Below are 144,179 nucleotides of genomic sequence, written 5' to 3'. Positions count from 1 at the left end.
ACATAACAAAAGACACCTATATTGCTCTCATCACTTGGGAAACTCCAAGGATTTGGGGCACTCTGCGCTATGATCAGATACACATATTTCTTATTGTAAGTCATACTATCACAGTTTCCCTGGTTGTGTTTCTAAGGGCTAGGCAGAGACTAAACCCTTGAGAAGTTTTGATCAGCTCCTTAATTGGTTCTGTGTAGTTGACATTCCGTGGGTGTCAAATTACTTGTCTTAAAATCTGAGTTAACTATCATAAAAGACATTTAGTCAATTCCTCTTTCCTATTAAAATTTGAAAACTTCAGTTTCCACAAATATAGAAATGCCCAAATAAAGTGAATACAGATTTTAAATTGTGGTTTTAAATTATTTTCTGGAAAAAAAGAATCAAACTTTCCATCATAATCATTTATAAAGGTTGTTAAAGAACTTAGTGTTTCTAATATTTGAGAACACAGAAAGGACTTGTCTTGACAAAGACCTAACTCCATTTTATACGTGATGACACAGTAGATGCTTTCTCTTCTTAGGTACCATGAAAGTCTAAGATATTAACTTTGGTGTTTTCATACTTACTCTCTTCTTCAAGCTCTATCAGCAGTGGACACACTAGAAAGATATAAGCTTCATTACAATGTCACGGGAGACCTGGTTTGTCTGGTTGGGCCAGACAAACTCTTGTCCAGCCAGGCTAAGTATGGTAAATCCTTGGTTTGCAAGCATAATTCGTTCCGGAAACGCACTTGTAATCCAAAGCACTTGTCTGTCAAAGCGAATGTCAAGAACCATTGGCTCAGTTGTGATCGTGTGACATTCGGCGTCGCGTACTACTCGTATCGCAAGGCATCGCTCATTTATCAAGTTAGCATTTATTAGAAATGCTCACTCGTCTTGCAGAACACTCACAGAAAAAGTTCCTCACAATCCAAGGTTTCACTCTGTCTCTATATGATAATGGAGAGCACTTTTAAAGATGATGTGGAGACCTGCTTATAATAACAAGCCCATCCCCAGGAACGGAGAGGGATACGGGGTTCCCATGCAAGTGTAACCAAGACCCCCGTTCTGCAGCACCCAGGGGTCACCCTGCCAAACTTCTCCAGGCAGCACAGATCGCGTCCCCTCTCCTGCGTGCTGGCCCAGTGCCATCCCTGTAGCTGATGATTTCTCAGGGCAAGTGGGGCAGAGAATGGGCTCACGTTTGCCTGGCTCGCTTCTTCCTTGTGGTACGTCTCTGACAGCTGGAGTGTTTGTCTTGTCTCCACAGGGTGTGAGTTCATCAGTCCTCCAAACAAAGTCACAGAGGAGCGAGGTTACAACGGCCAGTGGACAATAAACGTTTCCTAAGAATGGAAACGGATTGCCGAGTAAGTGCGAATAAGTTTTTCGTTTGCGTAAGAGGTCATATTGCCCTGACTGCCCTTCCTTGTATCCATTTCGGGTTCATGATTACCTACTGCTTTTCCTTGCCCCACACCCACTGATGATTTCCCTCCTTTAGGGAACCGCCAGCTCCAGATTCGGTCCACGTGGCTCAGTCAGGGCGACTCCTTCCTTTATGCTCTAGGCATTGGCACGTGTTCAGTCCTGGTAGTTGAACAGATTTATTCAGAAATAGGTGTGGGCTCAAACCATCCCACTGTGAGAAACGATCCAGAACTTTCGCGGGAGCTTTCAGGAAAGGGGCTTGTTCTTCCGGCTGCGTTGCAGAGGCACATCGAATGCAAGGCTAAGGCGGGACGCCGGAGAGCTTTCCAAGCAAGGAAAATGTGGCTGAGGAGTGGAGGCCAACTGGCCGTGCTCCCTGAGCAACAGGCTGCAGGGTGCCTAGAGCACGGCCGAGTCTTGGGGTCTTCACGGGATGTGCCACAGAGCTCCTGTCCCCTTTCAGTGGAGGGGCTAGAAGCCCAGGACTTGGGGCCAGGTGGCTCACATTCAAACCTCAGACCCACCTCCCCGCAGGCGTATGACTGTGAGCCGATCACGAACCCCCTCTGTGCCTCTGCGTCCTCTCTTGTACCCATCTCACAGGTTGGAAAACAGAAACAAGAACAGCGCCTGGCATACTGCATGAACTGCACAAGATGAAGCTACCGTGACGCTGTTACCGGGAGCTTTGTTTAAACGAACTGAAACTTGATTTTTGTCACTCATAGCCACCAAGATCTCTACCTACCTTTCGGTGCTGTTGTTGGATTCCACTGACATCTGGAAAGCCCTGGGATACAAGATCCATTCAAAGAAGATTTTTCTTTTCTTTAAAATATCGCTATTGTTAAAAGAAATGATTGCTTCCCAACTTCGAAGATTTCTTAGTAACCATAGTCCATCCTTAAGATTTTGCTTCTGACATTTTGGGCATCCTTTTCTTTCCCCCTTGATGTTGGCACCCACTGACCAAGTATCTTTGATTTTATTTGTGGAGTTCAGATCTCCACCACAAAGTAAGTCATCTCTTGAGGCGCCTGGGTGGCTCAGTCGGTTGAGCGCCCGACTTCGGCTCAGGTCATGATCTCACGGTCCGTGAGTTCGAGCCCCGCGTCGGGCTCTGGGCTGACAGCTCAGAGCCTGGAGCGTATTTCAGATTCTGTGTCTCCCTCTCTCTGACCCTCCCCCGTTCATGCTCTGTCTCTCTCTGTCCCAAAAATAAATAAACTTTAAAACAATAATAATAATAAAAATAAAAAAACCAAAGTAAGTCATCTCTTTATATCCCAGGCATTAAAATACTGCGTTCTTAACTTTTTTAACGTTTATTTATTTTTTGAAGGAGCGAGAGATAGAGCATGAGTGGGGGAGGAGCAGAGAGAGAGGGAGACACAGAATCCGAGGCAGGCTCCAAGCTCCGAACTGTCGGCACAGAGCCCGATGCGGGGCTCCAACTCACAAACCGTGAGATCATAACCTGAGCCGAAGTCGGACGCTCAAGCGGCTGAGCCCCCCAGGTGCCCCATAAAATATTGAGTTCAGTGTGATTCATCCTACTCCAAAACCTCATCTTAGAAATACAACTTACCAGTAGTTGATTTCAAATTATAAATGGTTCTTCAGTGAATTCTGAATTTAATTCTTACGAATAGTCCCATTACCAGCCAGCGTCGCAGGCAGCAAGGGCCAGGGAGATGGTCTCTTCCAGATGCACCAGTAGGGAGTGAAGATCCACTCCCTGATCTGCCCACCAAAAAATCCTGAGGGCCCTGGCTAATGTGGTTGAAGGATTCATCTTTGGGCTGGTTTGGCCTGGATCCTGTTCTCAGGGCCCCTTGAAGTTCTTACACACCTCAGTCCGCTGTCCCCAGAAGGTCTGTGGTGTTCTGCAGAGTATGGAGTATTGACCAAAGAGCAATCATTTCTTAGTTTAAACCCACACTACCTTATAATGTGTAAATACTTAGTCTATACTGCTTACTTCCGGTGATTGTTGGTAAAGCTGCCACTCTGGGTGGCAGTCAGATAGTTTTTCTATGGGGTCGTGGATGGCTTTGTTCCCTGAGTGTTTCAATGATGGCGGTGCAGGGTTGGGGGGCGCGGGGCAGGGGGGTGGAGGTCACTTCAGAGAAAAGAGGCATTTCGACTATCTCTCCTATAAAACCAACTCCCCCATCATGTCACACCACGACCCTTCCTGTGGAACAACTTTAATGCTCTAATGATAAGAGCTTGTAATACCACAGATTCATGACTTTATTCTCAATATCATGTACATTACCTCAGACATGTTCCCTTAACCTAGAATGCATTTTTCGCTCTCCTCGGTGACTTGAGGCCCCATCTCAGACTCAGACACACACACACACACACACACACACACACACACACACGCACGCGTGCACGTGCGTGGTAACTTCGTCCTGTCTTCCAGAATGTTGCTATCTCTTTCTTTTTAAATTGGTGTGAACTTGACACACAGTACTCAGATGTGCGATGTAATCATTGGACATTTATATACATTGTGAAATGCTCCTCACGGTAAGCATGGGGACAGATCATAACCACAGAATATTGCTAATTCTTATTCCAAGTTACTTATCCACCGCCTGAGAAACTTCCGGAACAACCAGACAGAGTCAGTGCTCCCCTTCAGGGGCTCCCTCAGTGCCCTGTGGATACCCCCAGTTGTCCACAGTGAATCAAGTTACGGAATTTAGACTCCCTCTCCCTCACGCCACCGGCCCTTGAGAAGAGAACCGCCATCTTGGTGGCTACTTCCTGTATCAAATGCCTTTGTTGACGCGCCTCACAGACTGCTCTCCAGCACGGTGGCTCAACTTGCCTCAATTAAGTGGCTGCTGGAGCTCTGTGTAGGCAACATTGCTGTCAGAAAGATGCAATAAAAAAATTACTGGCCTCCAGGTTCATTTGTGATTATATATATATGTATTTTTTTTTAAGATTTATTGAATTTATTTTGAAAAAGAGAGACGGAGAATTAATTTATTGAATTTATTTTGAAAAAGAGAGACAGAGCAGGGGAGGGACAAAAAGAGAGGGAGAGAGAGAATCCCAAGCAGGCTCCACACTGTCAGTGCAAAGCCTGACACGGGCTCGAACCCATGAACCAGGAGATCATGAGCTGAGCCAAAATCAAGAGTCAGACGCTTAACTGACTGGACCCCCCAGCCCTCCCACGATTATATTTTTGTTAAAATGTTTAATGGCTGAAATCCAAGTTTCTCACAACCTATAATCCCTTTAAGAAGCCATGAAATTTTACAGATTACAGTAGAAAGTAAAAGTGCAAAACTGAGCTAGCTTAGCTATCTACGGCATCTGTATTTTGTGTAACGGTGGATACAAAAAAAAAAAAAAAAGAATTTCTTGATTATGTAACAGTTGGTACGGATTTAAAACTCTGCTCAGTCTCCTGGTGACTAACTTTGGTTCTAATAAGAAACATGTAAATACCAATATAAAAATAACTTGCAGAGGTAATGTGAGAAATAAAGAGCAAATACAGAATAATTTAAAAAAAATAGGGGCGCCTGGGTGACTCAGTCAGTTAAGTGTCCGACTTGGGCTCAGGTCATGATCTCACGGTTTGTGGGTTCGAGCCCCAAGTCGGGGTCTGTGCTGACTGCTGACAGTACAGAGCCTGCTTGGGATTTTCTCTCTCTCTCTCTCTCTCTCTCTCTCTCTCTTTCCCCCCTCTCTGCCCCCCCCCCACTCACGATCTCTCTCTCTCTGTCTCTCAAAAGTAAATAAAATTTTAAAAAAGAGGGAGAGAGAATAATATAAAAGATAGTCACGGCTCTGGGAGGTGGGAAGGGCGACACTATCTTGTCTGGAATTATTAAAAATGATAATTATTTGAAAACAAAAACACCACAGAATACAACTATAGATCACCCTGTAGGTCGGAGTCTGTAAACTCACAAATACTTCATAAAATATGTTTTTAATAGCCTCGATCGCTGAATGTCAAGTGTGTTACTAATGACCTGTCAGTTATGTTTACTAACCACCCCCCAAAAGTGACAAATTGCTAAATAAAGGTGATGGATGAAAATCTCGCGTCGACGATGAAGTGCATGACGTATCTTTATGTCACATCACAGACGGGTCTGCGGGAGCAGGGGCCAGCCGCTGAATAATCTGCAGGCAACTTTCGCAACCGCTTGTTCATTGGAGTTTGACATTTTTGTCCCCCGTGTGAAGAACGTGTCGGAAGGAAACTCGCACGCTTTATGAAGGTACCCAGTCTGAATCAGGAAGACAAATAAATACAGACATATGGATTCGTGATGGCAAAACAACATGGAAAGACTCATTGTAATGCTGTTTAGTTCTGAAACAAAATGCTCGCTTACCAGCCTGACCCGGGGCAAGGTCAGACCGCCACCAGGTTAGTAGGGGAGGTTGAGGCCACCGGACCCCCCCTCCTTCCACCTTCCCATCTGTGCGCCTCTGCCCACGGCGTAACAATCCGGAAAGCTGCGTTCCTGTCCATAGCCTGAGACCGTGCTGCTGGGGTCTCCTGCCCGCCCCTCCCCACCCCCGAGTCTCAGCTTTGCCTCTGCAGACCACGTTTGTCAAACTTTCAAGAGTCTGGGATGGATGAAATGGAAAGGAGTAGATGTGCACAGCATGGAAAGTCATTGGCTTTCATATTAGAGAGACACCTGCCTTCTTGTCTCTCTATCCGTTATGTATCTTTCCATCTGTCTTCCCGCCACGTCCTCGCGGTTCTCACGGTGATTGTGTATGGCACATCCACGCAGCTCAATAAGGACGTGTGCCGTCGTGGCTGGCTAAATGGGGTAATAAATAAATGATGGAATAAAATATGAAATAAACACCAAACTGATACTGGATTAATCTGGTTTGTAAACACATGACACTCCCATACCAGCCCATCTACCGAAGCATCTACCGAAGCATCTGATATATACAGTCACCGTGTATATACAGTCTGGTATATGCCCTCATCGATACATGGTTTTGCACAAGCAGCCGTGGGAGAACACAAGAAACAGTGAGCCAGCATGCTCTACTAATAGAAATTGTAGTCATATATAGTATAAAATAATATGATAGTAATAAATGAAAATTATTGTAGCACATGTAACTCTGGGGGAAAAAAATGTACAGTCAGTCACATTTTCCCTTCTGGGAGTTCAGGTACCTTCGTTCAGCCACCAAACTTGATAGAGACTGTAAACTTTGAAAGACAGGGACAGGCAGAATATTCCATAACCCCTTTTTTTTTAAATTTCTTTTAATGTTTATTTGTTTTTGAGAAACAGACAGCGTGAGAGCAGGGGAGGGGTGGAGAGAGAGGGACACAGAATCCGAAGCAGGCTCCAGGCTCTGAGCCGTCAGCACAGAGCCCGATGCGGGGCTCGAATCCACCAGCCGTGAGACCATGACCTGAGCTGAAGTTGGACACCCAACCGACTGAGCCATCCAGGCGCCGCCCCCCACCCATAATGACGTTTGAAAATTATATTTGCTGTGACATTACATCGGACAGAAAGTTTTCAAACAACAGTCTGACTCAAGCTAGCCAAAACCAAAACCACAGTTGGGGGAGGCCAGATAAAAACGGGTTCCAGGGGTGAATTTTCTGCAGGGATTCGGGTGACATCAGGGCTCAGAGTATCGTCTGTTGCTGTCTGTCCTCTGCTGGCCCTGCCAGGTGAGTCAGCATCAGCGTGTTCTCGGGTGCACCTGTCATGACTGCTGATGGATGCACTGGTGCCTGACCTCTGTCCACACCTTCACGGCCACCTTCACGGCCACCTTCACGGCCACCTTCACGCCCCTTCACGTGGAGACAGCTCAGGCCAGACATGCCCCATTGAGCCCGTCCGTGACCTCGGGGCAGTTAGCGCCTGCTGGTGGTATCCAACCTCCCCAGAGAAAATAGACCACGAAGCACAAAAGGGGACCCGTGGGAAGGGGGACACAGGTTCTAGAAAGCCCACCAATGTCCACGTTGATCCTTACACTTCAATTAGCCATCAGTCTTGCTACAAGATACTTAGGATTTTTGCTTTCCTACTTAAGTGAATTTCATAGTTTCTCTTCCCAGAAAGTATCAAGCTTTCCCCGCTCCTGTGATATCTAAGACACAATTTGACTCCTATCTATCGTTTTCAGCATCGTTTTCTCCTGGCTCCCTCTTTTCTTCATCGGTCACTCCAATTACATTGTCCTATTTCCTGCTATTTCAAACATCGCAATTCATAGTTATATTCAGTTATATCTTTTATCTATCACGTATTTTCTGTGTCCCTCATGCCCAGCTTTCCACGTGTGAAAGGTCTGATAGCCTTTCCAGGCTACTTTAAATATTATATCTTTTGTGAAGCCTTCCTTGGTATCGCGCACCATAACGCTTCCTTTGGAAGTAGAACCATGGCCGTGAGCCTCCGACATGACCTCAGTGATCCCTGTGTCCTGAAGTTCACACTCGAGTACGGTCTCCCTCCCATAGTGGCAGGAGGGACGGCGCGTGCCTTCAGGCACTAGATCATGAGAGGCATGTGGCTTCCTCGTTCTGTCTCTTGGTTTGTGTGCCCTGGGAGAAACCAGCTACCGGACCGGACTGGAGAACACTCCAGCCCTGAAGGGAGGCCCAGCTGACAAAGGGTCTCCGGCCAGTAGCTGTGTGCATGAGCTCCCAGTAAAGATGCTTCTCTGGCCCCAGATCAACCTTCAGGTGACTGTCCTGCCCAACAACAAGACCAACACACAGAAGGAAGGAGACGGAAAAGGACGACAGTCGAGAAAGAGAAGGTCAGTGCTGCAGAAAGGAAGTTTCGTATCAAATCAGGGCTCTGAAATCCTGGGCGCTTGGAAGTGAGGTTCTGAGCTTCCTGGGACGCGGGACAAAAGAGAAAACAATTGCTGAGGAAAAAGCAGCATCGTTATTTGTCGCAAAGACCTAAAATAATACCTCTGCAGATGCTGCGGGCGAGGAGGCGCCCTGTGGACGTGCCTGGCGTCCTCAGTAGCTTCCTTAGGGGAAGCGTGTTAACTCGGTCAGGCTGTGCACTGCATTCCTGCTGCTTAAACACAGTTCAGTTGGGGGTCGTCGCGGAGGTCAGTGATAGTTGGCGGGGAAGAGCGCCCCGTGTCCCGAACATCCTCTGTGACGTGAAGTGTGCCCTCACCACCGGCTTTGTCGCTGCCATTGCTGCTCTGCCCACACCGCTGTGACAGGCATCCTGCCCCCTGCACGAGATTTCCTCAGGTGGGCCAGTGAGTGCTACCTACCTGCCTTGTTTCGGAAGATACCTGGGAATCGTAGCAGAAATCACAGCCACGTGCGGCTCCCGTCCCCAAACGCGCGTTCCTTCAACTTGCACGTACTTTTCTCTAGCACTGCACTTGCTCGATGATAACTCTTTTATCGTTAGGTAATGTCCCCATTTTCCCTTGGTAATACTTCTTTTTGTTTTTAACTTTTTTAATGTTTATTTATTTTTGAGAGAGAGAGAGACAGAGACGGAGAGACAGAGAGCAAGCAAGGGAGGGGCAGAGAGAGAGGGAGGCATAGACTCCCAAGCAGGCTCCAGGCTCCGAGCCATCAGCACAGAGCCCGATGCAGGGCTCGAAGCCACTACCCATGAGATCATGACCTGAGCCGAAGTCGGATGCTTCACTGACCGAGCCACCCAGGCGCCCCTCCCTTGGTAATATTTCTTATTTTGGAATCTACTTTGTCTAGTGTTCATACAACTAATCTAAATTACTTTGCAACTGTGTTTTTATGACCTTTCTTCCTTCGTCTATTCACTTTTAGTCCGTTTGTGCTTCTGTTTAACGTTCTTCATGTAGATGGTATGTGGTGGGTGTTTTCTGTTTCTTTTATCCCATCTGACAATCCCAGCCTTACATTTTATCATTCAGGCCACTATTATTTCACATGATTATTGGTATGTTTTCATTTAAATCTGACATGAAGCTTTAAAGAAAACTGTCTTTTATTTTAAATAAAAACTATTGGTGGGGGGCGGGGCACCTGAGTGGCTCAGTCAGTTAAGTGTCTAACTCTTGATTTCGGCTCAGGTCATGATCTGATGGTTCATGGCTTTGAGCCTCGAATCAGGCTGTGCGCTAACAGTGTGGAGCCTGCTTGGGCTTCTCTCTCTCCTCCTGTCTCTGCCCCTCCCCCCACCTCTCTCTGTCTCTCTCAAAATAAGTAAACATTAAAGAAAAACTATCTGTTCCATCTGTTTCTTACTCCATTTTTTCCTTTCTTTTTTTAGTTTGAATTAGGTATATTTTTACGTCACCATTTTGTCTCAACTTTCTGTCTACTAGGCAACCCCTTTTAACATGAATGAATTAGTTAAGTTCTTTATTTTACGGATTGTTTGGGGATGTACCAGATCCTGACACAGTCTGGCTGCAAATAAGCAGATCATGCGACACGTCACGTAAGGTCCTCCCGACACTCTGCCCCGTCACCTCCCATCCGGGGTGCCGTTCCCACAGACTTCACTTTTACGTGTGTCATCGAGTACAAGCCCCCACCGTTATTTTCATTTAAGTGGCTAATGAGCTTAACACGATTAAAATGGGGGAAGCTATCTGATTTAGATGGCTCATACTCACAAGTGACGGTCTCGCACATTCTTTTATGTACATGTTAATCTCCATCTGGTACTTTCCTTTCTGCCTCCTGAACTCCCTTTAGCGTTTCATATAATGCTGCTCTGCCACTGATTAAGTCTCTGGTTTGTTCGTCTGAGACGGTCTCCTGTCACCTTCACCCATGAACAGAACGCATGTCAGGTAGAGACATCCACCCCTGAAGAAACAGAATGCTTCTGCCCGGAAATGGACGTGTCCCTTGCTCTGCCAGGTTCCCGGTGGGTACGATGAGTCCCTCTGGGAAGCAGCTGGGTTTCTGGAATTCCCTTGAGCAGCTGTAGATTCTGTCTCACTTGGATTTGGTGCCAGGGGGACACCTCCACATTCGTGTTCCACTCGCAGCTTCCGGCGACTCTGAACACATGCCCTCCTCGGGGGCTTCTCCACGCCAACCCGGGGTAGACCACTGTTGCTTGTTACTGGAAGGAAACTTGTGACGGGGCAGGGGGTCCCTTGATCTCTCTGTGCCGGCCTCAGCCTCTGCAGACCAGTGTGTCTGAGCCTTCAGAGTACGACTTCCTTCCTCAGCATCCCTGCCCGCTCCCAGTGAAGGCCACCCTGTCCCCTGCTCTGAGCAGGGTCTCCTGCCATGTCCTGCAACATTTTTCCTAGAACCGTATTTAATTTGGTTTTTAAAAAGAGCCAAAAAGAGCAACTGAATGTGCTGGAGAAAATTAATAATTGTCAGTTATGTCTTGGTCATCGCATAGAATCTTTTCAAAACAAACATCACCGCACAACAGAGTCCTATTCTGCATCGATAAGACTATGAGGGAGACATTCTACAGTTCTTTTGTTTCTTCCAACCCTCTGACACCTGAGAATGCAGATACATTTATACAATGGTGTTCAAATCTTTGACAGGGTAAACCCAAATGCATAGTTTTCTCAATGATGAGCAACATGATATAAATACTGTCAAGGTAAAGATCAAGGAAAAGTTAGGAAAGATGATTCATGGAAGAGCCTTTTAAATCTTTAATTTATCCAAGAGTATAATAGGGGCACCTGGGTGACTAAGTCGGTGGAGTGTTTGACTCTTGATTTTGGCTCAAGTCACGATCCCAGGGTCGTGAGATCCAGCCCTGTGTCAAGCTCCACACTCAGCACAGAGCCGACTTGGGGTTCTCTCTCTCTCTCTCTCTCTCTCTCTCTCTCTCTCTCTCTCTCCCTCTCCCTCCCTCCCCCACCCATGTGCTCTCTCTCTCTCTCCCCCCAAAAAAGTGTATTACAATAATAGAAATATCAAAGATGATCCAAGAATCATTTTATGAAACAAATGCATTTTCTCACATGATCTTAGACTCTTAACACTCACTCATAATTCCCCAATGATATTGAGCAGACAATAGATGTTGCTACTAGGAAAATCGACAGAATACCATGAGTCCTTGGCAAGTTTGGATTACAGTGCAAGGATGGAAAGGAAATCCCTTTCGTGCAAAATAAAAATATTTGTATACAACAGAAAAGGGTCTGCTGTAGAAATACCATGTAAGATGTGGAAACGAAATACTCTGTTCACACACAAGAGCAGTAGTTTTTACTTGAAGTCATTGTGGATCAATATAAAATAAGTTTGAGAAGCTTAAAGAAAAGTTAAAATACCAATTGCTCATTATAAAACTAATAAACTGGAAAAGGATGGGCAATTTTTTCTGAGTTAATATGTTCTCGGTGACTCATCTCTTAATAGGACTTTGGCCACATGATAAATAATATTAAGAAATGATTATGGAACAAAATCAAAAGCAACAACAAGAACTTGGCCTCTCCTTCCTCATCCAAGTCAGCAATCATCCAACCGTGCCCATTCCCCAAAAATTCCCCATGTCCTTGAGTTCATTATGATATTTTAAGAAAAAAATGATGCTTGTCTAACACTTCACTTTTCTGATGGTAAATGATGCCTTTCAGTGCTCAACAACTCTTGGGAATGGAAATGAAAATATCTCCCTTTTACAAATGAGGAAACGGGAGTTGAGGAAAACGAACGATGTCTTTTCAAATTTTAGAACATCGTTTCCACGAAAAGAATCCTTAGCTTTGGAGAACACACTTATAAAAAGAACAGAATCTTTAAATGCATATCACGAAGTGAAGGAGGCTGCCTTAAAAAGGCTCCACACTGTTCAGTCCCAACTGTAGGACATTATGGAAAAGGCAAAACTATAGAGCCAGCAGAAGAATCAGAGGTCGTCAGGGGTTGGGGGGGAGGAAGAAATGAGTGAGAGAGCATTTCTGCACGGGGTACGTGCAGTAATTGTGGATAATTAGATTCTGCACGTGTCAAAACCCACAGGATGCACAAGACAAACAGGGAGCCCTGCCATGAAGTATGGACTTTAGTTAATGCAGTGGACTGAATGTTTGTCCCCCACCCCCACTGCCTATACAAATCCTTATGTTGAAATCCTAGTCCCCCCTACCCGCCATGATGGATTAGGAAGTGGGACCTTTGGAAAGCCATTGTGTCTTGGGGGTGGGGCTCTCATGAATGGGATTAGTGTCCTTATAAAATGGACCCCAGAGAGTGCTCTTGTCCTCATTCTCCCATGCAAGGCCACAGCAAACATGTCAGACCCAGTTCTATTCAGACACAATCCCGATCACTCAGATGTGAAATCACTGTGTGTATAGACAAAAATTAGAAACTAACAGTGAAGGGAAAATAAGATAATTTTAGATTTTAAAACCTGCTCTCCCCCATTTCTTGCCAAATAGGAAATAAAGTCCGTGAGGTTTTCTTTCAAATTGTCTCTCATGGATTTCTCACTTTAAGAATTTGATTAAAAGGGCGTTAAAAACATACTTACAGCCAAATATAATCTTGTCTGCCTAAAGCCGTATCATTTCATTTTCTCGTGTGAAAGGCACCGGGATCTTGCCAATGGCTCTTCCTCCCATCGTACAATTGTCAGGGGCTCTGAAACTCTGATCTCCTCTTGCGAAAACGGTTTTCACATAGACAGTTCCATTAATGGTTTCATTAGTAAGCGTCAAAGTATCTTTCCTTGTTCTTATTTCACTTTAGAAAAAGCACCGCACTAAAAATACTTCCTTCTTCGGCCAAAGCTTCTCAGGGGGGGAGGAAAAGCAGAGATCTTTGGAAGGAACTGTTTTTGTTTTGCATCAGTGACTCTCCAAGCGGGTATCTATTAGTCTATCTACTGGTCTATCTGCTTCTCTATCTGCTTCTATTGCCCCGGAGCCTCTGGGAGCTAAGTGAAGGGCCAAGGTGACTTTGGGGGACTTCATCTGTCTTTCTTCTGGCTCAAGCTCTCACCTGAGAAGGAGATAGCATTGCACAGTTCAGATCTTTTCCTCTTGGGAGCATTCTGGTTCAAGTTGTAGGGGACACTCTACCAATGTTCAGCTAACACTTGCTCCGGCCTGGCCATGCTGCACATGTGACCTACCAACCACTGATACCCTCATCTCCCAAAGTGCGTGCTGTCCTTTGGGGTCTCCAGCCACCCTGCCCTGAGTCCTCTACATTGATGGACCCGGGAGGGGACACCACTGGAGCGAATCTCCTTACTGCAAGCATGTTTCTGTGGCCGGAAAAGCAATCCTGACAATTTTCTAGGCATTGTGTCATATTCCCACGTGATTTCAGCTTTAGCTTCGTTGATATTGTGATCTCTTAGCCGTTGAGAATGTGCAGGATTAATTGCTTCAATGAGGAGTATATCTCACTTAAATATACAACTCTCAGCAATCAGTGTTTTCCACTCTGTTCAAAACTTCCTTCTTTACTTCCTCAACACTGATTTCACATTCTTACCACTGGTCTCCCCGATTCATAAGAAAAGAGTATTGCCTCTCATATGTAAGTTTAAGGTCCTCTAATACATCCACCATGCCCTCTCTAATCTTTCTAGATTCTTCTCATGTCTCCACTGGTAATTGTATTTACCTTGGCATCCTCACTTTGACCTTTAGACATTAGTTCATCCAACCTTAAGCTAGAAACACGATATGTCTACTTGGTTTGGGGCATCCCTATCGACAGCATCTTAACCACAGAGTCAAATAGCGTCACATTAGCACAAGAATTACGTTTTAAGAATGCAAACTATGATAATGACAAAAACTGAGCTCTTCAGAGTAACTGAGTCAGTGCCCTGGAGAATTGCAGCCCCGCGTCCCACACACGAATGCGCAAGGACTGTAACGCGCCTTGTCAGCCTTAGTCCCTCCTCGCCAAGTGGGAGCTGATGATCAAATGCCACCAAACACGGCAACTCTAGTTGAGACAAGGTCCTCTCGTGTGCCCTCGGCGACCTTGTCTTCAGAAACAGATGGAACACACGCTTCTTTCCCTGGGGCCTCTATTCCTGGGTTCTTGTCCTTTTCCGCGCTCCTGTTGTCCCCGTCCATAATCTGACTCTGTGGTCAAGAAATCTTTGTTGACTGTCTACTGGATACTAGCCATGGTTGTATGCAGTGAAGACAAACTGAGGAGCCCGACAGACGCGTCTAGCGTCCTACGTTCCGGAGGGAGAATGATGAGATCTGCATTAGCGTTCTCACATGTCAGGGTGTGTGAGTGTGTGCTTTCACACTGGGCGAGCTTAACCTCTGCTCCAGTCATGCGTAACCCAGTGTTGGTTGTAGGCTAGCATTTACTCCAAAATTCCAAGTTTCAGAGAAAGCTATTAAAAGTTCTTTAAATACGTGGATCTCTCATCAATACCAGAGGCTTTGCTAGTTAGTATAATAAATGTTAGATAGTCATCCATCAAAACACGGTCTTGTTCATTGGCAAGATGATGTTAGAAATCCACTCTAGTGGATAAAATTATTAAATTGTGTGGATTAGCTGGAATACGTTCATGGACCTTTCATAGACATTAGTGAAATATAAAACTCTAGTGAGCCCACTAACCTCTAAATTTAGGATTGTCTCCAATGGCTTGGTCCCTGAATGACCCTGTGCCCCGAGGATCCTGGCTAAAATCTCTCGGTTTTCATTCCCTTCCCCGGTGGTCACCATGATGCTTCTCTTGAACACTACAAACTGCTTCAGAGCAGGAATTGTGTCTTATCTTCACAGTCCATACAGTGCTTTAACTCAGTACAAAGTGTCTATCGTATGGTAAGTCAGGGGGTATTGTCTGAATGGATAAGCAAATGAATGGACGTCTCTGAACATTATTAATCATCTCCAGGTACATTGGTAATTCTAATCTAAATTCTTAGGTTGAACCTGTATTGGCATCAGCCTATTCTCTGAATGTTATTATTATTATTTTTTTGCTGGAAGGAATTTTTAAACATTTTAAACAAAATCGTGAATAAGGGTTTTTATTAATTTAATTATTTATTCTAATGCAGGATGCAAGAAAAAAAATTGTTAAGTTCTGGTTAGTTGATAGTTCTGGATAATTGGCCTCCAGGCAACAGAAACAAAACTTGTCAGGACTGCTTTTTTGTGCTCTTTCAGTAAAGGCATTGATAAAGCATGTTGAGCAAAGCCAAGTAAATAAAAGGTCTGTTGTCCTCCTCTTTTGAGTTTGAGTTGAGGGACAAAGGGCTTTAGCCACGGTTTGAAGATACTAGGTAATAGATACATTTTTCTCTCCATTGACTGTCTCTGGATCGCAGAGAGGAAAAACCTGACGGAAAGACCAATGATTGTTTACCTCGATGGCCCTACTCACCCAGGAAACACATTTTGCCAACAGCTAATGTCTACTATGATTGATTTCTGGCACATCTTTCTGAACGGATGACACTTCAATCTTTAGGAGGCTTTTTTTTCTTTTTGAATCCTTTAACCTCATCAAAAGCGATCGAAGCTCTTAAAAATAACTTTTATGCCAGAAGTTGAATAGCTCTGTACAGCTTGTTTTTGTTTTTACCAGAATATGTAGCGAGAACTTAGTGAAATGCCATATGCCAAGTCTGGAGTCAGATTAAAAACAAATAATTAAAATATATCCTTTCTCCATCAAAACAGATTGTGATATGTTGGTAGAAGGAAACTGGATCTGACATGTCATGTTTTGACAGGTTTTTTTTCTCCCCCCAAGAAAATCAGTCATATTGTCAGAAGCATTGTATCTGCAAGCCATATATTTTTGTTCCTGTGGACTGCCAAGTTTTAAGTCGTAATTAATCTAACCTGCCGCATCTATTAACCTGCCATAATGAAATAAGGAAGGCACATATTTGGGGACATATGGAAGCATCTGAGGAACATTCACTTGGCATACACACACCAAAGAGGAAAAGAAATGTTGAGAGGTTTTGTGTGTGTTGATGATGGTGTGTGTGTGTATATGTGTGTCTGTGTTTGAGCAATTCCACATTTCTTCCTAAACTCACACTGATTTTTCACTATGATTTGAACAGCAAATTACCCCTCAGTGAGGATGTATATTTTCCAGCGTGTTTTTTTTTTTTTTAAATGAGAGGTGGATAAATTTTTGTTTAAACTTTCTAACACTAAAAAAAAAAAAAAAACACTGCAGGCCAAATTTCAGGCCCACTTATGAAAAAGTAAGCACAGACCTTCTATAACAATAAGATTTTTCTTCTTACTTCTCAGAATGGCTTAGACGTAAAGCATTTCAAGGCACTGCTGTGGCCGGGGCCACTTGGAGATGTGTGATGGCATCGTCCCAGGGAGAATTTGAGACACATGACCTTGCCACGGGGCAAGGGCTTTTCACACAGCTTTCCCCAGCTCTGGGTGAGCAGGAGGGCGTCGCTGCAGGGGAAGGCACAACCCTGGGATCTCTTGTTATGCAGACTTCACACAGGGAGCTTAATGAGTCCGGAAGCTCCAGCAGGTGACACAATGAATAAAGATGATCGAAAATAACAATACTTGCTGAGAATGGAGTTTGGGGAGCTCCGAGCACGCAGGTCAGTGTGGGTGGCACCGTCGGGAAGCTGCTTTCTCATCCTGGGTCCCTTACAGCCGTTCCTGTGGTAGCCCCCCTTCTTCTGGCCGGGTGGAAATAGGAAGGTCATGAAGAAAGCTTGTAGTGCTAATTATACTTGTGACAAAGACGCACCAGGACGGGCCACATCGCTGGTTGGCAAGCTTGTGTGTCACTGTAGGAGTTCACCTGCTCTTTAAAAATAGAAGTGTTCTCCTGTCTTGGCTCTACCCCAGAGATCCCTTTTTAGCCACCTTCAGGAATTATCCCCAGCTCAAAGCCTGGGATATCTCTTGTGTTACTGATCCAATCACTACTTTTTCCTCTAGGATCTGGTTGTTGGACCAATGAAGATAACAGGGATCTTTTCTCTGCACAATCTCATGGTCCACATGCATAGGAGAATTTTACAGTCCATAAAGTATTTTGTGCAGGGAGTTGGGAAGCTTGGTTTATAATCTAAGCTCTGCTTTTCACTCACGTTGTGACCTTTGATGCCTACATAACTTTTATCTCAATATTTTTCTCCCTAAAACTGCAGTTCTTGTCATGCTTACTAGTGAGACTTATTGAGAAGACACATCGACAGCGTCGTTGCTGCCCAGTGTGCGTAACGGGACAACAGTGGGTCCCCAGAGGAGTGGCATGGATTGCGGGCAGGGCAGGAAGGTTCTGCACTAGAGCCTGGGCCACAAGCTCAAGCCACAGCTCTACCCATTTACCGCGTGACTTGAAGTGCGCTTCTCACCTCTCCGGGCTTCAGTGTCTTCATCCCTCAAGGTACCAATTTCACGAGGTTCAAAATATGATCCATGTGAAGTTCTAAGCAGAGGACTCAGCAGAATAAGTGCTCCGGGTGCCCACACGCTGCACAGTGGGGCATCTAACTAGTGTTCCCTCACTACCCACAGACGTGTGCCTCCCGTGTCAGGAAAACACGACCAGGAGACGGAAGTAGATCAGCACAGGGCTCAGGCCGGCCTCCTCGGGAAAGGGAAATCTGGGCAAATGCTGGAAGGAAGCGAGAGAATCAAGCAAGCAGGTCGTCTTGGGGAAAGGTTTTCAGGAAGAGACACAAGCCAAGGAAAGGCCGGACGGGAGCAGGCCTGCTGTCTAGGAACCAGTCTCAGGGTCAGTGGAGGTGGATGGAATGAGGGAGGGAGGAGCTGTAGGAAAGAATGGAGGACGGGAACTGGGGAAGAAGGAGCAAACTCCCCATGACTTTGACTTTGTCTCAGAAATAAACTGGAACTTACCGCGTAAAAGCTTGCAGTGGTGGCTAGACTGCGAACACGCTGTAGCATTGCAGGAATCTGGGGAAGAGGAGGGGGTGGAGGGCACCACGGTCAGGGAAAATGTGGTGAACAACGAGGAACAGTCGGCGTCTATACAATTTGAAGGAGGTCCAACGGGATGAGCTGATGGATGGGGTGGAAGAGTGAGAGAGAGAAGGAGCAAGTGTGACTGTAAGATTTTTGGCCTGATGAACAGCAAGGTTGGCGTTGGTCTTCCCTGAGATGGGGAAGGCTGCGGCGGAACAAGTTAGTGGGCAGGGATCAGAGCCCAGTCTAGGATTTGCAGGGTTTGAACGGTCTGCCAGGCATCCCAGCAGAGATGTTGAATAGGCGGCTGAGTTTGGAACATGGGCGAGGGGTCCCTTGCTGTTGAAAGCCAAGGGACCGGATGGGGTGGCTAGGCAGTGAGTACAAAATAGACAAAAGACGAAACAAAAGGCCTTCCCTTTAAGGCTCCTACGTAGGACTATGTATGCGAGAAGTCATCACTATGGTGGCTGGTTTTCCTTGTAGAAAGTCAGTGAACATTGTAGTCAATCAATAATTTGCCAAACACATTGTAGGAGACAGGTGAGCTATATAACTCGCTCTCTTCTACAGAATTACTTTCGTAGACCCATAAGTCAAAACTATGCCGTGACCGTCACCAACGGTGATAGGAGTGTGGGTTTTATGGGGAAAACCTCTGCATGATTTTGCAATGCCCTCCCGGGAATTATATCTAGTCCTGATTTACTTCTACTAGATAGTTACTATTCAGTAGTTTCTTCCTGCAGCCCAGGACCAGGTAAAAACTTGTCTCTCAAAGAACCAACAGCTTTTAGGCAAAAAAAAAAAAAAAAAAAAAAAAAAAAAAAATGCATAAGATGCATCTCGTGTTGAGTTTCCTTTCTGTGGAAAGGAAACTTTCCTACTATTGAATCATCAGGCAAGAGCAGTTAAGTGCCCACACTCTACCATTAGACCGCCTGCCTTCTCTGCCCCTCACCGCTAACCAGCTCTAGGGCTCCGGGTTATTTCACTTTTCTTGATCTTAGTTTTCTCATTTGTAAAATGAGGGTAATAGTAGTAGCTACTGAGGCTGGGGAAAGGATGAAATTAGATAATTTGCCCAAGACATGTAGACGAGTTGCTGAAAGCAGATCGTGGTCTGCGCAAATCTTTAGTTATCGTTAATGTCAGTACCACCATGAACAGGCAATATTCACGGAAGTTTTACTGTTCCAGGTATTATTTTCAACAGCTGCTAGAGATTACCTCATTTACTCCTCTACCTTATGAAATGCCCTCTGTTGTTATCTCTGTGCTTTTCGTGGGGCAAATGGAAAAGGAGAATATCATGAATTACTTTCTGTACCTTGGACTTTTTATCACATGTTACCTCTCCTTTCCCAATTACTTGGCTTTTGTATTTAATTGTCATGAATTAAACAGTCTTGCTAGAAAAAAACTTCAACGTACATTCGGTGAAGATTAAGGAAGAAACAAGAATGTTGTTATAAAACCCCAAAGTTTTCCAAATCATGTGAAAAAAAAGACTCTTTATAATTGCTTAGAGTATTTTACTACATCAGTAATAGAGAATGTATTATAAGAAACAAAGGATTCAGTGCCAGGACATGTGAACTCTATGAGCGATTTTGGCACTGGCTCTCAGATGACCTACACTGAGGTGTTTCAGCCCCGTGGGGTCATCTCTACTCAAAGTGCGCGTCTCTGAGACGCAAGGAGCTTGGGCACAAGCTTCCCTTCCCGGAACAACATACTCTGGAAAACTGTTGGTTGAAACAAATATGTGCTCAGTGATATGGTAGACATACACCTGGGGATAGCACCTAATCCCTTAGCAGACCTTTGATAAATACTCCAGAGTTGCCACACCAGCAGTCTGTCCATGGCTCATCCTCTGAGCAACGTTGCCCTAGACCTTTTATCAGCATATCTAAATGGAAGAGAGGGTTCCTTTGCTGGCAGGCCCAATGATGTACATCTGTGATCATCTGTGTGTAAAACCATGATTGCCATTGTACCGGTGAGAAAAAAGTCAAGAGGAAGTCATAGACCCTACCGTGACTCCTTCAAAATGAGAAAGATATCATCTACCTGTTATCCTTCAATGTCAAGCCCATGGTTTGCATGCACTGCTCAGTTCTTCTCCTGGAAGAGTCATCACCTGGGGGAGGAAGACACAGTTACTCAAACTTCACAGCCACCCACTGAGTAGAACCCAAGTATTCCCTCTCACTCTACTCGGTGCTGTATGTCCCGTAGGTTCTCATGCTTATTTACTTGATGTTAGCTCTACAAAGCTCCTCGACTTTGCTTCCCAGCGCTTTCGAGTAGTCACTTACGTACAGAAGCTGCAAGTCTTTGCGAAGGAGCATAGAGCTTCAGGATCAGGAAGGAGGCATCCTTTTCCCTCCTGAAACTGGACTGACCAGCATTGGAGGTTGACAGATCCCATGCTTAGAGTGTTCTACATCCTGGCAGAGCCAATGTTCACCAGTCAGAAAGACCCAGTGTATGGTGAGTGTCAATCAAGGCACTGGATAATAGACCTTCAAGCTACTATGGTCTCCCAGTTAATTTCTTAAAGAGACAGGGCTTAATGTGGAAGCAAGAAGGGGCCCAGAGATGCTGTGCTCTCCACCTACCCACGGGTAGGATTCTGTTGTTCAGTCCAAGGGAAATGGAAGGAAATGAGAAGGAAGAGCCTGTATAAATCACAATGAGATGGCAAACTCATCTGACATATTCATCTCAACCAAAGACACAGCTCATCTATTCCAAGAATGAATTTGGATATTTGCCACAAGAGTGGGCATCTAAAGCCAACACACCAGGAAGGGAAGATCTGTAGTGTCAGCATCTTCATTGTCACTGTAGACATTTCTCAGAGTTAACCTTCCTTCCTTGCCCCTCTCCTGTATCCGACCAAGCTCTCTGGCTCTGTCTTCAGACTACGTGCCGTCTTCTGCCAGCACAGTCCTCACGAAACGGACCCTCACTTAGCGCTGCCTTCGTAACTTAGGGGGAAGAGTTGACACTTACTCAGCACTAGCCTCCTGCCAGATTTTGTACTGGGTACTTTTTATGTATCGATTCTGTTAAATCTCACAACTTTCTTGACTCTCTCTGCCGGATGTTGGCCATCGTGTCAGTTGATTTTGGTCTTCAGGATCTGCATTCACCAACAAAGAGTCCTTCGTCCCCGCAACGATTCCAGTCGGTGTGTCCCATGTCTTATCGTTGCCTATCCTACAATCGATACCTATGGTTTACCACCAACTTTGTTTACCGCCCTGCATATTTATTCCCCTGCCTAACATTGTTTTCTTAACGGTCATCATAACAGCTGCTATGGACTATAATACCTGCTAATGTCATTTAGGACAGAAACAAGGATGTTAACTCCATACTTTGACTAGTATCCCAAGTTCACTCACATACCAGAAGAGGCCATATAGTAAGTGATGAAGACATCCTGGCCGAGGGCCTGAGGAGACCAAGGTTTATAGCAAGTCCGTGTCCTGGGGAGGCCAGCATAATTGGTTTCTGAAATATCTACACTTCAGGACAAGAGGGGCCAGGGAATCCAATCCCCTCTCACCTCGGCAGCAACCTGGGAGCACTAACGAGGAAGTAGCCGCCGCAGAGGAGTCGGGGGACACCTGTTGCCTCCACGTGGCACAGGAAGGGGAGGCTAATTGGGTTTGAGGTCTAATTGCTCCTACGCTTTAGGGCTTTCAGCTGCTGTTAGTTTGGATGCCAATTAAGTTCTTATTTCCCCTTTCATAAGGGAAGTCTTCTGAGGAAATGATGGTTTTATTTCTTTTCAAGGTTGCGTGTCTCCCTTATTGACCCTCTGTTTTATTGTGAGCCACTTAATACATTGTTGGCTCACTGAGGATTAGGCTCAATTCCTAAACGTAACTGAACAAAACAATGACCTGGTGAGGCGCACTGAATCTGCCTGTTAAACTGGAAGGAAAAAAACAAAACAAAACAAAACCAGCTCTCATTTGAATGATTCTTTATTGCTTCCAAAGAATATGGAGGATGAGGACCAACCCAGACAAGGCAAAATCGGGTTTGGGGGTTTGTTTTTATATGTTTGTCATTTGATTCGCTTTTGTTGACAGTTTGTCCAATGGGGGCAGGGGAGAGTGGCTGCAATGGCTCGGTGTCCCCCTCAGTGTCCCCCTCAGGGTCCCCCTGAATTCTACTTCCGGTATTGACAGAATGGGGGAAATAAGAAATAATAAAAAGAATAATAATACATAATAAATAATTTACTTGAAAAGCCACCTACCATCACCTCTAATGGAAACAATGTATACTATTTCAGTAAGTCACTAAATTTTTTGTTCTGAAGGTATGATGCTAACTTTTAATTCTTTTATATTACAAATATTTTAATACACTTAGTGTTTTTCTATGTTTATTTACTTTTTGAGAGAGAGAGAGAGCAAGTGAGTGGGGGAGGGACAGAGAGAGAGGGAGACACAGAGTCCGAAGCAGGCTCCAGGCTCTGAGCCGTCAGCACACAGCCCAACGTAGGGCTTGAGTCCACGATCTGTGAGATCATGGCCTGAGCCAAAGTCGGACACCTAACCAACTGAGCCACCCAGGAGACCCTAAGGTGCTTAGGGTAATATTCCTCTTCCCTGGCACAATCAGTATGCCTTACGTTGTCTTTTCCCATGATGCAATTTTAAATACTGCCATTGCGTGGGGCTCCAGGCTGGCTCAGTCGGTTAAGCCTCCAACTCTTGATTTCCACTCAGGTCATGTTTTTTGCGGTGTGAGTTTGAGCCCCACACTGGGTTCTGTGCTGACAGCACGGAGCCTGCTTGGGATTCTCTCTCCCTCTCTCTCTGCCCTTCTCCCACTTGTACTGACTCTTTCTATCAAAATAAATAAGTAAACTTTATTTAATAAATAAATAAATAAATAAATACCACCATTGTGCACACGCATCCAGACCCTGGATGCTGCTCTGGTGAGACCATTCCATGAGCCCACATTCCTGCCATCAGCCACTGGAAACTCTGGTCCCCTAAGAGCTGCCGGGGTAAAATATGGGACATTCTCAGCACTCTAACTCCTTGCCGTGGAAGAGGAAGTGACGTAACTCATTGGTGAGACTGCAGAAAGCCGGCTAAACTCCTATCACACAGTTCTGGCCCCTCCACGCCCACCCCCACCTTCGGCTGCTCTGTCACCAACCAGAGCAAGCCCGGCCCGTTGTGGAGCCATCTGGCCTGGGGTTGGGACGTCGGTCACTCAGGATCCGATCAGAGAGGCTTAACAGAGAGAATTTAAGGTAAAGAGAGCATCGCTGGAGTCAAAGGACAAAGAGAAGCAGGCCTGACAAAGCAAGAATAGGCAGGTTGCAAAGGAGCCCACTGCCCTCGGGCCCGAAGAATTGAGAGAGGAAGCCGCTCGGGATGGGGACTAACGGTGGGGTCGGTGGTTGTGCCTCCTGTGGCCACCACCTGAGAAGACACGGTGCCTTCCAGAAGTGCCCCAAGGCAAAGACAGAGGAGGAAACACGCTGTCTTCTTCGTTCCTCTGACCCCCCTCCCTTTGAGACTCCCAATGGCCAAGTCAGTCCAAAGCAGTTGAGCCAGGAAAGAAAGGCCCGGGCATGTCTAGTATTCTCGGAGATTCGGGAGAAACCAGGCGTATTCAGAAGAACCCTGCCATCTGGTTTGGGCTTGAGAAATAAGAAATATAAGAGATGTGTGCATTTGGGCAGGAACGGAGCTAATCAAGGCAAAACCTGTGTGTCTTTGGCATGACCGGATCATACAGCAGTCACTGGGGGCACACCTGGGTTCTGTCACACGGATGCACACCTACAAAATCAATTCTCTCTTCTCGTTTTATGCTTGTAACCTGCTGAGTTATAACAAACACAACTTAGAGACTGCGGGTAGAGAATGCCCCCTTCAGAAAAGATTCCCTCCCTGGCTCCATTTGAAGACCGATAGCCCTAGGCCAAGTTGATTCTTCAGGGACAGGACCTCACTCAAGAGAGCAGGAAGCAACCAACCAAGCCCCACATTCTGGATGCTTCCTACCATTTCTCCTCACCCTGCAGTCTCGGTTGGCGCCCGGTGGAGTGTGGTCACAGGACAACAGACTACAGTTTCCCAGGCTGTTGGGGTTTGGCCCTCAGTTCTGACTCCCCTCCCCCCCACCCCCATGCCAATGCCTAAATGCAGGCTTATTATTTTCAGTCCTCACTTTGAGTAAATGAAAGCAAGCTTCAAGCAGTAAGAACGTCCCTGAATCATTAAAGAAGCGGCATGGAGCTGGGCAGTGCAGGTCTAAGAGATTGTCTCTGCTGTGCCCCCCGGGCCGGACTCCCTGTGTCTTCCTGTTCTGCCACAATTCCAGCGGGACTTGTCCACGTGACTACAAGACCCTAGAGCATCTCCAGGCACCTTATCTTTGTTCCAGTTAAACAGTCTATCTTGGAAGCCACAGCGAGAGACATCTGCTTACACTGGTTTGGCCAAAATGGGTGACACGATTATTCCCACTTGTAATGGGGTTTAGGCATCAGAGAAGAATTGTGGGGGCAGAAAGAGAGGGTAGAGTAATATCTCAAAATTGGGATTTTTTTCTAATACTTTATTATGGAAATGTTTCATCCTACACACTAGTTAGAAGAACAATACAGTGAAAACTCTTTTTTTTTTTAATTTTTTAACATTTATTTATTTTTGAGACAGAGAGAGACAGAGCATGAACGAGGGAGGGGCAGAGAGAGAGGGAGACACAGAATCTGAAACAGGCTCCAGGATCTGAGCTGTCAGCACAGAGCCCCACGCGGGGCCCGAACCCACGGACCGTGAGATCACGACCTGAGTGGAAGTCGGACACTTAACCGACTGAGCCACGCAGGCACCCCGTGAAAACTCTTATACATACAACTGAATTTCACTATTCAGGGTGAATTGTTAGACACAGGTTATACTCGCTGTGATACTTATCTGTTATCTACACTCTATTATCTGTTAACCCATCTTGTTGCGAGCTTTTCCCTGATGAACAGTGATGTTGAGTGTCTTTTCATAAGCTTGCCGCCTATTTGCATGTCTTTTCTGTGGACACGTAGAAAATGTATGCCCGTCCTTCTTTTATTGGAGTGTAGCGTTTTATTATTGACTTGTAGGAGTAATTGATATATTTTGGATATAAGCCCTTCATTACTTAATTTTTTTAATGTTTTTATTTATTTTTGAGGCAGAGAGAGACAGAGCATGAGCAGGGGAGGGGCAGAGAGAGAGGGAGAGACACAGAATCCGAAGCGGGCTCCAGGCTCCCAGCTGTCAGCACAGAGCCCGACGCGGGGCTCGAACTCACAGACCGTGAGATCATGAGACCTGAGCTGAAGTCAGACTCTCAACCGACTGAGCCACCCAGGCGCCCCTAAGCCCTTCATTATTTATAGACAAATGCTGGGTACTTGGGATTCAAAGACAAGTAAAATGGATTCAATCCCCTAAATACAACAGATTTGAAATCTATAGAGAGGTAAGTCAATTAATGATTCAGATTTATTTTCTGAACATATCTTGAAAAATATTTTCTACCTTGACACTGAAGACTTATCGTGAAGTCATGAAATCCCAGGCTGGGACAGCGTATTCATTTCTTACGGCTTTTGTAACAAAGCACCACCAACTGAGTGGCTTAAACAACGGAAGTGAATTGTCTCAGTTCTGGAGACCAGGAAGTCTGAAATCTAGGTGTTGATAGGGCAATGGTGCTTTTGCAGCTCTCCTAACTCCCAGTGTTCGCTGACAACATTTGGTGGTTCTTGGCTTATGGACTCTCCCCAGGCTTTGCCTTTGTGTTCATGGCATTCTTCGTGTGTGTGTGTGTGTGTGTTTCCCCTTTTTTACAAGATAGCCAGTCATATGGGAGTAGGACTCAGTCACCCTAATGATCTCATTTTCGCTGATTACATCTGCAAACCACCTATGTCCAAACAACGTCGCATGTACGTGTACTGGTTTTTCTTCAACACAACAGGAGCAAAAGCTCATAGCAGACCACCGCACTAAGTAGTGAGTGTGTTCCTGGCGATAAACATCATGGGAAGATAGCTATGCGCTATTGTAGGTCAAGACCAGGGAACAAAACAACAATAACCCATGGTCTAATTCATGTTTGAATAAATAGTCAAACAGAAAGAAAAAGAAATGTGGAGGTGGGAGGGAGTGGGAAATAGAGAAGAGACGAGCGCACAGGGTATTTGGGGGAGAATTATATCCGTATTACTTAACGTTTGCTAAAACCCTCTATCTCCTGATTCCAGCCAAAATCCAGTGAGTGGCCAATGCAATTATTTATGACATAAACTAGTCTCTATATCAAGATACCTCTTTATCCACAAGATTCGCCCGGGCCGACCAGCTGCCAGGCATGGCTGCATTCCCACTGGGCTGTTAATGACTACTTTTGACAAGAAACTAGAACCTTCTTACTGATGAAATATATATGTTTAAAACAGGGTTTCTCTGAACGTATGCACATAAGACTGGTTTTTATAATGCATCCTAAACCAAACAGCAACAACGAAATAACGCTAAAAAAAGATTATAAGAAGAATGAAAAAAGAAAAGACAAATATTATTCTCCTCCGAAATATTTGAGCCTACAATTAATTTTTCTAAACAAAATCTCACAAGCAAACACCACAAATCTGAACATTTGCTCGATCAGCTGGTTGGCAAGGACTGTTGGATGAACAACTGAAGGCGGGAAAAAGGCCCTCCCAGCAGAGCTGGTCTGGGACTCAGAGATTTGGGGCACCTCCTGTCACACTCCAGATGACACGGCTTGTGCACACGTGGGAGAAAGGTCGGGGGAAAGGAAAAGCTAGAGACAGAAGACTGAGAGGCTGACCAGGGAGAACAGAATTCATGACTCCTGACAGTGGCCTTCCAGACTGCAGAAGCCCATGTGACCCTCCTTCCCTGTCATCGCCCTGCGGGGGGCGTTCTTTCCTGGAAGCAGGGCCTCTGTCCTTAACGCAGGGGGTGGTCAGCTCTAGTTCCGCAACAATGACTCGCCCTTCGTCCTGCCTCCCCTATGTGTCAGGCTCAGAACAAAGGAGCACACGAAGCCTGCCTATCATTGCTGCCAAAAAGCGTTTGATTTCTGTCTCTCTTTCTCCCCCAACCCTCTCCGGGACTAAGAGATTAAGGCACGCGTGAATACCACTCACAAGGGATGCTTTTTACACCACAATGAGATTCCCTCCTAGAGGGAATTCTATGCAAAGCCTGTTGCATAAAATACAGAGATATTTCCAGGTCGAAGAAACAGATGGAAATACAAAATAGTCTCTCTTCTGGAATCAGCATCACTAGCCATCTACCTGTCCCTGATAGCTCCTAAACTGCTCACTGGAATTTTTTTTTAATTATGGAATACAGTCTGTTTGTGGTTAGGAATTAAAAAACATGTCCTCACTTCATATGACATCAGCATTATGCTCATATCAAAGCTAGTTAGAGACATTAAAAGAAAAGTAAACTGCAGACCAATAACTTTTGTGAATATTGATGCAAACCCCCTCAACAAAATATTATCAAACTGAATCTCTGATGATAAAGGTAGAAATCAACAACAAAACAAAATAACTAGAGGGTCCACAGTCATGTAAAAAAAAAAAAAGAAGAAACAATGTAATCCTAAATATCTCAAAACTGAAAGAAGAAATCACAATGACTATTAGAAATATTTTGATCTAAATTCTAATAACGATGTTGCATATGAAAGCTTGGCAGTATGCTGATAAAACAGTACTTAGAGGAAAATTTATAGCCCAAAATGTACACGTTAGAAGCACGTAAAAAACTTAAGGTCAATCCAATTTTCATATAAAAATGTAGAAAAACTAGGCAAATCAAAATAAAATAAAAAGCAGGAAAAGATCATAAAAATAAGAAATCACTGGAATGGAAAATAAACACAAACGGAGTAAATCAACAGAGCCAAAGTTGATTCCTTGAAAATATTAATTCAGTTTCGAAGCCACTGGCAATATGGATCAAGGGCAAAGACAGACAAGGCGAATTGTCAATGTCAGGAATAAACAAGGGTACATCACTAGAGATCCCAAATACATGGGGATTCCATCTTTCCCGGGCATTAAGAATAAATGGACATTGGCTGTTCTAGGGTTAATTAAGTAGTTGAATCGTTTCGGGGCATCTTGTCTTCTCCTCTGGGCTGCCGAATGGCTGCCCAATGGCTGCCCCAGCTCCCGACATTCCATCCTCAAAGCTGTGGGATCAAAGGCATTTCACCGTACTGAGACTTTCTCCTCACTTGCCCTTTGGTATCAAAAGGAAAACCCTTCCCAGAATGAAGCCCGTAGACTTCACCTTCTACGTCCTCAGTCAGAACTGAGGTTATATTCCCCTCGGACAGAGACTGTGAACAAGTAATGTGGCATCGAAGGTTCTTCACCTATATTTAGAAATCGTTCAGTGATCGAGAAAGAAGGGTAGTAGTAACTTTTGGGCCGACACCAATATTCTCTGTTAGACTTAGAATTCTGCTCAGCTGCATGAGCAAATATATGTTCTCTTTTTCAGCAGCTGGAACTGGAGGTCTGTTATTTGTCCATAACCTGCGATTATACGGGCTCAAATGAACTGAATCCTATTCATTCATTAGTATCTGTCCTTGGAAATCAACATAATGAATGTACTAGCTACAAGCCGCTCATAGTCATTAAGTTAAAAAAAAATTTTGTCTTTCGTTGCCAACCATTCCTATGTCTGTGTTACTACACATGTTTATGAATAATAAAATGACATTTACTCTACAATATTTTATAATGCAAAGGTTCTTTTTTTACCCTGCAGATAACAAGTACACGAGTAAATCAAACACAGCTCCATTTAAGAAGGAACGCCAGTTTAGCTGGACCAGATATTCTGCTTTGTGATGCATACACGGGACTCTAAGAGCTCCCATGTCCATAACATGCACAAAATAATTCCGACTTACTGAGCGAGGGGGTATGTTGGAAGTACAGGGGGTTAAAAGAGAACAGACGGGTATCCAAGAAGAATCGGAAAAATGCTCTTGGAAGAGAAGCACGGAGTAAAAATATACATCCTGATGGTTGACCATGTGTTTTTCTCGCTATAACTTTACCCAAATAGAAATGGACACTGACTGATGTGGTGTGGCTCATTCCCGAATCGTACTGTCTGTTTATGATGGAAGGCTATTGTGAGATGGCCTGAACTGGGTGGTGCACCGAATCTTGATGTTATGATCGAATCAGAAGTGCATTTGGATCCCCTGAATATCATATAGTTGTTTCCTAAACAAATCTGGTTAAAGAAAACAGCAAAGGTATTTTTGAGAAAATACAACTTGGGAAAATAAATTCAGTCCAGCTGACGTTAAACTCTGCTCCTGCCAAACCAAACAGGCTTTTAACGGTTCCTGCCTGTTAAGTATTAGTGAGGAATGTGTCCAAACAGTAAAAAATAAAATCCCACAGTCATTAAATCAAAGTAATTAGGACTCCAGTGAAGGTAGAATCCATCCACCGAGGTATTTGAAAATCCGCGACTTCAGATGGACAGCTGGTTAGATATTATGACAGAGGGTTTTTCTGTGTTATGCAGGTTACACTATACTTTTGTCTATTTCATGTAGGGCACGAATTCTCTAGCGACATTAGAGTTTCGGAAGCCGCGTGCCGATCTTTCGACTGCAACCTGGATCACTTAGCTGCGTACACGTAAGTAATCCCCAGACGTTGTAATATTTTCCTTGTAAATTGTCAGTGTGGAATTCTTCTTTGGTTTGGGACTCTGGTGTATTTTACTCCCTCGCTCCCGTAACAGGGTGGAAATTCTATTAACTATGCTGTGTGCTGTAAATCACCTCCACCGAGGAGTAGAGTAAGATAGCAGCAGAAGCCACAGATGCAGATGCCTCATGAATCAAAGGAGCACTAAATCCTGAGTTCGTTGGTTGAGTGGCTCGGGGCTTTCTCTGTTAATTTTAACACCTCAAAGTGTGGTTTTTCGCGTCTATTTTTGATCCTGAGTTACACTGTATATCAGAGACTAGCCAGTAGGAATAAATTAATAAAACAGGGGGAAAACAACCTCCAGAAACAGTTCGATGAAACTGGCCGCTTTGTGGTGTTGTATATAAAAAGAAAAACCACAATTTTTCGATGATTAGTAATACTTGGGATTAATATAGACATTAAGACACCTTGCATTTCTAAGTCTAATACAAATAAAAATAATGCTAATTGCAAACACGTATTGACCGGTCACTGCACGGCAGAGTCTGCTAAAGGGGGTCAGGGACTCGCACTCTTTGCTGCGGAACCACAAAGCCAATCCTTTTTAACCAGCTTCTTCCCCCACCTCCTAACTTAGAAACAAGACATGCTGGAAAAGTGGGTCTGATGATACAGTTGTAGGATGATGCTATCACCAGCAATTTGCATGGTTTCATTTCAAACGATTATATCATCCGTTTCAAAAAATTCCCATTTCCGTCAAAACTTTACCTCATAGGCACAAATAATAATGATGGAATTTCACAGCCCACCAGGGTTTTGGAGGACAGAGCAATCTGCACCTGGGGACAAGGAAGACCCCACGGGGGCGGTGGGGGGGGGGGGGTTGATGCCATATTCTCATCCTCCCCACCCGTTGCCCTTTCCACTGTCCCTCGCACCACCTCCGTGACACAGGTAAGCCAGCCAGGGTGTTGCGGGCAATATAGTTGTTTCTCTTGTCTTGTTGCTCTGCTGTCCCAAGTCCGCGATCAGCGTGGTGGTGGTGATTTATGGAAGTCAGCGGGGCATTCATGACATGGTGGGGCAGGGAGGCGGGGGTGGGTTAGGGGGCACCAAAACACATTGCTCTGACTTAAAATTTCCATCGTACTGTTTATACTGTGAATAGTACAACAGCGCCTTGAAGAGCCCCCTGACTTACCGGCAGGGGTCACCTGGAAGGGAGGTCTGGTTAGCTCCTTCCTCCTAACGTCCTCGGGAAGAAGCCGGAGGGAGAGGAGGCGTAAATAGAATGAATGTTCTGTGCTCAGCGATCCTGTGTGATACATACCAATATTTCTGTCTTGCGTATGAGAAAAGTGAGTCTAGGTGTGTCCGTGTTCCTTGCTCAAAGCCACAGACTTTGCAGGTGCCAGAATCTGAAGTCAAAGCAGGGCTTAGGTAGAAGCCCCTGACGATAGACAGAGTTCGTCTGGGAAGAAGAGATCCCTGCAGACCGATCACACGAAGTCTGGGGATTTGGTCCAGGGTAGTCTGGGGTAAATGTGTAGTTCTAGGTACCTTTATTTCTCTCATCTTGGAACATTGCCAGAACTAAAAGAGGAGCTCCTTACAGCTTAGTTGGTTAGACAAGAATGAAGCGACCTAAAAGAGAACATGCTGACTGTTAACAGTCCCCTTTGGGGGCACCTGGGTGGCTCAGTCGGTTAAGCAGCCGACTTCGGCTCAGGTCATGATCTCGCGGTCCGTGACTTTGAGCCCCGCGTCGGGCTCTGTGCTGACGGCTCGGAGCCTGGAGCCTGTTTCAGATTCTGTGTCTCCCTCTCGCTGACCCTCCCCTGTTCATGCTCTCTGTCTCAAAAATAAATAAAAAACGTTAAAAAAAAAAATTTTTAAAAAAAAACAAAACCAGTCCCCTTTGACTGGGATGCCAAAGGCACAATGCAGGAAAAAATATAGAAGTTGAAGAGTCTGAGAACATTTGGTACCAAGGTAAAGGGCCCGACTTACTGAGGCAGCCCGTGATGTCATCCCCGTTTAAAAATCATGACTAGGACTCATCACGACAATGTTTAAAAGGAAAGAAAGATGTACAACAAACTCTGAGATTATCTTCATAAAAATTGTTCAAAAGTCTTAAAGGCTAAGACTTCTGTTGCCTGAGACATTTTCTGTAGGTAAATCATCTCACCAATGATATTGGATGTACGGGTGAGCAGTGAGTTAATAAACAAAATTCGTATGTGGAAAAGAAAGAGTTTTTTTCCCTTTACTGCTCTTTCTATTGAATTGTCTCCATTCAAAATTTTCTTCCATAGCTTCACTCTGCAATGCCATTTGGAAAATGGAATTTAATTTTGAATAATATAATCAACTATATCAGGGATTCATCGGGGACGCAACCATTTGTACAAATCTCATGTTCTATTGACTCTCGTTTATTAAAAATGAAATTATCTCAAAATACACACAAGAAATGAAACAACGGCTGTGAGCTCCCCTCCCGGAACGTAAATACTAATGTGAATGTTTTAAGCTGTTTCTTGACATTTTTTTCACATGAAAGCAACATAATGGCTTTCACTATAGCCACAGTCTCTTACATCACTGTTATTATTATTTAAATTCCAAGAGTTATTGGTCTCTTTAGTTGCTGCATTGTTATTATTCATACTAGTTGCTTATTTGCCATACAGAGTTTTAGACCTCCAGGTTGCGTTTTGGAAGCCTGGTGGCAGAATAAATCATCGGCTTTCCAATTGTTTAGTAGAAATTGAAGCAGGTAACATGTGCCGTAACACCATCGTTGGAAGCATGCACTTTATGAGTAGATAGGCTGGTCATGTATGGAATATGGGATAAAGGGCCGGAACAAAGCTGTTTCTACCCCAAATTCGGATTCCAGGCAGGGGTTTATTTCTGTTAGCCCAGAGGCTGTGTGATGGGTAGTTTGCTACAAGGGATCCAAGCCAAAATCCTGGAGGGCAGCTGGAGGGCAGCTTAGTCAAGGGACTAAGCAGCTTTCTGAAAAGAAAGATGGGGATTTTACAAGAAAATTGAAATCCGGCATTTAGATATGGATGGAAATTGAACTATCCATTTCACACAGCCAATACACTCTGTTCCCCCTGGCTTCGATATTAAGTCTCTGCTATAAAGTATCGAGGTAAATGTGGGAGGGAGAATTGAATTTTAGCTCAGAGAGGGTCCTTCTGGGGGCTTTCTAGGAAAGCATTATGACATATTGCAAGTGTTATCAGTCATGTGATCTTTTTGGAATTATTTCAACTTTCAAAAACCCTCATTTTCCTTACCTGTATACAATGGAAATCAAAAGAACTACAGGACAATGAACTTGCAAAAAGTAAAAAGACAATGAAGTCACACAGTAGTTGACAAGGAGGAGGTGACATATGACGTGAGCCCCTGGCCCCTTCCCCTTAAAGTGGACAAGCTGCTCAGGTCTTATGTCTGAGGTACAGGCTTCCTTTAGAATTTCCATCCTCCCAGAGGCCCCGTTTCTGTGTCGAACCTCAAATACTTACATGTTGGAAGATGTGGGGAAGAGGATTCGTTGGTGGACTCGTCACCTTGGAGTTGGATCCCTTGGATTCTTGGAGATCTGTCTGCAATAGATGTCTGTTCTTTGTGGCAACGGGATACGTTTGCCCAAGTCCTAGATTGCACCAAAGGTGAACCGAATGAAGCAGGAAAGACAAAGGGAGCAGCTCTCAGTGTCCCTGGCTGCACGGTCCCCTGACGCTTCCGCGGCTCCACTGCTCCCCGCCGCCGGCGTTTTCCTCCGCGGGAGTCTCGTGTTCGTTAAGCCCCCTAAACAAGAACCGCTTTATCCTCTCAAATAAATCATAAAGCCACAATCTGTGTGGCCTGAGGGTCGTGGGTTTTGAAGTCAGAAGGCAAAAATACAATGTGCAACACGGGACTTTTCGGGTGAGATCCTATCTTAGTTGCCCGTATGATGGTCTACGTACTTTTCTGAGACAAACCGAGGATTACTTACCTTTAGGCACCTGGTTTTCATTCAGAAAACAGAGAAGTTCCTTTCTCAAAGGCTACCCCAGGGCTGTTGCCAGCATCTTGCCAGACACACAGACCTTTAGGTGGTTAATGGGGCACATTCTCTCAGGCTTTGTATTGTATACATTTTATTAATGTGGCCAGTTGTGGTGAAAAAGTGAAGCATAATTAAGTCTTCTATTAAGTTCCCTAAGTGCTTTATTTTACCTAATTTAGCGTCATCATTAATTAATATGTCTTCTCTACTGTTTGCCTGGAATGTACAAAAGACAGTAATAACGCATATGCGTGGATGTGGAAATTAAGGTGCCTGGGTTCTAATCTCTTTCTGTTTCTTGCAACTATGGGAGCAGGGGACATTATTTCGGATGGGCATCATTTTCTTCACCTCCAAGTCGGGCATACGGAATTACTTCTTCATTCGTTTCTTAACATGCTTCAGTATACTCCCCTTGTGTGGAGACCCTATTCATGACCGGAATCCCTGCCGGCCTAGAACTGGCATTCTAGTGAAGGATGACAGCCAATAAAAGATCATCGGAAAATAAGCACATTCTAGAATTATGTGGAAAGGTAAGTGCTATTAAAAATACAACAGAGTGGGGCGCCTGGGGGGCTCAGTCAGTGGAGCGTCCGACTTCGGCTCGGGTCGTGATCCCGGGGTTCATGTGTTCGAGCCCCACATCGAGCTGTGGGCTGACGGTGAGGAGTCTGCTTGGGACTTTCTCTCTCTACCTCTCCCCAGCTCATTCTCTCTCTGTGATAGATAAAAAGCCCAAGGACTAGAAACACTAAGGCTAGTAAGGGATAGAAGTAGTTGAACCCGGTTTTACGTTCAGGTCCTCTGTCAGAGCCACACCTCACCGACTCTATCCACGACGCCTCTCTTCCGTTTCTCTTCATTCTGACTTCTGTCTTCAAGTGAGTTTTGCAGGAATTACGTTTGCATTAATTTCCTCAGTTCTGTTCAGCGTGGGAGTGGCTAACGGGCTCTCCCTGACAGGGACCCACTGACTCCCATCCCTGTTTCCTTTAGACAGTACTCGGCACAGGGTTTCCATCATAGACACCTGATTAATTTGTGGATTAATTTCCGTCCAGTTTTGAGTCATTCTTTAGAAATGTGGAAGGTTTCCCTCAATAGGGATGTCACTTTCTCTCTTTGTGCTGGGACCACTTTCTCCAGAAATACTCGAAGCATCTTAACCAAGAGCCAGTAAGTACGTGCCCGAAAGATTCCTACTTTTATTTTGTGAAGAGGGGTTCAGTTAATTATCAGACCGTAAACAACAGACAGAAACAGACTGAAAGCAGATATTCAATAGCACTTTAATTAGGCTGTGCTACTTGAGGATTCTTTTCAAAATAATAGTCTTAATATTGCTATAAACATTTTTAACAAAAGGGAATATTGGCAATGCTTGCGGTCAGACCTGGCAATTAATTAAACCAACATATGTATTTAGAAATAGGAGGGGCGCCTGGGTGGCTCAGTCCGTTAAGCGTCCGACTTCGGCTCAGGTCACGATCTCACGGTCCGTGAGTTCGAGCCCCGCGTCGGGCTCTGTGTTGACCACTGGGAGCCTGGAGCCTGCTTCGGATACTGTGTCTCCTTCTCTCTCTGCCCCTCCCGCGCTCGCGCTCTGTCTCTGTCTCTCTCAGAAATGGGTGAACATTAAAAAAAATTTAAAAATAAAAAGAAATATGAGCCCTAGGGTCCAGGACACGGGGTGGCTGAGTTGAAGCGGGAGGCCCGTGAGGACGTGGATGGGGCACAGAGCTACTGCCCGGCAGGCCAGGGTTGCCGGGGCCACGGGGGTGCTCCAACAAAGCTCACACCAAAGCATATGGTACCGGAGAATCACAAGACATTGTAGAGTAAAACTCTACTTTGCAGCCTCTTAATAGGATCACCCTAACTAATGACAAGGGATGAGTGAAGACAAACGAGTCATTGACATTTAGAAAGATGGTAGGCAGTGGTCGTTTTATTTTATTCTACTTTTAGTTTATTTATCTAGTTTGAGAGAGAGAGGGAAAGACAGGGCGAGAGCATGGGGGAGGGGCAGAGAGAGAAGGAGAGAGAGAGAGCCCCAAGCAGGCTCCACGCTGTCCGTGCGGAGCCCAACGTGGGACTCGAACTCGTGAACTATGAGATCGTGACCTGAGCTGAAATCAAGGGTCAGATGCTGAACCCAGGCGCCCCCGTTAAAAACAGAGTAAGAATAAAAGCTGATGCATTTCCAGGAGTGGGGGAATGATTTTCTTGTGTTCATATCATTTCTAAATGCATAAATGCTCAAGTTTTCCCCGTAGCTTGCTGTGTAATAATAGGAAAAAAGGTACATTGGCAACAGCAACCAATGACGAAGAGAGCACGTCACAGACAAGGGCTGTCCTCGAAGAGCATTATAGTAGTTGAAAGGGAACCATTGGGAGGCTCCTCAATTAAGATTGATGACCCACCCAGGGGTGGACACCACTGACCAGGACACCACCAAGCCCCAAATGACCATCAGAAGCTCACAGAAGGCGGTGCTAACACTTTAGAGGACTCCGTCCCCGATGGTGAGTCCACCGTTCTTGGTGGCATAAGACAACAGAATGAGAAATTGACGCTTACAGCAAAGGTCTCACACGTTAAGTTGGGCAGCTTACCAGAAGTGCTTACCGATGGGTGTTCCTCATCTATGTGCTCAGTTGGATGATTCAGTTCTTAATATAGCAACAGATACATTTTTTTTAGTTTCTTTCTTTCTTTCTTTCTTTCTTTCTTTCTTTCTTTCTTTTAAGAGAGAGAGCAGAGGAGGGGCAGAGAGAGAGAGGGAGAGAGAGAATCACAAACAGGCTCCACACAGTCAGTGCCAAGCCTGATGTGGGGTTTGATCCCATGGACCAGGAGATCATGACCTGAGCCAAAATCAAGAGTCAGATGCTCAACCCGACTGAGCCACCCAGGTGTCCCCAGACTACATTTTTAAGCATGGAACAGTAGCATCTCACTGACCAGTACAGACAGAAAAACGAACAGAGAAACATGGAGCCATCCTAGGACAACGGTAGAAGGGAGAAGGTGATTTTACAGCCTGCAAATTGCAGGGTCCAGTTGTGTAAATATACTTAAAACTATTTGGAGGACATATATGTACGTTCTGAAGCTGAATTCACAGTACTGCACATTCCCCAGTGCCAATTATCGGTGCACAGTCTGTGCCAAGGAGATGGCCAACAAGGTGGAGTCCTTGGAGTCCCCCCAGATGGGTGCTTACGTTGGTTCCTTGTGACTGGATGGCTGGCTTTGAGGGGTACGAACAGTTGAAGAAACACAGCCCTCCAGCATGATTCCAAATTCTCAATGATTCCAATTCTCTACTTCGGTGCACAAACTTATTTTTATGGGCAGAAGTCAACATTCAGAGTTGAAACTGTATTGGGGCTCCTGGGTGGCTCATTCGGTTAAGCATCTGACTTCGGCTCAGGTCACGATCTCACGGTTCATGGGTTCGAGCCCGGCTTCAGGCTCTGTGCTGACAGTGTGGGGCCCGGAGCCTGCTTCGGATTCTGTGTCTCCCTCTCTCTCTGCCCCTCCCCGACTCACGCTGTCTTTCTCTCTCTCAAAAATAAATAAACGTTAAAAAAAAAATAAAAATAAAAACAAGAAAACAGAGTCGAAATGGCAGGACGACAAATGACAAAGATCCTCTCCTTGACCAAACCAATATATCTAAATATATTATTTAGATAGCCAGGCTCCTCGGAGCCCCCTTCTTGGCCAGCGCACACGCGCTCCCCCTGGACTATTCGGGACAAGTGGGCGTCAAAATAAACACCGTTGCCAATGGATTATGATCCTTTGGATAAAAACAGGAAAACCCAAGTCCCTATTGATGTAAATAACCTCATGAGGATCTTATGCTTTTGTGGAGGAACAGAATATTTAAAGCAACCACCCCCACGCAATGTTTGTCAATTACCAAGGGTGAACGACTGAGCTGTGACTGGAGAAGCCGAGGAGACACCACCCCCGGCCAAGTGCTCAGAGTTAACCTCACAAGCAAAGGGACAAACCCAAGCCACACGTGGCCACTTGGGATGCGACGAACACAGAGACGCTTCTGTGGTTTTCTTGCCCCAAATGAAGAGTGCGGTTGTCATCATAAGCAAACATCAGTGTGGGCCTTGGTACAAAATGACAAACCCGGAGTCTTTAAAAGTGCCAAGTTTGGGGCGCCTGGGTGGCGCAGTCGGTTAAGCGTCCGACTTCAGCCAGGTCACAATCTCGCGGTCCGTGAGTTCGAGCCCCGCGTCAGGCTCTGGGCTGATGGCTCGGAGCCTGGAGCCTGTTTCCGATTCTGTGTCTCCCTCTCTCTCTGCCCCTCCCCCGTTCATGCTCTGTCTCTCTCTGTCCCAAAAATAAATTAAAAATGTTGAAAAAAAAAAATTAAAAAAAAAAAAAAAGTGCCAAGTTTATGAAAGTCATGGGGAAGACCGAGGAGCTGTTTCAGGTTGTAGGAAACGAAGGAGAAATTGCAATAGCGATGTGCAACTCTGAAATAGATCCTTTTCTATAAAGGACATTCGTGAAAGCTGGAGAAGCTCCATTGGCTTTGCAAATCTCGGGATTTTGTGATTGTGGCGTGGTCGTGGAGGAAGACAATAGGCTTGTTTGTGCAAAAAGCACACGAACGTATCCACGCCACAATTTAGCCTCAACAATTTGTTTAAGTTTTTGTTTAATTGCGATTTTTCTGGAAGTTTGAAAGTGATTCAAAATCGGTGGAATAAGGCATAGAAAGAAAAAGATGTCTATGCTCTGGTTTGACTGTGTCCAATAGAAACTTCATCGCTCTATGAATCAATCTAATTCAGAGACATACTAGGTGCTTCCTAAATATTCACCAAATTGATAAAGGCATCGGGGAATAAAGGAACGATGAACACGTAGTTTATACATTTTAAGTTTACAAAATTGCCTTCCAAATATTTCTGACTTGCATTCTTTTAAAACCTTGTCAGCATTGGAAACTATATGCGATTAAAATCAAATTCCCCCACTGTGTTTATGAAGTTTTCTGGCATAGTCTTCCGTAAACAGTACAATTTAGTATAAATTCGGCTTGAGGCAACAAAACTCCAAGTCAATTAGTTAACCACGTCGACTTTTATTCTCTCTCATAACAAGAAATCCAAAGGCAAGAAGGGTCTCGAGTTGATTGGATCAGTGGTGCTTCAGCACAACCAGGGACCCAGAATGTGTCCCTCTTGCCACAGACTTCCCTTCAGCAGGTTGGGCTTTGTCCCCAGCATTGTTCTCCCTGACGGCTGACACAGTTCTAAGCGTCTCCTTATCCAACAGTCTCCTCATCAAACAGTTATAGACGTGTTCACCAAAGGAAAATTCCCTCCACACAACCCTTTATAAGGGTAAAGAAACTTTTTCTCAGAAGCGGGTCCAGGATTGTCTACTCAGGCATCAGAATCACCATAAGCTTTTGTCTCAACCAAGCATTGGCAAGGAGAAACCACCATATTGGCTTAAAACAGTCAAAATTGGCATTTTAAGACTGGTGATAGAGGGGGAGGGGACAAGTGTTCCCTTTCCCTGATTCCATAACCATATTAAAGGTGGATATTTAAAAAAAAATTGTTCCTCTAGCAAAAAAATAATAAGGGAATGACAGCAAAATATTTGAATAGGTCATCAAAATCTTTGCAACAATGAGTAAATGGCGATGGTAAACAAGAGGAAAAACGATGTACCAGGACAGCAAATAATCCCAAGGTCTAGTGAGATTACAATGCAGCAAGAATCAACACAAAACAGTTTCAGTATGTTTGTACTAATATCTTATTTAGACAGCACTAACTTACATATAAGCTGTTTCAATTGTCATATAGATATTAAACCAACTGTGCTCTCTGGTAATCATGTAAGAAATCAAACTGATACCACAAATCTATGAAGTTGGTCATGGGACTAAGCCTGCTTCGATAAGACACAACTTTGTACAGAAACACAACACCTGAGGGCAAATTCATTATTTTTTTTTCTTGATCTCATTGTGCACCAAATATTTCGTTTCCCTGAATACACACAGCCAAAGGAACATCAAAGTTACTTTCAATATGATAGAATTGGGGAAAACAAATTGGATCCAACTGACTCCATAGCCCTGTCAAATAGAGCAGAATTTTAATGTTTCTTTTCTGCTACATATTAGTGAGGAATCTGTCTGATCAGTAAAAAATAAAATCCCACAGCTATTATATCAAAGTAATTAGAACTTCAGTGATGGGTAAAAGTGGAATCAGATGTCTTTTCTGAAAGTAATTATGTGGCTAAAGTATGTTTTTATAAATCTGGTGCATGGGTTTGTAAATTTATTAAAAGAAGTGTTCATTCTTATAATGAAGTCTGTCGAGTCGGATTTACTGGAGTTTGATGCAAGATAATCATATTAGTTTCAAAGGAACTTGACGCTGAATGTAGAGAGAGGAGACCACAGGACATCACTCGTGATGCCCGAACCCATCCCTGAGGATGACCCACAGACTTGGCATCCTTCACCCCTGTACCAAAAGCCCACGAGTCAGCCTTGACTTTGGGTGTGCAGTTCAGCCCGACCGCTAATGCTGCCGTGTAATTATACATTCCACTTAGGGATGCACCACTGGAATTTTCTAGACTTCTCACTTAACACTTGGAAGAAAGGGTTTTTTTTTGTTTTTGCTTTTGTTTTTTTCCAAATTTTCAGAAAGGTTTTGTGTGGACAAGAATGAAAATTGCGAGTGATGTGATAAATTCCATGTCCAATCAACTTTTTCCACTGATTCCAGTTAACTCGACAGAAACATGTTCCTGGATTGAGAAGCGTCAGCTTCGTACACTGCATTAATTGCATTAACATTAACTACAAAGTCAATTCTGCCAAAGCATTGTGCATAGCAGAGTCTTTTAAAAAGGTCCCGCCCCGGCTCTAAAAGGAGCAGTAGAGGTCATCGAAAGATCCAATGTCTGCATGTCTGAAACTGACTCCTTTAAGTGTGTCCAGAGTAAACCCTAGTTTCACTTAAATTAACCACTCTGCTTTCTTGGTGATTTTCAGAGAGAGATTCATGGCTTACCCGTATGGAGGCTACCCGATCGCTGGCTGCCTTATTTCTGCTTTTACGGGTGTTCAGCTGACCTCACCAGCTCAAAAACGTGCAGCGATATTTGGGCAAAATAAACCCATGCATCGTTAGCACCAAGGACCTCTGTTGTGAATCCAGGGTCATCATTTCCAAATATCCAAAACCAAGTTTACAAATTCCCTCCTCCACCCTTGTTAGGATCCAGGTAGATTTCATTCAAGTGGTGATTAGACAACTCTTAGATCAACTTCCAGTGCTGCTAATGAACCCTGCAGGGGTTCTTGGAAGTCCATTCAAGTTTTGTAGCTCCTTTGAAATTTCGTTTTAGCCCAAGGCAAGTGGGGGGGGGTGTTGCTGGGGATGGGAGGTAAACCTACTTTAATGATTTAAATGTTTTACAGCAGAATGACCTTAAGTGATTATGCTCCCACAGAGATTAACTGTACAAATACAAATGTGTATGTGTGTGTGTGTGTGTGTGTGTATAAGTTTATGATATACGTGCACACACATGCACATATAGAATGGAGGTACAGTTTTTCATAAACTTGAAAAAAAATTTTAATATTTCAAATTATACCTGAGTGAGCAAACTTTCGATCCTCCAAATGAGCTCTACGAGTCTTCCCCTGTACCAGATGCCAGATTCTAAAATAGCATTTCCCCTGAAAAATGAGAAGCAGCTAAAATGTTATCATTTGTCTCAAGAAATAACATGCTCAACAAATGTTAGAATGTGAAATTGTACATGATGTTCCATAACAAAGAGTTTTCAAATTAATCTCTGCAGGAAAAAAAAATGTGATTTGCAAAAGAAGAATAAAAATATGTACATGAATCATCGATATTTTGTTACATAATCTGTCAACAAAACTTCCGTCTGTTTAAAAAAGAAATGCTGTTCGGTCATTAGTGGCTGATGGAACACAAATTGCCATGACTTTTGCATCATCCTTTAGAAGTATTATCCATAACCTCCATAGCCATGGAGGTCACGTGAGCGTTCTTTTCAAGCCAAACACCTGCACCCCTTCATTCTGAGAGAGGGTCTACTGCTTCCAACCTTATTCTTTAGTAATGATACGGTTACTTACTTTGACGGAACAGCAGCCTACCTTGGAAAGGAACATAACTTTTCCACCGCGAATGCTGCCGCGTACCTCGGAACTGTGAGACGTTGAATCCTGAAGTGTCTAATAATTCACAGATGCTCGGGCCTGAAATGGGTTTGCGAACACACATGTACGCGTATATGGAAGCAGGAAGAGGGCGAGAAATCAAGGGAGAGGGGCGTTCTAACGCAGTCTCCACTTGTCTTCGCGTGAAAATGCTATGTCTTTCCTGCTGGTCCGCGGCTGCACCTGTTAAATTCCCCGAACACTGAGAGAGGGAAAGATGTAAATCAAGGAATGGGCTTTTTGGATCGTTGTTGACATTTCTGTTGTCATCATTAGTGGTCTCTATCCGATGGAAGGCCAGGAGAGGGAAAATCCCATCTCGGAAAGAGGGGCAGAGGAATCTATAATCCAGTAACACCCTCACTATCTACACGCATCAGACAATGGGTTTCCTGAATGGCCAGGTTCCGTGGCTAGATTACAATAAGGAACAAATTCCTCATACTCTATCTACAGGGGTGACTTTTTGATGGAAAGCTGATCGCTTGAAACTCCACATCACCTGCAAGCTAGTGTCCAAATTCCTTAGCTTCACCTACCAGATTACTCGTGATCCCGCCCAAACCTCCCTTTGCAGTCCCAACTCCTGTACTCTTTCCAGCTTTGCTGAACTAGGTGCTGATCCTAAAATGCTGAGTACTCTTCCACACTGGAACACGCAAGCCCGTGTCCCCATCTCCACTCCACGTCCCACCCTGATTACCCAGTTGGCAACACCAGATCATCTTCAGGAGCTGGCTCCCATGTGGGAGGAAGCCAAACGTTGCATGGCAGTACTGGTGCTCAGTACTTCTGCTTAGTAGTCATTCCAAAAATATTTCCAAAGGAAGTGTGGAGCACTTAAATTTGAGATAGAAACTTTTCTGCTAGATGATGTACAATTTTAGTTTTCTTACAGTAAGCATAACCGCTACCCCCGATGTCTACACCGCCCTCAACATGGAGGGAGCATCATAAAATGATGTATCCATCCAGTTTCATCATTTTAAACAAGCTGTCCTCAAGATATCTGAAAATTTCCCAAGAACTTACTTTCCTTCGGTCTTCTTTCTACCTTCTCAATCTATTTCAGTCACGGCCACTTTGGGGTCCCCCCAGCTCATCTCCCACAAGCAATGTAGCCCTTGCCCAAAACTCCACCAAGAGGTAAACTACTCACATTCTTCAAAGCAAGCAATGTTTGCTCCGGCCCTTCCCCCAGAACACATCGGCCTTACTGTCTGATTGTTCTTTCTCTGCTGCTCCCCGCTCTCTGGGGATTCCAGGCCATTTTCTCCTCCATGAGAAGAAAAGAAATTCAATCCTCTCTAGCTTTTATTACCCTACTCACACATGGCAACCCCTCAGATGATTCAAGACTGCAGAGGATTTTTAAGTTTGTTCATAAAGGAAATGTTTTCTTTTCTGAAGCATAATTCATTTTTTCCGAACTTCTTCTTGTTCTCTACTTTACCTCTGTCTCTTCTTCTCGTTACATCCTTACCTACACACCTTTAATCGGAAGCTACTGCCTCTGGCAACAAATCTCCTGCGCTTATCGTTGGTTTTGGTGGCTAGTCTGCGTAGCCGGCAACAAGCTCAAAAATTCGGTCAAATAAAATAAAAAACACATAAGGACAGCCTGAAGAGTTCTCTTATAAGTGTACCGCATGTGTTTTGATTCACATATGGGCTGCACCAACACACACACACACACACACACACACACACTCCCTAGGGTTCTCGTTGTAAATGATCAGCCATGTTCTTGATCGATGTGCTGTTTTATTAATGCCACCTAGAATGACAGCTAAGCAAGCATGTGAGCTCATCAAGTAAAAAAAAAAGGTAGAGAGTTTTAGACTTAAAATTAGTATCATCGTGGCAAATGTCAGGATGATTCTCCTAATAATCAGGCCATGCATCCTTCTTCCGTGATAGTTCTCTCGGTTCTCAGACAGATGACCTCATCTATTCTGTTGTCTAGGAAAATGTTAGGCTCCTCACACTAAGTGAAAAGTTAACTATATTGTAAAGCTACTGAGAAAATAACAAATTATGGAATAATCAGCGTCATCTCTGAATATAAGGCATCCAGGGAGATTAACCATTAAAAGTGTCTGTTGGACAAGAAAAAAATCTTTAAAGGAATGTTTCTCAGACTTTGCAGTCCGTAAAATTTGTCTGGGGAACTTGAACTCCTCCTTCCTAAGGACTAGGCACTCTGATTCACTGAAGCATGGCGTGAGGACCACAACAAGCCTGCGTTTTCACAGTCAACCCAAGAGATTCTGAAGGAGGTGGTTAACTGCACTGGAGCACGTGACCTGGGTGGAAGCTTCCGGCTACGGTGAGGCACCGGGAGTGAGTGTCTGCGTCCAAGATGGGGTGGGGGAGGGGAGTGATGTGCTGCTAAGTGCCTAGCAACCGACTCTGGCAAAAGAACCCCAACTGCGCTGCATGGCGTTGGTCAAGACAACCGCCGAGAACAACTTCCCGGTACTGAGATGGCCTGGCTGAATGTGTAGCCCGGAGGGACACCCACCCAGCTCCCCTGAGCCGCTGCTGGGAAGATAGACAACTTCCACCCTGGGGACACCTGACTGGAGTGGTGAATGTGTCCAGAAACTTCTGGCAAAGAGTCACTTGTTAAAGAACTCACCAATAGCTGAGCAGACAAGGACTGTCATATATGAAAACTGTGTTTTAAAGCACTTTCTATAAAGGAAGCAAAACATTACTTTGTTTTCAGTTCCTGCTGATATGTTATACTTTTTTTTTTCTTTTCGGTAAAGGTATTCATCCGCAGATGCTTAGTGTCAAAATCTGCCTGGGTCCTCGGGTTTTCTTCTTCCTCGCAGAAGTACACACTTGTCTCAGGCATGATCAAAATTCATGGTTAGAAAAATTGTCAGGGGCACCTGGGTGGCTCGGTCGGTTGAACATCCGACTCCTGATCTTGGCTCAGGTCATGATCCCAGGGTCATGGAATGGAGCCCTTGTTGGGTCCTGGAGCCTGCTCAAGAGTCTCTGTCCCTCTCAATCTGCCCCTCTCTCCTGTTTTCTTTCATGCCCTCTCTTTCTGTCTCTCTGTCTCAAAAGAGTGGAAGATACGATACGATACGATACGATACGATACGATACGATACGAGTCTGAAACTTGGAAATAAGCAACACAGATCACCAGGTGTTTTTTCAATGTGGCTCTTGATATAGACACACACACACACACACACACACACACAACCACATGCATCCTGTACGTACGACACAGAGGTATAATGACACATTCATACACACATATAAGAGCAATATCTACTCTACTGTATGTATATGTCCACATCTATTGTCCTCATGGTCCGGAAGTATCAGAACCTCGGTAGCAAACACAGCCTGGATGCAGCTGCAGATCCTGCCTACAGTATACTAAATTCCTAAAATACAAAGTAGGAATTTAGTAAACTATATTCCGGGTTGTTTAGTAGCATGACCTGATGGCGTTCTCTGTTGGATTTTTCACTACATCCTAACATTCTTTAGCCGTGAATCACCTGAATCCCCACCTGTACCCACCCATTGTCTTTCCCCCCTGAGCACATTCTCCTTCTCCCACTTGGTTAATCTCTTTGTACTTTTAGGTTTTATCGGATCGGCCATATTTGTATTTATTCGCTAGAATTTTCTGCATGTGCTAGAACTAAAGATATCAAGTGCCACGTGGCCTTCACCATGATGGAGTTCATAAGCTACACGGTCATATGCTCCCTAAATATGAATCCCATTTGCTCTTGGTGTTACATTTTAACGTGGTGATTTGATCTATAATAGTTTCTAATATCTCCCCTTGTTGGCATTGCAGCGACCCGCCAGTCTTCTGTACATTAACCGAAGACTTTTGCTAAGGTCCACGATTCATCCTAACGTCTTACTCACAATCTACAATATAAGCTTTCACGGCTAAATGGTATACAAATTACAGAATAAATTGATAGAGCATTGAAATCAAGAAAACCGTCATCAACAGAAGAACGTCCACTGCCCCAGGAACACACAGCGTCGTATATGGACAAATCTTTTTACTTGGGTAACGTCCTTCAGGGGTCCAGGCTGCTGTTCAGAGAAGAGGTCCAGCAGGTTGGGATGTCCCCTTGCTGTACCTCTCACGAAGCTGCCCCAACGTGGGTGGAGACAGGAGCCTGGAAAGTGGTCTGACATGCAGACGCCCCGACGAGGAGATGTTAACGGCTCCTCCTGCACAGATCCACTCCCTAGAACTGCTTCCGTGGTCTGTCCTAACTGTGAGGGGCCAGGAGAACATAGTCTGCACAGGGGACCAGAGACAGAAGGAAGCCACACGTGGGTGAGCGCTCTAACAACGAGAAGTCTCAGGGCCCTTCTCTTGGAGAAACAGCCCTTCTCTGGAGGACTTTTTCTCTCTCCTCTCTTCTCTCTTCCTGAATTATGGATCAGATAGGTTCTTCTTCCCATTCTTCTGCTGTTACCAGAAGGTGCGTCCTTGTTTCTCTCTTCTCCCCATGTTCTGGAAGGTTTTCCGGCTTTACCCCAAATAGCTCTTCAAACTCTGATATTAACTCTTCAATCTCTAAGAACTTTCTTGTTCTCTAATCTGCCCATTTTCCTCACACCTTTTAAAAAATATTTTTGGATAAGTGTAATATCTTCTAGAATCCATGAACCTACGCATTTGGCAAATTGCTTTAAAAGCCCTCGGAGGCATGCTCTTCGTGGAAAATGTCGGCATGCAGGATGCCGAAGGATTGTTATCTAAACGAGAGTCAGTACAGCTGCACTCTCAGAACAGGTCTTCGTCAAAGAATCATCGCCAAGCAGTGACAACCCCACCCCCTAAAACGTGCATTCACTCCTTCACTGCTGCCAGGCCCTGAGCTCCTACAGCCCCATCCAGTCTGAGCCCACGGGCCTCTGGCCCTTCAACCCTCTTCCGCATTTACACCCTTACCGCTTGCCTTTTCTCAGAGTCTGCGTCCCCAAGCCCAAAGACTAGTTTGACAAGGAAAAAAAAACACTTTTGAATAAAAGGAATCCACTGATCGGCCAAAACTTTGTTTTCCCAACATAGGAGGGAGCGTGCCGTCAAGTCCTGTCACACACAGCTTTGAGCTCAGAAATCGGAGACTGGCTGGCGAGCAAAGTGTCCCACATTAGCTTTTGCTTCAGCTCCAACCTTGATCAGCATCTTAGGTTTAGAGAAACGGTGTTGAGGGGAAGAGAACACGGGACAAGCCGCACGGCACATCTTTTGTGCCAATAAAGCCAGCGCAGGACCATCTCTACACCGCTGTCGATTCCCAAACCCTCGTATGTGTGTGGTCCACCACTGTGGTCTTGACCATTACCCGTTCCGCCATATTGAATGTTCAGCCATATTGGAACAAGCTGTCAGGGAGTTTTTGAGCATGGGCCATAGAAATCCAAACGGAGGAGGGGCGCCTGGGTGGCGCAGTCGGTTAAGCGTCCGACTTCAGCCAGGTCACGATCTCGCGGTCCGTGAGTTCGAGCCCCGCGTCAGGCTCTGGGCTGATGGCTCGGAGCCTGGAGCCTGTTTCCGATTCTGTGTCTCCCTCTCTCTCTGCCCCTCCCCCGTTCATGCTCTGTCTCTCTCTGTCCCAAAAATAAATAAAAAATGTTGAAAAAAAAAATTAAAAAAAAAAAAAAAAAAAGAAATCCAAACGGAGGAGTTGGGGAGAATTTTTATTCCTGCGCGTAAATGCTTACTTACTATTATTTCTCTCTCTCAGTCTTTTCCTCCCCCTCCTCTCCTCTCATTTATCATTCTGGTCTCGTTAACATGAATCCTCTACTAATGATGTCAAATCCCTTGTAGTGGACCCTGGAAAAATTCTTATGAATAATTTCCCACGTTTCCAGAAACAAATAGCTTGTTGAAATGTCTTGAAATGTTTTGTTATGACTCCTTTATCATAAGACCCAAAGTTCTCCGCTCATGGGATAACATCCATGCAGAGCTAAAAATGGATCTCTCAACTGGTCTTTTTAGCCTGATGTGGCATCAAAATCCTCTTACTGTACAAAGAGAATTCTACTTTGATAAAAAGACGACGTGTCCATGAAGGCTGAGAATAAAGCTAATTTCTGATTCATCATCTCCTGAGGATTAGTTTATTTTTTCTGTTTTTATGATCTCTTAATAAAGTTTACTTCTACAATATGTAGAAACTACCACGTTTGTACGGGCTGTGCCTCAGTCTTTTTTACCCCATCTCATACGGTACACTTGCCGTGGTTTGCAGCTCAGGATTGGAATAACCACAGTGTCTTGTGTTTTCTGTATAATTCCAAGATGGCAGTACAGTTGAGTGTCCTGAACTGAGTTCCAAGATCATAAACTATGTCATTCCACTGGAGCTGGGAGTCACATGGCCCATTTAAGTTTAGTATCATGGAAAACATGAACGATTTTTTGGCTCTCGGCCTGAGTTTGACTGTCTTTACATACAGCTGACCTCAGTTGTCAAGTAGGATAGGTCCATTTTTCATGCCTGGACTTTGCGGTTTCCATGTTGGGTTTATTCTCAGTCAGCTTTTACCATGCTCTGACCTCACCAAAATTAAAAACATCTGTTCTTTGAAAGATACTGTTCAGAAAATGAAAAACAATCCTCAGACTCTTAGAAAATGTTTGTAAATCACATATCTCTGACAAAGGACATGTATCCATCATACATAGAGAATTCCCAGAACTCCGTAAGAGAAATGTCAGTGGGAAAAAAGGACAACATATCTGAACACGTACTTCACAACAGAAGATACACTGATTACAAGTGAAGATATGAAAAGTTATTTGGATAGTCACTAAGAAATCACAGATTAGCAAATAGTGTGATAGAACTATATGCTTATTAAAAAGGCAAAATTTAAAAGAAAAAACGAGAGACATGGACAATGTGGATTCCTGCCAAGAACACAGAATGCCCAGAAGGGCTCTGTGGCACAATCTGGAACTTTCTTAACTAAACGCACACCTAGCACGTGACCAGTCATTCCATTCTTTTTGGCTTGTTTGTTTTTACTCAAGATAAGTGAAAACGTGTAATTGTCCGAAATGTCACATTCAGAGCAGCTTTATTTGTAATCGCCGAAAGCTGCAAACCACAAAAGTGTCCATTCAAGGGTGAGGGGTAAACAAATCGCAGTCTATCCGCGTGATCAGTACTGCCCAGTAGTAAAAAGAACGGTCATCTACGCAACCATGTGACTGGTCCTCAAAACCATTGGAGTGGAAGGAGCCAGGTCCTTCCTCCTGCCTGGAGACAGTGCCTCCTGTGGACTACATCTGCATATTCCTTGTAGATGCAAACCAGCCTGCAGGACAGAAAGCATCTCAGCAGTTGCCTGAGGGCGGGACAGAGGCTGGAAGGAGGGGGAGGGAAGACAGAGAAGAGAGGTGACAGATAAGCTCACTGTCCAGACTGCTGATGACGTCACTGCTGTATAAAGACATCAAAACATCGAGTTTTGCGCAGTTTATCACATATTTACCTCAACGAGGACTTTGAAACAACACATCAGTTTTTAAAAGCTAAACAATAGGGGCGCCTGGGCAGCTGGGTCGGTTGAGCATCAAACTCTAGATTTCGCCTCAGGTCATGATCTCATGGTTGTGAGTTCAAGCCCTGCATCGGGCTCTGCGCTGGCAGTGTGGAGCCTGCTCGGAATTCTCTCTCTCCTTCTCTCTCTGCCCCTCCCCTGCTCACATTCTCCCTTTGTCTCAAAATAAAAAAATAAACTTAAAAAATAAATAGACAGACCACATAAGGAAAGACACAAAACCAATATAACAGAAGATATTTTTACCATCAGATGGTTGGAAAACTATGAGACCATTCATACCAGTCACTTCTATCAATGAGTCTGAGGTCAATGGTCATCAGAACGAGCAGAGCCCTTGTCTAGACACATTGCATAGGATCTAAGAGACCCACCGCGCCTTCCAAACATAGTCAATGCAAAGGTGTGAATCTTCCTAAAAGGTTTCTTAACCTTAACATTCATTCATAAGTAGAATGTGAAAAAAAAAATGCCCTTTGTTAGAAAGCAAATAAAAGACGTCACAGGCTCAGTGGCATAAACTGCTCTCCAGGGGCTGGTCCGTGTGGGGCTGGTCCACGTGGGGCCGGGCAGGACTCCTTCCTCCCGCCATCTGCCGGCCCCTTACAGTCTCCTCTTGGGCTCCCCACCCGGCCTTAAACAGCCAAACTAAATGAATCTGGAATGATCCCGTTACTTGTAGTAATGGTGGCACAAAGAGAGGAGGGCACTTTTCCTCCAACCCGTGCACGGAGCCAGCTTTGTTACCCCAGCCGTTAATTTGCAACAGGAAGAGGCCAGGAATCTTTTAAATCTGCAGAAATACAACAAACCACAAAGGAAAACAGGAGACCTATTGTCATCAACTTAGGCTTTTTTGAAACCAGTTTCAAGCACGTTGATTTTGTGTAAACTCTCCCTCTGCAAAAATAAAAATGCCGTTTTATTGCTTGTTGAACCTTTGCGCGAGTGGGTTACAAGGCACTCGGAAATCGCAAAGCCGGCGAGGGTGGATATTCACATTTTGGGATACCGTGTGTTCTTCCCGTCATCTGTGGACTCATCCCGCAAGGCTCCCCTCTCGCCCACAGCCTGGCGAGATAGGAATCGGGCACGGAAAGGTCTCTTAAAAGTAACAGTGGAGACACTGCTTCCTTCCGCGGGGACAGTCCGACCTGCCCTCAAGGGCCTGCACACGCTGTCTACATGCTGAGCCCTTTTTACTAGTTCAGTGTAGACGGACTCACGACTCACTGCGATTCAGTCACTGTGGCGGGCTTGGTTTATAAAGAGACAAAAGCTGGAAGGTCCTCTGCGCCTGTTTGCAACAAACTCACACTGTAGTCAGAAAGAGAGGTGCGCGTATGGACAGGTCTAAAAGTATGTGTTTATCGCGGGACGGTGACAGCCAGGGCATCATGGGAGCACGGACGACAGGCTCCAAGTCAGCCACGGCAGTGAGGACGGCGAGAATGTCTGGACAGAAATGCAAAGTTTATCCGGGCGAAGAAGTGAGTGTGTATGTGTATGAATGTGTGCACGCGTGTGTGTGCGTGGAGGCGGTGTGTGCCCGTGTGTGCACGTGTGTGTGCGGGGAAAGGGTGTCGCAGGGCCTGGGGACCGGAGGAGGCACTCCCCGCGAGGACACTGGGGCACAGAGGCGCTGGGGGTCACAGCACCGTCAGGCGCGGACAGAAACCAGCAGTGACGCTCAGGCGTCTGAGGCAGGTGCTCCCCTTACGGTGGGCTTTTCTCCACCCGATGTTTCCAAGAGAGACCAGGGACAGAGCCTGCGTCCCAGGCAGCTAAGGAGCACGGAGGGGCCTCTGGAGGACACAGTGCGTGTTCCTCCTGGCTCCCGATGGCCCTTCCTTGCTGCCTGTGCACGAGCTCGGCCCCGGGCCCGGCCACGGTCTCCTGCGCCAGCCGCACTAAGGGACCTCCCGAGCGTCTCCCCAGCCGGAGACAAGCTGTCGTGTCTGGATGGCGCTGTGAGTTGGCCCCACAAGCCCGAAACGTGTTCTCCCATTTCTGAACAGCTGTCAGAGTGTTTTATTTTATTCTCATATGTTCAAGACGGGGAGATAAACCCTAACCTGAGATGTATGCCGGGATGGGCTTCCCGGGGCCCATCACCAAAATACTAATGCTTTTCAGAGAGGCGTCCTTCAAATATCCGACTGCAGACGTCGGCAGGACAGAGGGGAGCTGCGGCTGTCACGTCACGGGGACCGAGAGCTGCCGGGGGCCAGGCTGCAGCCCCTGGAGCTGCTTTCCTTCTGTTGCGAGGGGCACAGGAGGCCCCTCCCGAGACCTCCACTCCCGGAAATGTCCACATACTTTATTATAAGTCACACGTGTGTCTCAGAGGCACGTGGCCACCCAGGGTTTGTATAGCAGGCTTTTCCCCGAGACCGTGTCCTTGGTTACTCACGACAACACTGGAGCCTGGTGTTATTGCCCCCATTGTACAGACTGGGAAACTGAGCCTCACAAGGGTTAGATCACTTCCTCAAAATACACAAGCAAACCCACCCCCCCCACCCCCCCCCCCCGCAGCATGTAATTCGAGCAGCAAGAGTTTGAGATGAGATGCGTTCTTTCCAGAGCCCATGGACACACTCTTACTTAAGAGCTACTAACCACTCTCGGTCACAGCCTCCATCTTGGTAAACTCAAGTCCTGAGGCATTGGGAACGTATCCACCTCTTCCATTTAGGAACTGGCCGCCTGGGTTGGGCAGGCACCACGTCTGTGACAATCCCGCGGCCGTCAAGGACCGGGGCCCCAAACCCCGGTATGGTACCATTTCTAAAATGTGCCCCTCATCTTTGTGGTGCGAGGTGGCCGCAGGCCCTGGTGCCGCGACCAGAGTTCTGTGGAGCTGAATGGAAGTACGAGGAAAGGGGCATCTGGGCAGCTCAGTCGGTTAAGCGGCCGACTCTTCACTTTGGCTCAGGTCACGATCTCACAGTTGGAGAGACCGAGCCCTGCGTGGGGCTCTGCCCCGACAGCACGGAGCCTGCTTGGGATTCTCTCCCCATCTGTCTGTCTGTCTGTCTGTCTCTCTCTCTATCTCTCTTCCCCTCCCCTGCCTTCTCTCTCCAAAATGAATAAACAAAAAGGAAGTACAAGAAAGTCACCACCCCCTCCCCTCAAAGAAAACTTCCTGGATACCACGCAAATTTCTTTTTATATCTCTTTGGTAGAATTTGACTATGATGTCATGCCTAGTGACAAGGGACGTTGGGCACACTGCCCGCCCAAATGGAATCCACGTTGCAATGAACAGCACCCACCTCCTCCCGCCAGCATCATTGACCGTGATTCCGGAACTGGGCTCTGTTAGACGACGGGCAGTTAGAATCACGTCTCACGTGGTGGTGATACGCCTCCCACCCGCCTTCACCAGTCGGGAAACTTTACTCTCCTCTTGTTTAGGAAAACACGTCTGTAGACAGCATGAGTTGGTAGGACTGAGATGATCTTAACAACGACTGCTCAAATTTAATGCGCGCCGTTGCCCTGATCCAGCAACTAGGCCAGGAAGTCTTGTTGGCAAAGGCTCTGAAGCACCCGAGCAGAGTGAGATACGATCCTTCGCGCTCAGACCTTGAATGTGACCTTTTTAGAGAGCCCGCAAATAAAAGGGTTAAACGCCCCCGATGACAGACCAGCCCCAGCCAGCAGTCTCATTTCTATCAGCAAAAGCAACGGACGAGGATTATAAAATTGTGACAAATGAGTTTTCAGAGCTGCACGTACTGAGGCCAAGATTTAGGTCGAATTGTGAAGTCAGACTTCTTAGTTTCTCTTATTTGCTTTGGGAGTTGGGTAGTCTGGAAATGTGTGCATCATAATCTAACTTTTGGGGAGCCTGGGTGGCCCAGTCGGTTAAGCGTCCGACTTTGGCTCAGGTCATGATCTCACGGTTCATGAGTTCGAGCCCCGCGTCGAGCTCTGTGCCGACAGCTCAGAGCCTGGGAGCTGCTTTGGATTCTGTGGCTCCCTCTCTCTCTGCCCCTCCCCCTCTCATGTTCTGTCTCTCTCTCTCTCTCTCTCAAAAATAACTAAAAACAAAATTTTTTTAAATAGTGTAACTGTTAAGGGGAAGGTTATATATAAAATTAAAATTGCAAGGTTTTTCCCTTCCTAACGAGTCCTCTGAAACAAAGTAGTGCGTACGTGCTGATTCTAACAGGAGCAAAATGACAATTCAAACTGATCAACAAATAGGTAGGTTTTTAAATGGCTCACTCAGAGTGATCTCGCTTAAAATGTGGCTCGTCACCGTAAAGTCCTTTCTGGGTTTGTTTTTTTATTTCAGACTTTCTCCTGTAACACTTAACTTCTAAATCTTCAATGACATCAAGAATCAGAAAGAAATAACTGGATACATTATATTATCTGGGAACTGAAATATTATGACGAGTGATAATGTTGAAAATGTTAGATTTATTTTTATGTTATCCTCCCCTGCAAACCTTCTCGTTTCCCTAACCAATTCCAAGTGCATAATTTAGGGGGAGATAGGTTCTTTTTTCCTAGAAAAGAGAAAGGCTAAGCCAAGCATAAAGCAAAGTGACTTATGAAAGTCTTACACACTAATTAGAACAAATTTGCTTCAGTATTGATTAAAAGATTCAACTTTGTATGTGAGCTTAGATTTTTACAGGACTCTCCCCCCTTCAATTTGTAACATAAATCCTGAGTCCTGTCCTGGGTCTGGAAAGGTAGAAACCATGTGTTAGCTCTTCTGTTTGGAGCCCGACCCCCTCCTCCCATCTGCCTGGAAGACCTTCATCCATCCTTCAAAACCTCTTCCCGGGAATGTCCCGCTGACCTTCCCCTCCTGAAATTAATCATTTCCTTTTTCCTGCCAACTCTTCAGCCGTGCCTCTTAAGGGAGAATGTGAGGCAAACCTTCAAAAGTAGTAAGTATTTTTAATTTATGGCTTTCAATTCCCAATTCCATTTCTAAATGATTGTATTTGTTGACCACCAGCAGTCCAAGTTTTCCTGCCTTCCTCCCTCCCTTCTTTCCTTCCTTCCTTCCTTCCTTCCTTCCCTCCTTCCTTCCCTCCTTCCATCCCTCCTTCCCTCCTTCCATCCCTCCTTCCCTCCTTCCTTCCCTCCCTCCTCCTCCCTCCCTTCCTTCCCTCCCTCCTTCCCTCCCTCCTCCTCCCTCCCTGCCTTCCTTTTTTCCTTCCCTTCTTCCCTCCCTCCTCCCTTCCCTCCTTCCATCCCTCCTTTCCTCTTTCCCTCCCTCCTCCTTCCTCCCTACTTCCTTCCTTCCTCCCTTCCTTCCTTCCTCCTTTCCTTCCTTCCTTCCTTCCTTCCTCCCTTCTGTCCTTCCCTCCTCCCTTCCTTCCTTCCCTCCCTCCCTCCTTCCCTCCCTCCTTCCCTTGTTCCTTCCTTCCTTCCTTCCATTTTGCTCATAGCATTGTAACGGTCAAAGAAAATAATAAATTAGAAGCCACTCTCAGAATTCTACATCTCAGCAAAAAGCGAGGGCTTCTGAAGCACCTTAAACCAGCCACGGGCAACAATCGAGCCCATGTTACTGCTGCAGGCTGTCACAGAAAAGCTGTCCCCAGAACCATCCCGATGCCCTCAGCCCTCATTCTCGGTTTACAGGCCACGTTGTCATCTTATTAAATAACAACATATGCCGAAGAAATATTTTTTTTTTAAATGGCCCCAAAATATTTCAGCAAAAAGGACAGGGGCAGGGCTTACGTGGAGCTGGAGAGAAAGCCCCGGCCCCAGCGATGTTTTTACTTCAGGCACGAATTAGGTCACCGCTGTCTGGACGGTATTTCCTCCGGGAGCTGAAATGAGCGTTGATGTCTTACATTCTGCCGATCTCGTGCCATTGAGTGAGGAGCAGGAACCGTGTTGGCTTTAAAGGAACAGGTTCCATCGTCTGAAACGGGAAGGATTGTCTGATGGCCTTCTAGTGAGGGGCCAGGCACCTCGCTGCGAGGAGACAGGAGGTCGGATGTTCTCCACGGGCGGAAAGCCGCAGGTGCTCTGCTCCGCCCGCCGCGGCCCAGCCCGTCCCGGAGGACAGCGTGGGGTGCTGGGTACCTGCCACCAAATGCGGGTGCTCCCCAGGCCCCTCCCCTGCTGCCCCCAAGCACTTGTCCACGTGCAATCAGCCGTGATGGGGTGCAGCCGGGGGCAGGGGCCGCTGGAAAGAAAAAGGCGCGTCCGCTCTGGCCAGAGGACCCCGTGGGAGGGGTCCCGGCCCAGACGCGGTTTCGCGAAACTTCGGCCGGCGTCAGGCGACCTGGAAGAAACCGTCCTCTACCACCAGCCACCCTCCCCGGCCAGTCCCCTCGCGGCCTCTGGACGGTAGCTGCCTCCTTGTACCTCCGGGATTACACACACCCCCAGTCCGCCTCCTGGGGTGTCCGAAGGCAGAGAGGGTGACGGGCTGGTAACAAGCACGAGCTCCAAACGCACGAAGGCCCCCAGCCCCGCCATGCAGCTCTGCTGAGTGCAACGAGGCGGCTCAAACCCCCACATCGTGCCTGAAGGAATGACAGGTGTGTGTCCCCACATGTCTCTGCTGTCCTCGTGGTCGGGGCTTGGTGTTGGCCGGGCCCCGGGGTAGAGGTCCGAACCCTGGCCTGCGGGCCACCCTCCCCTGTGTCTTCAGGGCGCATCCCGTGCTCTGCCTGGAGGGGACGGGTCTGGATGCCGCCCACTGTCGTCCCCACGACACGGACCCCCACCCCCCCCCCCCCCAGCGAAAGCTGCACACGCCAGCCTGCCAGCCACACAGGCCACAAGTGGTTTCTATCTGGCAAGTCTGCACTTGGTTTCCCACTTCACGCTGTCGCCGGGGGTCCCTCCCCGGAGCACAGGTCTGACCAAGGCTCCGCCTGCCGCGCCTCCATTCACCTCCTGCCGCCGCAGGTGTCACCGGCCGGGTGATTCCCCGCAAGATGGACCTGCAGAGGGTGCTTGTCGTCTGGCCTGGGGGCTCCTGTCCTGTGCATGGGATGATCCGGGGTCCCACGCACCCCCTTTCTCGGCCCTGCGGTACCCGCTGTGGCTTTCGCTTCCAAACACAGTGCAGACCCTGCCTGGCTCCCGAGCCCGTGTGGCATTCCGACAGGGACGCACGCGTGCTCCGATGGCGAGCACCAGCCCGACACACGCATGTGCACGCGGAGGGAAACCCTCCTTCCTTCCTGATGGCTCAGGGGCAGCTCAGCCTGCGCCGGGCTGGGATTGATTCTCCATCTCATCTCCCACGATGACGTGAGGATGTTTCAATTTCTTGGTTTGGTTCTCCCGAGTCTTTGTCTCTGAATTCACAGCATTCAATGAATAAAGAAAATCGGAAAAGATTAAAGCAGTTCATTAATAAATGCTGCTTGAGCTCCAACCACGTGCTAATCACAGGTCGGCAAACCATGAACTAATCACTCTACCATTTCTAGTCTCTGAGAACCCACAGCTTCCAGCCTAGCCAACCTACAATCTGTACGTAATCTGTAATCCCTGCCTGGTGGCCTTCTCGGACGGGACTTGTCGGCCAGCACAGGCACCTAGCCCTTGCTGCAGGTGTCAGTGGCTCTGACGGGTTTGATGCTCTGAAACTAGGCAGGTGGTTCCTGAGAGAGCCCGAGGGCCCAGTGCCCAGCAGGTGTATGTCCTGAGCCCGTGTAATGATCCTCCCGTGCACGGATCCGAGAAACACCTTGACTCGCTGCATTTGGCGAAAGGTGGAGCAGAAGTCTTAGCCTGCATCCATCACTCTTGCCAGGCCCCTCTGCTCAGGACATCAGGCCAATTTTGTCCATTTCCCCCACATTCTGCCAGTGATCTTATTCTACACAGGATGACACAGCTGTAGCCTTAATGCTGGCCCACCTGACTTTGGAGACTACCCAGACTGTGACACCTGCTGATAAGTCTCTCATGCAAGATCACTCTGTCTTTAAACCCCCAAGTCCTTGACCTCTGCTCAGAGCAGACCACACCCTGGGGCGGAAGCTTGAACTGTGACTGGGTGTGCGCCCTGTGCCCTTCCAGCCGCTCCTGATCCCTGTCCCTTGTCGTGAAGGCCCACCGTTAAGATATCGACCTCCCTCCCAGATAAAGCCTCAGGATCCGTGATGACGACAAGTGGGTAGAATGTGGGCCCAACTGAAAAGGCGTTCCCCCCGCACGCACAACTCCGCAAGAATGGAGTAACCGAACACATACTAGAACAGAGCATACACGGAGGTGAGGAAGAGAAGGGGGTTATAGGGAAGGAGGGGTTCAAAGGAGCAGGGAAGGCTGTTTAGAGGATGTCTACATCTGGTCCTCCAAAGTTTCACGGGCTATAGATCAAGACCCAAAGCAAATGCTTTCAGGAGGACCGGTTACACAAGCAACGTGGGTGAAGTAGCCTAATGTTTATGGCAGTGGAGAGCAGGGAGGCTGCACTGTAGCAGAGAGCTTTCCGGAGTACAAGGACCTCAAATCCAATGAAGCGAAACAAGACACAAACGCCATCAAGCTGAATAATTCTGAGGCCAGAATGCAGCCTCAGGTAGCTGGTTTGGAATGGCCAGTGGTCGTAAGAGAAACTGTTTAAAGGTTGTGTTCATTTTAGACTTTAAGATTTGTACAGCATCGGGGCACCTGGGTGGCTCAGTCGGTTCAGCGTCCGACTTCAGCTCAGGTCACGAACTCGCGGTCCGTGAGTTCGAGCCCCGCGTCGGGCTCTGCGCTGACGGCTCGGAGCCTGGAGCCCGCTTCGGATTCTGTGTCTCCCTCTCTCTCTGCCCCTCCCCTGTCATGCTCTCTCTCTCTCAAAAATAAATAAACCTTAAAAAAATTTTAAAGAGTTGTGTAACACCTAAGTATATTAGTTGACTCAAATTCTTACTCCAGGCAGCTTTGGTTGGTTGAATTTTCCGTGTTAAATAGGATAATTCAAATAAAACTACAATTTTTAAACATGGAAGCATTAGCAAGAACAGTGATGTAAAGATATAGCAAGCATTCGGTCCTCATAATAATACTTAGGAATTTCTTTCTCGTGTTGTTTAGGGTTTAGAAGCTGTCGCATAGATTGATTTCCAGAAGGAAAACCGGATAAATAATTTAAGAGAATATTTTAATTCAAGGGAAGTGGTGTCAGCATGAGGAGTTGTCCTGGCCTCAAGCCTGGTCTGTTTTACCGGTGATTTCCCTTCGTCTACAAGTCAAAACGAATTTTTGATGTGCACGGGAGGTATGCTTTTTCCACACCCTTTCTGGCTCTAATTCCTTTAAAACGTGGATTAAGTGTCATTGAGTTAAATTACCCCACTCAAATTGACCGAAGAGAGATTTCGTATATTCGTCACAAAAGAAACTGTAAACATATAAAGACAAAGTGGCAGGGGATCTAGAAAAATCCATCAGGATGAGGAAGTGAGAACTTAGCCTCTGTGGCAGCTCCCACTTGCACACCTGAGCCCCTATCCGGGATACACGCCTCGGAGCACGTGTGTGTGCAGCCTGCAGGCACACGGGAAGGTCACAGGCTCACATGCTGACAAAGACTTTCTCTGAAGATCCGCCCCGCAGGGCAAACTGTCGGGGTGAGCCCCCGCCCCTCTCCCCCTCCTCTCCACACACATGGGTGCAGAGATGTCCTCCAAGGCCAGGAAGGGTTCCAAAACTGTGATTTAGCTGCGACATTAAAGTCCTGTTAGTATAGCAGACAGACACTGAAAGAAACAGGACCAGAAGTCACCCAAAGATAAATGCCATGAGTTTGGCTGGATTTGTTCTGCACGTTCTTCCCTCTCAGCTCCTTCAAAGTGGCGGCCACACTTGGTCACCATGAGACCCCTCAGGAAGGGGGAAGAGTCCACAGACGGCTGTTTGAGGACACCAGGACAAGGCCACCACCCACAGGCAAAAAGGAGACAGGCATCAGGAGAAACCAGCCCCTGCCGACACCTCGATCTTGGACTTGCGGCCTCTGGGACTGAGAGACTACCTTTCTGTTACGGAAGCTCCCCAGTCTCTGGTATTTTGTTATCACAACCCAAAGAAAGTAATAAAGGAGCAAAAACATGTTAGGACATATCCCGTGGCTTACGACATGTTCTTTTCAGCAACAGAAGAACATCATTTAAATGGTATTTTTGAGGGCTGGGTTGGTAACGGGATACAAGAAAGATTCCAGAATACAAAGATTGAAAGCAGGAAAAGGGTGTAGAGTTTCTTCGACCTATGAGCCGTGATGGTATAATTACAACAAAAATGGTTGAAGGACCCTCGAATGTTTGCCCCTGGCCTCCGTGGTTGGCTACGACCGGCACCCACCCCATCTGAACCACGGCCACCCTCTTGGCAATAGCAATCCTTTGCAGTTGTCACTGGGGTGGGACTCCAAAAAGGTTGTCTTGTCCCTTCCATGTTTAAGATTCATCTTTCAAACACTTTCTTCTTAATGCTTGATAGATAGACCAGGAATGAATGCAAATGCAGATATATCCATTTCGAGATCTTAAAAAAGTTCTCTGGAAGGAAATATTCAAAGTAGTCATTAGGATGCATACATTTAAAATTTCATTCCTCTTTTCTGGGACGCCAGACCTCTGTAGTCGTAGCTATACAACGTGAGTGAAAGACACCACGATGGCTTTATTTCTTTAGAGCTCTATTATGTATCTCAGAGCCATCATACCTAGAGACAACTATAATAATTATCCTGAAAACATTAGCTTAACTTCTCAGTTTTATTGGCGAATTATACGATAAAAGGATGATTTATAACACACAGCAAATTAAAAATATTAATAATGGCTAATTTATAGTCAAGAGCGTTTTAATGCCCTTTCAGGGATATGTCTTTCTTCCATCATGGAATCCTTTATTTTAAATTTAGAGATCGTTCCTACTCCTTTTCAAAGAAAAACAGCAATAACAAACCTATATTTCCTCTTACTGGCTTCATATCCTGAGTTGGACGGCCGCCACTGACCTTCAAACATCTTCCGTTGCCTTATATCCATAAGTTTGTTTTAGTATCTTCATTCCCCCTAATAACCCAGACCATCCCATACCATTCCCTACAGGGAAGTTTACTGCTGAAGTTTGGATTTTTAAATACTAATTTAAAAATTCATTAGTGTGTGAATTAATTTCCTCTCTTTGTATTTTCCTCTCCCTCTTGATAGCCATCAGACTCTGAGAAGCAATCTAGTTGTTCCCATACAGAGATCCAGAACTCGCTTTAATTACTCTGGTTGGGGTCCCACATCCGTCAGCAGTGCCAGAAAATAAACCTGAGCGCAAGGAAACCCAGTGCAGGCAGCTCTCTGGGCCAGAGAAGCACTGCATGACCATGCAGTATAAACATTTCAGCTTCGCCTTCCACAGACAATTCCACTGGAGCGTCTCCTGCTCCGAAAGACCCCAGCTGAGACGTTACAGTGGAAAACCATACGTTAATCAGGTCCACGCCAGCGAAGGAAAGTGGGCACTTGAAATAATTAGCAACATAATTCAAGTCCCCCAAAAAGATACTCAAGAACTAACATCACAGGAAGACTCTTTACAGAGGCTGCTGCTTTTAGATCAGGTTGCTTGGAGAATTCTTGCTGCATCAGTGAGTGGGCAGGAGATAAACTACAATTTAATCTCTGAAGGACACCGGTTCGCAAAATAATTAACTTTATATATTTAGCATCCACTTAACACTACTGGAAGATGTTTATGGTCCACAGGAAGGTCAGGCTGTATTCTGTTTCTCATTATCTCCCTTGGTCCCCCCACAATGCGACCGCCATTGAGAGAGAGTGAGAAAGAATGGAAAACTAGAGTTCGGATGGCTTTGGAGTTGCCATAAACCCATTATCACACATCTACCTGAACTTCACAGGACAGTGTTCTAAAGTGACTAGGAATTGAGGTTATTTTCAGTTTTTATTTGTCATTTATTAAAAACTGAGCGCGTGATCCAGTGTTCTTCCGAAAAGCGAGTCCTTAAATTTGCCTTGGGCCAATCATGCACGTGCTTCCACCCCGGCAATAATCTCGCGCACCACCTTTTTTTTTTGTTTCTACATCCCAGGAGACTGGAAAAAACATTCAATTCACATTTCAGTCCTTGGAGATTGGCACAGCTGTCTGTCACGATGCGGGTTCTCTGGAAACGTCTATGGAATGAGCGCTGGCATAAAACTTTCCCAGCCTACTGAGATCTTGCCAAATGCTCCCTTCTAGAGGAATCATCCTGTTTCTGCAATTCTCAGAAAAAGATTCCAAACGAGCTCTTCCCATTTAAGTATACATGTATGTGTGTGTGTGTGTGTGTGTGTGTGTGTATGTGTGTTTATCTCCCAGGCTGAAAATATATTTACTGAACTGAATTCAAAAACATGTGACTCTTCACTTTTTTGCAGTGATTAATTAATGCGTTTATTTATTCATGGGAAAAATACTTACTGAGAGTGACTATAAGCCAGACCTCTGGGGATACAACCCTGAACAAGATAGACGAGTCCCCATCTGCCCTGAGTTTATATTCCAGTGAGGAAGCCAACAACAGGTGAATGAACATGTGGGGCTCGGGTCCCAGAGGGATGGGGTGTGGTGGGTGGGAGGTCCCAGCAGGGTGGTATTTAAGTTAGACATTTGGACAGGGCCACTTGGAGGTGACGGCAGATTAGGGACCCGAACCACGTGCATGAGCAATTTATACAAAGTCCCTGAGGCAGAGCAGAGCTTAGTGGGTTAAAGAGCTTTAACAAGACCAGCGTGGCGGGAGCAGAGGAGAGCAAGGGAAGGTTAAGGGGCTTTGGAGAGGCCGGCACAGGAGGATCCAGCAGGCTTGTCCATCTCTGCCCAGGGCATGAATCCAATTCCAAATCTGATGGCGGGCCAGGAGGGAGCCGTGAATCGAGCAAGGGCATTAGGTGAGTTGTGGCCTACCCGGGACCATCTGGATGCCGTGAGCCAGAAGAGGCCAGGAGAGAAGCCCAGAGGGGGCAGGAGGCAACCGCAGAGGGCAGGGGAGAGACACCACAGTTGGGAGAGCAGAAGGGGGAAGCAGGGGCGTCGTGCCTCTGTTACCAAGGATGCCATGCAAATGTAAATCCACCTCCACTGGAGGTCCCTGAAATGGTGTGGAAGAGTAAAATATAAGCATCTGAGACAAAACACAATTATACTCGGTGTCAGAATATTGTATTCAGGCAACACTGTAAGTACATTTCCTAGAACTAGGCTGTTGGGGTTATTGATGCACATTTTCAACAAGATGTGTACTTACTGGAGTTTAAAAAAATACTTTTTTAAAAGTATTAAAAAGTTTAAAAAAATACTTTTAAGGGCACCCGGTGGCTCAGTCGGTTCAGCGTCGACTCCGGCTCTGGTCATGATCTCCCGGTTCGTGAGTTCGAGCCCCGCGTCGGGCTCTGTGCTGGCAGCTCGGAGCCTGGAGCCTGCTTTGGATTCTGTGTCTCCCTCTCTCTCTGCCCCTCCCCTGCTCATGCTCTGTCTCTGTCTCTGTCTCTCTCTCAAAAATAAATAAACGTTACAAAAAATACTTGTCATTGTTCAGGGGGTCAAGTCTTGAGAAGTGCTGAGTGACACCATCCTGTGTGTCTGTGCATCTATGGAATGTAGGTTAGTGGCTGTAGAGGGTGGATAAATCCATGTTCTATTAAAGGAGCATGAGAGAATTCCAGACAAAGGCAACCAGACTTACAGAGACAGGGACACGAACATCTCCATGGGGTTTACACACAACAAAGCTCTAAGTGGGGGAATTCGAGTGGGTGAAAGGAGGTGAGGGAGGCTGCATCTCATAAATGAGGACTTGGAGGCAGCCAGCTGGCAAACCAGAAACCTGACCGTTATCCCCGGTGGGAGAGGAAGCTCCCAGTTACAATGTGCTCAGCTACAAATCACACACACGTAACACCCCCCAAAAACAGCTGCCACAGGATGTTTACATCACATGCTAAGAAATCTGAGGTAGTCACTTCCGGGTCTCCTGCAGAAACGTGAGAATTTCATCAGGGACCTGGAATTCTCTCCACCCTGACATCTACAGTCGTGTTGGCTTTTTAACCCCTTGGTGCCTCATGTAGGCAACATGGCTGCCATGGTCCCAGCACAGAGTCCCGACACCTGTGCATTTAAAGCAGGAGGAAGGAGAACACTGTTTTCGGGGAAATAGGTCCTTCTCAGAATCTACGCTGACACACATCCCTGTGTCCCATCAACTCAGACTGAAGTCCCCCTTCCCTTATTAGCCACATTAGTGTGATTGGCTTACATGATTACTGGGTTTCTCCTAGTAAGAGGGAAGGCTCAACTCCTCTGCACACATTCAGAGTTTTCTCAAGAAAAAAGAAGAAAGTGCTAGTTGACAGGCAAAAGATCGTGTCTTATAGAAGTCACTGAAGATTTTTTTAGTTTTTTTTTTTTTAACGTTTATTCATTTTTGAGAGACAGAGTACAAGCGGGGGAGGGGCAGAGAGAGGGAGACACAGAATCTGAAACAGGCTCCAGGCTCCGAGCTGCCAGCACAGAGCCCGACGTGGGGCTCGAACCCACGGACCATGAGATCATGACCTGAGCCGAAGTCGGACGCTCAACCGACTGAGCCACCCAGGCGCCCCTAAGAAGTCGCTGAAGATTTTTTTAAGCAAAAGGAGGAATTTATGAACTTTATTTCTTACCATCCAAGGGAGGAGGATGGCTGTTATCAAAAATGAAATCTTGATAAATACAAACAAATGCAAATGTGATAAATGCAACCAAGATGAGTCACTGAGTTACCATTTAGCAAGCACCAACCAGGCACCTGCATTTTACGTATGTCATCTCATTGGCTTCCCACAGCCACCTGGCGAGCTGACTATTATTCTTCCTCATTTTATTTTATTTTTTTAATTTTTTTTAAATGTTTATTTATTTTTGAGACAGAGAGAGACAGAGCATGAACGGGGGAGGGTCAGAGAGAGAGGGAGACACAGAATCCGAAACAGGCTCCAGGCTCCGAGCTGTCAGCACAGAGCCCGACACGGGGCTCGAACTCATGGACCGCGAGATCGTGACCTGAGCCGAAGTCAGCCGCTCAACCGACTGAGCCACCCAGGTGCCCCACTCGTCCTCATCTTAGAGAGGAGGAAGGAAGGCGGAGAGGTAAGTTCACACAAAAGACATGACCTGGATGAGATATAAGCAAAGAAACATCAAGGTAATCGTCCCAAACAGTGGAAGCTCTGGAGATTTTCATGTCACGGATCTCCGTAAGAACTAATATTTCAAAGAGGCAGCAGGCATACGTTGCCAAACAAGAAGAAAAAATAACTTAGAGTTACAATTCATTCACCAGAAAATAACTCATCGTAACAATGCATAACCGTGCATATATCAAGTGTGTCTGTGAGAGGTTTTTCGCCCCGAATAAATTCAAAAGCACTGTTAGAATTAACAACAACAAAAAACACAAAAAGCTAAGGTTGTCGGGGGGATCCGGAGTTGGAGTGGGGGTGGGTATCTTTGTATTATGGAAATAGGCATATTATGGGGCATGAAAAGAGGGAGAAAAACACGCTGAGATTAGGCACGAAAGGAAGTGTGCAGAACAGATGAGCGGATGTGAACAGTGTGAGATCATAGAGAAGACCAGATTCTACCAGAGTGCGGAGTAGTTCCTAGTTTCTAGCACGTAGGGACACGCTCCAGGGCGGGAGCCTGAGAATTTGCATTAAAGCCTCTGTCCCTACTTCACAGCTCCTGCAAAGACTCATGCTTAAGTCAAGCGAGGATAAAATGTTTAGATTCCCGTGGCATCATGCAGGTTCAGATATTTTCAACCAATCGCTTTCTTGTATTTCTAATATTTGATTATGGCAGACACAAACCTGCGATAAGTTTCACTTAACTAACACAGTTTCCATGTTGTGTCAATACAAGAACGACATTATATGCGCAAAAAAAAAAGAAAAAATACAGGCATTAAATCATTCTTTACAATGGCGAAAAATAAGAAAAAAATAAATGTCTATTAATAGGAAATTGATTAAGTAAAATATAAATTACCCACACGGTGCTGTTATTAAAATCAATAATGAAGTTCTCTATCTATTGAAATGGAAAACACTTCCCCGATACTGTTCAGTGAAGCAGTAGATTCTAAAACAGCCCACAGAGCCTGAATCTACTTATAAAAATAATACACATATAATCTAAATGTCTATAAAATATAGAAATATGGACAGAAAGAGGCTCATTAAAATGTTTACTGTGGTTTTCCTGTGTTATCAGATGATTCTTGTTCTCTTTCTATGGTTCTGATCCGGGGGGTTCTTTACTGTGGGCATGTCCCTCCTTTAGGAAAGGAACAAAGCTGTTTGTAATATATAAATGAACTAAAGTATGTAATGATTATCCATATAAGGATGGTAAAATAAAGGAAGCGGCCGTTTCACAGAATCCTGGCATGATAAGGCTTATTTGGTCTCTGACATGAGTCATGGTACATTAGCAGTAAAGGAAACACATCATCTACATCAGGGTGATCATCAAATAGGTAATATATTCCCTGACTTTAGTACAAAACACTCATGTGTCCCAGCAAAGGCACCAAGTAATTGGGAGCTTCCGCTCTGAGAACCAAGAGCTCTAGTCATCAGGCATCGCCATGGAGGCTGTTGGCAGAAACCAATGAACAGTGGGTTTCACTGGGTTCGTTGGTTGCCAGTGGGGCTCTGAACGAGGCTTCCAGCTCCCGCAGTGCTCCCCAACCTTGCAGGATGAAGTTTCTACTTGAATGCTTAAATTTAGAAAAGGAGACACAAACCAGCCATTCAGCAGCAAGGGTCATTCACACTCACAGGCTTGCAAAGGGTCAAAGGAAACCAAGCCAAAATAGTGACCCAGGCGGTGCTTTAGGCATGACCCCGGTCAAGGATGACAAGGTAACTGAAAGATTTCAGAAGAGGCTACACAAGAGCGCTGGGACAAGAGGAAGGGACAGTTGAGGGAAGGGAGCCCATCAACAAAAGACCAGGCCAACTTTCTCCCCAGTTTGTATTGTCGATATTTGCTTTCTTCTTATGTCAAAAATAACATGTACGTCCAGTTTCCAGCCTATCATGCCAGGAGCTTAGAAGTAATGGCTCTGTCCTAACAAGCAAAAATATGAACAAACTGCAAAATCAACGACTCTTCCTAGAGTCATCAGAGAAGTGAGGCCACAGGGCGGATCATGGCCCCGAAGTTAGAGACAGAGAGGTGCACACGGAGAGTCACAATTTACGTGAGAAGAACGCAGCGAGGGGAAACGTGCACAGAATCCGCGTTGGGTGAGAACACCTAAACTGTGATTGGCAAACGGCTGGACGTCGGAGTGGGCCACCGGCAGGGCGAGACACCCCAGCGGATGCGGGTGTAAGGGTGCGGATGTCGTCCGTCCTGCCCCCCGCGAGTTCCACCAAATCATGACAGTGAACGTCAGAACCCATTGTCTCCTCTGAGCTGGAGCAGGGATACGCAAAAGTAAAATAACAACTTTTTGTTTTCCTGCTTATCATTACCTGACAAATAATAGCTTGTCAAGATAATAATGGCAACAAGGTGTTAATTACCTACGCGTGTGCAGATATGTACACCCACGTGTCAGTGACAGGAAGGGCAGCAGTGACACAAGGAAGGGAGAGAGAGCACGGGGTGGTTTTGTTGTCGTAAGCTATTCATGCCACCTGTAAAGTGGCCAACGATATTTAAAGGCAGACTTGGATTCGGAGTGAGCGTATGTTACAAATTCCAGGACAACCACTAAAAAAAGGGAAAAAATATAACTGACATATAAGAAAGGAGAGAAAACGGAATCGTATAAAATGCTTTGGTTACAACCGCAAAGGATAGGATAAGAGTAGAAGACAGAAATAGGAGCAAAAAACAAGGGAGATGAAGCAAACCCAGTAGATCTTAATCCAACTCTCTTAGTCGTCACTTTGAACATCAATGGCCTAAAAGGACCCATTGAACGACAGAGATTGTCAAAGTGGATCAAAAAACAAGACCCAGCCATATGTCCCGTACGAGAAACACACTTTGAATACAAAGATACATAAAACGGAAATGGATGGACACAGCTACACTAACACTAATTTGTAAGGAGCAGTGGCGGCTACATTAACTTCTGGCCGAGCACACTTCAAAGTAAGGAAAGTTCTCGGGATCAAGGAGACTATTGCATCATGACAGAGCGTCAATTCTCCAAGGAGACATACATCCTTCGCGGACCTACCAACAGAGCGTTGCACCACATGAGGCAAACGCCAACAGAGCCGCAAGGAGAAACAGATGAGTCCACCACCCTTCCCCTGTTGGAGCTCTGAAGGCTCCTTTTTCAGAGATGGACAGAAAGACAAACTGGTGAACTGGACTTCATTAAAACTGACAACCTCCATTCTACAAAACACGTGTCAAGAGCATGAAAATAGAAGCCGGGGAAAGTACTTGCAAAACCACAGCTGATAAAGGACTACGATCCAAAATACACAAAGAACTCTTTTTTCTTTTTGAAATTTTTTAATGTTTATTTATTTTTGAGAGAGAGAGAGACAGAGAGACAGAGAGACAGAGACTGCAAGCAGGGGAGGGGCACAGAGAGAGGGAGACACAGAATCTGAAGCAGGCTCCAGGCTCCGAGCTGTCAGCACAGAACCCGATGCAGGGCTCGAACCCACAGGCTATGAGATCATGACCTGAGCCAAAGTCGGACGCTTAACCGACTGAGCCACCCCGGCACCCCCAGGAATCTGCCCTCTTACAAAAAAAAAAAATTGCTAAAGAGAAAGAAGAATTGATTTCTAGACAATCACTGACATCTTGGTAATGTCAAAAGAATTTCTTTACCTCTCTATTCCAAAATCTCTTAACTCCACAATCAAGATGAAGCCTCCTTGCTTCTGCGCCCTGTCGTAGGAGAAGAACTCAAGCTCCATAAAGACTGACGGACAAAAGCATCTGGGGTGATAACTTGTTATCTGTTCAGGAGCAACACCTGAATTCCACAGATTTCTGGAAAATTGATTTTTACCTTCTATCATTGAGTAATAAACCCACATTTAGAGCTTCAAACAATATCCGTTTATTGGCTTTCAGTTTTGTGGCTCAGACTTCCCGCCACTGAATGGCGTGTTTCTCTGCCCCGGGCTGAAATCAAGGTGTCGACCAGATGGTGTTTTCGTCTGCCGTCTTGACTAAGGAAGAATCCACCTCAACCTAATTTAATTTGTTGGCCAAATTCCTACCTTTGTGGTTAGAGATCTGATCTGTCACTGTCATCTTGGGTTCCCTCTCAACAACTTGAGCTGTCCAGCATCCCCACCATATTATCTACCACCATCCAGAGACCGTCCCATGTGTCGAACTCCACTCACCCTTCAAATCTCTCTTGCTCGGAAGAGCCCCATCTGTCACTTGATTATCAAGTCTGGCCCACCAGGGCACCTGGGCTCGGTCGGTTAAGTGTCCGACTTTGGCTCAGGTCATGACCTCACAGTCAGTGTGTTCAAGGCCCCGTCGGGCTCTGTGCTGACGGCGCAGGGACTGGAGCCCGCTTCGGATTCTGTGTCTCCCTCTCTCTCTGCCCCTCCCCCGCTCACATTCTGTTTCTCTCTCTCTCCCTCTCAAAAATAAATAAAATATTTTAAAAAGTGAAATTCATCAAAATTAAAGGGAGCTCGTGTGTTTCTCTTCTTGAGTCACGGTACAGCCTAGAGTAAAAGTGGCTGTTAGAGGGTGTCGTGTGCAGACCCACCCCCAGACTCCCCGCACAAAAAGTCAATGGCCTGCAATCTCAGGGCTGATCCCCTTGAAGACAGACAGCTCAGACCTGCCGCGGGGGCTTCTGATACCTGTTTCTAGGGGGGTCACGTTGGAATACCGCACGCCAAGGTTTAAAGAAATATTTGTTCAAGGCGGTTGAACGGAAGTCGGCACCACTGTGGGTGGCAGGTTCATTGTGGGAACAGAGAAGACAAACGAGGCACTGGACTCTTGAAGCCACGTGTGCCTAGAACTCTGGTGGGCCCCGAAAAGCATTCAACGTCACGTACCAGGGTGGTGAGGGATGGGCTCACAAAATAACGTCCCAACCAACCTTCATGGATGACCGTCCACAAGGCTATCGACAAGCATTACGATAACATTGAGGACTGTTGTGTACCAAGCACATGTCTAAGACCGTGGTCCTTAATAGACGCTGAGACATCGTTGCTTACAGGGTCTCTGTTCTACCAGGAGACGTAGGACACTCGGATGCTCGGTAACGTGTCCCGGCTGTCACGGTTAACAGAGGGAACCCTGGGGCAAAGATCGCGCTGACTCCACCTCCCCACCAGTGCCATTCTATTTAGGACAATCAGGCTTTTTGAAAAAAGATTTTAAATATTGATCTTTTAGGGCACCTGGGTGGCTGAGTCAGTCGAGCGTCTGACTTTGGCTCAGGTCATGATCTCAGGGTTCATGGGTTCGAGCCCTCCGTCAACTCTTTGCTGACAGCTGGGAGCCTGGATCTTGCTTCAGATTCTGTCTCCCTCTCTCTGTGTCCTTCTCTCTCTCTCTCTCTCTCTCTTTCTCTCTTTCTCTCAAAAATAAACAAACATTAAAAAAATCAAAAAAAAACAACAGTGATCTTTCATATTTTGCCTCCCAGGGAACACACACCCTTTAATGCCAGCATTGCTCTGGGGCTCAGCTTGTCACACATGGCATTTTCAGTGTTGGTGGTGGCCGGCTGGGGTAGACGTGACCAGTGTCATCAGGGGGATGTTGCTAAGGAAGTCACATCCATCAGGTGACATTTTAAGATGAGTTTGGGGTTTTACGATAGATTTATTTTTTATAGTTTTTTTAATTAATTTGTCTATTTATTTTGAGAGAGAGAGACAGACACAGCACAAGGGGGGAGGGGCAGAGAGAAAGGGAGAGAGAGAGAGAGAGAGACAGAGACAGAGACAGCGAGAATCCCAAACAGACTCCGCACTGTCAATGCCGAGCCCGATGAGGGGTTCAATCCCACGAAACTGTGAGATCATGACCTGAGCTGAAACTGAGAATCAGACACTTAACCGACTGAGCCACCCAGGTGCCCCTACAATAAATTTATTTTTGGCTGTTTGATTTTTTTTTTTGTCTGATTTTGGCAGTTATACATTTTCTCTCTTTTTTTTTTATTTGTTTTAATGTTTATTTCTTTTTGAGAGAGAGAGACAGAGACAGAGAGACAGAGCACAAGCAGGGGAGGGGCAGAGAGAGAAGGAGATACAGAACCCGAAGCAGGCTCCAGGCTCTGAGCTGTCAGCACAGAGCCCGACCTGGGGCTCGAACCCACAAACCGTGAGATCATGACCTGAGTGAAGCCTAGCTTAACCACCGAAGCCCCCCAGGAGGCCCTATATCTTCTCTTTCTGACACCTTGGGGGGGGAGGGGGGGCATGGCCTTGGAGCCCTTCCCCCACCTCGGGACTGCTATGCCTCACCTCCCGTTCTAAGGAAGACCACGTTAGACCAGTTCTTATTTTCTAGGAGAAAAACTAAGTCGAGAGGTTAAGTGACTCCAAGTCGGTACTAAAGGTGGTCGGGGTGGGGGTGGAGGGACAGCCAGGGTCCCTGACCTCCTTTGTGACTCTCAGTGAATGAGCTTCTCGAAGGTCCAGAGTCAAGAGCCACTCTCGGCTTGGGGTGGCACCAAGAAAATGGACAGTTTGAACCCGGGAACACGTAAGGCCCCGTCGGCAGTAACACTTTGTGATTTTACATGGGAAGTGAGCACGGGTGATGTGGAAGGTTCCGCGAGCCCGTCAGCAGCTGGCCAGAGGAACAAGCTGCTTTTCAGCTGCAGGTGTGTGATCATTGAATGAGGTGTTCACGGCGAGGAAATGCATTATTAAATAGTGTTTCCTGCTCAGGTCCGCATGCATTTGTCACTGGAGAGGCTGGTCACTTACAGTGTGGAAGATGACGTCAAAGGGAATGAATAATTCAAGCAGAAAAGAGGTGATGCTTTCAGATTCATAGCATGATTACTGAAATCTACATTTATCAGAAATGTAATTATATCATAAAAATTCCCTCTTCCTTTCTACTTCCTGCCTACATTACACTGAAATAATCATTTATAATTTTGAGTCATACATTTTATGAGAAATGAACGTTTATACATCTAAACCAAAGAGAAAGTGTCTCTGGAACATGGGTAGGAAAGGAAGCCCTATTAGTGCGGGGGGAAGAACTCACATGATTTCTGTACCTTAAGTCTAGAAATATTCAGTGAAAGAGAATCCTGTCAACTTCAAAACCAGAAAGCCCCTTCGTAGCCAGATCAGTCAACACTGGGCTTACCGCCGGGTGCCCTGTGCTCACGCCGTGACTGTCCTCTTGGACGACTTATTCATTCCAGACACTCAATATTTCATCCATAAAACCTCAATGGTATACGTAATTCATAGATGTGCCACGACGATAAGTGAGCTTTCTTCTAGAAAAGGGCCATATAGGCTCCAGTGTGCTGTATGTAATAATGAAATAATCCTGTCGCCTCTTAAAATTCTGAATAAATCCTCAAGCCATCGATGAAAGAAAGTATTACGTTGGAAAAGCTCAGCAATATAAGGAGAAACAACACAGCTATTCTCCCTGCATAGGAATAAATAAATAATGGCAAACAAATAAATCCATAATAAATAAGCAGATAAAAACAGAGAAAAGGAAACCGTGAAACCCCGGGCACAGCACAGTGTTTGGCCCACGGCCGTTACAGCAGCGGTGACCAATCTGAGCCAGGCTGCGTCCTAGAAAGACCACCCGTGCACCAAGCACCCTGGGATGGAGCTGGGGTGCCCGCATTTGCACACCAGTCCACGGTCTACTAAGCTGGGACGACGGAATTAATCTTTCAGTCCATCAATCTCCTTACTGATAAAATTGGGAGACTGATAGGATTACGTCTTGGTACTTCTGTAAGGGATAAGTCAGTTACGATGCAGAAAACAGGCAAAGTAGCGGCTGGCACGTAGTAAGGAGCGTAATCAGTATTATCGCAATCTGGTCTCGGCTACGTCTGCCAAAGACAAAATAAAATAAACCTCAACAAGCATGGGGCCTGAGACATACCAAGCTTCCCTTAGTCACATGTTCCTGATCTATACGCACGCATTGCTTTTGTCAAATCTTCTCCACAAGTAGGCACAGAGGAGCCTTTGAAATGTTAGAAATTCTCTGCAACCAGTCTGTATGGTGGCTAACTAGGTACAATTGTATAAAATTCATTCTTGCATCCTGAAGGTTTGCACACTTACGTACGTTACACGTCCTCGAAATATTTTCAAATCAAGAAGTAGAATAAGGGTTAAAGTATACTGCTTTGGCATAAGAGAGGTTGAATTAATGGCGCGTTTTTTCATACTTTTGTTAAGAAACACTGGATCAGGGGCACCTGGGTGGCTGCGTCGGTTAAGCGTCCTACTTGAGCTCAGGTGATGATCTCGCCCCCCCCCCAAGTTCGAGCCCTGCATCAGGCTCTGCGCTGACAGCTCAGAGCCTGGATCCTGCTTCCCATTCTGTGTCTCCCTCTCCCTCTGCCCCTCCCCCACTCATGCTCTGTCTCTCTCTCAAAAATAAGTAAACATTAAAAAAAGAGATAAATTGGGGCACCTGGGTGGCTCAGTCGGTTAAGCGTCCGACTTTCAGCTCAGGTCACGATCTAGCGGTCTGTGGGTTCAAGCCCCGCGTCAGGCTCTGGGCTGATGGCTCGGAGCCTGGAGCCTGTTTCCGATTCTGTGTCTCCCTCTCTCTCTGCCCCTCTCCCGTTCATGCTCTGTGTCTCTCTCTGTCTCAAAAATAAATAAACGTTAAAAAAAAGAGATAAATTATATTAAGAAACACTGGATTATGCGAGATGCTAATAAAAACGTCGAGGGTAGCGAGAGAGAATAGAGCCATTCCAAACAAGTGTGGAACGAGGCTCTCATTATATATTCTTATATGGTTTTGATTTTTGAATCATCTTAACACATTAAGTATTCTTAAAATACTATCTTTAATTTCAAAAACGTCTAAATGTACGTTTCTGGCTGGGGGCTGTGTCTTAAGAAGCATCATTTTATGCACAACAGATTCCACTGTTTTGTTTTGTTTGCACTGGGGACGTGAGTCTGCAAACAGCACTGTTGTCTAATGTCCCATCACTTATCTTCACTCCTACTTGACATTTGAAAGCGGAAGTGAGGCTGAGCTCCCTCGGGGGGGTACGTACGACGCCATATTTGGTCTGCTTTATTCACCTCTGCCCACCCATCCTGAGGAGCAAGACGTCATGTGACTTTCAGAGCGGCGAAATGCCCAGATGTTATGGAATCAATCTCATCGCGATATAATTCATGCAAGATCCCTAGGTTTTTGTGCTATGGCTGGAATACTCTGGATGAAAGCAAGTAACATCGATGGTGCTGTAGCCAGCTGCCAAGGTGGTCCCCAGCGATGGTCCACTTCCTGGAACGCACACCCGTTTGAGGTCCACCTCCCAGAATGCACACCCGTGTGAGTTCCACTTCCTGAAATGCACACCCGTGTGTGGTCCCCTCCGCACGGTGCCAGAGTTGATCTGTGTGGCCTCGGCAGAGGTGATGGCATGTCACCTCCAAAATCATATCACAGAAAGAGTGTGGCTTCTTCCCTGATGCTCTCTCCAGCTCTATCTCGCTCCTGAATCATCCGCTCGGTACATATACTCGGTTGTCTTGAAATTATAACATGCAAGAAATTATTTGAATAAATGAAGAAATCTTCACATAATGAATTAAAAATTAAAGGGTTTATTTTTTTTAATGAAAATATATTTATCGTAATTCAAAATATGTCTGTAGGAAAGGTTGAGATATTGTTCCAGAACCTCTTTAACTGACTTGGAGCAATGATTTGGGGACAGAAGGCATCCGGTAGAATTCTAAGTGTGCTGTCCCATGTTATACACTGGCATTTACTCACTCAGTCGCACAGCAAAGGCTTGGGAGCACTCAGAAGTACCTGGCATGTTTGGGGCTCCCTCCCCAGGACATGGGTCAGGAAGAGCTGTCCCTGACTCCCCCCCAACCCCTCCACCACCCCCAGGCAGCCCCTCCTACTGCCTAACGCGACCATTTCCCCTTTCCTCCTCCGCCTCCCCCCCTGCTGGAGCAGAGCCACCTGAAGGGACACAACACCCATCACCCAAGACTCGGCGAGGGACCTTACACACCAGCACTAAGACTGGGACTTGAGTCTACAACGATTCATTCCAAAAATCACAGCATTGCTTTTTCCTTCTGCACCATTCCATCTTTGAAAGAATATGTCTGGGACACCCATTCAATTAGGAAAAAAAAATCAGCGTTTTTTTTTTTCACTTAGGGGTCCAGCAGTGCCGCCTTCCAAGCCCCTCCCACTGGTGTGGAGCTCCCCGATCTCCCAGTCTCCCCGTGTCCACTGTCTTCCCATCAGAACCCGAGCGGCTGGCTCAGGCTTCCTTACAATCCCGGTGGGCTCCAAGGCAAGTAAGTGTCCCCAGGAGAAGCTAATCTGTAGGATGGGGACAGTTTAAAGGAGCAAAAAATTGGAGAACAAAGGAGAGCTCCTGGGACCCAAGAGACTAGGAGGCGACCACTCTGAGGCGGGTTGAAATCACAAAGACCTCATTAGACTGCTCCGTTCAGGGTAGCTCGCAGTTGATTAGGTGGGTGCCTGAAGTTGCTGCCTTTCTTAATTAAATCAGCCTCCACGTTTACCCACCCCCAGGACGAAAGAGAAAAGAAAAGATGAATTCAGCATCCTCCTCCTTCAAATGCTAATGACCCTGAGCCGCGAAAGTCCTAAATCAGGAGGTTCGCGCAGAGGGCTGCCCCATCCCGGGGAGGAGCGCGCTCCCCTTCCAGGGAGGCCCGCTCCATTGTGTCTCTAATAATAGGCGCAGATGTCGGCCCCGCCTTCCTCTGAGCGACTTTTGCCTAATAACCACCTTCCATGTGTCCCAGTGCACCTGTTCAGCATTTTGAAATGAATTAGCGTGCTTGATCGCCTCCAAAAATCTTGTCCACTTTTGTCGACCCGATTATGCTGCCACAATGCCAAGCGATTACGCGAAAGGCAGCCCCTTGGCGAACTGGAAAGAGGCCAGCCCCGCCAGAGCAGAGCGGTCTCTTGTTGTTCCTAGAGACCGCCCGACCTGAGACGGGGCTGGGATTCCTGACCTCAGGAGTGGGCTCTCCCTGGCCATCGGGGTCAGGAGGACACTTGAGGGGGGCGCTCCAAGTGCTGTTAGCATGGGACGGCTGCTGCCACACGCCCAGAAGGGGCGGGAGGGTGTAAGCGACAGTGGCAGTTGGGACCTGGAGGGTCCATGACTGGAAGGAGAAGCAGGCATTGAACACAACAGATTGAGCCTGGGATGGCTTCCGAGGGGTGAGAGGCAGACAGGGACCGCGAGACCGGCTCAGGGACCTGCCTTCATTATAAGTAGACCCCCCCTCTGTGGTGGCGACCCTGTTCTCTCCTACGGGATTAGTTAGAAGAAAGTTAGGTTAGGTTCGAAGAAACTGTAAAAGGTATCCATCCGGACACCCAGAACATTCGGTCTTCAGTCTCTGAGCACCTCTCTCCACTCAGTCAATATTGAGCCTATACCCTAAGTGTGGGAAACGGCTGAGAAAATTATCACGAAAATGCACCAATGATTATTAATCAAGCATTAAAAATGATGTTCCAGCAAATTTTAAGGCGTGAGTAAATCCTCGCTGGCCTATTTCTGACGGTCCAGCACAGGGTAGAAACCCAGGTGGCAGGCAGTGAATGAATGAATGAATGAATGAGTGATCAGATGAGCAACGGGTGGAATACGACACTAAGTGAAAAAACTAAAGTCAAATCACATACTGAGGTGGATCCGTGTAAATATTTATGCAAAGTATTTGAGGACGTATCAACCAAGTGCTATTAGCTGTGATGATTGGACGATAGCATTACTACCCTTTTCTGCTTTCTGTTTTCCGATATTCCCATATTTTCTATAATAATAATGTAAGGTTTTAACAACGTTAAGAAAAACAAAATACGCTTTAAGAGAATTTTTTAAAATCTTTACGCCTTCCCGGGTCTAAGTCTCTCCTTGTCAACAAGAAGGTATCTGCATGACTCAGGGCTTTACTGGTTCACAGCAGGAGGAAATTAGCGTTTCAAATCATCCTGTAAGTGACATCATTTATCAGTATATTCCCATACTCTGGGATCTCTACCACTAGGACAAGCAAAGGCAGATCTGAAATGTAAAGCTTTAACATAAAAACAAGCCTTCAGCAAATCAGGAATAAAGGGAGCACATCTCCCATGAAGCAAATCACTGCCTTCCAAGAGGTGGTCTCCGAAAGAAATTAACACACATCCAGCACTGTGCCCTCCCTGCTAGATATGGCTGTTGATTCTCATTGATGTTTTTGTAACATCGCAGGCCTAGGTATAAACTTGTGTTTGTGTCCCTCTCTCTCCCTGAATACGTATTTCTAAAATAAATTATATTATTATAGTGCATATGAAGCAATGATTTATTTTAAGGAATAGACTCACGTGACTTGGGCCTGACAAGTCCAATAATGCAGCTGGCCCACAGTCTGCAAACTCAGGTGAGAGCTCAAGTTGTGGTCCTGGGCCCATGCCCTGAAGAGCAGGCTGGGAATTTGGAACTATAATGTAATGGTTTTGAAGCAACTTCTTCTCCTGGAAACTTCCATTTTTGTTCTTAAGATCCTCAACTGAGTGAATAAGGTTCACCCACATGACCAAGGATAATCTCTTTTACTTAAAGTCAACTGATTGTAAATGTCAATCCCATGTACCAGAAAAATCTAGACTAATATTTGACTAGACAACTGAGCCCCATAACTCAGACAAGTTGACAAATAAAATTAATGATCACATATGCATTTTGTTTCCCATTCTGCAAGTGTTTTTCTCTGTTCTTCATTTGCTTCTTCCCTGTCTTTTGCCCCTACTGCGTTGGGACAGCAACTGCCTCTTATTCACATCTATAGCCTCAGGACAAAGAGTAGAATTTGTCCCAGCACAAATCTATAAAATTTCGGCTGCTTGGATGAATGAATGGGTGAATAGAAGGGAGGAAGGCAGATGAATGGATGAAAGAAGGAAGGAAGAAAGTAAACAAGGAAGAAAGGAAGGAAGGGAGGGAGAAGGATGAGTGGATGGATGGATGGATGGTGGATGGATGGATGGATGGTGGATGGATGGATGGATGGATGGTGGATGGATGGATGGGTGGTGGATGGATGGATGGATGGATGAATGGTGGATGGATGGATGGATGGATGGTGGATGGACGGATGGTGGATGAATGGATGGATGGATGGATGAATGGATGGATGGTGATGGATGGATGGATGGTGGATGGATGGATGGATGGGTAGATGGATAGATGGACGGATGAATGGTGGATGGATGGATGGATGGATAGTGGATGGATGGATGGATGGATGGTGGATGGACAGATGGTGGATGAATGGATGGATGGATGGGTGGTGGATGGATGGATAGATGGATGGTGGATGGATGGTGGATGAATGGATGGATGGTGGATGGATGGTGGATGGATGGTGGATGGATGGATGGATGGGTAGATGGATAGATGGATGGATGAATGGTGGATGGATGGATGGGTGGTGGATGGATGGACGGATGGATGGGTGGTGGATGGATGGTTGGATGGGTGGTAGATGGATGGATGGATGGATGAATGGTGGATGGATGGATGGATGGATGGTGGATGGACGGATGGTGGATGAATGGATGGATGGATGGGTAGTGGATGGATGGATAGATGGATGATGGATGGATGGTGGATGAATGGATGGATGGATGGTGGATGGATGGATGGTGGATGGATGGATGGATGGATGGTGGATGGATGGATAGATGGATGGTGGATGGATGGTGGATGAATGGATGGATGGATGGATGGATGGTGGATGGATGGATAGATGGATGGTGGATGGATGGTGGATGAATGGATGGATGGATGGATGGATGGATGGATGGATGGTGATGGATGGATGAATGGTGGATGGATGGATGGATGGATGGGTAGATGGATAAATGGATGGATGAATGGTGGATGGATGGATGGATGGACGGATGGTGGATGAATGGATGGATGGATGGGTGGTGGATGGATGGATAGATGGATGGTGGATGGATGGTGGATGAATGGATAGATGGATGGATGGTGGATGGAGGGTGGATGGATGGATGGATGGGTAGATGGATAGATGGATGGATGAATGGTGGATGGATGGATGGGTGGTGGATGGATGGACGGATGGTGGATGAATGGATGGATGGATGGGTAGTGGATGGATGGATGGTGGATGGAAAGAAAGAAGGAAAAAGGGTGGATGGAAGGAAGGAAGCAAGGCAGAAAGGAAGATGAACAGTTCAAACCCCTTCTACATTACTACCACCTACAGCACTTTCTCCCTTACTGAATTCTCGTACACTCTCTATCTACACCACAGCTCTTGGCTATTAGTCTAATGCTGGTTTGTGTCTTCCAAGTAAAAATTTAAACTCTATGTCTAAAAAGCTATGTTCTACAGATCTTTATATCTTTGTAATACCTCGCAAAGTAATGGAAATATAAGTAAACAAATAACTATTTATGGGATGATTCTAAAATTTAGTTTTGTTAATAGCAAAAGGATTTGTGTACATGTGGTTACTGATCAAAAATTTCCATATCATTTTTAAGTGTCATCTTTAATTAACCATGGCTGAGGTCTTATTATTTTCCTGTGTAATGGTGGCAGAAACTATGACTCACTGTGGGTGGATGGTTCCACTCTCTGCCATACACAGGGCTAGCAGTGGGCTATGTTGCCTTGAACAAGACATAAATCCTGGTTTATTATCAAATGTGGAAAAGTCTCGCGGTCCGTGAGTTCGAGCCCCGCGTCAGGCTCTGGGCTGATGGCTCGGAGCCTGGAGCCTGTTTCCGATTCTGTGTCTCCCTCTCTCTGCCCCTCCCCCGTTCATGCTCTGTCTCTCTCTGTCCCAAAAATAAATAAAAAATGTTGAAAAAAAAAAAAAAAAAAAAAAAAGGGGCGCCTGGGTGGCGCAGTCGGTTAAGCGTCCGACTTCAGCCAGGTCACGATCTCGCGGTCCGTGAGTTCGAGCCCCGCGTCAGGCTCTGGGCTGATGGCTCGGAGCCTGGAGCCTGTTTCCGATTCTGTGTCTCCCTCTCTCTGCCCCTCCCCCGTTCATGCTCTGTCTCTCTCTGTCCCAAAAATAAATAAAAAATGTTGAAAAAAAAAAAAAAACAAATGTGGAAAAGAAAAGACAAAATAAAGCAGGGATTTTGTGCTGGCTATCTTCCACTTGTTTTTTTGGTTTTTTTTTTTTTTTGATCTGTTATGGATCCTTCCCCACCTCGTTCCATCCTGGCTTCTGTCCCAGGATCCTCTCTGGGGTGGATCACACGAAAGGCTCTATTACCCTTTGGCGTTAGGTTGGGAATAGGCCACGGCAAGTTGGAGGACAGAGGAGACACATGTAGAGAAGCAAAGCCAGGGAGCGAGCCCACAGCTGCCGGGGGGTCTCCTCAGTCACCTTGGGGCTTTCACTGAAACTTACATCAGTCTTCTCAAGGGCCACCCGCTGTTCGAAAGTTTTTCCTACACTGTAGGCTTTCACTGTCTCAGAACTCCACCTCCAGGGACCCAAATCCACATTGATTATCTACCACCACAGAACACATTTCCCCACAACCTGGTGGCTTAACGAACAATAAACCATTACTCTCTTACGTGATTCCGGTGGCTCAGCACTCTGCAGCAGATAGGTTTGCTGCTCCGGGCTCAGATTATCTCCTAAATTGCAGTAAAGATCTTGGCTCAGAACATAATCAGAAGGCTCGCCCGGGGTTGTAAGATCCACTTTCACACAAATCATCCGCATAGCCAGCAAATTGTGCCGGCCCTGGGGCGGGGGTGGGGGGTCCTCAGTTCCCAACACAGGAACCCTCCACAGGCAGCACAGGAATCTTCATGAAGCAGCAGCTGGCTTCCCTAAGTAAGTGACCCAAGGGACAGCAAGCCGAAAGATGCCTTTGATGAACCAAGTCTTGAGAGCCATGAGCCACTATTCCCACAGAATGTTCCCGGGCGCACAGTTCAGCCTATTTAATGTAGAAGGGAAATATACAAGGGTATGGACACCACGAGGTGAGGGTCCCATGGGCCACCTAGCAGGATGCCAGGCACAGGTGTCTGGTGCCCATCCTCTCTGGGGGCAGGGCTGACACAGTGACGGTGAGCAGAACAGGCAGGTGGATGTGTAATGTTTTGCTAGAATTTCCTGGGGAGGACGTGGTAGAGATTACATTTGGGGCACAAATCCTTGTTCCCCTCCTTCCTGTAGCTCTCCTGTTCCCTCGTCCCCATTCACCCTGCGTGTCAGCTTTGTGCTTTTCGCCTCTGGGACACAAGTCCTGGGACAGAACGAAGTTAGAATGCAAGTGTTCTGGCTTCTGCTCGCTGGAATCTTAAACCTGAGGGACGGAAGACCGTATTGTGTTTAAAACTTGCCTGGGAAAAGCAGGCTGTCCCACACTGCACCACACCAGCAGGTGCCTTGGGCTAGGAGGGAAGAGAAGACGAGGGTCCAGAGACACATGTGTGACCCAGGGCGGTTAAAACCTACCTGCTGCTGTCCACAAGTGCTGCCCCAGATGCGACGAGACCTGGACAGGGAAGTATTTTATCTGCTGCCCAAGGTCATGTGACCCCGCAACATTCTCCAGCTCCAGAGAGACACCCAGGCTCAAAGTAAGACGTGCGGCGACAGAGCGCTGCCCCGAGCTGACGTGCCCAGGGGGCGGTGACAGAAAAGACTCAAACCCCACCTGTGTGGACAGACCCCTGAGCACCAGAGAAGCCGCTTCCTTGATGTCTTGTCACCATAGAAGCCCCTGGGAGGAGGGGGAACCATAGACACCCCTGGGGTTGTCTGCCCGACAGAAGGGAGCCCCGGGGTCTGACACCAAGCTCCTGAGTAGAAAACAGGGATGTTTGTTGAAAACCCACTCGCTGTGTGCATGGCCACGCAAGGCCCACTCCGGAGAACAGACTGCATCAGTTAACGTATCACACGGCACGTCTAGATTTCAAGGTGGTCCCGGTGTTGTATGTGATGAAGGACAGGACTGGTTCCCGAGATGCTTCGCCGATAAAAATGGCTCGCCAGAAATATTTGTTGAAGCACGTTTGCACACACAGTGGTTTGAAAGTTCCTATAGGGTACGAGATTCATCCCGGCGCCCGAGTAATTCCTTTGCCTACAGAATCTCCTAGTGCCCTATTTTACGGCAGAAAAATATGGCTACAGAAGCCTGGATGGGGTGACGAAGTTCCTAAAGACCCCGTCCCTGGGTCCTGTGAGACCCCTCCCTTTCAGCCCCAGTGCCCAGAGGGGTGGCCAGCATCGCCCTGTTCCCACAGGTGGTCCCCAGCCTGCTCTGACAGCGCACCTGCTTCACGGACTGTGTATTTTTATGTCTACAGACAGGAGCAGTGACTCAACTAAAGAGACAGCGGAGCGAACGATAGTTTCTTCGACGCCACCCGAAACATCAAGTTGGCGCCTCGCCACCCCGCCTTTTAAACATCCCGTCTGGGATGCTCCTCTCGCCTTCGATCTCTTCTCATCCATCCTTCTCCCCAGCTTCCCTCACAATCGCTGACCCCGCCCTGTACCTGCAGACACTTGTAACCTTCTCACCGGAGGACAGTTTTCCACGTCAAAAATCAAAGCCTGGTCCGAGACAAAGGTCGGGGCTAAGGACCCGGGCGGTGGGGCGCGGGGGCGCGGGGGGAGGGTTGGTGAAAGTGAGCCATCCGCCCTCCAGCGGAGCCACACAGCCTGGCTGAATGCAACGGTCATCGGGGCACTCACTGAGGGCCAGCCTCCAACCAGTTCTCTGATATTTTGACTTCACCCCCTTGTCTGGAAAGCAAACACAACCTCGGCAATTTCCGAGAGCTGCCAGAGCGTCCAGTGAAGAGGGGTGCGCAACGGCAGGCCGAGAGTAACGGGCTGGTGTCCCATAGAGGCTCAGGAGACACTCGGATCTCCGTCCCGACCTCCCGCTGCTGACAGAGCAGACTCTTCCTGAACCGTCTCCTAAGCCAGGGAACTGTGTGTAGTCAGGGCCGGCCGGTGTGGCAAGGAGCATGCAAGAACCTTGGCTTCCGCACTCCCTCCTCCAAAAGGAGCTCCATGTGGCCTAGGAGCCCGATCAGGGGACCGTAACACCTTGTGCCACAAAGCACTTGTCACACTGAAATCTCAAATCGCATATGAAAGAAGGGCCCCGGGGCACCCGGTGGCTCAGTCCCTTAAGCATCTGACTTCGGCTCAGGTCATGATATCATAGTGCGAGAGTTCGAGCCTCTGTGCTGACGGCTCAGAGCCTGGAGCCTGCTTTGAATTCTGTGTCTCCCTCTCTCTCTCCGCCCCTCCCCCCCCCACTCATGTTCTGTTTCTCTGTCTCTCTCTCTCTCTCTCTCCCAAAATAAGTGAACATTAAAAAAGAAGGAAAGAAGAGAAACTGAGTCACAGCCTGCACTTCACAGCTGCAGAGGGCGAACACTTCTGCCAAATTTATACAAAATCCAGGCTAGACCTGGCTCCCCACTCTCCCACCCCGATTTCCTCCAGCCGCTCTAGTAAAGCTACGTTTTGTTAGCGAACACCCCATGAATTCACCAATTCAGTTTTATGCAGCTATGCAAACAGTGAGCTTAATTCTGTTTTCTTTAGGAATGGGGCAAAGAGCCTCCAAGGGTGGTAAATCAAGTTGAGTTATTTTAGTTACCAAGTCCTTCCCCATGAAAATCCAAGTCAGCATTTGAAATGACCAGCCTCTTAAAAATAATTAAAGGCAGACATCTGGAAAACACCAGTTACTGAGGCATTCCTGGCCTCAGCAACACGCTCCATGGATAACCAAGGCTTGGTTAAAAAAAAAAAAAAAGAAAAGAAAAAGAAGAAGAAGGAGTATTTTACATTTTCTTTTAAACAGAAGCTTTTTGCCCGTGCCCGTGAAGCGCAAATGTCCAACAAAAATTTACTTTTTTTTTAAAACTTCAGCAAGTTAATGTCAACACATGTTATTAATTTTTGCTACCAACCCAGTCTTGGTGGGGAGTCTGGAAGCATGGCCAACCGGAGTTTAATGAGCTGGTGGCTGTTCAACAGCACTCGTATCCCAAGGAGGCCAGATGGGCCATTCAATTACATCCTCCACATGCTTTTTTGGAATGTGGAAAGGCCGCCCCCCACATCTCTGGCACACCTCTCCATCTCTGAGAAATCCTCCCTTTCGAGGGCCTATCGGTGCATCTTTGTGGATTCTCCAAGGCCAGCGTCGGTCCTGCTTGTGGTCTCGGGCCTTGGAGCCCGTCAGCTGAAGCATGCACACTGCTCTGTATCATCTCTCAAGAAGCATCGCCAGTACCACGCATATTTCTCTGCTTAGGGAAGTTTCTACAAGGTGGACACGCCGAGATTTTAGTGTATTTTTATCTGACGTGCTAAACCCATTGCACTCTAAATTTTGAAGAAACCTGCCTTTTCTATGAGGCCACTCAAAACTGCCGGTGACTTTTTAACCATTCTCTTCTCAAAATGGAAGAAATATGCACACTTTGGGCTAGGCAAGCTTCCTTTAAATAACAGAATGGCCGCAGGACCCAGCCAGTTGTCACAATGGCGACTACATAAACAAACCAGCGTTGGACAGCTTTTAAGCTTGGCCGGTTCAACAACTAGTAACTTGCTAAGTACCTACCATGTGTGAGGGGATTCAGGGTGTCTGGTGGTCACATCAGAAGGGCAAACAATGATTCTTAGGTGATGATCTCTGGTTTCCAAGAACAACCATCCATAAGGAGGCCATACCCGGGGCGGGAGGCGGCAGGAGGGTGGGGGTTGGCTATGAGAGTAAAAGGTGGTATCCAGAATATCCTACGAATCTGGCTTTTTACTACCACCTTCCCTGGAGCCCCAAAGAGTCTGTTGTTTTTATCATTATACTTTCACGTTGCACAATGGTTGTGCGTTTTCTTTCTTCCTGCTTGGACAGTGAGCTTTCAAAGGCAGGTGCCTTGTCTTAATCATCTTTACACCTTTGGAGCTTCCATAAAGTGGCTGGTTCAAACGTGTATAGAGGGAGGGAATGAACTCATGAACTTACACACCATTGGTGATTCCATCTAAAAGCAGCAGCATCCACAAGGTCATGAGAAGTGACCTTCCCTGGACTGAGTAAAAGAAGCACGGTCTGGACAGAAAACGACTTTCCTGCAGGTGCTCGATGCCACTGTCCGGTGTCCTGCCTGCACATCTGGAGTTCATCTGGAAACACAGGCCCCATAAGACCAAGGTACCAAAGCCCAAGTCCTATCTTATCACTTACCACATCCCAAACACAGATCGACTTTCTAGATAAGGTAGGCTATGCTTCAAGAATCCCTAAAGTTTTTAAATATAATCTCATAGAGGAGGAGAAAGGGGTCTTCCCGATAATACGATAAGAATACGATTGTAACGAAGGGGGTATCTGTATATAGCCCCTACTCTTTGTCAAACGCTGTCCTAGAACCTACACGTTACTTCATCCCATCCCCCGAACTCTACAAGACATTTAATACTCTATTAGAATCTTCCTTCTGTACATGGAGACTCACACATAGAGAGTTTTCAAATCTCGCTCAAGGTCATTAGAGGTAAGAAGAGGTGGAGTTTGGGTGTAAACCCAGACATTTTGACCTTGGAATGATTACCGCACGACATGGCCAAGAGTTGAGAGACACGTGTTTCTAAATACTTCATGGAACTTTTTATCTATCACTTGGAACTTTTAAGAAAGATAAATAGAAAAGAAAATTCATCCCAGTAATTCCAATTTAACATGTAAAATTCAGTTCCAATACCAGTTCATTATAGAAGCAAATAAACCAAGCTGAAAACAAGGGACTGTACTGTTTTAACCTTTTCAACATTTTTATATGACTTTTTAACCTCTCCAGTGAATACCTTATCATAAAATATTTTTACATTGACTTTTAAATATACCATTAAGTCCCATTTTTAAAAACCACCTATGTAATATATGATGCATGCCTACACCATAGATACGTCAGGTTGCGATAGGTCTCCAAATCGCGAGAAATATGGATGCTGGCTCTTTCTGCCCAGTTGGACATTTTTATGGGCAGTTCTGTGAGTATGGATCCACCAAGCCGGGGCTGGAGTGTGTTTGCGTCACCCACAAACCCGTTAACTCACACAAAAAGCAACCATGTTCCTTGACCTTAAAATCTGCCTTGGCCCTAGCCAACCATATCACAAATGTGTTTCCCTTGTCGGTTTTAAAAAGGGGGGGGGGGGGGGGGAAATGCAAAGATACTGCAATAATTTAGTTAGCCATTCCCACATCTGAGGTCACAATTCATATAGCTTATTCATTCATTAGGTAGAGTAAATTGAAATAAGTTAAAAATGTGATTCTATGATATAAAGTAATGATTTAAACCTAATGCTTATTGACCAGTTGCCAAAACTATGCGAGAAATCAGAACTGGAAAACAGGAAGCACCGTCTCCTGAATCGTTTTATCAACAATAAAAACCTTTCGGGGCGCCTGGGTGGCGCCGTCGGTCGAGCGTCCGACTTCAGCCGGGTCACGATCTCGCGGTCCGTGAGTTCGAGCCCCGCGTCGGGCGGGGCTCTGGGCCGACGGCTCGGAGCCCGGAGCCTGTTTCCGATTCTGCGTCTCCCTCTCTCTCTGCCCCTCCCCCGTTCGTGCTCTGTCTCTCTCTGTCCCCAAAATCAATAAAAAACGGTGAAAAAAAAAAATTAAAAAAAAAAAAAAAAAAAAAGAATAAAAACCTTTTAAGGTAATTTTTATTGCCTTTATTACACTGGAAATAAAATATCAAAGACCGGTTTATATTCTCACATACAAAAAAAACCCCGCTATTAATAAGCTTAATGTTGTACTGAATATAAGCACTATTAATGAAAAAATGCATCATTACAGCAAATTGTTAATAAATTGAGACTTAAGTGCATTTTCCATTCAGGCTACTCTGGGCGAGAAAAGTAACAGTGTTGTCTGCGTTTTTTTCTTGCGGCTAAGATTTGGCGACCCGCGTTGCTTTGTGTTAATTTCCTAAAGTAAACCCACTGTTTGGCCAGCACACAAACCATGCCAGTGTCTTTTTGTCTGCAACTGTCTATTATTGGGTTGGGTTTTTGGTTTGTTTGTTTTTTTTTTTTTTTTGAAACAATATTTTTTTAAAGAAACGACCTGGGCTGCAAGGGGCATTCGTTCCAAAATTCTAAGTGGATGCGTTCAAGTAAACTTGGAAAAAGCAAGGCACTCCGATTTTCAGACAAGCATGGCTGAGGGCCTGTCTGCAGCAAAGGGGATCCGTTATTTCCGTATCAGAATCAGTAGCAAAAACAAGAACAACAAAACAGCCGCGGAAGTGAATGATGAGCGAAGCGTTAGATGCCAGGTAGTCACAGAGTCGCACTTGGTTGTCTTCCAAAGAATGTGGCTCACATCAGCTACTCGTTTCCTGCACGGAACGCGCGACTGGGAGATTCCTTGGCAACCAACTTCTGACGAGGACCAGCAAAGAGCCACTGTTTCGGTGAAATATAAAGCAGAACCATGAGAGAATGAGCTCGTAATTCTAGCGTGTATAGCAGAACCCAGCACAGAGTTCGAATGTCTATTCAGCCACAGACTGCCCTGCAAAATTTGTTTCAATTCGTTCCTTTTAGGCCTTCTGATCTCCATACTGTAAATTTCACAGGCGTATACACACGTAGGTGTGTTAGAACACATAGGTGAAATAAATACGTTAACTATATACATAAAATATACATGAGACAGAATGAGAGATATGACAATGTGTAATACGTATGTGCACATAATATGTATGGAAATTAGAAGGTATGCCTGAAGTCGACATATATTTTCTACTACATACACAGGAGAGAGAGAATGACTGCACCATGACTTCGGGCTGCCGGGACATCTTATAATTATATATCCCACACAGAACTGGTACATGGGACACGATCACATACGGTTGGAAAGATTCTAATCTGAGAAGCATTCGGCACTCGTTTTTCCAATTTTAATAAATCAGGTCCTTTCTTTCTAAAGAGGGAAGAAAAAATAGTTCATCTTTGCTGTGCTGGCTCCGTCTCTGAAAAAGGGGAAGAAGACGTGAAACCTTGTATTTTTCCGGCACGATCGTCCACACACACACTCAGGGAACAGAGATGTGCACAAATGAGCCCACGCTCAGGGCAGACTCGCCATGCCACACGGAGCAGCGTGAGCCCGAGACCGAAGCCACAGAGGGTACGTCACTGGGGCTCCCGGGGCCTGAGTGCTTGGTCCAGGGTCATGTCGCTAACGGAATCGGACGGAGCTGGGCCCGAGGGTGCCTACGTGGTGCCCTTGGCCTCCAGTTACCCGTGCAGGTAGAACAGGCATAAGGCTTCCGGGACAGGCTTGGCCCTCATCCTTCCCTAAGAGCAGCCCCCTCTCTACCGAGTCGGCTTAACCACGGACCGAACCACAGAAGCACTCCAGCCTCTGCGTCTGCCACCAGGTGCCCCTCTGCTGTCTGGTTGTGACAAGGGCTGGTTACCACATACACGTGGCTGGACAGAACCCCCAGGAAGCTCTACCGACAGGTCCAGCGGGAGGTGGGCCTCTGCCTGGAAAGAACAAGAAAGCAGAACGGTGGCCCCTGGGGGAGGCAGGACGGGGGCACTGCACGCATCTGGGACTGCCGTGGATGGAAAGACAAGCGTTCCCAGCACACTTTCTTGCATGCAGCGGGCGACTAACCCACATCACTTTTCTTCCCTTTTGCATGATTTTTCCTGTAAGGTATGTCTTGTCTACAAAAAGATAGTGCCTGCCTGTCTCTGAAATTCCATGCTGGATTAGCATTGACAAGCAGAAAGGAGGAAAAAAGAAAAAAAAAAAAAAAGAAAAAGAAAAAAGATCCATCCTTCTGCTTCTCTGTGCAGAATCAAAATTAGTGGGGCCGAGACGCTGCCCCTTTCCTCACTGGGTCATGAGAGAATTCGGGAGCTTTCGTGAAGCAGCTGGGATTCAGGTTAGGTTCAAAGATTTCCCGGCAGCATATTTTGGTGATTAAGAAAAGCAAACGCTTAATTTCTGACTGGCTTTGTCTGTTATGCCTGACACTTCCGACTGGCTTCCAAGATAGTTAATCCTCTCTTCTTTCCCTCCCCAGGAAAAACATTCACACGTTTCCCTGATAATGTGGGATATTAAGAGGATATGGATTTTCATTTCTCTGGCTTCGGTAAGCCTCTGAATTTATTTTGTTGGTAAAAAAACTGTCTCTTGGGAGACCTGGGGATGGGGGGTGCTTGTATAAGCATCTTGAAAACCAAAATACTGGGGAGACCAGTCTGGATCCTATAGCTTCAAGATGTGCTGAGGCTTCTGGGAAAAAAAACAAGTTAAAGAAGACTCTGGGATTATAGAATAAAAGTGATTTATTTTTCTTTGTAGGTGCTTTTCCTAAGCGTTTACTTGGAAAAAATTTTTAAACATATAGAAAAGTAGAGAGAAAATGACCGCTCTATATTTATATCTTAAGCCTATATCAGAAACTGGTTTACATTTCCTCAAATGTACATATTCGTACATGTATATTTTCCCCTGAACCATTTAAAATAGCAGCAGACAGGGTTGCCCAGGCAGCTCAGTGGATTAAGCGTCCGACTTCAGCTCAGGTGGTGATCTCACGGTTCATGGGTTCGAGCCCCACATCGGCCTCTGTGCTGGCAGCTCGGAGCCTGGAGCCTACTTTGGATTCTGTGTCTCCCTCTCTCTCAGCCCCTCCCCGCTCACACTCTGTCTCTCTGTCTCTCTCAAAAATAAATGTTAAAAAATTTAAAAATAAAATAGTAGCAGACATCAGGATCCTTCAGTCCCACAAAATGTGGTGTGTTCCTCCTAAGAAAAAGGATATTCTCTCCCACAAACACACAACCCTTCAAATCTAACAAGAAAAACAACAATAATAACAGAATTCAGAAATCATAAGGTATCCAACCTGTGTGTACATTTCTTTAATTTGGACAGAAATGCCTTCGATCCCTCTTAGTTTTTCTCTTGTTCTTGTTCTTTTTTTTGAACGGCAATTCAATTAAATTTTCTGCTAGGATTCAGCTGCTGTCCCTCTTTAATCTCTTTTGTTACGGAACAGGCTTCTCTCTTGCGTTCCTTTGTTTCATTTGAATGGCATTGCACTGGAAGGTGCCCAGTGACCTTGCAGCGACCTTGTGGAATGCCCCAGCCCTCGGTGCTCCACGACTGTTTCCTCCTGGTGTCATTTAACTTGTTCTTCGATCTCCTGTGGTGTCTTTACACAGGAGGTTAAGTCTCGTACTGGGGTCAACAGCACACTATGGCCACGGGCCCAGTCTGATCCCCAACCTGTTTTTGTGAATAAAGTGTTATTGAAACGCAGTCATACCCAGGTGATTACATATTGTCTGTGACTGCTTTTGGGTTGACGGAATCGAGTAGTAAGAGAGAGTATATGGTCCGCAAAGCCCCAGATATTTATTTTCTGCTCCTCTCCCAGGGTAAGTTTGCTGATCCCCAGTCCAGAAGTCCGATTAGGGGCACACTAAACACACTGGGGGCGAATACCACAGAGCTGACACGGGCACCTACTAGTGCGTGGGATCGGGCGGGGTTCGTGACGGCTGCCCACCTTCGTGTAATCATGCTCGGTTTTGTTCTCATGTCTCCTCTAGAGAACTGCACCTGTGTCCTTACAGTTTCTAAGGAACTGCTAGGAAATACTTGGACACCAAATCACCCTTGCCCAAATTCTGTGGCCAAAGATTTTTCATTGATGATTTTTGTCTGAATCCAGTATTAGGACTTTTTTACATTTTTTTAAATTTTTAAAAATTTTTTAAGTTTATTTATTTAAGAGAGATAGAGACAGCGTGAGCGCGGAAGGGATAGAGAGAGAGAGAGAGGGAGAGAGAGAGAGAAAATCCCAAGCCCAGCAGGCTCCTTGCTGTCAACACAGAACCCGATGTGGGTCTTGAACTCACGAAACCTAGAGGTCATGACCAGAACCAAAACTGAGAGTCTCCCGAGAGCCACCCAGGCGACCCAGGACTTTTACATTTTTTTTTTTAGATGGCATTCTGGTGTAACAAGAAGCGTTACTGGGGCCTGGGTGGTTCGGTCGGTTAAACGTCCGACTTTGGCCCGGGTCATGATCTCACACTTCATGAGTTCAAGCCCTGAGTCTGGCCGTGTGCTGACAGCTCAGAGCCCGGAGCCCGCTTCAGATTCTGTGTCTCCCTCTCTCTCTGCCCCTCCCCGACTTGCGCTCTGGCTGTCTCTGTCACTCAAAGATGAACAAACGTTAAAAAAAGATTTTTTTCAAGTGTCACTTGTTCGTTTTTTGTCATTTTTGCGTCCCGTTTGTGAGTTTCACAGCAAATTACTGGGTTTTCACTTGCTCATGGGAAAACCCTACACGTACTATTTTGGATGTTCAAATTGTCCCACTGAATTTGCAGTGGAAGCCTCTTACAATGGTTCTTGCATCGCTCTGACATGACCCCCTTAATATTTAAGACTCCTGTGCTCACTGGCTCAGAAAGGGTGCCTCAAAAGTACTTTGTGTGTTCCCTGCCCTGGAGCTAAAGTCAGCCATTTCTCTGAGGGGATTAACGCCTATTTGTGAAGAAGAGATTTAGAATCGAAGATCTGGGCACTTGCTCCCTGCCACAGAGAGGTCCCTGCCTGCAGCCCGGGGAGTAATTACAGCGTGAAAACACAACACCCTCGTGAACGGATATTGTTGTTCCCACACAAATTTCGCCTTAGAGAGTGCTTCCCCTCAATCTGCACCCAGAGTCCCTTCCACTAAAAAGTCGTGGCTCCTAGAACATTAATGCAGTGTGAGTATGTAATCATAATTATACTATAATTATATAATGTATTTATAATCATATACAATATAATTTACACCACATATAATCATTATTACATAAATATTGTACATAAGTATGATGCAATATATTTATAAGTCTATAATTATGTTACATATAATTACATATGTGTAACATATGTGTGTGTGTGTGTGTGTATATATATATATATATATATATATAAGATTTTGAAATTTCTAAAGCAATATTATTGCTAACAAAAAACCTACTGCATGAAGTTACATAGTTCTTAAGAATATATCCCTATGGGACGCCTGGTTGGCTCGTCGGTTCACTTCGGTTCCGGTCATGATCTCACTGTTCATGAGTTCGAGCCCTGCATCCGACTCACCACTGTCCGCACAGAGCCCGCTTCAAATCCTGTCTCTCTCTCTCTCTCTCTCTCTCTGTCTGTCTGCCCCCCCTCTTTCTTTCCCTCTCTCAAAAATAAACATATATATATATATATATATATATCCCTAGGATATATGATCTGGACATTGTGTCACAGTTTATTTGATAATGTTTTCTTTGCATAATTCTAAACATGGTTTCAGTTTTAAGCTCTTTTCTTTTTGATTTGATTTTTCTGGCATAAAAGCACTTTTCCGTTTTCTTTGCCTTGGATGCCTGGAGAGGCCGTGCACAGAGAGGGCCAAGCCCGGAAGTCCGGTGCAAGGTGACCCAGAGGATGCTGGAGGAACGTGCTGACCGCGGGTGCTGCCACAGGGCCGTGGCACGCAGCAGAGCCCCGGCGGGGTGCCGCAAGAGCCTTGCAAGAGAGCACTTGGGCTCCAGGAAGAGAAAGTCCCTTCTGCCCAATGTCCCTCCGTCGCCCTGTCCTGGCAGAGCCCCGCGCGGTGTGGGTGTGCAGAGGACAATAGTCACAGGGTCCAGACCCACCTCCCAGAGCAGGGACAGAGGGCAGACTCGGAACTGAGACCCGATGCGTTGACGACGAGCACTGACGTGTCCCACGGCTGTCCTCATGCACGCACTTCATCCGCGGCTACCTCCCTCTCTCTCCCACCGCCGGCTGTGGAAGGGCCAGATGGCGGGTCCATTTCCTCCTCGGAAGCCTTGACACTCTTGCGACGCAGCGCCTTCGTGTGCCTTGTGACCTCAGTTTTCTAAAGGGTTCAAACAAAGTGCTGGGGTTCTGTGACTAATCTGGCTTTTTCTCCTGGTTTGGCGCAAGGGATGTTCTGTGGCTTTCTCCTTCCCAGCAGGAGCACCACTGGAGTATCAGCGACTCAAGAGCGGGGTAGTGCAAAGTGTTTGTGGCATGAGGGGACGGAGGGGCCACCGCTGGCGGGAGCACTCACTGCAGGGACATTCCCACCAGCGATCTCGTGGTACCTGGTCAACCTGGGCAGAAGCACAGCCTGTCACTGCAAAGAGCCCTTCCTGCTTATGCGTGGAACTAAATTCTCCAACAGATCCAAAATGGACCTTTTCACAGATATGTGTGACACTGTTGGTTGTGGCGGAAGGAACCGGGGACAGGCTGGGCCTCTGTCGCTGGGGGAGCCGGGTAGGAGACAAACGCGGGTACAGACCACGCAGTCGTAGGCACCAGCTCAGAAAAACACGCCAGATGTGCTCGTAGCGATGTGAGTGGATCTTACGACTTTGCTGCCGATTTCTGCAGCACAATGACATGTACACAAATTTAAAATAATGCACGTATCATCACGTATGTTCCAGAAACACTGAGTCGCTTTGATTGTACTTGTGATCGCCTACAAATCTTGGGTCTTGTTTTGTGGTTTTGTTTTTATCTAAAATTTCAAGCACCTAAATAATGTGCACAACAGATGTAGTTAAATATATAAATAGAAATTATTAAAGTTAAAAAAATAAAATAAAATAATGCGTGTAAACCGATGATGCAGACTTTGCAAGAATAAATGTGAACGAAAGGATACGCATTACCGTGTTAGAAAGATCGCCTATGGGAGCCCAGGAAGTGGGCTTGAGGAGTGAGAACACAAAGAAACAGATAGTAATAACCAATAAAAACGATAGTCAGCAACGACTCTATGTTGGATACAGTGCTTTGCACAAATTAACTTTTTTAATCCTCAGAACAGCACTAAGAGATTGGAACTATTATTATCTTCATTTTACAAAGGAGAATATGGACGCACAGAGACAGGAAATAAATAGCCCCCGATAACACAAACGGCAAGGTAGGAAATAAAACAAGTCGATCAATAATGACAAAGGACCGTGAACTGAGGAGAATGATTAACTCAATCCTCTGGGCCTGAAGTTTACTACTACTAATAATATAATGATAATAATAATAAAATCAACAGTGGCCATAACCAATAATAGGCATGAATTTTTTCCTTATAGTGTTTGCTTTGATGAGTCTAATAGAAGCATAATCTAAGCCTCTATAAAAAAGAGTCTCCAAATCACATTGACATAAACTGCATAGAAGTTTACTCGGCTCCATTTTTAGACTGAATATTCCAGCTCAACTCCCATTATGTTTTGTCATTTGTTTCTTTTTTTTTTTTTTTTCCATTTTGCATCTAAACCAGCAGGAATGCAGAAAAGGCCAAGGGAATTCATATTCACCTCTTTAAAGACATAATTCTGATGTTGCATATATTGTTCCAGACCCAGGCACAGATTGGAAGGTGGTGGTCTCCAGCTGGGTAGCCAGATCCACGTACAACTTGGGATGAATGAAAGGAGGAAAGTGAGAGACATTGGTAAATAATTTTCATTCCTTACTCTCCTTCATTCAGAAGAACATGTCACCTAGTACAGTGATCTTCTGCTCTCTTATCAAAACCTTTTTTTTTAGGTTGATTAGGAATCTAAACTTATGGAAACGGAAATGTCTTCGAGCTAACTTTGAAAGTTACAGATAGTTGGGGCACCTGGGTGGCTCAATCAGTTAAGCGTCCGACTCTTGGCCTCGGCTCAGGTCTTGGTCTCACCGTTCACGGGTTCGAGCCCCACATCTACTAGCATGGAATCTGGTCGGGATTCTCTCCCTCCCTCTCTCTCTCCGCTCCACCCCCCCCCCTCTCTCTCTGTCTCTCAAAATAAATAAATACACTTGTAAAAAGTTACAGAGAGTACTTACATTACGAGGAGTCAAAAATGTTCTCTCCTGACATGTAATGTTTGCCAAATTCACCCTTTGTATAAATCCTGGAGCCCATGGCTTGCCCGTCAACCACAGAGCTACAAGTTGAGTTCAGTGCAGACCGCAGCGTATCCCCCCACACCACACCGACAGAGCTCTGTACACACAAACAACTTGCATTATCAACACTCTCTCATGCCTCAGCTTTTCGTCCTATGAAATGTGATGCAAAGAGAAGGCTTGAAGGTGGACGCCATTTTCTCAAGTCGTGAAGCTTCTATCGTGAACAGCTTGACTAGGTCATTACTACCATGTCCTTTGTTGGTGCCAGGCTTTCGAAGTGTCAGCTAGCTGCCTTTGTACCAAACAGCACAAGCTGAACCACGATGCAGTGAAGCAAACTCACATCAAACAACACATCTACTTTGATTCTGATTCCCTGGGGTTCTGTTTTGGATTATTCTCATAAGGACCTGAGCCGGCACAGTGGCCCGTCTGCAGACTTGCGCTCACTATGACAGTCGGAGGAGAGTCTTCAGGTGTCCCCACTGCCATTCACCATTTACTGGCCAGAGTAAAGCACAAGGAAATGGCCATCTTTACCTGTCCCTAGAAGATAGAGATTCAGAAAGGCTGTCACAATTGCACTTGCTAACTAGAAATTTATCTTAAAAAGTCCTTCTCAGACTGTGCCTCAAACACATTTTTAAATAATACTCTGTATTAAATATGAGGAAAATATTTGTATTGGCATTTTGTTTCTATTCCTTTGGCTTGTATTTGCCACAAATTGTCCTTTACGTCTGGCAATTAAACCACTCACTGTTGGCAGATTCAAAGATCCTGTTTTGGGGCCCCCCATTGTGGGAGGTGGTGGTTTCCATTCACAGGAAATGTGTCAAATTTGTGATAGGCAACTTGCAATTCAATAAAAATGAATGGAAGGCGCCTGGGTGGCTCGGTCGCTTGAGCTTCCGACTTCGGCTCAGGTCACGATCTCATGGTTCGTGGGTTCGAGGCTCACGTCGGACTCCGTGCTGACAGCTCAGAGCCTGGAGCCTGCTTGGGATTCTGTGTCTCCCTCTCTCTGTCTGCACCTACCCCGCTCACACTCTGTCTCTCTCTCTCAGAAATAAATAAACATAAAAAAAAATTTCTTTTTAAATGAATAGACAATTTTATCACAGGTAATACAATATTTCTTTGGTAAAAATTCTATGAAATCTGGATGGATCCTAACTGTTAGCAGAGCATTAAACCTCTCAGCCATCCAAACCAGTTCTTATCTTGTGAACTGGTCACAACCTGTGCCCAGAAATCTACTCACGCACAAGTTATGCTATCATGGTGGGCCGGAAAACTGTTTGAGGCTGTTTGCCAATCACCCTTGCTCTAAATTAATCTCTGTCCGTGGGCTTGCCTTGGTCGTCACACGGAAAGGACACTGCTGTGATCTGCATAGCCCAGGCTGCCTTACTAGATGTCCAGTGGTCAAGGTCAGCCCACGTGAACATGGGCAGAGCATGTCTGGGTTGGAAGGGACTTTGGGGATTTCTCCTTCTTCCTCCTGGCTGGAGTGCTGCAGCACCCACGATGGCAGTGGCTTCCTACAGTAGCTCATCTCTGGGTTCTCTGACCCGTGCTTGCTCCCTTGTTTATGTCCATAACCCTGTCCGGTCCCTTCAATAAAGTCTCTCCATGTGAATGATCCCGGGGAATCCAATTCCTGCCTGGACCTTGATGGATGCGACTGGGCAAGTCCAATGATCGTTATCTTGTGCGTTTGCGTATTAATTCACTGACACACGGATCAGATCACGGACACATTCACCCAAAGCCACTTCTGCTTTAAACAGAAAATAGCTGATCCCTGAAAATGGAAAAGCTACTAGCAAATTCTGCTCTGTTTCTCAACTTCAGTCTTAAAATTTAGATCTCACAATGATTTCCTACTCTACAAAGGTCTATTGAGTTGCTTCTTTCTTTCTTTTTTTTTTTTTTAAATAAACCAGGCATGGTGTGAGGAGATTTTACATCACATTTTGCTTGTTCTCATTAGCTTGTTAGTGGCCAACTAACCTTGGACTTCTGTCAATGATCTTCCACTGCGTGCAGACTCCCATCCAAGAATTCAATGGTCTGTTGATTTTAATAAAGTGGGGGGAGGGCACTTATTTTTCAATTGAAGTGACATATTCTCTGCCAAGTATTATGTTATGGTCCTAAGCTTCAAACCTATCCTTCTCTGTTTTGGGATTTGGAGTTGGGCTCAAACAGCCACATTTCTCCTCTAAGCCTCCAGTTCTGTCCTTGGTGCAGCCCATAGGGAGCACCAGAGGGAGCGGCATGGCATGAGGAGGGGTACAGGATGTCTCCTTCCCATTTCTGCACACCCTGAAGGTACACCAGCAACGATTCCTTGATCAGAGGTCAAGGCTGCAACTCTGGGATCCCTCTGAGCTCCAGAAGTACTCACGCTAAGCGCACAGCTCTTTCTATGCTGAGCTCTGCTCTAGCCACACAGGCCGGCCGCCCACCCCACTGCAAGCATCTGTGTTTTCAAAGTTATAATCTCTTTCCTTGGTTGCCAGAACTCTTAGGAGCTGCTTTGTACAGTTCCTACTGTGTGATGCCTTCGCACTTTCCTTTTGCTATTCCGGTTCTGAAATATCAGGTTAACAATTCTGTATGCTTTGTTTAAATCACTGGTGTGTTCTCCCTGTCTTGAATGGTCTCTGACTGATATGTATGCCAAATATATAAAATTTATGTAATTTCTTTTAAAAATTATGGATCGGGGCGCCTGGATGGCTCAGTCGGTTAAGCGTCCAACTCTTGGGTTTCAGCTCAGGTCATGATCTCACAGTTCATGAGTTTGAGCCCCTGCTTGGGATTCTCTCTCTTCCTCTCTCTCTGCCCATCCTCCACTCGGTCTGTCTGTCTCTCTCTCTCTCTCTCTGTCTCTCTCAAAAATAAATAAACTTAATATATTGTAAATAAATAAAGACCAGTGTACCACCCAATAATCTTAATATTTTTACCTCTTTCTCCCAGCATTTTCTATGGATAAATATTATGTGAGACTGACATTTGTTGCTAGGACTACATAAATAAAACTAAGTACCTATTTTCCGTTATATCATAAGAAAATCTTGGGCCGATACCTGCCAAATTAGAGTGGTACATACAGGATATTTATGAATATATTTGGTTGTGTGCTTCATTCAAAATTTTGATGGGAGACCCTATGAGGCAACTCAGACACAGGCAATCGTATTACGGGGCAACCGATAGTGAGGTTCCTGGAGATTCAGTGAGATGCTAACTAAGGATGCTGTGCATGGAGAAGGGGAGCAGCGCCGAAAGCAAAAGCTACATACTTTGAATTCTAGGCGAGTTTTGGTTCAAGATGGTTCACGCTCGATTATTTCTAGTTAGTATTTTCTGGCTTGAGCACCAGGTGGGATTGAATTACCGCGTGACATTTCGTGACCTGACAGACACCACCAGAGACACGGGCAAGGTGCGCAGAAGGGTCAGACTTGTGTAAATTGCTTTCCTGTCGCCACAAGGGTCACTTGGGTCCTCGGAGATGCAGACACCCAGACAAGTGTAGATCGGTGGGGAAAACCTCTCTGAAGGACGTAGGGGCAGGAGAAGGTGGGGACCCCTTTGTGTCGTGACGCATGTCCAGAGAAAGGAAGGACGGAGGGCTGAGCAAGGAGGACCCCGTGCTCCCACACAGTCCTAAGGAAACCTGGGACAGGCTTATGGGAGTTTTTGAGGCAGTAAAAGTGTAAAACCAAGAAATACAGAAAGCCCGCCATGTTACCCACACCCATTCGGCATTGATTAAAGCCTAAATGAGCAGACATCAAACCACCCAATTAGCACACATCTTTGGCAATGAAAATAATACATTTTCTACCTAGAAGCACACGTTTGTTATTAGAAATGAGGCGGTATATAAGGTGAAAAGAAGAAACAGAAAGTAACAAACCAATCCCCGTTGACAGTTTTGTGTATTTCGCAGGGAGCTCTGCCCCCCATTTCCCTTTAATTTTCACCCAGGTAACAAACACATCACTTGTGTCCTTTCCTCTCACTTCAGTCTCTGTGGCCGTGTCTGTCCTGGGTACACAATTCAGCACGTTCTTCCCTCTCATGCTCTTCCGAGATAAACTCTTCACAGCGGAGAATCAGCGGTGAGCTACACACGACGTATCGCAGATTCCACCGGGGGGGCGACGGACATTGTTCATATTGCACATCCCACAACAACAAAAAAACATTAAAATCTCCATTACAATTTTTCTCCCTCAAGTACAAGATCACCCTTGATCACACGGCTCCCTACGTTTTCTTCTTCTTCGCCTTCCTTCGCCAATATCCAGCCTCTTCTTCCCAAATATGGCTCAGATATCTCACCATTTTGTTATGCAAAACAGTTGGGTTCTCCCTCAGCTAATAGCCCATAATTTACATGTCCAAACCCATCTTGATGAACTAAACGCTGTGTTTTAGTAATCTCTGCTGTCTTTAGAAGACAAGCACTTGCTACATGAGTATGGCCCTGGTGATTCAACACCCCTCTAAATCATTGTTTTCCCAAATATACCTGAAACTCTCCCCCAGGAGACGGTCGATAAATAAAATTTCCTCATCTTTTTGAAAAAAAAAAAAAATCCATTTTTGTATTGTAATACACATACCATTTTCACTCTTTTTTTTTCACATAAAATAGACTATGGACACTATTCCAGGTCAGTAATGGGTGATGATGGATGATATCTCTTTTTGTGGGAACGCTAAATAATTCCTTTAATACCACAAGGAAAGGGCATCACACACACACACGTGCGCGCGCGCACACACACACACATACACAGAGCTGACCCTTGCATAATGTGGGCTTTAGAAGCCCCAACGCTACCCACAGTCAAAAATCTGTGTATAACTTTTGCCTCCCCCAACACTAACTACTCATAACCTACTGTTGACCGGAAGCCTTACCGATAATATAAACAGTCAGTAACACATATTTTGTATGCTATATGTATTACATGCTGTATTCTTACAATAATATCTAAATTTTTAAAGTTTTTTCAGTAGGGTATGTGGTTTGCCTGTGAGTCTTTTCAAATTGTCACAAATCTCCAAAAACTTTTCCAATACGTTTATTGAAAAGAATCTGCATTATAAGTGCTCTCAGGTAGTTTCAACCTGTTTTGTTCAACAAACTGTATATTTAAACAAAACTAAACTGTATATTTAGACACAATCATATATATTGTCTTAAATAACTGTTTTTAATATATTGTCTTAAAATATATTATTGTCTTAAAATAATATATAACATACACAATATAAACTACATATATTGTGTGTAATAATATATAATTATATTATATTATATTATATATTATTGTCTTAAAAATCTGTAAGGAATTGTTTTTATGTAATAGTATGTGTATGTGTTAATGGAATGCTATATTTCAAAACTTAGTTTTTGGTTAACCTAAATGCTCATTAGACTTGGAGTTTCTAGACATATTCCCTCAATTTATACTCTCACCAACAGAATGAAAGTGAACTATCCCCTTTCACTCTAAAATCAACATGGCTAGCTTCACACTTTGACCTCCCACATAAATATTAAAATGTTATTTTCAAGTGCCAAAAATAACGTGCTCATATTTTGATTGGCATAGCATTGGACTGTATATAGGTTTGGTGAAAATCCTTATCTTGATAACAGTGAGTTTGACAATTTTTCCCTGGAAAGGTCTCACACAACTTTCGGTAAGTATATTCTCACCAATTTCTGTTACAGGTTTTCATTACCGCAGGGCACAGCACCACACACGTAGTGACCGGAGGGATCAGCAATCTGGCCTTGTGTGAACAGAAAGCCAAGAAATAGCTCCACGCCTGTGTTCCATTGATTTTGGACAAAAGCGGGAAGGCAAGTAAGTAAAAGACAAAAATAGGCTCAAAATGTATCAGACACTTGATATAAAATGTCCAGCTACAGAAATTCATATAAAATGTCAAACTACAGAAGGAACATAAGAATATATTTGTGTCGTTGGATTAGGCAAGGAGTTTGAAGGTTCAATACCCAAAGTACAATTCTTAAGTTCATTTTTTAAAAAAGTATAAATTGAATGTCATCACAATTTTTAAATTCATTCTATGAAGACACTCTTAAAAAGCAGGAAAGGCAAACCAGAGAGTCGTGGATACTTGTGCGAAAGTCTGTACGTGGGTGTTTATTGCAGCTTTATTTCTAATTTCCAAGAGCTCGAAACAACCTGATCGTCCTTCATCCCCCCAGTAGATGAGCCACAGGGGCACATTTGTCCGTGGCCCGCTGCTCGGCAAATTGTCGGCACACGCAGTGCCACGGCCGACTCTCACAGGAGTCCCGCTAAGTGAAGGAAGCTGAACTCAAAAGGCTGAATAATCTAGGATTCCGCTGATAGGACATTCTGGAAAAGCAACATTAGCTGCATGAAAACATGCATGTCGACAACTGTTGGAGGTGAAAAGGAAGACACCAAGAAAATTGGGGTGTTGACAGACCCGTTCTGTACCTTGAGTGTGGTTCTGGTCACGTGACTACATGCATTGGCCAGAACAAGCACCGTGTACCCAAAAGAGTGATTTATGTTGTGTGTACATTAAAAAACATGCATGAGAAAGTTTAAATAGACAGTTTAGATGTCACTATAGTGAAAATCCCTGCTTGCTTTCTACATTAAAATCTCCCTCTATATATATGTGTATATATGCATTTTTTTATACGTATGTTATTGAAGAGCCAAGTATTTATTCCCTATAGTCAAAGCTGCCAATTTTCCAATAGAAAACAATCACTGAAAATGTTCGGATAAGTAATGAAATAGGAAAACAGAGTGGCAGGTCATATATATATTAAAGAGTGTATGCAATAGTATATAAAACTTAGTAAAATTATTATCTCTTTTGAGCCAGGAAATGTTTGAGTTAAAAATATGATTCCAAAGCATAATAATGGAGATTAAGTTATATGATATTTTGCTCTTTGTAGAATTGCTTTGAATGCTAGCATTCATAGTAGGAAAGAAAATTATTTTTGAGAGCTATAATTACTCTTTAATTATTAAATTAAATTCAGGCCCTGAATAAAAAAGCTTTTTTTGGAAATTTATCTTGTGACAATGAATGAAAAGCCAGTTGTTCATTTGGCAGTTGGTCACCTGTAAATTCCATGAGGGAGAGCAACTACAAGATCATTTTATAACACCGTCCCTAATTTGTCTTCTCTGCTGTAGACACGATTACACACACACACACACACACACACACAAAGAAAAGAAAAAGGTGGGGTGCCTGGGTGGCTCAGTCAGTTAAGGGTCCGACTTCAGCTCAGGTCATGATGTTGCAGTTTGTGAGTTGGAGCCCTGCATCGGATCCTTTGTCTCCCTCTCTCTCTGCCCCTCCTTGCTCTCTCTATCCAATATACATACTTAAAATATATATATTTTAATATACATTATATTGTAAGTACTATAGGTATGGCTTTTTTCATATGTACATGTATTTCTTGCCATTTTTCTCAATATGTAATTGTGAACACCCCAACTTGAACGCTGATGCCCTAGGTAATAGGACTCTGGCTCATTCTATTGGAACAACATTCTCTAGCCTGTGTCAGTAAATTATTTCAATCATTTACCTCAAATCTTTTGTTTCTTCCATCCTTCCTCTCTCTCTCCCTCCACTGTTTTCTCCTTCCTTCCCTCCTTCTTCCTTCCATTTTCTAAAACAAAAATCTCTGAGCACCTTCTGTTTTCTAGGCTTTCTGCTAAACATAGACAAGATTTTGTCAGTTTGTTTGTTTCTAGGAGACAGAAACATGAATTACACCAAGTCTCCTGCTCGAAGGACGAATAAGGAAGCAGGCAGGAGCACAACCAACGTGTTTTTGTGTGAAGCCCAGTCAAAGTGTGACTCCAGCACCAAGGAGGCGGGGAGTCTCCGTGCTTCGGAGTGACAAAGACCACCTGTCAGACATTCGTGCTTGGGAATGGAGGACAGATTATCAAGGAGAACTCAAGAAAAGAGTTTAAGCAGAGATAACTGCATGAGCAACTCATGCCTGCTTCCAAATCGACGGTCCGTTCTGAGAGCCGAGAGCAGTCTGGTGAGCTAGAACGAGGGTTTGGTCAGCATCAATTAATCAATGTTCTAGGCTTTGCAGGACATACGCTCTCCACTGCAAGCACGCGACGCTGCGATCAAGTAGGAACACAGCCAGGCATCATGCCGAAATGAGCAGGCATTGCTGCCTTCCAATAAAACTTTATGTGCAAACACAGGTGGTGAGCCAAGTTTATCCTCAGACCGTCGGGTACTGGCCCTGGTCCTCTCGGGAGTCGAGCAGTTCCAATAATACCTTCCTTGTTAAATTTGGCGAAACCGGACAGTTCCCGGCATGAAAATAACAACCCCTGGTAAGTAAAGATCCTACTCTTAGATTTATATTTTCCTAACTTCCATTTTTAAAATCACCTATTTACCTCATGGAACGCTATTTATGCAAGTGAATATAGACCCAAATCATCCTATGCTTTCTACGTTCCTCCACCTATTTCTGATTCTTTTTCTTGCCAGTTTTATCATGTTGATTTATATAATGTATCAAATTTGGATAACCCTTAGAAATGCTAATCTAATCAGCCTTAATTCCTTTGATATGCAGAAGAACCTTATTCATCATAGCAAACTAATTTATGTCTCTTGATCTGAAGCCTTCTGTAGAGCTGACAATGTACTCTAGAATTAATTAACTTAGCTACTGTTCCAACAATTCAGCCAACTTTTTGTGCAGGTCATTACGTTGAACATTTTAATATTTTACAGTCAATTATCCACCTTTTCTACATGCCAAACACATTTAATGATATTGGAAATTTGAAGTTTGTAAAAGTTTCTACAATTTTTCTCCTAATTTTCAAAAGCCTAGAGCTTTTATAATGGGTGGTACAAACTGGAGAAAATTTAAAAAAAATTTTTTTTTTAACATTTATTTATTTTTGAGACAGAGAGAGACAGAGCATGAACGGGGGAGGGGCAGAGAGAGAGGGAGACACAGAATTGGAAGCAGGCTCCAGGCTCTGAGCCGTCAGCACAGAGCCCGACGCGGGGCTCGAACTCACAGACTGCGAGATCATGACCTGAGCCGAAGTCGGGCGCTCAACTGACTGAGCCACCCAGGCGCCCCCAAATTGGAGAAAATTTAAACCTATGTGTTCAAAAACAACATTCGCCAGAAACATGCATGAAAGTTAATGTGGGGAGAAGATGAACACAGGAAATGTTTCTCTAAGTATCAATTATTCTAAATGTCTTTGTCACCATCGGGAGATAAAGATGTGGGGCTCCATTAAATATGGAGAACCAAGTTTACTTTCTAAATAATGCTTTGTTAGTTATGGCAGGACCAAATATAATGGAGAACGACACGGGTTTGGGGAGACTTTGAGGGAAACATTTTAAGTCAATAATTAATAATCATCCCAGGTTTGCATTAGGCCAACCACTATGTTAGACATATTTTATCCATTTACTTCTCCCGATAATCCTGTAATTATCGCCCATGGTAGAAATGCAAAATTAAGCATGCCAGGCAAGGGTTAATCACTTGCCCAGAGTCACAGACCAATCTTTGGCAATATCAGAATTTTGAATGTGTATTTGTCTAACACCATGACACCAGTTCAAACCTCTCTTGTGGATTGTCACAGTAAGGACAAATCAAAGGAGAATGTGAGACTTCAGATCCCGTGTTGGACTCCTGCTCAGGCCAGACATTTGGCTGGAACCCTGGTACACGTTCATGCATCAAAGGAACCTACATGCCTCAAACCTTTTAGGGTTGCAAATAACCTCACCAAGGTATTCATTTTGCCATTTATTTTTTTTGTATGGAATTCTCTCATTGACACTGAATTTTGCTCTATGGATCTTAAAAATCAAGGAGAAACTTTCCCAACCCACCATCTGCCCTGGAACCACCTCCGACATGCAAGCTCTCCTAAAATCCCTCAGGGGAAGACCACTATCTTTGAGGCTGAAAAATCAGATGCAACAAAAAATGTGTAAAGGCCAAGCTCCAGGGTAAGGAAGGAATTTCTGCTCGTCAGCAAAGAGTGATCTTTGCTGGCAAGCAACTGGGAGTTCGTGGTACTTGGTCTGTCTATGGCATTCCAGAGAAGCCCTCCACTCATCCCGTGTTGAGACTCTGTGATGAAGCTAAGAAAAGGAAGAAATCTTATCTTATTTTATTTTATTTTATTTTAAAGTTTATTATTTTTGACAGAGAGAGAGAGAGAGAGAGCCCATGCAAGCTGGGAGGGGCAGAGGGAGAGGGAGAGAGAGAATGCCAAGTAGGCTCCACGCTATCAGTGCAGAGCCTGAGGCAGGGCTCAATCTCTCAGACTGTGAGATCATGACCTGAGCTGAAATCGAGACTCCGACACTTAATCAACTGTGCCACCCAGGTGCCTCAGAAAAGGAAGAAATCTTACTGCACTCCCCAAGAAGATGAACATTCAGGAAGAAAGGTTAAGGGGCTGTCCTGAAGTACTCTAAGAATGGCAAAATTAATCATGTCTGTTGGGAGTGGTCTTCAGATGAATGTGGAGTTTAATGGCCAGACCCTTAGACAGACATTACTGTGGCAAACGTCTGACCTACTGCTTCACCAAACCGGAGGACAGGTAACTGTCTATGGCTCAGTAAAAACGTGAACCAAACAAGAACATCAGAGAGGACAGGATAAGATCATGAAGATCTGCCTGATCTTATAGAAGAGCCAGTGTGTGAACATTGGGCCGGGACCTTCAAGAGAAATGGTGAGAAAAGGGGCTAAGAACCCAAGCCAGCAGCAAGGAGGAAAGTCTTTACCTGAAGGCAATGATGGATATGGAGTCCCTGGTGAGCCCATCACCATGAGGTGACCCCAGGACGCTAAGGGACTCCTTAAAAATGCATTTCTGATGGATACCAGCACTCAAGTCTTACTAAAGAACAGGAAGAAAGGAGAATATGAGCAAACACATGGAAACTAAGCCAAGCACCGGCACTCACCAAACCACATCATAAACTATGGTGGTTCATTGCTATGGTAAATAGAGATGCAGGGCAATACTCGGTGTCTACAGTTCATCCCGTATCCAATATGTTTGCCCTCAAAGAGGAAATGGAGCTCCACTCTGACATTTTACATTGATCACCACGCATAATAGTAGCTACTCTTCCTTTAAGCCACAGCCACATGATAAGTGCGATTTAACAAATCCTAGCATACTGAGACTGCTCAGTCAACCTAACTTATTGATAATGGTTTTTATTTTACAAAATCAGCTATTAAAGGCATGAATAAATTCAAGAAAAAATATTTCAAATAGATGGGAAAAAAATGAGAATTATTCCTGAGGCTGAACCACTAAATTATGTGTGAAACCAATAAAGGACTTCGAGTTGAGAATTTGAGGGCGTAAGCTCGACCCACCATATCCTTTTATGAGCTACGTCCCCAGTGACCTTCGAGGATTCCTCAGACAGAGTTTTACAATCACCCTGCTCTTTTGAGTTTTAGCTCAATATATTTTCTGTTACTCCACAACTTCAAGAGAGAGGGCTTTCTTAAATTGAAGAGAAGGAAGCTTGAAGTTCTCTTGGATTGGATAAGCAGCAAAGAGAAAAGCAGTAACTCTAGACCATAGGTAGTTCATGATTACTCATTCGGTTATTTCCACTAAAATTACAAAGTGTTTCAGCACAAATGTCAAGGCTTTAGGGGGTGACATAATTTAATAATAAGTGATATGCAACACTGAAGACTAAATTTCAATAAAGAAACAACTCAGGGAGAAGGTATGAGTGAATATATATATATATATATATATATATATATCTTACAAGATGCTAATGCTTTTCAAATTAAAGGATTACTTTTACTGCAAAAAAATTGTTATATGTGCACATTGTCATTAAATCTGATGATGGATTTATATTATTTATGTTTGAGAATTTACAGGTAAGAAGGTACAAATAACAGCAGAACGAGTTCAGACTGAGAAACAAAAATAGGTCAGGGCATCACACTTTATTTTAACCAGATCAGATTGATAAAGATTTCTAAAAAGCATGCTGCTTGGTGAAACCAAAGAATCTGTTTTGATGAATCAGCCTATAATGACTGGCATGTTTAAATTATCACCAGTACATAAGGAATGAAAATTGGCCCAAGTTTAGATGGTGGTGATTAAATCATTCAATGAAACTTATCTGGGAAGCATGAATCTTCAGCCTCGTGGTCTTTATACACAAGCACAAGCGAGCAGTTAAGGTTCAAATCAACATTCATACATTATCACAGAGTAAAATCATAGTATAAATCCACCCACCCCCTTTCCCAATAATGGACCAGAGGCTAACCCTACAATATATTAACGACACAAGCATTTGATTATGGGTAAACAGACTCTAGGCTACCTACCAAATCTTCTATTGCTGAAGAGACAAAACACCCTAAGATTTGAACTAACATTCTTGCACAATAAAAAAGTAGCTGAGGACTCTGAATACAGAAGATAATAAATGGCTGAATGCAAGAGAAGCTGAAGAGATATAGGAAATTCAAAGACTGTCACAGAGATGATTCTGGAAAGAAACATTCCAGCTCTCTCTCCCCCTTAGAACACATGACAAGGTTGCACTTCCAGACCTAATGAATTTAAGTATGGACGTATTACTGGTTTGGTCCAGTTATGAGCAGAAGCATTAGAAGCTTGTTGCATATTTTTCTACATTTATCTTTACTTCTGGCAAAGCCGTCAACATTCCAAAGGTGGAGACTGGTTTTGGGGGCTGGTCCCTGGGTGCCTTTGCTGAGTCGGAGCCCTCTTGCTAAATCACATGGATGTGACCCAGGAGTAGAAAGTAAACTTTTGTTGGATTTTTTTTTTAATGCTTATTTATTTATTTAGAGAGAAAGAGCAGGAGTGAGATCGTGACCTGAGCCGAAATCAAGAGTCAGATGCTAAACTGACTGAGCCACTCAGGTGCCCCTAAACCTTTGTGCTTTTAAGCCACACAGATTTGAGGGTTGCTTGATCTCAAAGTGCAACCTAGTCTATCTGATACAGGCGCATGGCAAAAGTCTCTTTCAAGAATCAAGATGAAATAGAATAATTTTCAGATAAATAAAAACTGATTGTATTTACTCTTCAGTAGACTTTCCCTGAAGGAATTTCTAAAAGATGCACTTTACAGGAAGTCTGAGGTATGAAAAGAATAGCAAACAAAGAAATGTGTAAACAAATATGTTTTGAATAAAATAATAATTATCACAATTATGATGTGCAAGTTTTTTAACATTGTTAAAATACTAACAACAGAATTAACAGTACAAAAGTCAGGAGAACATGACATATTAATAAATTTCAGATTTTTTTAAGGTTGAATACACTTGCCATATTTCAAGGGTACCAGTGAAAGAAAAAAGGCATGACATTGAAACGAGTAATGTCACAAAATGGAATGAGAAAAGCAAAAATAAAAAATACATATTCAATTCAAACTACAAAAATATTGATAAAAGAAAATGACCAAAGAAACACAAAATCGGAAAACAGAAGAAGATCCAACTATATCAATAATTTCAATATATATAAATGCGCTAAATTTTCTGGTTAAAGTTTAAAGCTTTTAAAACGATATTTTAGAACAAAATTTAAAAATAATTGTACTTAAAATAACATTAAAATTTAATTTTATTAGTAAATAATTTTTAAATGACATGATATAGATATGAAATATAGAGACAAAAAGATTCCCAGAGAAAAGAAAAACACACAGTAGGAAGTTCATCATTTTCCCCTGTAGGCACTTCCTGAGTGCTAACAACAGACTGAGAAGTTGAGAGAAAATTAACCTCAGAGACTGGGGTAGATTCACAGGACTGAAGAGACAAAAACTGGATATCATAGCTAGTAAGGCAGTCAAGGTATGAAGGGAAAAGTTTCCAAGAAAAAATTAAGAGAACTGAATGTGAACTCATGTACTTGTTTTTTCCCCTCAAGGCTCAGTTATGCTCAAGGCCTTAAGAACCAAAGCAGCTCGTATGTGTGTGGCAGGCACCCAATAGGCAAAAATACAAAGCAGAACATTTAGCTATTTTGTGGTAATGGAGAGTCAAAAATTAGAATTATCTACCAAAGATCATGGACCATGGTAAATGTTATGATCTTCCAGTTGAGGTCGGATCTAATAAAATCTAAAATCTGGTTTCCAATAATTTGGGTTCCTAGTCAGATAAATGGAATCTGCTTCTTCTTTGACTCTCTGAGAGAGACAAAGTAAACCCACATTGAGGAAAGATAATACCATAACAATGTCTAGCATTCAATCACAAATTGCCAGCACACCAAGATATAGGACCAAAGAATCAAAAGAATCAAAACGTCAATGAAAACAGATATACAGATGAACCAGATTCTGGAATTTGCAGATATGGCTTGAAAATAACTCTGATTAATGTGTTCCATAAAATAGATTATAAGAAGTAGAAATTACGGAATTAAAAATATAATAGTTGAATTTGATTGAACTGGAATTATTTGGAAAGCTGGAAATATTGACGAAAGATAAAACAAAACACACTCTGATAGAACAATCCCACTCCTCGGTATATACACCCAAGATAAATATGTATATACAACATAAGTCATGTCCAACATTTATAAAAGAATTACCTATAATAGGAGCAAAACGGAAAATAAATCAAATATTTTATTAGCATTAGAATGGATACATACTTTATGTTGTAGTTCAATAGTGGAGTTGCATACAACATGAAAATGAATGACCCAGTGCCACCTGCAGCATGGGTCACATCGACACAATGATGAGGGAAAGAAGCTACAAAGCTTGGAGAGCAAGGTCGTATCTAGTACATTTGAAAATGTGCAGAGCCTTTGACAACGATTAGCTATTTCAAATATATTCTTTAGAGAAAATCTCCTCATGAGAACACAGATATATATATGAAAAACACTAAAAACAAGAAAGGTTCATATGGACTCACCCAATGTGCCCATTGCTAATTATAATATGTTCATATAACCACAGACTCTACTGCAGTTAAAATAAATACTCCATAACTACTTGTGTTAATTTGGTGAATCTAAAAATTATGTTGAGTAAAAAAGAAGATAGCCCCAATGACTTAAAAGTAAAAACAGCACCATTTATATAAAATTTTAAATGTAAAACAATCTCGAGCGCCTGGGTGGCTCAGTTGGTTGAGTGACCGACTTTGGCTCAGGTCATGATCTCTGGTTCACGAGTTCGAGCCCCACGTCAGGCTCTGTGCAGACAGCTCAGAGCCCGGAGCCTGCTTCGGATTCTGTGTCTCCCTGTCTCTCTCTGCCCCTCCCCGGCTCATGCTCTGTCTCTCTCTGTCTCAAAAATAAATAAACATTAAAAAATTTAAACACAAAGCGATCTTAGATATCATTTGCGAAGACATACTTGTGATGCGGAAGTACAGAAATGTGTGTTAAAACCTCCACTATATTTCCATTTACTACCTCAGGTAGGCGGGAAATGGAATGGAGGTATCTTTTATTTGTATCTGTGTCATTTTATTTCTTTAAAGCGTGATCTAAAGCAACATGACATATATTTAAACCTACTGTCCATTATCTCACTCCATACTTTTGCATATCTATGGTATTAAAATTTACAGGAGAGCGGATTTACAGTGATATTTCAGATAGCCCCAATTTCTTCACCATCTGTTATTTAATATGCCAATGGATAACCACTAGTATTTATTACATGTTTACATTTCTGTCAGGGACTATAAGTATTTTATGTAGATGATGTTATTGATTCCCTCTTGAGAAACCCAGGTTTGTAATTTATGCCTCTCTATGCACAAATGAGCAGAAAATATTCTGAAAAAAACTCAACCCGTGAACCTCGCATGTGGATGAATAATACACACTTCAAAATGGTGAAGGAGAAGGGGGCTAAGGAAAAGGTGGCAAGGGTGGCCAAGGAGACCTTCGCTGAAAGTCTGGTCCCAGGGGACTTGAGAGTAACAAGAATCCAGATGAAGTGCAATGACTCTGAGCAGGGGGTCTCACCTGGTGCGTCTGAGAGCTGTCCCAGGCTGTGGTCAAGTTGGCCCAGGTTATAGACGGCTCGCCCTTGCCACAGGGCTGCCTTCGGTGCTGGCTCACTCAAGTGCTGGGCAGGAGGATGGGGGGCACTTCTTTTCCCTTCTTGGGGGAGAATCAGAAAGAGAAAATTGCTTCAAATAGTGATTTCTTCCCCTCAGTCCGTGAGGCATCTCCTTTCCAGAGCCAGATAAAAATCGAGATGCCTATGATCCGACACTTAAGCCTCTGAGTTCACAGGAGGAACCCCATGCACAAGGATAAAGGAGTAAAATCCCACCTCAGCGCTCACCAAGAACACCAGCCATCAGTGAGCTGAGGATAGTCAGCATAACAGCTTTCTGGCTTGATTTCTGCATGGTCCCCTTGCTCTCAAAAAGTTGCTCTCGCCTCATACAAGTTACTAATTGAAACGCTTTGGTAACTTCCGGAGACTCAGGAATTGGCCCTGTTGTTTCCAAAATGGGCCTTCCAACTTAAGGAATTTGAATTAATTCTCCAAGAACACACCTCATCGTTACAGGTAAACGATACAGGTAAACGTTGCAGGTAAACGATAAATAAAACTATAGCATCTGCTACGAGCTTTGTGTTCAAGCCATTGAAGGTGGATCCTCCTATTCAGACTGAGATCAGCTGTCCACACTGGCTCGATGCCCTTACTCAGACGCTCACTTTGCTCCTAGCAGAAGTTTCGTCCCGTGAACCCGCGCATATGTGTCGCTGACCATTACTGCAAGCATTTGTGTCAGACTGGGTGGCGCTCTTTCCCGGCCTTGAGGACTGTCACTCGCCTTTTGAGCCCAACCTGTGGAGACTGTCAAGTTCAGAACAAGTTACCCACATGCCCATCTGCCCCCTGGAGTGCCAGCTGGAGAGACTCCCAGCGGTAGTTCTTGGCTCATCGGAGAAACTGGTAACGAGGGTCGGATGCATCTGGGATAAAACCCCACCAGGACGACAAGGGAGAGATGGAATACAGAGCCTCAAGGGCGAAGTCCAAAAACCTAAGGAAGGCCGGTGTGGTGGAACATGGTGGGTGAGGGGGAGGGCAGAATGAGGTAATTCCAGGGAAAGACTGAGGTCCTCAAGGATCTTATAGGACATGAGAAGGACTTTCCTTTTGCTTCATTCTTAGTGCCTAGGAAGCCCCTGGAAAAGCTTCAGCAGAAAGGCGAACTAACACGCCTTACGAATGGCAGCAGGAGCGGACGGGAAGCCGGCAAGTTTGGAACCCACCGTGGGAGTCCAAAGAAGTGGCTTGTCTGTTACAAAAGGGATGAAGCTATGGTGTATATTTTAAAGGAAAGAAAAAGAACTGAATGACGGATCAGAGGTGGCTGGGTGGCTCAGTCGGTTAGGCGGACGACTTTGGCTCAGGTCATGATCTTGTGGTTCGTGAGTTCGAGCCCCGCGTCGGGCTCTGTGCTGATGGCTGAGAGCCTGGAGCCTGCTTCGGATTCTGTGTCTCCCTCTCTCTCTGCCTCTCCCCCACTCACGTTCTCTCTCTCTCTCTCTCTCTCTCTCTCTCAAAAATAAATAAACATTAAAAACATTTTTTTGAATGATGGATCAGATGTCATGAAAGCTGTGAGCAACGCTCACAGTCTCTGCTTCCGGCTGTTGTCCCGTGAAGGTCCTGGGTCTGACACCATGTTGTCGTGCTTCTGTATCAAATCACCCAGTCTCTCTCTGGTACAGAAATGGATGGAATTGGCTCTAATTCAATACGATACATAATTAGATTACAGAATTAGAACATATAATTAGAACATATTCCAATATTCCTTCTACTTACAAATTTTCAGTGACTAAATGTTGGCTGAATAAATTGAGTCGATTAAAATGCATGGAACCCAGAATTTTGGATGAAACAACTAGATGGTTGGGATGCCTTGTGAAGCATCCAACTCTTGGTTTGGGCTGAGGTCATGATCTCACAGTTTCATGAGTTCAAACCCTGCATCAGGCTCTGTGCTGACGAGTGTGGAACCTGCTTGGGATTCTCTCTCTCCCCCTCTCTGTCTCCCCCTCCCCAACTCATGCTGTCTCTGTTTCTCTCAAAATAAATAAACTTGAAAAAAAAGAAGCAACTAAATGATTGAATGACGGAACCATTTACTGATGGGAAAGACTGAGAGATGAATAGGTATGAACTGGGAACATCTTCGAAGATGCTCTGACTTGGACATATTGTTTCAGATTCCCATTAAGCATCCCTAGTGGATTCCAAATGGAGATAGTAGGTAAGCAATTACACACGAGAATCTAGGACTCAGGGAAAAGGTTTGGGTTAAACCCATACACTTCGGAGTTTGTAGCTTACAGATAATGTGGAGAACTCGTTGGGTTTTCTAAAGCAAAATAACTCCACAAGGTGATACGTAAACACCGATCAGGAAAAATTATTGCGCCTCAGTTCATTCACAGTGGCAAAGAATAAAAAATATGTCATGCCATCTAAAAGTAGAACAACTAAAAATAATGGCATAGCCATGCGGTGGAATCATGTGCAATCGTTCAAAATCGTATTTATAAGCATCCGTAATATTTAGAGGAAATGGTGATAATATAAAATTACATAAAAATCTTATGTGTAAACAGTTTTTACGTGCTTTTTTAAGTTTATTTATTTATTTGGAGGGGTGGGGAAGGGGCAGAGAGAGAGAATCCCAAGCAGGCTCCCCGCTGTCAATGCTGAGCCTGATGTGGGGCTCGAACTCACGACCCATGAGGTCATGACCTGAGCTGAGGTCGAGGGTCAGACACCTAACCAACTGAGCCACCCAGGCGCTCCAAACAGTTTGAATTCAGTTATAAAATTTTAAAAGTCTACAAAAAAAAAAAAATACTAGAAAGAGCTCTGAGAAAATAACAGAAATTCCCTCATCATGATGGAAACATGGGTGAATAAAACATAAGTTCTCCATATATTTTGAGTGTTCAAGATATACGCCACTGAATATTTGTTAGTTTTATGTTAGAGATTATTTTGGAGGAAGAAAAAGACAGCTTCTGGTTACCTATTATAAATAGCGCAAGATCAGCTCCTAATAGCGTTGCTTTGGCACCTGCTAAGGGAAAGCAAGAAGACAAATTGTGCAGCTCGTGAGAAAAATGTAATAAATAGAAAACGCTGCTGATGGATGGCATCGATTGTGTTTTATTGCAATGAGGTTTCCAGAGCCCAATTGACCAATGTGTAATCAGCTCCATCTTTATTTCGATGTTAATAAATATTTGACTTCTCCACTCTGGACACTGCCCCAACGGTCTCACTGCAGCATTGACCTTGCAGGCAGACGCAGAGACCCTTGACCTTTGTCATCGATTGCTTCTCGTGCGGATCGGCCAGATTCACGTGAAAGCCGGCACCATTTCTTTTTGTTTAAAAAAAGCTGCACTCAGTTTAAATCAATAATGCAAGCGTGACCAGCGTGAAGGAATCTCATGAAAAGATTCATTGATTAAAGGAATTGCAGAGAATTGTTGCTTCTCTGATGTTGTGAACTCACATGTGCCGTGGGAGGAGGGCAGTGTCCCGCGAGGGTTGCAGCAAACAACATGTGATGACATTAGGAGGAATTAAGGAACCATGTCTCATCAGAAACCGCCACTATCGTTGGGCATATTGTGACTCTGGAGTGACAGCGTCTAGAGCTCGTGTCTTTCATGAGAATGTGATGACCTATTTGGAAAAACATGGCACCCAGTCTGCCTACAGCAGATGACAGTCACTTCCACTTTATCTCCATATTTTCCAGATCCTCCTTCCGGTCCTCTAGAAAGTTTTTAAAAAGAAATAAATTTTAAAAAATAATAACTTGCCCTGGGGCACCCGAGTGGCTCAGTCGGTTAAGCATCTGACATCAGCTCAGCTCATGATCTCACAGTTGGTGAGTTCAAGCCCCAAGTCGGGCTCTGTGCTGACAGCGTGGAGCCTGGAGCCTGTCTCGGATTCTGTGTCTCCCTCTCTCTGTGCCCCTCCCCTGCTCGCTCTCTCTGTCCCTCTCAAAAATAAATAAACATTGAAAAAATAAAAATAATAATAATAAGCTGCCCTTTTGATCCCTTCCTTCAAACTATTTCCCCATTTGAATTTTCTATGTCAGAATGTCTATTCTCCAACAATTGCTCACATCGAAAACTCACTTTTAGCCAACACGTCAGCAAGTATTTTGGCCTCCGCCTTTAAAATTCATCTGTAGGGGCGCCTGGGTGGCGCAGTCGGTTAAGCGTCCGACTTCAGCCAGGTCACGATCTCGCGGTCCGTGAGTTTGAGCCCCGCGTCAGGCTCTGGGCTGATGGCTCGGAGCCTGGAGCCTGTTTCCAATTCTGTGTCTCCCTCTCTCTCTGCCCCTCCCCCGTTCATGCTCTGTCTCTCTCTGTCCCAAAAATAAATAAAAAACGTTGAAAAAAAAATTTTTTTTTAAAAAAATAAAATAAAATAAAATAAAATAAAATTCATCTGTAATCCAACCTTTCTTCATTGGTTATTGGACCATCACCATATTCTGGTCCAAAACCCCATCGTCTCTCCCCCGGATGACTGAAAGCTCTGATTATGCTGCTGCTTCCTCCTCTGGCTTCCCTTCTTTCCCTAAAGTGACAGCCGCTGGAGTGATCTCGATAAAACACAAGTCAGAGCACTCCACTCCCATTTCCAGAACTCTCCTGTGTCCTACCACCACACACCAGGTAAAAGCCCAAAGCCCCTAGGGTCACCTATAAGGCAGACTTTGGTCCCAAATGTCTGCCTCACTTCTGGGCGGCACGCGAACTGTGGCGACCATCTCTTTCAACACCGAAGCATTACGGGGAAGCAGGAAGTCTATTAAAGAACAAGGGAGAAAAGAAGGCGACAAGAGAAAAAAGCAGAAGTGGGAAGCTAGCCTGACACTCCTATTTCTGTTCTTGAGGCATTCTCTCCTTTTCCCGGGCTCACACAAGCCTTGTACAACAGCCTCTGCATGGCTTTAAAGCTCTGGAGTGAGAGCAAGCTTCTCAATGCCCCTTTCAGGAACCAAAGCCAGCTGACGAAGAACACACTGAGTTCTCTTGAGCGGCTCAAGTGTGAAAGACTTTCTCTCTGATAGAAGAAAGATCAATCCAAACAGAAAGATCTGAGGAGTTAACACACTCCTCCATTTGGGAAGGTTGCTCAATGTTACAGAAAGCGTGTGTGTGTGTGTGTGTGTGCATGTGTGCACGCATGCATGCTGTATTCTAGCTATGACCACCCGTGTTATCTAACCTGGGTGAGTCATGTAGGGACAAGGAGGGCTGTGGCAGAGGTGGCTGCCAGACCGAAGCCTCATTGCATTTCTGAACGATGACAAGAGATCGCATGGGTGTCTGTAGACCCTTCCAGAGCATGGATACTTTTGGAGTGTGTTTCTGAAGAGCAGCCTGGATTTGGTGATACTTTATGATGGTATAAACATGTCCAACCACTGAGACCAAGAGATAGCCTATTACAGCAATCCAGAACTTTCTTTTATCAGTCCAAATCCCTTTCCCAAAGGTAACTACTATTCTGAACTTTATCACCACTGATTAATTTTACTAGCTTTTGAATTTTACATGAAAGAAATCATATCCCATATATTCTTGTATGTCTGGGTTTGCTCTTTCAAATCTATTACTGTGAAATTCATGTATGTTGTTCATATGGAAGTTTGTTCTTTTTATTTAAAAAAAATCCCATGGGGCGCCAGGGTGGCTCAGTCGGTTAAGCGTCCGACTTCAGTTCAGGTCATGATCTCACAGCTCGTGGGTTCAAGCCCCGCGTCAGGCTCTGTGCCGACAGCTCGGAGCCCGGAGCCTGCTTCGGATTCCTTGTCTCCCTCTCTCTCTGCCCCTCCCGTGCTTACACTCTCTCTGTCTCTCTCTCAAAAATAAATAAAAACATTAAAAAAATAAAAATAAAAAAATAAAAAAAATTTTTAAAGATCCCATAATTTATTTATACACTTTGATGGTGATAGACACGTTGGCTGTTTTCAGTGTGGCCTTTTATAAAGCTGCTGCAAACATTCGCATACATTGCTGGTTTGCGTGTTTTTAGTCATTGCAGTTAAGTATATGCCCAACTGAATTGCCAGATTATGGAGGTAGGATGTGTTCAGCTTAATAAAGACCAAAAAATGTTTTCTGGGATGCTTGTACCAATCTAGTCTATCATCAGCAACGTAGGAGTATTCTAACTGTTCCAGATCCACATGTGCTATCTTCAGATTTCCTGTTTCTTTGTGCTTTTCTTTCTTTGGTATCTTTCTTCATTTTTAATGTATTCATCTACTGGGTGGTGGGTATATTAGGATCTCATGTTGTTATTTGGTTTGTCTCTGATGATTAATGATGTAATAAATATTGACATATGCAGTTTTGTTTATATAAACATACTTTTGCCTATTTGTTTTTTGTCCATCATTACTAGGTTGGCTATCATTTTCTGGATGATATTAGATGTTCTTATAATTTGAATAAAGCTTTTGTTGAGGAATTATATTTTGCATAGCTTCTATTCTCTGACTTGCCTTTTCCTTCTTCTCATTTAATCTTTTGATTAAAAAAGGTTTTCATTTTTATGAAATACATTATTTCTATAATTCTCATTAGTACTCCTTGTGTTATGTTTAAAAAATTTTGCCTATTCCAATGTCATGAAAATATTTTTGTCTTTTATTAGCTTGATTATTTTGCCTTTCAAATGTAAATATATTCATTCTGGTTTTGTTCCTATAGCTTTTTGAATCTATGATGTAATGCATTTTTTTCAGTTTATAAAATATTGCTTCTTCCCTATTTCTCTTCTTCTTTCCTTCCTGAACTTGAATTACACACAAATTACAACTTTCACCATGCCCCATGGGTCCACTACCCTATTCTGTTGCATTTCAAAACCACTTTTCCCCTTGTATGCTTCAATCTGGACATTTCTTCTGGCTGATATTTATGTCCCTTAATTTTTGTTTTCTTCATTTTGGTCATGCAGTTTTCAGTTCTAGAATTTTCATTTGATTCTTTACAATAGATTCAAGCTTCCAGGTGACATTTTTCATTTTTTCTCTTTTTAATATATCGACCATTATACTTTGAAGTCTTTTTCTAAAGAACTCTTGGATCTGTTTTTGTTTAGTTGATTTTCTTGTTCTTGCTCTTTGTTTTCAGTTATTTGGTCTTGTCTTTTTGTGGGTCTGGTAATTAATTTTCTGAGTTTCAGATGCTTTATATGAAAAATTGTATAGGCACTGAATACTGCTCTTTTTTCTGAAAAAAAAAATCCTCTACAGACAAATAACTTGCAGATCACGTTGATTCAGTAGAGGTGGAACTTCAGGTTTACTGTCTTTTTTTGTTTATTTGTTTATTTGTTTGTTTGTTTGTTTGTTTGTTTTCTGCAGAACTCTTACTCCCATGGTATACCTTTCTCCCTGGTAGGATTTTCAGGTTTTCAGTCAATTGACTAGAGCGTTTATTGAGACCTCTCCACTATAACATTCCTTGAAGTCCAAACTTTACTACTTAGCATTGAGAGACTGTAAATCTTTGTTTATGATCTTATGCCCCCAGATATTGCTTTTACTGTTACAATTATTGTTATTTATTAAATGAGTTTTACTCTGTACATAGCTAGATTTGAAGTCATCAGTACATCTAGATCACACCTGACTTCACTTATCTTTGTTTCTTTAACCTATACCTCGATTTTCCAACTCTTAGACAAACCCAGAATAAAACTCTCCCTAGCTGAGCAAGACTTCTGTCAACTCCTGGATGATGGTTTTAGTTTGTTTCTATTCCACGTAAGGCAAATTGTCTCTGGTCCTAACAAGTGAAAACAAACAAACAAAAAAACAAAAACAAAAACAAAATACAGAGTGTGGGCAATTTTATAGGATGTTTATTTCTCTCTAACATTTGATCCCTTGTGCCCACTCTTCTTTCTTTGTACTTTAGTATTTCAAAATAACTACTCTATGTATTTCATCTAACCTAGGCAGGAAGATTAGATAAATACAAGCCACTGTGTAATGGACAGAAGAGAAAGCCTGCTTCTCCCATTATTTGATTTTGCACTGAGGGAAAAATAGATAGCTTTTAATAAATTACATCATAATCTTCCAGCAAATATGCATGTTTCTGAAACTTCTGTAATAAATTCCCGTATATAAAGATTTGATGCTTTTACTCAATAATTATATGTTCATTTGAATTTACATATAAAATATTTATTTTAAAAATCTTTTTCTGAAACAACCATAAAATAAAAATAAAATAAATACAATAAAAATCTTTTTTTTTGAGTGCCAATTGTGTGCCAGGTTTTGAATTCTCCAGAAACTCTAAGATAAATAGGAAATAAACTCAACGTTAGGGAGTCTAAAATTTATTGAAGGAAGCACATTAGCATTACAAATGGGTGAACAAGTTGCTGTGGTGACCAGAAGGAATGGACCTAGCCACCGAAGAGGGCTTCCTGAAGGAAGTGGCATTGAAATAAATTCTAAAGTTTAATTCGTAGTCAGGTAAGGGTATGTATGAGTTTGGCAGCGAGGCTTAAGCCTGTGGGTTTGTACCCGAGGGACTTCCAAACGATAGAAGCAGCATTTGCAAAACACTGGATGTGAGAGAAAGCATAGATCATTTTGAGAGACGTGCAAATAGTATGGAAACTCAGAGTACAAAAGGGAAGGTTAAGAATGAGCCTCAATCAGACTGTGGGGAATTTTTTATGTCATGGCAGGGAGTTGGGACTACGGTCCGACTGCTATAGCTATCAGTTAAGGATTTCAGACAGTGACATAATTAGATAGAGATATTATTCTGGAAGTATTGGTGAATTGGGAAAAATCGTGACAAACCAGTTCAGAGCCTGTGGCTGTAATCTAGGCGTCAGCTAATTGGGTCTTGAACCAAGGTTGTGAATGTATGATTAGAAAGAAGTGAAAAGTCAGTACCTCAATTTTTTTCAGCTTTTTATCATCATATGCTTGAAAAAGTCAAATTAATTATGTGTTCATAGAATTAAATCAATGCACATCTCCAAGACAACAGAATCCAAGTTAATTAAAGCTGTGGGAGCATATGGAATGCCGTATAGCCTATTTAAACTTACTGTCACTTCAACAATGACATTCTTGATTAGCGCCCAGAATAATGGTTACACGGGTCTAAGGAATATTAAATTTTTTTATTCCTTCAGTAGGCCAGTATGATTAGATTAATGTAATGATAGAAACAACCATCTAAATATTATAAGAGCTAAAAGGGAAAACATGATAGTAAAATTAATTTAAATCAACACCATCTGAGACAGAACCGTAAGTGTAAGAATGATATAAGGCTATGTTTTAAACAGCCAGGTAATCATGCGTTTTCCTGTGGTTCATCGGTTCTTGGCGGCAAAGGAGTTCATCTCACTTAGGGAGCTTTTACAACCAAGCAACACTACTCACCCACCTACTCACCCGCCACGGACACGCTCACATGTTTACTGCACTTAACAGTCACTTACAGCATGTAGTAACATGTATATGCCAAGACCCTATTTATGGAATTCTGATTTCCATAGTTATGGGAAAGGACAAGAACTGTGCATTTTTCGCCTTTTTAAGAAACATCTCAGTATTTTGATACTCATGGTTTTCCAGATCATCCTTTCAATGTTTCATTTATTTTTGAGACAGAGAGAGACAGAGCACGAAAGGGAAAGGGTCAGAGAGAGAGGGAGACACAGAATCCGAAGCAGGCTCCAGGCTCTGAGCTGTCAGCACAGAGCCCGACGCAGGGCTCGAGCTCACGAACCCGCGAGATCATGATCTGAGCCAAAGTCGGACGCTTGACAGATTGAGCCACCCAGGCGCTCCAAAATCGTCCTTTCAAAGACACTATTCTAAGAAGTGAAGTCTTGTGTTTATGTAATGTAACAAAAGGTAAGTAACTTTCAGAGAACGGACAAACCTAGGTATTTCCAAACTAGTAACACATAAAAGTTATTTTAAAAAATGAACCGGGGGATGGGGGAGGCACCTGGGTGTCTCAGATAAACCTGACTTTGGCTCAGGCCGTAATCTCACGGCTCGTCGAGCTCCGCATCGGGCTCTGGGCTGACAGTTCAGCGCCTGGAGCCTGCTTCGGATTCTGTGTCTCCCTATCTTTGTGCCCCTCCCCCGCTAGCGCTCTGTCTCTCCCTGTCTCTCAAAAATAAAATCAAAAATGTTACTAAAAAAATAAAAATAAGTAAAAAAAATCAAACCAGGAAATGTTCAAGGGCAATGTATGTGTATATTTAATTGATCTGTAGATGGAGAGCTATTTCCTAAACCTGAGCTAACTCATAGGGTTAGATTTGATAGAAGTTAGACAGATTTGACTATATAAAATTTTTAAATATTTGGGAATTGCAAACATTAGAAACAAACTTAGCATGCAAGCAAACTAGAAAAAAGTTGTAGGTATCTAAAGTGTCCATATAGTTTAATGAGAAAAATCAATAGAAATAATAAGCCAATAGAAAAATAAACCAATCAAAAAATGGACAAAATATATTAACAAGTAAGATATAGAAGAAAAAATAGAAAATTGGAAAATATGTTAAATGTCCAATTTCACTATTGAAGAAAACAAGGTTAATGGTAAAAATGGGGTAGAATTTTCTTCCTTTCAATTTTGCTAATTTTTATTTTAATGATAATACTTAACGGAAGAAAAGATGTCAGAACCATGGTTGTAAATTATATTAAATTTTCTGCTTCTGAGCAACCAATCAGGCATGCATAGACTTTTATGGAAAATTTGGAAAGATAGTCAAGACGTCGTTATATGTAACACTAAATTGGATATCTCACAGTACTGAACAGTGATGTCTAACGCATAAGAAATTACAGCAGACTGAAAGAAGAACGGTAAGAATCTTAAGAACAAAGCAGCGACAAAACAAAACAAGCAAAACTCTCCTTCAGTTTTTTTAGGAGTGTTAAAAATTCAGATCTCTGAGGGACGCCTGTGTGGCTCAATCGGTTGAGCGTCCGACTTCGACTCAGGTCATGATCTCACGGTTCGCTTTGTGGGTTCGAGCCCCGCATCGGGCTCTGGGCTGACCGCTCAGAGCCTGGAGCCTGCTTCGGATTCTGTGTCTCCCTGTCTCTCTGTCCCTCCCCCACTTGCACTCTGTTTCTCTCTCTTTCTCTCCAAAAATAAAATAAACATTAATTTTTTTTTTTTTAATTCAGATCTCCGAGGGATTGGGCCTACTTCAAATCCACAGAATCATAATTTCTGGGCACTGAACCTACATATCGACAATCCTATTAAGAGGACTATCCGTTCGTTTGTTCGTTTGTTTCAAGATATTACAAACAGAGAGTCCTTGTAGGAAACTACTTTATTTTCTGTACTTAGCGGCTGTAGTTACTTCTTAGGAAGCGTCTACTACGATGTGCATGCTCTGTAATCCAGTTGAAACGTGGGCTGTAGGACCATAATTGCAGTGAGTCTATCTGATTTCACTTCACAGTCCCTGGCAGGGTCTCTCTTGCAAGTGACCTTTTGGTGCAAAGAAAATAGCATCCAGGGAATCTTCTTCTTTGTCTGCTAAGTCATGATCTAAGCCACATCAAACCTCTTACAGAACGAAGCCTGGCATTTATTTTTAAAAAGAAAGTCTTCGTCTGAGCCTGGGTGGGGACAGTTCAGACATGTTTGTGGTATCCACATCCCTTATTAATGCATCAGGAAAGAATTCTGATATTGAGCCTTCAGTGGCATTCTGGGCATGGAGGGACTTGCTAAGCATTTCACACTGTCCAGCAACAATTTGCTTCGGGGCACACTTAGAGCTTCGTACTGTCACGTTAGCCCATCTGCTTTAGGGTGGTGACGTATTAGACGTGATGTTCCTAAATCACTTACATCTGAATGAAACAGTGGAAGCTTGTGGTCAGAAGAAATGACATGTGACAACCTAAGTGGCAAGTAACTGTGGCTGAACTCTGATTTGGAGACGGATGTAGGACTATTTAATTTTATTTGGGTGAATGCATTACAATAAAAATTACGCCCCCAGATTTGCCCTTACAAAAGCAATCTACGCAAATCCTTAACCAAAGATTCTCGGTCCCTTTGTCCCCTAGAAAGTAAATTCTTGAATCTTGCTATGTTCATTATTTGAAATGTTCTAAAAGATGCCCTATTGTAAGCCAGATGAAAGTTCAGGGTTACTTCACTTGAACAGTTTCTGTATATGCCGAAAGCGGAAAGACTAAGACAATGTAACCCGTACCATTTGGAGAAACTGTCACTTTTTCTCTCCACATCCATCACCCAATGTGTGTACTTTTCCAGCTAAGTTCATGATGTGTCTCTGGGACAGGAGTCTTCACGATCAGGGATTAGCAGTGGTGAAGAGCCCAGTCTATCCGGACTCAGTATAATCTTCCCAGGTATCGAAGCAAATGTTTAGTCCTATGTATTGAGTAAAAAGGAGTCTGAAGAGACAACGTGGTAATATAATTAAGGAAGTAGCCGACCACCCTTAATGGAGATGCCCAACGTATATTATGATGTGTTAGGAAAGCCAGATCGTTTGTGCAACCTGTCTGCTGTTGGAATAAACACGCAGACACGTTTCATCGTGCCTGGAGCTTTGTTCTGAGGACGACTTTGTTCACACGAAAGGTTTTTGGTGCTTCAGAGACCTCCAGATTTTGCCACAAAAGTGGTATTGGTGGATCCTGGAAAGAGTTAGCACACGCGTCTGGCTTGTAGTATTGGGGAGTGTGGGCTATCGAGGGGAAGAGCAGTAAGGATTGGTAAAATGTCAGGTAAGACTGACCACCAGGTCTACGTACAAAAGCCACAATCCCTCATCACATTCAAGTAAAGGTCTTTTTCTGAAAGTATCTCTGGAAGAGAAAGGGCAATATTTTGTCCCAGCTTCGGAAACTTACAAGATGTGTACAGGGAAAACAGACGGTACACAACAGGCCTTACATTGTCTATGTAAGAGAAAGCTGCAAGAAGCCATGTAACCTGAGAATCGGAAACACACAAAGACATGAATATAGTGACACTGACCTTCCGTGACGAGCAAAGACTGTGTAGACGGCCGCTGAGCTGGGCACCCCGGGGCTTCCCTCACGATGCAGCGTGTGGAGCCAGAAGCCTCAAACATCGGTGGAGTATTAGTTACCTAAACGCGCTGGCTGATGGGAAGAAACCTCCAAGAGCCAGCAAGATGACGCTCCCTGAAATGAGGTTTCTGAAACAAAAGGCTAGATTATTAGGTTAGGACTGAGATTAGTCTAAAATTAAAATGATTTTCTTTAATATTTAGATCTTTTTATTTGTTCTTGAGCAAGAGAGAGAGAAAGAGGGCACTAGCGGGGGAGGGTCACAGAGCGACTGAGAAAGAGGGAGACACAGAATCCGAAGCAGGGTGCAGGCTCCGGGCTGTCAGCTCAGAGCCCGACTCGGGGCTCGAACTCACAGACCACGAGATCATGACCTGAGCCGAAGTCAGACACTTAACCAACTGAGCTGCCAGGTGCCCCGAGTGATTTTTTTTTTTAATTATACATCTATGACCTTTGAAGTGAGGAGAAGTAAATCGCTAAGAAAATGAGTGTAGAACAGATGAGAATTCAGCACCCAGCCACGTGTCACTCTTGAGGAGAAACAAGAAACAGAAACTGAGCCACAGCAGCTAGTTAAACAATGGCTGTAAGGTGCCCGTGAGATGACCGGAAACCCTGGAGTCTGGGGTGCCCCGGAATTGGAGTGAAAAATCACGAGGGAAAGCTGGTGTTGACTGTGCCAAATGCTGCTCGTGGACCAAGTCAGATAAGGGTAATCCACCGTTGAATTTAGCAGGGGAGAAGTCATTTATGGAGACGGTTGTCCCCTTGGATTGCCGGGAAGGAGAACAGAGAAATGGACAGTCACCAGAAGCCGATGGGAAGAGGGTTTGGCTTTGTTATGGTTGCTGTTTTGTTCAAGCCGGAAGGTTACAGCCGTGCTGATAACGGGAGTCATGCAGGAAGGAGGGGGGAAGAGAAGCAGAGAAGACAGAACACTCCTTTGCAGGTGCACCGTTCTCAAGGAGGGTAGAAAAGGTGGATTCCACGCACGAAGGGAGGGGCTGGGCCAGGGAAGAGGGGGGCGGCTCTGCAACGGGAAGGGAGGTGGCCGCTGGGAAGCAGCAACCCCGGGGGAAAGTGCGCACCTTTGTTTCTATTGTTTCCATCTTCTCTGCGAGTCGGGGAGCAAATCGTCTGCTGAGACTGAGAGTAGAAGCAGAGGAGGGAGAGGTTTCTGGAGAGACAAGAGAGGTTGAAACGGCCTTCTGAACCAGGAGAGTGAGTGACGGGTCGAATGGACTCAGGAGTCCGCGAGCGTTTCTAGGTGACGTTGGAGGCTGGCTTGACGCGGAGGGTCATTCATGTATAAGGTAAAGCTGCCATCAGGGCTTTGCGTTTTCTTCAAGGACACGTGAAAGCAACTGTGAGGTTGCGTCCTTATTTGTAAAGAAAGAAAAGCCAGGGGGCGCCTGGGTGGCGCAGTCGGTTAAGCGTCCGACTTCAGCCAGGTCACGATCTCGCGGTCCGTGAGTTCGAGCCCCGCGTCAGGCTCTGGGCTGATGGCTTGGAGCCTGGAGCCTGTTTCCGATTCTGTGTGTCCCTCTCTCTGCCCCTCCCCCGTTCATGCTCTGTCTCTCTCTGTCCCAAAAATAAATAAAAAACGTTGAAAAAAAAAAATTTAAAAAAAAAAAAAAAAAGAAAAGCCAGGACCGCATTGCTGCCCTGGCCGTGGCCACCGTGGTTGTGGTTCTGCCAGAAAATGACTAAGACCCATCGTCAGCAGCAATGAGCGGTTTCCTCATCTGCTACCCCCTAGGGAGAGAGGCTCTGTGGGGTACGTTCCGGCTCCGAAAAAACGTCCACAGACGCCTCTGTAAGGAATCACCTCTGACAGGTGGAAATTTTAGGATCAAACTGAGGACCCGACACAAGAAACTAGACCTACAACGAATTAGCTCTGTTTCCTGCGAAGGCTGAGAGTGAACCCTGTCCTGGATGCTGCTCTGCATACATACGCGGAAGTCCTGGGATGAGATTCAGTGCAGTTTCTGAAGAGTAAATCTTCCAAAACGTTTCATTACGTCTCTGGTCCCTGGTCCATAAAAAGCCCATGCATACCATAGATAGTGTCTATGTGGACTTCGCTAGATATTTTGTCGACTAGAATAAGCTTAAAGCTGAGTCCGTTTGCTAAAAATTACTTTCCTTTTCTCTCATGTGATGGCAATAATAATTTATACAGCTTTTTTGACATTTAAATAATGTATGTAAGGCACCTACTGTGGTGCCTGAAACGTATCAGGTACTCAATCTTTGTGACTCTTTGTTTCAGTGGATTGGCTTCATTGTGGATTAAGGAGGATAAGCTGCCGTGGACTGAATGCTTGTGTGCCAAATTCCTGCCTTGAAACCCTAACCCCCAATGTCATGGTGATTTGGAGCTGGGGTGTCCGGGAGGGGATTAGGTCCCGAGGCTGGAGCTCAGTGGTCTTCTTACGAGACATGAGAGAGCTTGCTTTCTCTGCTTTCTGCCCTTTGAAGAAACCAGGAAAAGGGCCTTCCCCAGAACCTCCCCAAAATGGCACCTTCGTCTCAGACCTGTAGCCTCCAGAAACTGAGAAATCAGCGTTTTGCTATTTAAGCTGTCGGTCCATGCTATTCTGTTTATAGCAGCTGCGGTGGAGACACAAAGGAACCTGTAGTAATTCTCGGAACTGAGGTCCCGTTGTTGTAACACCGCACAGTCTCGGGACAGGACAGGACCAGAATAGAGCAGGAGCCAACCGCAGGTAGGACTCTTAGATGGCCTCCAGTGCAATTTCCCAGTCCCTGCTCTTTCTGTCTGCAGTTTCTGCAGGACCGAGGATAAGATTCTTCCCTTTGCAAAGGGGTGCTAGGGAACGTCAGGAGAGGCGTGAGGTTGGTGGCAAGAAGGGAACGTGGAGGCGTGCAGATACGGCACTCTTGGGACGTTGGTCTCGACCCCAAGAGTACAGAGCCGCAGACAGGGACGCAGGTACGTAAAATACTGTGGAAACACATTTTCATGCACACTCACAGGTGCGTGGTTTCAGAGTCATGAACCAGACAAAAGGAGACAAAAATTTCTACTAAATGAAAGAAAGAAATCGTGCCTGTCAAGCCAATGTGCCACAGAAACAACCTGAGACCGTGGACACACCCTCCATCTCTGCCAATGTAAAGGTCAATTCCCCTTAGTTTGAAAAATCATTTTGTCTCTAGAAGTTTATGATCAATCTGTTCTCATCCTTTTCTTCAGTGAAATGAAGTAGACCACAATCTTTTTGCTGAGGAAAGACTCAAGGTACATCCGAAGCCAGACGCGCTTTTTGGAATCGATATCAATGAACTCTGGTTTTGTCCCACAATCAGTGACCACTTCCTTCAGAATCATACAGCCTTTGGTATCATTCTTGAGCATCAAAGCAAAATTTATAGAATTGTACAGAGATAATAGAATCATTCAGAGTGTTTCAGGCTGATCCATTACCCCTACGCGTTCCTTAACATGTTCCCAGGAATATTTTTAAACTTCGTACAGAAGTTGTTTTCACATACAAATGTACCTTTCTGAAATAAGAAATCTTCATTAATCACACTCAGAGTCCCTTTAGTTAACCCTACTAAAGCTTGCTATTTGAGGTTGCCAAACCAAAGGAAATGTGATTCTCATTCACTCATTAATTCAACAAGCATTTATCAAATACACTCAGTATGTTTTGGACTGTGCTAAATGATGTGGAAGACACAAAAAAATCTACAGAAACAGGGTCTACACCATCACGGCTCCTAAAATCAAAGATACCGGGAGACATAAAAAATAGCGTAATTCAGTTAAAAGGCAGAAAATGTAGTCCTCACTTCATTAGCTCTGTGATACCCACGAATCACAACACTCTGCCTCAATTCTCACAAACTCAAAAAGTGAACTCCAATGTGGAGAACTTTTACTTCTTGAACAATTAGAGACAAATCAAACTAACAAATGTGGGTTGAAATCACGTTGTACCACACGAGTCCACTTCTGTGTTGGGCTGATTTTACAAAGGGGCACCGCACATCTCTCCACACCTCCACATCTGCGTCAGCGCGAGACGTGTTTCACTCAGTGTCCATACGAAAGTCTCTGCTCCGCTTGTCGTGATTTAGTCCAGCAGCCGCTGCACCGGTCGTTTGCTTCGTTTCTTACGAAACGTCTGTTTCCACGTGTCGGGAGCTTGGGAATCACCACTCTGTCCTCACATCGAAGTACAACGCTGGACAGACCAAAAATCAACAACTCCGGGCAGACCCATAGGAGACGGGTCCTCCTGCCCCCAAGACTGGAGAGACACGTGTCAATACAGAGACCTGTGGCTTCCCAGAGCTGACCTGCCAGCAGGCACCACGGCCAGTGCCAGGGAGGGAAAGTGAAGTTGCAGAATTTCTGGAGTGTCAGTGTGGACGACTCTGAGAGTTGAAAACTCCGAGAGGACCCAGTCACGGTGGTTCCATAACACTGTAAAATTCACCCCTAGGAGCTCCCCAGGTGCTCACGGTAAATACTGAAGAAAAACCTCTTGTGCTTCTGGCGGGGGAAGGGGGAGAGAAACCATTCCAAAATACCCCCCACCCCCAGCGCTCTGTCCTTAGCAAAGCCTGCCCTCGGGGGAATCCACCTAAGCAGAACCTCCCCTGACAGAGTGAGGTGATGATCAAAGCCCAACTGGCCTGAAGGAGGGAAACACCCAACTCCAGCCCCTCCAGCCAGCCATCTTGTTGCACCTACGGGGGGAAGAAAAACCAGAGAAGCACTTGTGAAGCCCAGAGGCCAGAGGCACAGCCTCCCTGGAGGACTGAGGCCTGATCTCAGGACCGTAGAACACTGTCCCATTCCCATGTCTCACCACCACATCATCAAAGGCCTGTTTACAGCACGTCCTTTACCGGAACATCCTGTTTGGCTGTCAAGAAAAAAACTACAAGGTATCTAGCAGACAAAAAATGCAATTTGGAAAGACAGAGCATCAGACCCAGACACGGCAGGGATGCTGGAACCGCCAGACCAGGAATTTAGAACAACCACGATGAGCAAGCTCAGGACTGTAATCGATGAGGTGGACAGCACGCGAGAGCAGATGGACAACGTGAGCAGAGAGTGGAAGTTCTGAGAAAAGACAACGGCAGACACACGGTAACAGAAATGGAGAATGCCCTTGACAGAAGCATCAGTCATCAGTAGGCTGGACAGAGCTCAGGAATCTCTGAGAACGTCTCGTTAGAAACCCTCATTGCTGACAAGCAAAGAGAACAAAGGCCAAATAAAATAGAAAAGGAGATCCAAGGCCTGTGGGACAACTATACGTAGACATGTGTGGAATGGGAATGGGAAAGGAGAAGGAAGAGAGAAAGTAGCAGAAGGAATATTTGAAACAAGGACTGAGAACGTCCCCCAAATTAATGTCAGACACCAAACCACATATCCAAAAAGCAAGGAGAACATCAAACAGGTTCAATGCAAACGAAACAAAACTGCACCTCGATATATCATTTTCATAGTACAGGGGGGAAAAATAACAAGATCCTAAAAGAAGACAGGAGGGGAAAAAACGTTTTACTTATGGAGGAACAAAGGTAAAAATCATATTCAACTTCTCCTCGGAAACCACGCAAGCAGGAAGACAATGGACTGAAATACTTCCAGTGTAAGGGGGAAAAAAATCACCAACCTAGAATTCTTCTCAATTATCGTTCAAAAGTGAAAAAGAAGACTTTCTCAAACAGTCCTGAGTGAATCTGTTCCAGTAGCCCTGCCTTGCAAAAAAATGTTAAGAGAAGTTCTCTGAAGAGAAGGAAAATATGTCTGAAACTTAGATCTACATAAAGAAAGGAAGATCAGCCCGGGGCACCTGGGTGGCTCAGTGGGTTGAGCATCTGACTCTTGATTTTGGCTCAGGTCATATCTCACAGTTCATGCGTTGGAGCCCCACATTGGGCTGGCCCTGCGCTGACAGCATGGAGCCTGCTTGGGATTGCCTCTCTCTCTCTCTCTCTCTCTCTCTCTCTCATTCTCTCTCAAAATACATAAACATTACCAAAAAAAAAGAAAGAAAGGAAGGAAGAGCATCAAAGAAGGAGCAAGTAAAATAAATATTTACTTTTTTATTCTTACTTGATCTAGCATATAACAGTTTGTTCAAAACAATAAGGACTACAATGTATTTGATTACAAATGCTTACATATATATATCTTAGGTGTGTGATAGATAAGTACATATACGTGCGGATGCAGGCTTACAGGTACATGAGAGAAATGGCAGCAATGACACAGGGACAGGAGGATCAGGATTGTTTTGTCATTATTAGATATTCACACCACCCATGAAGCGGTCAGAGCTATTTAACAGTGAACTTGGATTAGATGTAAATAGACATTGCAAATTCTAGGGTGACAAAAGGTTAAAAAACCAGCTAGTTGGTACACTAGGTGAGAAAGAAACAGAATCATATGAAATACTCAGTTCAAAACCACAAAAGATAGAAGAGTAGAAGACGAAAAAAAATAGGAACAAAGAATAAGGGAAATGAAGAGAAAATGGTGACAAATACGGTAATTATTAATCCAACTATGTCAGTAACCACCTTGAATGTCAGTGGTCTAAACGCCCCGATTAAAAGACAAAGATGGTCAGGGTGGATAGAAAACAAGAACCAGCAACACGTTGCCTACAAGAAACCCACTTTAAATACAGAGACACACACAGATTCAGGGTAACCGGACGGAGAAAGCTGTGTCATGCCAACCGTAACCAAGAGAAAGCAGCTCTGGCCGTGTGAATTTCAGACATGAAACGATAGACCAATGCGGACACCAAGGAATGTGAAGAAAACTTAACGTCTGAATTTCGCCTTATTTATCCAAATAGCAAGTTAGGTAAAAAAAAAAACCACATATTCACGTAAGCATTCCATTTCATCTCTGTGACAGCCCAGACCCAAGAGACAGCCCGCGGGTCAGGGACACCGAGTTTTCAATTTGCCCTCACGGGGAGTCCCCATTTCCGCACACAGGTAGAGGGCAGACTCTGGGCCAGAAGAGATTTGGAGCAGCTCTGAAGCCCGTTTGGGGAATCGTTCTCATTTTCCATCTCAGGTGCGCGGTCACATAGAACATTTCACCAGGCTCACAGCTGCAACACAGCCACGGCTGAAGGAGAGAGAGCATGAGAATGAGTTAACTGCCTGCTTAAAAAAAAAAAAAAAACATTTATTTATTTTGAGAGAGAGAGAGAGAGAGCAGGGGAGGGACAGAGACAGGGAGACACAGCATCCGAAGCAGCTCCAGGCTCTGAGCTGTCAGTAAAGAGCCCGACACAGGGCTCGAACTCACAAGGGGTGAGATCCTGACCTGAGCCGGAGTCAGACGCTTAACCGACCCAGCCCCCCAGCCGCCCCCACAATTTTACAATTCTAAATGTAAAGTGTGCGATACAATGTTTTAAATGTATACACAAGGGCACTCAGTCAACTGAGCATCCAAATCTGGATTTCAGCTCAGGTCATGATCTCGCGATAGGATCGAGCCCTGTGTCAGGCGCTGTGCTGAGTGCACAGGCTGCTTAAGATTCTCTCTCTGCCCCTCCCCTACTTGCATGGTCTCTCCCTCCCTCCCTCTCTCTCTCTTTCTCTCTCTCTCTCTCTAAAAAAAGTGAGAAAAACAGGGAAAAATGAATTTCCATTAATAAGGAATTAGCATAGAAAACTGAGATACCTTCATATAATATGCCCTAGGTTCTAATAAAATTGGTGATTATTTTACCGACAAATGCAGAGTTCCACAGCTTGTTGTCAGGTGAAAAGTAAGAGTTATGGAAAAGCAATCATTACACGACCCGCTCATAAAACGTTAGTGAGAATGCGCAGGGAAGCAGCTCAAGGTTTGGTCATCGGAATGTTACAGAAGTTTTCTCTAGATGATTTTGTGATTTTAGATGTTTTTTCCTTTCCTCATATTTTCTTATTTTACATTTTTCAAAGAGCACATATTACGTTTCCAAAACAAAAAGCAATCATAAAATAAATAACATTTTTCTCACTGGGAACATATATTCTTAGTAGAAATTTTAGAAAATGAAGCAAGCTCAGGGAAGAAAAATGAGAAATCACATAAATCTTACCATCCTGAGAGATCGCCTCTTTCTTTTGTTTATCCATCTACATATTTATATACATGTTTTTAAATAAAAAGAGAAAAATGATATACCTATTTGTAACGACTTCATTGTTTCATCTTACAAATGATCATACGCGAATTTTAATGTTACTGAATATTCTCGTGAAATGTCCTTTTTAATGGCTACATATTGTAAAATATACATAATTCATGTAACCAACTACCTATTACTGGACAATTAGGAGGAGAGCTCTGTGTTAAAGCAGCCATTAGGAGTTAATGAGCTAGGTTTGTGTTCTTTCCAAAACAATATAAGCTCATAAAAAGACACAGCCTTTGTGCATGCTGTATTCTGTTAAAACATCTAACACAGTCAGTGATCAGACAAAAGAAGGTGATTCCAATCCAGCCAAGGTTCAACACGCTCACGGATATGGTGGATATCTGGTGCCATCACAGCTAGGGAAAATGAAACACTTTTCCCTTTTCCAGACATTTCAAAGCACCCTGAGATCAGCTAAGATTGATGTCAGGCACGTGGCTATATTTAGGAAGTGAAAAGTTGTGTGCACAGCGCAGAGGGTTCTGAGCCAAGGAGATAGGAGCTGGATTTCTTTTAAGCCCCTTTAATAGCTCGAAAATCTTGGACAGGGTATCCTACCTTCCATCTTGTAAGGACATCTATAGGATAAGCTTAAGTGATGCTTTAAGTCCCAGGTACGTGGTTGGCTCTCAGCATATGGCTCTTGTCACTACATACTGGGACTGACGATACTAAGAATAACTAGCACAGCAAGGAACACGCTTGGATAGTTTACTATTATTATATACACCTTTTCCAAATAAGCGGTTAAATGTTTCACTTCGAAAGTAAAGTGAGCCTTGCCGTTCATTTCCTAAAACACCACTTTGCAGAGTTGTTAGGACATTTCTGATGTGCTATACCTTATGGGAAGATGATTGCTACCATATTGTGGAGGGCTAAGTTGAGCTGCAGCTCCTTGCAGCTGTGTGATACCCAAACCCAAAGACAAATCTGTGCCCCGTGCATCCAAGGTGCCATGGCGGAGAAGGAGCAGGAAGGTTAGGGACATTAAAACTGGCGTTTGGGAGAGGGCGTTGAAACCAGCGCTCACCGGTCCTTAGCAATGAGCAAAGGCCGGGGGGGGGGGGGGGGGGAGCCCCCAGGGGGGGGGGAGCCCCCACCCCTCAGAGCTCCTCTGAAAGCCCAAGGTTCTCCGCGGACGTGGACGTGCAACCACAGGCCGGCCCTCCAGGGGGCGCCTCTGAGCGGCTCGTGTCCAGGTAGTTTTTGGACTCCAGGGACTCCACCTTCCACAGGCTATTGAAGACCAGACTTCGATTTTACGTGGCCGCAGATTTTTCTCAAACTCTGGTAAGTTTCCAATTCATTTGCTTTCAATTACATGATGAGTAACAAAGCCCTACGTCCTCCCCTATGCAGACTGTCACATCTTAGGTTCCATATATTTCCTAGTACCAAATTCTCTATCTCTGATGACATTCCATGGACGTTTCTCTCTCACTGAACACAGTCCGTGTGTCCGAGACCCAGGGCCGGCGTGCAGGTGCTCTCCTGCACGCAGGTGTTCTGGAGACAGGAAGGAAATGGGGGCAGAGCTGCCTCATTATTCTAGGGACTCATTTCCTAAACGGGGAGACGGCATACAACGTAGGCAACTACACGTTTGCACCATGCACATCATTAATTCTCATATTTTGGATGGTAGCCTGAGCTATTTTTCCAGAAAGCTCCTTTCCCTTCAATTTATAAAAATGCATCCCTGTTGCAAAACCAGAACTTTTCAGAGAAATCCATGAAGGAAAGAGAAACTAATAAAAGTCCATTTTTTTTCCCATAAGCCGAGATCCACTTAAATTGTTAGATTTGGGGGCTTTCGATTCTCAAAAGCTACTATATTAAATATTACATAACCTTGTATCTTGCAAGAGTATTTGGAGTTGGTAACATGAAGAAAATCCTATTTTGTTCTTCCAAGAAGATCATTTTGGAAGTTGATTTTAAAATATCATAATGTCTTAGGGTCAAAATTCTCTCTAGACGAGCATATTTCAAATTCTTATGAAAGCCGCACGTGACCTCGGGATTTCAAAACTAGAAATCTGCTTTACAGAAACTGCAGAAAATGATTCCACAAAATTTACATGTCCTGCATTTTAAGAGCATAACTTATAAATAAATCCTCTGGATTTTCCCAAGACTCAATGAGAGTTTAGATTATATCAAAATAAAACTACAACCTAGACCTCACTGTTTCCCACCTACATATTCAATTCTTAAAGCTTCACAGGAAGCTCACATTCATTTTGTACATTGACATTTGTGTGGCCACTGACTTTCTTATATGCATATAACCAGTCCCTTCATTACAATGCACAAAAATTTCACATTTTATTTTTGTGACTGGCACAAAATTACACAAGTTAAATTCCTCTTAGTTAATGTAGCAAATTACCCACGTCTTAGACGTTCACATCTACCAACAATGTTGTTTTAATTACAGAGGCCATTTCTTTAATCTGTTTGTCATATGCAGTATTTACAGAGTAAATAGGAAAAAGACAGAAATAGCTGTTTTTCTTTTTAAATGCCTATTCTTTCCCTATCTAAACAGTGCAAACTTACTCATCAAAGTATAGCTGGAAAGCATAGGGAATCAGAAAAAACAAGCTGCCTGTATGAAAACAACTAATTACGACCACTTTTCACATTTCAATGCATGTTCTTCCAGTTTCAGTTATAAACATATGGCCCGCCTGCTTAGGACGATATGTTATCGATGAGCATTTTGTCTTCAGCGTAATCTTAATGGGGCCTCCGTATTTCAAGAAGGACATGCACCGTGCAGTTTTTCACAATGGTAAATAAAATTGCATTATTTAGGATTTATAATTTTACTCAACACATAGAGCTGGAAGGTGTGATATATGAGCGCTCACGACTTGTAATACACACGCAGTTATCCTCACCGAGCCCGCCCTCGGGAGACAAAGAGACGAGTCATTTGAATACAATGTGCCAAATGACCTTGGATCAAAGGGGCCCCAGACCCCAATATCTTTTGTTTGCTAAGCCTTGTTTCTAAGTTTGAGATAATTTCCTTTGAATAAAGTTCCTTCTGGAAGTGTCATGGGTAAACCAATGGGTGAGACAATTTTCTAAGTTTTTTTTTTTTTTTTTTTTTTAACGAATTGGTCAGCATCTCCAGATCAACATGAATTAAAACATGGTGGTAATAAACACCCTGATTTTGAGTCCATTCTTGCCAGCCGGGTCTAGGTTGCACTGCAGTTACATAGAATGGACACTACAGTTAGAGGTCGATATATTTTATTACACTAAAGAAGTGCATTTTCTTTTACTAAGATGATAGACGGTGAGTTTTAAACTTTGTGGAAATTCTTTTCAATACGTTTTGAAACGAGCGTTCAACTGTTCTTATTCGACTTATTGATGGCCTTAGTGACTGCATCTGTGAGTGTACTCTTGAATCGTATTTGGTAATGTTTTAATATTGATTTATATTCATAAGTGAAATTTGTCTCTTATTTCCTTTTTGTACCATGTTTTTCTTCTTACGTGCTCTCAGGGCTATCTATTTGTTTTCTTTCTGGAAGAAATGGAGTTATTTTCCGATTTCTTTTCTACCCGTTTATTAGATGGAGTAACCCAGTTAGGGTATCTCAGTTTACCGTCTCTTCATCCGCAAGACGTTTATAATTATAATTTCTGAATCCCTACCTAATAGGATTATTCTGTAGTCCAAGCGTAAAGCACATGACAGTACCTGGGATACTTGGAATATATACCACTTTAATGCTACAAACATGTTAATTATTATTCTCTAACATCAAAAATATAACTTGAATAACTGTTTCACGCAAGTGTGAAATAAATCACCAATAAGTGTGGGTAAACTCATAGGTACTTTTTCATTTGGGAGCCAGACATTTAAGGTCATATATATCTGATAATACTTCAAATTCTTTTGGGGGCTGGCTCGCTTACTTCTTGACCTCTAATACAATGCAGGTTGGGTTTTTTAATTTGTCTTGCCTAGAATTTCACTATTTATATTCTATTTTGTAATATATGTATTGTAATGCTATTTTTCCATTCTTTTAAATCATGCCGTGATGTTTAGCATATTGTTCCGTGAATTTCAACAAATGAATATAGTAACATAACCATCATAATCTGAATACAGATCTGTTCTAGTGCACCAAAAAAAAATACCCAGTGCCCTTCTACAGTGAACCTCTTTCTTTACCCCTAGACAAGAGATACACTTTTCATCCCTAGTTTTTCCTTTTCCAGAATGCTATATAAAGAAAATCATACAGAATGCAAACTTTTGCACGATTCTGGCTTCTTTTCCTTAGTGTAATGCATGCAAGATTCACTCATGTTGTTCCCTTACTACTGAATAGTAGGTTGTTGCACTAATGTACCTTAGTTTATTTATTATCAGTCCCCTGGTTAAAAAAAAATTAGGTCATTTCCAAATGTTGAAGTTAACGAAGAAGCTGTTACGAATATTTGCATATCGGTCTATCCGTGAACACAGGTTTTTATTTCCGTTAAATGTCCAGGAGCAGGAGTGATGAGTCATTTGATAATTGTAGGTTTATCTTTAAAAGAAACCATTGGGGCGCCTGGGTGGCTCAGCCGGTTAAGCGTCTGACTTCGGCTCAGGTCGTGATCTCGCAATCTGTGAGTTGGAGCCCTGAGTCCGAGCCCTGCGTCAGGCTCTGTGCTGACAGCTCAGAGCCTGGAGCCTGTTTCAGATTCTGTGTCTCCCTCTCTCTGACCCTCCCCCGTTCATGCTCTGTCTCTCTCTGTCTCAAAAATAAATAAAGGTTAAAAAAAAAATTTTTAATAAAAAATAAAAAATACATAAAAGAAACCGTCAGACTCTTACCTAATGAGGCTACAAAGCGTCAACTCCTGGTTAGAAGGTAATGATAAGGATTCGATCTCTTCTTATGCCTGAAACAATTAAAAAGTCGGACAAAATGTATGAAACGATTGTCGTCAAGAAGTGAGCCATCAAGCAGTGGAGCACAGTGGTCCCAGAGAGAAGGAAAACCACAAGGGAAACCATAGGATTGCCGCAGTTTACTGCTGGGACGAGAAAAGAGACACCGTACAAACACCATACAAAAGAAAACTGCACTATACTAATATCAGATAAGGTGGATTTCAGAGCAGAATATGACAAGGGACATTATTTCCTAATAAAAAAGGAGTCAGATCATCGGGAGGATAAAAAAAATTGTAAATGTTTGTGTGAGTAGCAACCAATATTAAAATATAAGAAGTAAGCCTTCGGGGCGCCTGGGTGGCTCAGTCGGCTGAGTGTCCGACTTTGACTTTGGCTCAGGTCATGATCTCATGGCTCGTGAGTTCGAGCCCCACGTTGGGTCGGTGCTGACAGCTCAGAGCCTGGAGCCTGCTTTGGATTCTGTGTCTCCCTCTGTCTCTGCCTCTCCCCCGCTCACACTCTGTCTCTCAAAAATAAATAAACATTAAAAAAAAGAAGTAAGCCTTCACTGACGGTATCCCCACAATCTTTATTTCTACCAATAATCTGTCCACGACAATGTAGGTATCCCTACAACAGTACGATTTTCTCCACATGCTCCTCACTTCCTTCTCGGTCCTCTCCATCAAGATCTTTAAAGGCCATGTTTCTATTCACAGTCTGCTCAAGGCATTGTAGCCATTTTCTATCATTCTCCTCAAAATTCTTCCAGCCTGTTCACTGGCCAGTTGCAGGGCTTCTGCCCCAATTCCAGGCATCTGTTACAGCAGTGCCCTGACTACAGGTGTCCAAAGTGGGATCCATCTTGTACCGCTTCCATAACAAATTACCACAAACCTGTTGGCTTCACGCAACAAAAATTTATTTTCGTACAATTCCGTAGGTTAGCAGCCCCACACGAGTCTCACTGGGCTAACATCCAGGTGTCAAAAGGGCTGTGTTCCTTCCTAGATGGTCTAGGGGATAATCAGTTCATCTGCTCTTTCCAACCTCTTTCACGCCATAAGAGGGCTTGTGCCCTCTTCCTCTCTCTTTAAAGCCAGCAACATTGTGTTTCTCTTCTCATTCTTCAACCACCACATCGCCTTCTGCCCCCAACCTCAGCTGGCAAAGAGCTCGCGTAATTAGACTGGACTCACTTGGATAATCCAGGATGACTTCTTCACTACCGTCAAGGTCATAGTCTTAATCACATCCTCAAAGTTCATTTTGCCACATAAGGTAACATTACTCACAGCTTGCAAGGATCAGGATGTGAATACCTGTGGGGTGCCATGATTCTACGATAGTATTTGGAATGTTTCTAATATTGTTGAATAATAGAACACACTTAAAATTACCTAACGATTGTCTTCTGATTGGTGAACACCCTCCCTCTGTCCCTTGATTTGATATTCTGTTTTGTTGGGGGATAGCAAATTTTCACAGACATCTCACTGTCCTTGAGAACCGTGGTCAATATCAATCATTTAGAGAGTGGGATAATTCCTGCATATTTCCGCGCATGTACAGATCGTCATGAAGACAAGCAATGGCAGTAATCCCAAATGGAAGAGGTTGGGCATTTTCTCTCCACTTAGACTTTTACTAGAAAGTCCCACCAGATGCCAGTGCCGTTCAGTCCACATCATCGCCACTGTGATGGCTAAGTCAAAGAACTTGTGTTTTTCCTTATAAAACAATGTGAAGGGAATCTTTCCCAATGTCTTGGAATTTTGGCTAAGGCCTTAGAGCTGAGAGCAACGGGTCCTAAGTGCCTTATGTTTTAAAGAGAAGAACTGGTACAATCCTAGCGGATATTCTCTAAGGTAGCGAGACTGAAATAGGAAACAATACTCCAGAGTCTATATCATATAATGAATTCTAGGATGATACTGGAGACATTTGCTTGAAGGAATTTATGAGGATAGAGGGGGCTATGTTGTAGGCGGGGAGAGGAGGAGGAGTGTGTTCCTTGGACCCAAATAAGGAAACCTGAAGAAACCATACAACACATCATCATCATCAATTTTAAATATTTACCATGTTCTTGATGCTCTTCCAAGTGCTGTACCTGAATTGATTCAATCAATCTTCACAACTTTGTGAAGCGGATTTTCTTATCTTCCCCATTTTAAAGCTGGGTAAATTGAGACTCACAGATGTTATGTAATGTCTTCTAGTCACATGGATCCGTGGCAGAGCTGTGAAAATGTATAGTTGCACCCAGCGCTATAGAAGGGACTTCTCAGGAGAGCGTGGCGTCTGTCCTTTGAAGTTCGGGAGCACAAGTGACTTTCCAGAGCAACCCACAATGTCCGAGTGAGGAGAGAAAGGAGCAGTGAGAAGAACTCGTGATTCTCAGAAGACATATGAGCTTTCCAAGACCTGATGCTATACCGTGAAAGAGGGCTAAATTTTAGTAGCAGTAAAGGAGACATTTCCAAGAAGGAGGCCTTCCAAGATGGGGGGATTCCAGACAGGGATATATTGCCAGGGGCGGGAGCTGATGGGAGTTTGTGAGAGGTCAGCCAGAGCAGACATCACCTGAATCAAAGATTTAGCAAGGAGGTCCTAGCAGAGATCGGTGAGGAGCCTACAAACACACACCAGGAGACAGTCAGTACTTGGATGCCTTCCCAAGAGTCAGCATTCCACAGCCAAGAAAGAACCACAAATAGCACAAGCAAACTAGATGTTCTGCCATTGACCTGCAGTTTCTACAGCTTCTTGGAATCCACTCAACTTTCGTGAGCCCCAAAATCCTTGCTCGTGAAAACAGGGGCAATAAGGCTACCTTGTGCGGAAGCCGTGAGGAGCAGAACTGATGAACGAAGAGCCCTTGGCGTGCCTCCTGACACGTGAATCAGCTTGATGATCACCAATGCCGTAGAGCCAAGGTGACCTGCTTCCCATGTACATCTGAAGGCATTTCAGAAGGCTGCACTGTATTTTTTTCTTGAAGACACTGCCTCATAAAACTGGAAGTGGTGCTTTTACTTAGCGAAAAGATAATATTTTTATGTATACTTCTGAATTGAAAACGTACATATGTAAAAGCACTAGTCACAACTGAAGGACTGGAAACGTATTAGTTATTCCTTCACTTTCTTCTATTTATAAAACAGCGGGCAACTGGGGCCCCTGGGTGGCTCAGTTGGTTGAGCACCCAAGTCTTGATTTGGGCTCAGGTCATGGGATCGAGCCCCGTGTCAGGCTCTGCCCTGACAATGCGGAGCCTCCTTGGGATTCTCTCTTTTCCTCTCTCTGTGCCCCTCTCCCCTGCTCACTCTCTGTCTCTGCCTCAAAATAAAGAAATAAACATTTGAAAACCGTGGGCAACTAATTCAATTCAAAGTTTTCCTAGAACCCAGCTCGTGCAAGACAAATGTAAAGTGGCCTGAGGAGTGCCATCAGCAAGTAATGGACAAGACGCCGTTCCTGACGTTCAGAGACTCACGATCACAAGAGGGAAATAAGCGATGAAAATACAGGCAAATGAAAGAACTTGGAAATGTATAAATAGGTTAATACTTTGTTACTGCCTCAGATTGCAGAGAGGGAGCAGACAGCATGTAAGAGAAACTAACACCAGAGTGACAGAGGAGGAGAGAAAATGAAGAGCGACCAGGGACCCGAAGGGTGCCAGAGAGTCTGACTTTTAGCCTCCTCTTTCCTCAGGCAGGTAGGAGTCACAGAACGGAAGATACCAAGCGCCGTGTTGAAAAAGTCTAGCTGCAATGGGGATTTCTGGAAGATTCTCAAAGACAAAAATGCATGAGAATAATACCGATTTATGGAGGAATATTTGTACTGTTCAGGAGAGACTGAAGAAAGTATGGGATAGAGGCCGAGAGATATAATAAGAAAGCGTTGTGGAAATACTGGCAAGAGGAAACGAAATCATGAACACAGACTGTAGAGTTAAGAACAAAAAAAGACAGAACACATGAGGGACTTGTTAAGATGTAATGGCCAACATTTATAATACTATTTGGAGAAATTCAATCATACAATGAATACCTAAAACAACTTTCAAAAAAACCAATTTCACCATATAATTGAGAAGCCAAAGGATTGGTGTAATGGGAGTCATTAGCAAGAAAATAATGAAGAACCAGATTTGTTTCTGTATTAACTAACCGAACAATATGGAAACTTCGAGAGGCTATCAAAAATGGAATATAAATGAAGCAAGGGGACCATAAAGCACGAACATTAGCATCAGAGACAGCCCAACTTTGGTATTTCTGGAAAAACAAAAAAAGTCACAATATTGTCATGACTAGCTATCTTAAAAAATTGACCAATAAATTTTATCCTAAAGGAAATAACTTTACATACTTCTGGAGAGGAAAATTTCACTTCTATACCCATAAGAAAGTCCAACTTCACAGTAGAAAGGTAAAAGGAAAATTGGGTCATATTTGAAATTATTTATCTATTCTTCCTGGTCCCAAGATGTTGCAAATGGAGTAATTTATTTGTCAATTATGTTTCAATAAGGCTGGGACAAAATGGAGTTAGTCAGGTCACCAAGCACAAGTCACAAGTCCAATGATCTGTTCACTTAGTTCACTTACGTAAAGAAGAATTTTTACTTCTGCTAGGAATGCATTCACTTGCTCACTAGCTTAACCATAAATGAACACCAGCTACGCAATAAAATTGCATTTGATTTATAAAGAACTGTAATCTAAAAAGATGGGAAACATGTGTCTTACACAGAGATAAATATAAAGTCAAACAGTTTGTTTTAATGTTCACCCGTGGACAAAAGATAAAAATACTACAGTTAATTACAGTAGCTATGCAGTCAGCTCAGGTTGCGAGGCATAATTGATGGAAAATAGGCGACCACCATTCATAATGGAAATAAGAATTTTCAGCTGGAGGAGAAGGGAAGTAAAAACTGGAAGTAAACATTTTCAATTCACTTTTATCGTTTGACATTTCAGTATAGAAATGCCTTATACCCAGCATCTGGTTTATATTTTATCTCCTTCTGTTAAAAAAAAAATCAAAACTATCGTTTACCTTTTAGAAGATACGGCAGCAAATATTTCCTATGGTAAATTTCGTGAATAAATGTCAGTGCAATACGTTCTCGTACACATACTTGAGCAAAGCAAGTCTATTTCAGAACGGAACTGGGTAGATTTAGCCCATATAAATTGGGTTCTATTCAAAATCTTAGGATCCTAAAATTCATGAGTTAAGTAATTTAAAACACAAATATACTTCTTAACATTTTATTTTTAAAATATCAGCTCTGGAGTGCCTGGGTGGCTCAGACAGTTAAGTGTCCGACTTCGGCTCAGGTCATGATCTCGCGGTCTGTGGGTTCGAGCCCTGCGTCGGGCTCTGTGCTGACAGCTTGGAGCCTGGAACCTGCTTCAAACTCTGTGTCTGCTTCTCTCTCTGCCCCTCCCCTGCCACTCTCTGTCTCTGTCTCTCTCTCTCTCTCTCTCTCTCAAAACTAAAATAAACATTAAATTTTTTTTTAATATCAGCCCTAAATAATCTCATTTGAACAATTAATTTCAGTTTAGGGAAGTTGCCTCGTTTATTGATGGTAATAAAACCACAGATTTGTTAAAATATATAGACTGGCTGTTCCAAGTTTCGTTCCCAGTTCTGTGCACACATTCATACAGTGTGATGTGGCAAATATTCAAGTGCTCTTTACAGGAACAGATGGTTAGACACAATTAATAAGGAGCCTTGAGTTATTTGCATATTCATTAGATAATATCAGTTATTCCTCAGCAAGAACAAAGAATTACACAAATGGTGTTCATGTTTCCTCCCATTAACACATTATTAAAAGCAAAATGTCTGTGTTAAAAATGAGACAGATAGTGATCCTTGACTGTAGAGCAACCTAGCATTATCCATTTGGGTTTTTAACATGATAATAAAAGCGTGTTGCCCTTCTGTAATTTATTCTTGCTTTTATAACAGAGAGAGCACAAAGATACACCATGTTTTCCTTGTTTTGTACTGTGCCCCCCACCCCCACTCCACTCTGCTTTGTCTTCCTGTATAGATGGCTTCCGGGAGAGAGGTCAGGTCGGGGAAAATTAAATAAGTTTTTATTTTAGTTACAAAAAAAAAAATTATCCGGAGAACCAGACAGAGAAATAAAACAATAAAAAAATCCTTACTGACTTTGGAACCCATATAAAAGCCCTTTCTGATGATCTTGTTGATAAATATGGAAAATGTGCAGATAAGAAATCAAGTTATAATTTAAACATAGAAGATCGACTAGTTAATTTTTAATCTGTTTTCTAATTTAAACAAATTCAAATAAAATTACTTTGTCTTCAG

Source organism: Neofelis nebulosa, chromosome 9, assembly GCF_028018385.1.
Source record: "Neofelis nebulosa isolate mNeoNeb1 chromosome 9, mNeoNeb1.pri, whole genome shotgun sequence".
In the NCBI taxonomy this organism is placed as follows: Eukaryota; Metazoa; Chordata; class Mammalia; order Carnivora; family Felidae; genus Neofelis; species Neofelis nebulosa.
This window is presented reverse-complemented; position numbering follows the sequence as displayed.